Source organism: Oncorhynchus masou, chromosome 23, assembly GCF_036934945.1.
Source record: "Oncorhynchus masou masou isolate Uvic2021 chromosome 23, UVic_Omas_1.1, whole genome shotgun sequence".
Taxonomy (NCBI): Eukaryota; Metazoa; Chordata; class Actinopteri; order Salmoniformes; family Salmonidae; genus Oncorhynchus; species Oncorhynchus masou.
This window is the reverse complement of record NC_088234.1, coordinates 47458859-47603037: the sequence shown is the minus strand read 5'-3', so window position 1 is coordinate 47603037 and position 144179 is coordinate 47458859. Positions and strand designations below refer to the sequence as shown.

The 144179-nt window shown below is 43.9% G+C and overlaps 6 protein-coding genes and 1 long non-coding RNA gene across 12 annotated transcripts in view; 2 read left to right on the top strand and 5 right to left on the bottom strand.

Annotated features, from left to right (window-relative positions):
- nt5c2a (5'-nucleotidase, cytosolic IIa) overlaps positions 1-17837 on the top strand; it is a 27830-nt gene extending 9993 nt beyond the window's left edge. Inside the window, exons 3-19 of the mRNA XM_064932305.1 lie at positions 1221-1294; positions 2638-2755; positions 3078-3173; positions 3308-3399; positions 3874-3931; positions 4023-4116; positions 4751-4804; positions 4928-5011; positions 5096-5137; positions 5274-5381; positions 5512-5578; positions 7433-7603; positions 7723-7774; positions 13945-14005; positions 14137-14313; positions 14492-14724; positions 15013-17837. Coding sequence (XP_064788377.1) covers positions 1221-1294; positions 2638-2755; positions 3078-3173; positions 3308-3399; positions 3874-3931; positions 4023-4116; positions 4751-4804; positions 4928-5011; positions 5096-5137; positions 5274-5381; positions 5512-5578; positions 7433-7603; positions 7723-7774; positions 13945-14005; positions 14137-14313; positions 14492-14724; positions 15013-15064 — 1633 coding nt within the window. The 3' untranslated portion in view covers positions 15065-17837. The remainder of the gene's footprint in view (positions 1-1220; positions 1295-2637; positions 2756-3077; positions 3174-3307; positions 3400-3873; positions 3932-4022; positions 4117-4750; positions 4805-4927; positions 5012-5095; positions 5138-5273; positions 5382-5511; positions 5579-7432; positions 7604-7722; positions 7775-13944; positions 14006-14136; positions 14314-14491; positions 14725-15012) is intronic.
- A 1163-nt stretch (positions 17838-19000) lies between these two features.
- Positions 19001-21220, bottom strand: borcs7 (BLOC-1 related complex subunit 7). The gene is made up of 5 exons (XM_064932304.1): positions 21058-21220; positions 20568-20630; positions 20409-20452; positions 20218-20238; positions 19001-20105 (listed from the first exon to the last, which is right to left on the bottom strand). The coding sequence occupies exons 1-5, from the start codon at positions 21187-21189 to the stop codon at positions 20054-20056; spliced, it is 312 nt and encodes a 103-aa protein (XP_064788376.1). The 5' UTR covers positions 21190-21220; the 3' UTR covers positions 19001-20053.
- An 806-nt stretch (positions 21221-22026) lies between these two features.
- On the top strand, positions 22027-24414 carry LOC135510002 (steroid 17-alpha-hydroxylase/17,20 lyase). The gene is made up of 7 exons (XM_064930812.1): positions 22027-22341; positions 22602-22740; positions 22849-23078; positions 23182-23268; positions 23430-23818; positions 23911-24014; positions 24134-24414. The coding sequence occupies exons 1-7, from the start codon at positions 22027-22029 to the stop codon at positions 24412-24414; spliced, it is 1545 nt and encodes a 514-aa protein (XP_064786884.1).
- A 6585-nt stretch (positions 24415-30999) lies between these two features.
- LOC135510001 (uncharacterized) lies at positions 31000-34575 on the bottom strand. The gene is made up of 3 exons (XR_010451040.1): positions 34477-34575; positions 33827-33991; positions 31000-32916 (listed from the first exon to the last, which is right to left on the bottom strand). It is a non-coding gene; the product is annotated as an uncharacterized LOC135510001 (long non-coding RNA).
- Positions 34576-62653: 28078 nt separating this feature from the next.
- fbxw4 (F-box and WD repeat domain containing 4) lies at positions 62654-88251 on the bottom strand. Its single transcript, XM_064932303.1, has 9 exons — positions 87884-88251; positions 86782-86877; positions 84963-85148; positions 84582-84714; positions 84102-84187; positions 74577-74642; positions 65824-65964; positions 63035-63176; positions 62654-62846 (listed from the first exon to the last, which is right to left on the bottom strand). Exons 1-9 carry the CDS (start codon positions 88066-88068, stop codon positions 62715-62717), a joined length of 1167 nt encoding a protein of 388 aa, XP_064788375.1. The 5' UTR covers positions 88069-88251; the 3' UTR covers positions 62654-62714.
- A 14019-nt stretch (positions 88252-102270) lies between these two features.
- On the bottom strand, positions 102271-109096 carry fgf8a (fibroblast growth factor 8a). 2 transcript variants are annotated; one of them, XM_064932301.1, is made up of 5 exons: positions 108233-109096; positions 108115-108151; positions 106880-107060; positions 104798-104904; positions 102271-103491 (listed from the first exon to the last, which is right to left on the bottom strand). In XM_064932301.1, the coding sequence occupies exons 1-5, from the start codon at positions 108262-108264 to the stop codon at positions 103207-103209; spliced, it is 642 nt and encodes a 213-aa protein (XP_064788373.1). In that variant the 5' UTR covers positions 108265-109096; the 3' UTR covers positions 102271-103206. The 2 variants fall into 2 exon arrangements, with proteins under 2 accessions (XP_064788373.1, XP_064788374.1); XM_064932302.1 differs by lacking the exons at positions 108115-108151; positions 108233-109096 and adding an exon at positions 107471-107578.
- Positions 109097-130143: 21047 nt separating this feature from the next.
- slc2a15a (solute carrier family 2 member 15a) overlaps positions 130144-144179 on the bottom strand; it is a 119533-nt gene continuing 105497 nt past the window's right edge. For all 5 annotated transcript variants that reach the window (XM_064932295.1, XM_064932296.1, XM_064932294.1 and 2 more), the window contains 10 exons: positions 139709-139869; positions 138278-138402; positions 137858-138003; positions 137386-137518; positions 136966-137153; positions 135654-135764; positions 134521-134622; positions 134005-134080; positions 132497-132624; positions 130144-131997 (listed from right to left, as the gene is read on the bottom strand). In XM_064932295.1, the coding sequence (XP_064788367.1) occupies positions 131743-131997; positions 132497-132624; positions 134005-134080; positions 134521-134622; positions 135654-135764; positions 136966-137153; positions 137386-137518; positions 137858-138003; positions 138278-138402; positions 139709-139869 (1425 nt within the window). In that variant the 3' untranslated portion in view covers positions 130144-131742. The remainder of the gene's footprint in view (positions 131998-132496; positions 132625-134004; positions 134081-134520; positions 134623-135653; positions 135765-136965; positions 137154-137385; positions 137519-137857; positions 138004-138277; positions 138403-139708; positions 139870-144179) is intronic.

Sequence of the window (144179 nt, the reverse complement as noted above, 5' to 3'; positions counted from 1 at the left end):
ACAAGCATGATAGTGGTCGTGCGACGCTTTGCTGCCTCAGGACCTGGATGACTTGCCATCCTTGAAGGAACCATGAATTGTGCTCTGTATCAGAGAATTCTACAGGAGAATGTCAGGCCATCTGTCTGTGAGCTGAAGTTGAAGTGCAGCTGGGTCATTCAGTAAGACAATGATCCAAAATACACAAGCAAGTCTACATCAGAATGGCTGAAAAGCAACAAATTTGAAGTTTTGGAATGGCCTAGTTAAAGTCCAGATGTAAACCTGATTTGAGGTGTTGTGGCTGGACCTGAAACGAGCAGTTCATGTTCGAAAACCCAAGAATGTCTTCCGCCGCGATGTGAGAGACTGATCAACACCTACAGGAAGTGTTTGGCTGCAGTCATTGCAGCTAAAGGAGGCACAACCAGTTAATGAGTGTAGGGAGGCACAACCAGTTATTGGGTGTAGGGAGGCACAACCTGTTATTGGGTGTAGGGAGGCACAACCAGTTATTGAGTGTAGGGAGGCACAACCAGTTATTGAGTGTAGAGAGGCACAACCAGTTATTGGGTGTGTAGAGAGGCACAACCAGTTATTGGGTGTAGGGAGGCACAACCAGTTATTGAGTGTAGGGAGGCACAACCAGTTATTGAGTGTAGGGAGGCACAACCAGTTATTGAGTGTAGGGAGGCATAACCAGTTATTGAGTGTAGGGAGGCACAACCAGTTATTGAGTGTAGGGAGGCATAACCAGTTATTGAGTGTAGGGAGGCATAACCAGTTATTGAGTGTAGGGAGGCACAACCAGTTATTGAGTGTAGGGAGGCACAACCAGTTATTGAGTGTAGGGAGGCACAACCAGTTATTGAGTGTAAGGGGGCAATTAGTTTTTCACCAGGGGCATTGGGTGTTGCATAACATTGAGTGTAAAAAATATGCAACAATTGAGAAAATCAGAAAAGGGGCAAATACTTTTTCACGATACTGTATATGAAATATGGCCTTTGAGTTGGACTCCATTTTTTCCCCTCCAACTTTGTAAAAATCTGTGTAACCCTCACTGTGAATACATATTTTGTATGGACACATTTAGAGTTGCTACTGCACTGCCCCACTTCTGTACTGTTGAACTCAGGGCCCTGACCTTTACTATCATCTGTTTTCATGCAAAGTATCCTCTTTAGGATATGTTCATCATCAGAACCTCTGACTGACTAGATACTCTACTTCCTTTTCAGAGTTTTTGTGAACAGAAGCTTGGCAATGGAGAAGATTAAGTGCTTTGGTTTTGATATGGACTACACTCTGGCAGGTAGGTGTACACTGAGTGTACAAAACATTAGGAACATCTTCCTAATATTGAGTTGCACCCCCTTTTACCATCAAAACAGCCTCAATTCGTTGGGGCATGGACTCTACAAGGTGTTGAAAGCGTTCCACGGGGATGCTGGCCCATGTTGACTCAAATGCTTTCCACAGTTGTCAAGTTGGCTGGATGTTCTTTGGGTGGTGGACCATTCTCGATACACACGGGAAACTGTTGAGCGTGAAAAATCCAGCAGCGTTGCAGTTCTTGACACACTTTAAACGCATGCAACTGGGACCTACTACCACCTACTACCATACCCTGTTCAAAGGCAATTAAATATTTTGTCACCCTCTAAATGGTACACACACAATCCATGTCTCAAGGCTTAAAAACCCTTATCTAACCTTTCTCCTCCCCTTCATCTACACTGACTGATGTGGCATCAATAAGGGATCATAGCTTTCACCTGGTCAGTCATGGAAATTGCAGGTGTTCCTAATGTTTTGTGTACTCTGTGTGTGTGTGTGTGTGTGTGTGTGTGTTTTATGTGTGCGTGTTTAGAATGCCATGTGTACAGTCGCCTGCTCAAATCAAATCAAAGTTTATTGGTTGCATACACAGATTTGCAGGTGCGGTGAAATGCTTGTGTTTATACAGCAGCTTACTCCCTTGCATGTAGGAGGTCTCGATATAGCCTAGAACCTCAATTGGGCCAGCTCTGCTTTTTGTGACACGTGTAGCCTGGAGGACATTGTTTGTACCTTACGCATACGTCACCCTCTCAACCAGTAACCCACCCCACTCCACTGCCCTCCTTTGGGTCTCTGAAGGATAACTGTAACCCAAGCGGCTCACATCCGCCTGTTTATAGAGCCCAGTCACCGTCCCATAAACAAGTGCTGCTAAGGGGGTTGTGTTTCCACACAGTGAGTGGGGAGAAACAACCCCTGGGGGAGGGGGCTGTGGGAGTAGCGCCAGGAACTAAAGGGTTTTTGACATGCCAACCGCTACAGGTCATTTGCTTCTATAGCCACTATCTGCAGTGCAGTCGAAGCACTCTTAATGAGTTAGTGGGTCGTGTGTGTCGTGCATGTGCTTACATGTGTTCTGGATGTGCACGTTATTCACTTAACATACCCATACCAGAATCATTTCAACTGTCCACAGAGGCCACGTGTAAATCCCTCCCTATGTTCCAGTGTGTAGGCCCTATCTTGCTTTGTCAGTCTCGCCACATAAATCTGTCTCCCTCTCTATGAACACGGAGAGACCGCATTGTAGCTCTCTCCCAGTGAGTATATCACCATGTACTACAGTAGCTGTTTCCCTCTCCCTGCTTACTGCAGTGTATAAATCACCTGAGTACGAGTCGCTGGGATTTGACCTGACTGTGGAACGTCTCGTCCACATCGGTTACCCACAGGAGCTGCTCAACTTTGTCTACGACCCCGCTTTCCCCACCAGGTCCGTCTGACATCACACGTTCATATCGGTTATTTGTAAGGCCAGACGGAATTCTTATGAATACCATTATAGAGTTGTCTTTGATTTGGTCAATTATAATTATTTCTTTGTTTTCTAACAGTACTTGGTTTGAACTGATTTCATTTCACAAATATATGATTTTAAAAAATAACTTAGGGTCTTGAGGAAAATACTCCCTTTCAGTCTGGCCCCGGTTAAAAGTTACACATCTCAGTTAGTAAGCCTTTTTAGAGATGATGGCTCCCATCTCACACACATATAAACGGTTCTGACAAGTTGTCCTACCACCCTCTGGTTCCAGAGGCCTGTTGTTTGACACAATGCACGGGAATCTGCTCAAGGTCGACGCATACGGTAACATCCTGGTCTGTGCCCACGGCTTCAACTTCATGAGGGGGTGAGTTCTGCTGCTCGTAATGATATCACCCTCACACCAAACATTTACCATGTGCTCATGCCAGGTACCCTCATATTGCACATACACACACCGTATAGTCATATCATACTCATTTAATCACTCTGTTCCTTTAGGCCTGAGATCAGGGAGATGTACCCCAACAAGTTTATCCAGCGTGGAGACACTGACCGCTTCTACATTCTGAACACACTGTTCAACCTCCCCGGTGAGAGAGCAGTCTTCACCCCATTTTTTGGGGGCAAGGATCTCTCGTGACCCCACTCCAAATCTAATGACACAACCTTTAAAATCTGTCAAATTCAAATAATCTTAAATTCATAAAATTTTCTAAATGAAAAGAAACCAATAAATACAATTACTCAACGTCAAAAAATCAAATAATCTTTCTCAAAAATGTTTGTGCTCTTTTTTGTTCTTACGGTTAAAAAAAACAAAAATGTAAAAACTATTTGGGTGACCCCACTGACCCCAACTTTGAATACCCCTGCCTGAGTGACATTCACTGAACTGTGTTCACAGTCTTGCTGATACTGTCCACATTACTGCTCCAGAGTACTGCTCAAATACTCCCCTGGTTGTTGTTTCATAAGTTAGTGTTGTTTTTTTATTTTCTGAGGAATGTCCTTTTTGCTGATGTCACATTGTTGTTTCAAATGGCCTTACCTTGCTCCCTCTTCAGAAACCTACCTCTTTGCTTGTCTGGTTGATTTCTTCACCAACTGCCCCAAATACACAAGGTGAGTATGCTGCTCTCCCTCTGAAAACTGAATCATTTTGAATGATTATCAGATAGTTTGGGATTTCTAATTCAAGTTATTGTGGTCCCAGCTGCGAGACTGGCTTTAAGAATGGAGACCTCTTCATGTCCTACAAGAGCATGTTCCAGGATGTCCGTGATGCTGTGGACTGGGTCCACTTGAAGGTAAAACAACCTCCCTCCCTCACTTCCTCTTCTAAATCCATTAAAGTATTTTTCACTGAATATGGTTATATGCACACAGTAATACCATTATTGTGAATAGTCAGATTAATATAATAGTTTGATTAAAACGTTTACATGCTTTGCAAGAACGATTTCCCTAATAATCCTGTCTCCATGGACACTAATGGGGCTTTGAGAAATGCAGAAAATTGGCATTCAAACTAACAGCGACCATGTTATTTTTGGGAAGCTTATTTGATTCTGAGTTCGAACATATAAAGTTTATGTGAAAACTATTTCTAAGATGTATACTTCTCTCGCGCATAAGAGGGAGGCTTGCACGGCTGGTGCTGCCACATGCACAGATCAAATACAGTGCTGGACCTCCGATTTAAGGGGTTTACATGTGCTAATAATTGGAAAGATTGCTCAGAAAACCAGGTGTTTTAATGGGCGTATGCTTACTTCGATTAAGATAAGCAGAGTAAGGTGTGTACATGACTATTGCCATACTCGGGCCTACTGCCATAATCTGTTTTTATTATTGGGTTATTTGGGTGCATGTAAACATACTTATTGTATCTGTTATTCCTTCTATTACCTGTCTAAATGTTTTGTCGCCTGTTTTCATCAGGGATCTTTGAAAGAAAAAACGGTTGAAAACCTGGAAAAGTATGTGGTCAAGGATGTAAGTAAACTTCACATCCATTTAATTGCATCTGACACATTTTCAGTGACCTTGTCTTTTTTAACACCTGTAAACGTATCACTTAAAATGTAATTTGCTGAATACATTTTTTCTTCATTAAAGGGGAAGCTCCCTCTACTCCTGAGTCGGATGAATGAAGTGGCCAAGGTGTTCCTGGCCACCAACAGTGACTACAAATACACAGAGGTGAGGCCTACCGACTGCACTGTACATAACCCCATACACAATCAATGAACATCACGTATAACGTCTCTCTGTTTATCATTTCAGAAAATAATGACATACCTGTTTGACTTCCCCCATGGTCCAAAGGTAAGAGACTGAATTGTCTTGTTTAGATTCGTGTTGCTTCCTTTCAGACCTAAGAACTCTAAGAGAAGAGGGGTTTAGGGGAGGCGGCAAGCTGCTGAAATGGAACAGAGGTTCAGTGTGTATGTTTGTGCTGCAGGTGGGAATGCCCCATCGGCCCTGGCAGTCCTACTTTGACCTGATCTTAGTAGATGCCCGCAAACCCGTGTTCTTTGGAGAGGGGACAGTGCTACGGCAGGTCGACACAGTGAGTGTGTGTTTGGGCTGGAGTATGTGTTAAACTGTCTAGCAGTGTGGTGCCTGTGTGTGTGTGCACGTTTTTGTGTGTTCATGTTGGCATGGCCACAATGACCTTACCAGAGTGCTTGCTGTTGCAGACCACAGGCCGGCTGAAGATTGGCACATACACAGGACCGCTGCAGCACGGCATCGTGTACTCTGGAGGTAACGCACTCCTGACACATCATTTATACAGTGCATACTGAAAGTATTCAGACCCCTTGGCTTTTTCCACATTTTGTTACGTTACAGCCTTATTCTGAAATTGATTAAATTGTTTTTCCCCTCATCAATCTACACACAATACCCCATAATGGCAGACATATTTGCAAATTTGTTAGAAGTAAAAAAACGATCACATTTACATAAGTATTGAGATCGTTTACTCAGTACTTTTTTGAAGCACCTTTGGCAGCGATTACGAGCCTCGATTCGTCTTGGGTATGAGGCTACAAGCTTGGCGCACCTGTATTTGGGGAGTTTCTCCCATTCTTCTCTGCAGATCCTCTCAAGCTCTGTCGGGTTGGATGGGGAACGTCGCTGCACAGCTATTTTCAGGTCTCTCCAGAGATGTTCGATCGGTTTCAAGTCTGTGCTCTGGCTGGGCCACTCAAGGACTTTCAGAGACGTCCTGAAGCCACTTCTGCATTGTCTTGGCTGTGTGCTTAGGGTCGTTGTCCAGTAGGAAGGTGAACCGTCTCCCCAGGTCCTAAGCACTCTGGAGAAGGTTTTCATCAAGGATCTCTCTGTACTTTGCTTTGATCATCGTTCCCTCGATCCTGACTAGTCTCCCAGTCCCCGCCTCTGAAAAACATCACCACAGCATGATGCTGCCACCACCATGCTTCACCGTAAGGATGGTGGCATGTTTTTTCCAGACATGACGCTTGGCATTCAGGACAAAGAGTTCAATCTTGGTTTCATCAGACCAGAGAACCTTGTTTCTGATGGTCTGAGAGTCCTTTCGGTGCCTTTTGGCAAACTCCAAGCCGGCTGCATGTGCCTTTTCCTGAGGAGTAGCTTCCGTCTGGCCACTCTATCATAAAGGCCCTTTTGGTAAAGTGCTGCAGAGATGGTTGTCCTTCTGGAAGGTTCTCCCATCACCACAGAGGCACTCCTGAGTTCTGTCGGTGACCATTGGGTTCTTGGTCACCTCCCTGACCAAGGCCCTTCTCCCCCGATTGCTCAGTTTGGCCAGGCAGGCAGCTTTAGGAAGAGTCTTGGTGGTTCCAAACTTCTTCCATTTAAGAATGATGGAGGCCACTATGTTCTTGGGGAGATCCAATGCTGCAGACATTTTTTGGTACTCTTCCCCAGATCTCTTTCTCGACACAAACCTGTCTTGGAGCTCTAGGACAATTCCTTTGACCTCATGGCTTGGTTTTTGCTCTGACATGCACTGTCAACTGTGGGACCTTATATAGACAGGTGTGTGCCTTTCCAAATCATGTACAATTTAATTTACCACAGATGGACTCCAATCAAGTTGTAGTAACATCATAAAGATGATCAATGGAAACAGGATGCTCCTGAGCTCAATTTCGAGTCTAATAGCGAAGGGTCTGAATACTTATGTAAATAAGATATTTTTGTTTTTCAAAAACTGTTTTCACTTTGTGGGTTTGTGTGTAGTTTGATGAGGATCATTTTTTAAATTGTGTCAAAAGTCAAGGGGTCTGAATACTTTCCGAATGTATATACAAATATCGTTCATAAATTAGAAATGTATTGTTGACACAAACATGTAAGTAGAGCTTCCATACTGTCTCATTTCCCACAGTGTACATGTCTGTTTGTAGCCTGTAAGGATACACTCATTAGGGGCCGGAGAATTTACAAGGAGCCAAACATCAACAGCCCTGTTCGAATACTTTGGAAAAGCATTCTAATCACTGATATGACATGACTAACCCTTTTCACCGATCACTAACCTCTAGTGATGACTCACAGGAAGGAAACGGTCCAATGCAAAAAGTATTCCAACAAGGCCTTAGTTTTCAGTTCTCTCTCTCCTCACAGGTTCCTCTGACATAGTGTGTGACCTGCTGGGGGCCAAAGGGAAGGACATAGTATACATTGGGGACCACATCTTTGGGGACATCCTCAAGTCCAAAAAACGACAGGGATGGAGGACCTTCTTGGTGATCCCTGAACTCGCTCAGGAGCTGCACGTGTGGACTGACAAGAGCTGTGAGCTTAACACACCCATGTCATAGATACTGATGCTTGACAACAGTATTTGGGTATATTTGTGCGTCTTTGTGCACTGTTGTGCATCTCTTACAACCGTGTGTGTTTCTGTGTTCCAGCTCTGTTTGAGGAGCTCCAGTCTCTGGACATCTTCCTGGCAGAGCTCTATAAGTGAGTGTCTCTGCCTCGTCTACACAACAAACTGAACCACATCCGGCCAAAACTTAGGCTCACGGTTGACAAACTAAATTAGGCATGGTTTTATTGACCGAATGTGCTCTATCAAAATCAAATGACATTTATTTGTCACATGCTTCGTAAACAACAGGTATGGACTAACAGTGAAATGCTTACTTACGGGGGGGCCCTTCCCAACAATGCAGAGAGAAAGAAAATAGAGAAATAAAGGAAAGTAAAACACGTAATAATAGATACACAATGAGTAACGATAACTTGGCTATATACAAGGGCTACTGAGTCGATGTGCAGTGAGTGGTATGAGATAATTGAGGTAGATATGTACATATAACTGTGAATAACCGTGACGGATAGTAAACTGTAACAGCCGCGTATGAGATGATTCAAAAAAACGTATTGCAATTAGGGTCAATGCAGATAGTCTGGGTAGCTGTTTGGTTGGCTTGTAGGTATAAGCTGTTCAGGGTCCTGTTGGTTCCAGACTTGGTGCATTGGTACTATGACTTGGGTGGCTGGAGTCTGGTCATTTTTAGGGCCTCCCTCTGACATCGCCTGGTATAGACGTCCTGGACAGCAGGGAGCTCGGCTCCAGTGATGTACTGGGCCGTACACACAACCGTCTATAGTGCCTTGCGTTTGGATGGCCACAGTTGCCATACCAAGCGGTGATGCAGCCAGTCAAGATGCTCTCAGTAGTGCAGTTGTAGAACTTTCTGAGGATCTGAGGGCCCATGCCAAATCTTTTCAGCCAACTGAAGGTGAAGAGGCGTTGTCGTGCCCTCTTCACGACTGGGTTGGTGTGTTTGGACCATGATAGATCCTTATGGATGTAGACACTGAGAAACTTGAACCTCTCAACCACTCCACTACAGCCCCCTCAATTTGGGGCGGCAGGGTAGCCTAGTGGTTAGAGCGTTGGACTAGTAACCAGAAGGTTGCGAATTCAAACCCCCAAGCTGACAAGGTACAAATCTGTGGTTCTGCCCCTGAACAGGCAGTTAACCCACTGTTCCCAGGCCGTCATTGAAAATAAGAATTTGTTCTTAACTGACTTGCCTGGTTAAATAAAGGTTAAAAAAAAAAAAAATTGAATGGGGGTGTGCTCAGCTCTCCTTTTCCTGTAGTTCACGATCACCTCCTTTTGTCTTGCTGACGTTGAGGGGGTTGTCATGGCATCACACTGCCAGGTCTCTTACATCCTCCCTATAGGCCGTCTCATTGTTGTCGGTGATCAGGCCTACCACTGTTGTGTCATCTGCAAACTTAATGATGGTGTTGGAGTTGTACGCGGCCACACAGTCGTGGGAGAACAGGGAGTACAGGAGGGGATTAAGAACACACCCCTGAGGGGGCCCCGAGTTGAGGGTCAGTGTGGCTGATGTGTTGTTGTCTACCCTCCCCACTTGGTGATGAGCTTTGAGGGCACTATGGTGTTGAACGCTGAGCTGTAGTCAATTAACAGAATTCTCACGTAGGTGTACATTTTGTACAAGTTGGAAAGGGCATTGTGGAGTGCAATTGAGATTGTGCCATCTATGGATCAATTGGGGCGGTAGGCAAATTAGAGTAGGTCCAGGGTGTCTGCAATCATAGTGTTGATGTGAGCCATGACCAGCATTTCAAAGCATTTCATGGCTACAGATGTGAGTGCTACGGGAGCGATAGTCATTTAGACTGGTTACCTTGAGGTTCTTAGGCACAGAGGCTATGGTGGTCTTCTTGAAACAATCAGGTATTATAGACTAGAGGTCGACCGATTAATCTGAATGGCCGATTAATTAGGGTATTTTTGGACACCGATATGGCAGATTAAAAAAAATATATATATATATTTTTTAATATATTTTTTTTACACCTTTATTTAATCTTTATTTAACTAGGCAAGTCAGTTAAGAACACATTCTTATTTTCAATGACGGCCTAGGAACGGTGGGTTAACTGCCTCGTTCAGGGGCAGAACGACAGATTTTCACCTTGTCAGCTCAGGGGATCCAATCTTGCAACATTACAGTTAACTAGTCCAACGCTATAACCGCCTGCCTCTTTCTTATTGCTCTCCACAAGGAGACTGCCTGTTACACGAATGAAGTAAGCCAAGGTAAGTTGCTAGCTATCATTAAATTTATCTTAGAAAAAACAATCAATCAATCATAATCACTAGTTAACTACACATGGTTGATGATATTACTAGTTTATCTAGCGTGTCCTGTGTTGCATATAATCTGACTAAGCATACAAGTATCTGACTGAGCGGTGGTAGGCAGCCACAGGTTCGTAAGCATTCATTCAAACAGCACTTTCGTGCGTTTTGCCAGCAGCTCTTCGTTGTGCATCAAGCATTGCGCTGTTTATGACTTCAAGCCTATCAACTCCCAAGATGAGGCTGGTGTAACCAATGTGAAATGGCTAGCTAGTTAGCGTGGTGCGCGCTAATAGCGTTTCAAACGTCACTCTGAGACTTGGAGCAGTTGTTCCCCTCGTTCTGCATGGGTAACGCTGCTTTGAGGGTGGCTGTTGTCGTTGTGTTCCTGGTTCGAGACCAGGGAGGAGTGAGGAGAGGGACCGAAGCTATACTGTTACACTGGCAATACTAAAATGCCTATAAGAACATCCAATAGTCAATGTTAATGAAATACAAATGGTATAGAGGGAAATAGTCCTATAATTCCTATAATAACTACAACCTAAAACTTCTTACCTGGGAATATTGAAGACTCATTTTAAAAGGAACCGCCAGCTTTCATATGTTGTCATGTTCTGAGCAAGGAACTTTAAATGTTAGCTTTCTTACATGGCACATATTGCACTTTTACTTTCTTCTCCAACACTTTGTTTTTGCATTATTTAAACCAAATTGAACATGTTTCATTATTTATTTGAGGCTAAATTGATTTTATTGATGTATTATATTAAGTTAAAATAAGTGTTCATTCAGTATTGTTGTAATTGTCATTATTACAAATTTAAAAAAACAAAACAGCCGATTAATCGGTATCAGCTTTTTTTTGGGGGGGGGGGGTCCTCCAATAATCGGTATCAGTATCGGCGTTGAAAAATCATAATCGGTCGACCTCTATTACAGACTGCGTCAGGGAGAGGTCAGCGCATGCTCTGAGTACGCGTCCTGGTAATCTATCTGGCACTGCAGCCTTGTGAATGTTAACCTGTTTAACCCCTAAGGTCGATGTGCGCGCCTCCGCGAAAAACTACTTAGCATAATACAAAAATCCATATAAAAATATGTCAGTTTAAACTAGAGCTTTTTGTTTCACAGTCGTCCGGAACAGCTTGTGCTTTCATGATTGGTTCAGTGTTGCTTGCCTCGAAGTATAGAAGGAATTTTGCTTGCCTGGTAGGCTCGCTTCATTAGGCAGCTTGCGGCTGGGTTTCCCTTTGTAATCCGTGATAGTTTACAAGCCCTGCCACATCCGATGAGTGTCAGCGCCGGTGTAAGGGATTTGATCTTAGTCCTGTATTGATGCTTTGCATGTTTGATGGTTCGTCTGAGGGCGTAGCGAGATTTCTTATCAGCGTCCGGGGCCTTGAAAGAGGCAGCTCTAGTCTTTAGCTCCGTGCTGATGTTGCCTGTGACCTATGGCTTCTGGTTGGGATATGTACGTACGGTCACTGTGGGGGTGTCGTCATCGATGCACTTATTAATGAAGCCGGTGACTGATGTGCTAACTCCTTAATGCCATTGGATGAGTCCCAGAACATATTCCAGTTTGTGTTAGTGAATGTTCTGTAGCTTAGCATCCTCTTCATTTGACCACTTCTGTATTGATCGCTGGCACTGTATCTCCTGTTTTGAGTTTTTGCTTGTAAGCAAGTATCAAGAGGATAGAGTTATGGTCTGATTTGCCAAATGGAGGGCGAGGGAGAGCTTTGTATGTGTCTCTGTGTGTGGAGCAAAGTTCTTTCACCTCTAATTGCACAGATGACATGCTGGTAGAAATTAAGTATGACTGATTTCATTTTTCCTGCATAAAAATCACCGTCCACTAGGAGCGCTGCCTCTGGATAAGCATTTTCTTGTTTGCTTATGGCCCTATACAGCTCGTTGAGTGTGGTCTTAGTGCCAGCATCAGTTTGTGGTTGTAAATAGACAGCTACGAAAAATAAGATCAACTATTTTGGTAAGTAGTATGGTCTACAGCTTATCATGAAGTATTCTAACTCAGGCGAGCACAACCACAAACCTTCAATAATAGAGATTGCACACCAGCTGTTCATAACAAAGATAAACAGTTCTTCAAGTCCCGTTGATGGGATAGTTAACCTCTAGTGACACCCCATCCCGTGAACGGGACCGTTGTCATCATCTGACACTAATTAGCATAACGCAACGGACATAAATATTCCTAGAATATATTCCTATTCATGAAAATCACAAATGAAATATATTGAGACACAGCTTAGCCTTTTGTTAATCACCCTGTCATCTCAGAATTTCAAAATATGCTTTACAGCCAAAGCTAGACAAGCATTTGTGTAAGTTTATTGATAGCTTAGCATAGCATTTTGTCCAGCTAGCAGCAGGTAACTTGGTCACGGAAATCACTCACGAGACTCCCAGTTAGATAGCAAATGTTCCTTTTTTCCAAAAATATTATTTTTGTATGCGAAATAGCTCCGTTTGTTCTTCACGTTTGGCTGAGAAATCGCCCGGAAATTGCAGTCACGAAAACAGCTAAAAATATTCCAAATTAGCTCCATAATATCGACAGAAACATGGCAAACGTTGTTTATAATCAATCCTCAAGGTGTTTTTCAAATATCTATTCAATAATATATCCATCGGGACAATTAGTTTTTCAGTAGGACCGATTGGAGTAATGGCTACCTCTGTATTTTACGCGAGAGTCACCCTGGGAGCCATCAGGTGACCACTTGTGCAATGTAGCCGCCTACGGGTTTTCTTCAACATAAATGCGTAAAACTACATCACAATGCTGTAGACACTTTCGGGAATACGGAGAAAGAGTAATCTGGTTGATAGCCCATTCACTGCTCAATAAGGATGCATTGGAACGCAGCGCTTTCATAACATGAGGCACTTCCGGATTGGATTTTTCTCAGGCTTTCGCCTGAAACATCAGTTCTGTTATACTCACAGACAATATTACAGTTTTTGAAACTTTAGAGTGTTTTCTATCCCAAGCTGTCAATTATATGCATATTCTAGCATCTTGTCCTGGTAAAATATCCCATTTACTACGGGAATGTATTTTTTCCAAAAATGAAAATACTGCCCCCTAGTCACAAAAGGTTAAAAAAAAAAAAACATTTTTTTTTTTGCTTCTACCCCTTTTTTCTCCCCAATTTCGTGGTATCCAATCTTGTCTCAACTCCCTTACGAATTCGGGAGAGACGTAGGTCGAGAGCTATGCGTTCCCGAAACACAAACCAACCAAGCCGCACTGCTTCTTGACACAATGCCCACTTAACTCGGGAAAGCCAGCCCCACCAATATGTCGGAGGAAACACCGTACACCTGGCGACCGTGTTAGTGTGCATGCGCCCTGCCCGCCACAGGAGTCGCTAGAGCGTGATGGGATAAGAACATCACTGTCGGCCAAACCCTCCCCTAACCCGGACGACGCTGGGACAATTGTGCGTCGCCCAATGAGTCTCCCGGCTGCGACAGAGCCTGGACTCGAAACAGGATCTCTAGTGGCACAGCTTGCAACTGCGATGCAGTGGCTTAGACCTGCGCCACTCGGGAAGCCGATAGGATAGTTTTGAACGGAGCTCATCCAGGTTTTTCTCCAGTGATTTTATTTACTCGCCGCGGTAGCTTCATCAGGGTACCCACACGTCGGCCTCTATATCGTAGTCTCTTTCTTTTCCCGAGTGTCGGGGCCTGGTCTGGGGGTGAGCAGTATGCACTGTGCAGTTGAATCAAGGTTAGTGGTGGCCAGAAGCTTGTTTCCAATGACCTGAAAAATGGCGGAAACATTATGTACAAAAAAAGAATCGCAACAAAACACACAAAATAGCAGAATTGGTCAGGAACTCGTAAATCAGCCACTATACATTCCGGCGCCATTCCTATTCTACCATAGAATGGTGAGACAAGTACAAATGAATGTAGCTTGACTCCACCAAAGCCCAATCCAATAGAACTGTCTCTCTGTCCACAGAAATCTTGACAGCAGCAGCAACGAGAGACCTGATATCAGTTCCCTCCAGCGCAGGATCAAGGTACACACACACACATACTGTACACCCTGCAAACTGGCACCACGCACATACCCAAACGTACACATAGCATACAGTCCACACAACCTCTAAATCTTCTAACTTTCTTTTTTCCCTTACCCTGTCCGCCACAGAAAGTGACCCATGACATGGACATGTGCTATGGGATGATGGGCAGTCTGTTCCGCAGTGGCTCCAGACAGACTCTGTTTGCGTCACAGGTGATGCGCTATGCTGACCTGTACGCTGCCTCCTTCATCAACCTCCTCTACTACCCATTCAGCTACCTGTTCAGAGCAGCACACGTACTGGTGAGTTTAGCTAATGTTGTCTCATAGGACATCCGGATGTAAATTCCCTCGTTGGATACAAAAGTTAGGACAAAATGGAGGAACGCTGTTTGTCTGTATGAAGACAATACATTGAGAGCCGCCCTACAATGGGTTGCTTTTTGTATGACACTTCCGCCCTCATGCCCTTCTCTCCCAGATGCCCCATGAGTCGACGGTTGAGCACGCCCACGTGGACATCAACGATACCGAGTCTCCCCTGGCAACGCGTAACCGCCACTCCGTGGACCTGTTGGAGTTAGACTGTAAGAGGCATCAGCTGACCCGCTCCATAAGTGAGATCCAGCCCCCAAACCTGTTCCCACAGACACCCCAGGAGATCACCCACTGCCACGACGAGGATGATGACGAGGAAGAGGAAGAGGAGGAAGAGTAAGCAGGGAGAGGAGGCTCACCAAAGGGTAGACTTTTACTTTAGGGACAGATCTAGCATCAGTTTAGTGTCTAGTGGCAAATTCCTACTACTCCAGGAGGGTGTATAGCGCGTAGTGTTGTGTAGCTAGCTAGCTAACTGAATATCCCCAGCAAAGGGATTGGAAAGGCTCAGTAAGTGTCAGGATTAGGGTAAGGGTTACACAGATTTTAGCTGTACCGTTTGTATATATTTCTCAGCACAGGCTATGTAAATGTTGTTTGTTTTGTTCTTTTTGCTTGGTGAAGTTTCCAGAGAAGTTTCCAGATGGAGCTCTTCGGACCACACCTAAGAGACTGATGGTGACTTGGCCCCCCTAGCATGCCTGCACTGACCTGGCATCATTATGCAGTCAGTATCACATACTTGAGCTGTGCATGCAGTCTTGAAAACCCTACCCTCGGCAACACAGTGACCAGGGTCTGGTTTCAATGGTGGACTCATTTGGCATAGAGCAGGGATGGCCACATTGATTGGTGTGGGGGCCACTTTGATTGGTGTGGGGGCCACATGAGGCGCCGTTGCTAGCAGGTCTGCATACCCACATGTGCATAGCCCCTTTCCCACCACATTGCAAGCAAAATGTTTTTGCAGCTCCCCTCTTGACACCAAAGAGTTCATTTTGTGCATTTCTACACATTTTGTCATGGGACGTAGAGAAAATGTTGCAGTTTTAAAGCAAGTTTGCTGCAATTCTATAAATTTTGCCGGGGAGGTAAATTGATCCAAAGGACTTCAAAGGGGAGCGGCCCGCCAATTGCCAATCCCTGGTATAGAGGAGCTACATCGATAAGGGAGGGAAAAATCTGGGGCTTTCCCAACAAACAAAAAACTTTGCAGTGCTTTTAGTTAAGGATGCAAACGGGCCATGTGAAATTCACTCATTTAAAAAGAACCGCTATGATCTTCATCTTGCTAGCTACTATTTTGTATTTTATTCAAGTTGATAAAGCTGTGACGTAGGCAATGATGTTGTTCCTCTATGCCAAAAGAGTCCATAATTGAAACAAGGCCCAAGCCTAGGGTCGGGTTTTCCAGACTAATGCACTTACGCTGCCCTGCTACTGTCCCCTAGCTGTGAGTGGTGTGCCTTTTTAGTTTGTTTTACTGAATGAAACGGTTCCCTTGGTTAAAGATGCACTATGCAGAAATCGCTCTGCCATTTCCTGGTTGCGAAACTTCAGCACGGTAAGCATAGAAATAGGGCACATAGAACAGATCTACCGCTTCTTAGACTTGCTTTCAATAAGAATGACATATCTATAATTCACATTTCTATGTAATTTTGTTGGGGTCGCCCAAAAAGTTACATATTGCAGCTTTAATGTTTGAACCACCTAAGGAACAATAGTATAATTTATATGGAGTCCTATTTGCACCAGACTTGGTTATAGAAATGCTTTTCTCTGAACTGTTTTAGAATAGTATTTTTATGGAAACAGAGAGCATGTGATGGCTGCTGTGGAACAGTATAAAGGTTTGTGATCATATGCACATTCTTAAAAAACGTAGGTGCTGGGCTAATAAAGAATACTTGTGAAGAACAGGAAGGCCTGCTTACGCTCCCAAAAAAGCACTGAATTGGGTGCATAAACTGTGTGTGGGCCTTCCTGTTCTTTGCTGTGGTACAGTACACATCTGTCTGAGGAATGTGACAAATAAAAGTATCACGTTACGTGACGTTACACAGCAGCTGCAGATCCAGAGCAGCCGGCAGAAGCCGCAATTCCCCTTTTGGCATCTGGTTACCTGCTCTAGTTACCAGATTCCTCCTACTAATTTACCATCCCCCACTGACTAATAGACTACATTTCCCAGAATTCAGTTGTATTCCATAGCTCAGCCAATCAGAGTCCCTGTCTCTACTTAGTGCCCTACACATTATACAGATTATGGCAATAATATACCCTGTATTATCATTTTAATTCAGACCATTTCTGTATCAAAAAATACTGTGTACATCAGCCCTATGAAACTGTTATGGCCTTAGTCTGGTCTGGATTTGTGAGACAATGTATATACAAGATAAGTATATTTTTGTGTGTCTTTTGAATAATGTCTGAAAGGGAAGACAGTCCTGGTAAAAGCTGCTTGTGTTATTTACTGTAAAAGTGCTCTGAAGGGCTTTGATGTTGTAGGCCTCTTCTATGCGCATTTCAAAGGGCTGTAGTTCAATGACATTGCCTAAGTTCACAGCATGCTCCCGGAGTATCTACAACCAGAGACATGCTTAAAACTCATCAAATTGCAGGCATTTTGTTGAAAGCCTGAAAAACATGGTATTGAAATGCATCTGCGCTTCTGCAGAAAACAGGCTTAACAGCTGTAAGTATTCAGCTGCATGAATATTTTTTTATATAAGAGGTGAAATTCTGCACTGCAAGAATCATTTTCTTATTTCTGCAATAGTATAGGCTAACCGAGTGTCTCTGGGTGTACAGTTATGTATGAGTGTTTATGGTTTATTATGGTGCGTAGCATGACCCATAAACTGGTCCAAGTTGCCCTCACGTTTATTTCTAACCCCTCCCCCTAATGTGGGTCAAAGATCTTACTATGCCCGTAAGCTATGTGCTCATATGATTGGCTGTTTGTTTGTTTTAATAGCTGTTACTGTACAGTCTTGTCCTACTGTATGGAACTGGACTGACTCCCTCTACTGGAAGTTTGAAAACTACCATTAGCTCAAATGTTTCAATTCAGAAGTCCCTTTACCTTGTGGCGGATTTACCTACTGTATAAAAGCAACGCTAACTGTGCCAATGAATGTCATGCTGTTATTTTTTTTAAATATGTTTTCTAACTTTTTAAGATTTATAATTTTTGTGCATGATCTGAATCTGTTGAGTTTGGAGCTGCTTTTTGAATTCACTGTGGAATGTGAGACGATTTACAAAAGTAAACCGTGCCAAGGATTTAAAGCAATTTATGAAAATGTATTTTCTTGAAAACATTTTTGTGCATGTTCTGCAGTTGCTGTTTAAGTGTGGAATTTGTTTCTGAGAATTTTACTTGGAGGAATATCCATTTTGATGTTAAATAAAATGTAATGCGCCATCGCAATAGATTGGAATTACTGTGTAATGTCAAACCTTTTACTCCATTGAGTGGCTTACAATATCATACCAACAGGGGGAGACAAACATCTGAGAAAGAGGTGCTGAGGTGACAGCAATTTCTAGGGTTATTGATTGCAATTGAGGTATATGACATAGAAATAAGCAGGTCATTATACATTTATTTGTACTTTGCTTTACATTTCTTAAGTCTAGTTTAATCAAAAATAGTGTCTGCACATTTGCTTCAGCAAACCTTTATATAATAGAGGTAGGTGACAGGAGGTCGCTGTGCATATTAATCATTGCAGCCTGACAGGCCTTGGGGCTGATAAAGTGGCATTGTTCATCCCTCAACAAGAACATTCTCAAGGTTCCAGATCTTGGCTGGAGTAGTTGCATGGAGCTCAAATGGAGTGCTCGTCCCCAACACGCCAACCTCTCTAGAGCCCACCAGTCGCACCACTTCGTTCCTAGTATGCATGATATAGCACATGCACAATACACGAGACTTGCAACACTTGACTTGGCCCTTGTGAGAGTAGGTCATTGAGATGCAAACCTCCCCTTGACGACGCTCAGGGTCACGGTCTAGGACAGCCAGCTGCTTAGCCTTCGAAGGTTGCTGATACTGTTGCCATGGCAGCCTCTTTTATGCCAAGTTTGAGGAAGTTTAAAGACCACTCACATTTCAATGTACCTAATGTACCCTGACTGCTAGCTCTAATACCACTATTAGCAAGCTAATCAAGGTTAAATGCAATATGCTTCCTTATTGAAATTGAATGACTTCTCATCCCTTATCCAAACTATCTACTACCCGGTGTACTCTCTAAAGCCCTATTTATACCTGGTTCTAACATGCATCCTTTGTCCTGATCTTGTCCACATTGTGATTGTACCAACATTTTTACAGGTGTAGATTAGGAGATGGAGCTTGTCTGGATATCAAAGAGGCCTGAACAGTAAAACCATTTAAATCATCATTATCCAGCTCTTTAAAATCATCATCAGGTGATACAATTGATTTATGGCTTCAATGTGTCTTGAAAGAATGAAATAATTTGCATATGAGGGACTTGGATATCTGGTCACAATGCAGACACAGTGGACAGGTAAGACATTTTACTACCAGATGTCGATACAATGGCTTCAATGTGGACCAACAGATTTCAAAATGTATAGGTAAAATATCGACTTTAATATTTTCACAATAAATAGGCTAACGTCAATCAATATTAAGTATGTTCTAGATCCAGTGTAAAAAAAACAATTCATATTGAAATTACATTATTCCGGGGGAGGACACTATTCTGTTGTAGGATACAAGTATCCTCAATGAAAGGTAGGCGGGGGAGGACACTATTCTGTTTGCCTACTAATGAAATGACACACTCCTCAACCACTTATTGGTTTCCGGGTCACAGAGGGGAGGATAGTATTTTGCCCAAACAAGAATCTCCAATGGAGTAGGTCATTGGTCTGATGGTGCCTTCTGATGTCATTGGCCTCCCCCTTGCTTGCAAGAATAAAGAGCCAACAATTGAGATGTGCCTTTTGTTAAGTAAATCATGTGATAAATGAGCTAAAATGGAGACTGGAGTAGGGCTATAATAAATAAGAGTCACTAATATGCAGGACAAGAGCACCATATGCTGGTATGCATATTCATAAGAACAGCATGTACCTGGTGAGCCTCCAGTCCAAAAGGCCAGGGGCTACATCAGGAAGGTGCAATGTTAGAGAACATTCTGATAGAATTTACCCTTCGCCAAGCACCGCCCCAGAGTTTTGGCCAACCAATCGCAGTGCTCCAATGGAAAGCTGTGGAGTGGGACACTTTATTCAAGCTCTCGTTTCAAACACATGAAAGCAGTGGAAAAATTAGATTTTTCTTCAAAAACAGATTAAATGGCTAAATAAATGAACAGTGCACCAGGGGGTACTGCGATTCTTGTAATGTGGAGCCTGTTGGATTATTTTATACAAAACTATACATTTGTTACATTGTTAGCTCAGCTGTTTAGGTTCCTGTGACGCAATTGTAATGACAGCCCACCACAACATACCTGAGAGTTCTGATTAGCAAGGGGTAGTCTGTGTTTAATTTCATTGTGTATTAAAAACACAGTTTGAGATCATTGTCTGCACATATTTTCTCAGAAGAAGCAACATGGTAACACAGACAGGAGCAGCTCATAGTCTTTCATATAAGTGTCTCAGTGCAGACACTTCATTTCAGTAAATGCCTCAGTTGATCCTGAAGGTTCTTGGAGTGTTCCACACTGTGGAGAAAGCAAGGGGAGATATGGTCGATTGCATCATCAAGTAGTGTTATGACTGTATTTGGACAGTGATGCAGGTCGACTAACAAACAAAGTTCATATTTTGACTTACTTCTTCTGGATGGCCTCTTGTCTGGAAGATAAAACAAAGAGTCATGTAAAGTATGATAGTCATCTCCCTAGTCAATGTTTATTATCCAAGCATAGCAATACACAAATGGCACATGAGAATCAATTCTGACTATCATGATTACCAGATGCACATTGGTCTATCTTGTCCAAAATAAACTGGGGATAACTTACTGATATTGCAAATGGGTGGTGATGATGGACATTTTTCTCAAACTCTGTAAAACAAACAAATGTTTTTGAAGTCCGACAATATCAGTGCTAGATCAGGGTGAACACAGTTCCTGTTAGTTGAGCTACTGTAGTGTGGACCTGGATCCCAGTACTACTTACATCCTCTGAGTGCAGAATGGCGTCCTCCTGAATGACCATGTTTCTGGCAGCCTGTCCCAGAAGCTGAAAGAGACATTGAGTAAATAGTTTAAAGTGGCTTCCTTTCCTCACCTCCCTTCCCTTCATAAAGATATAGTAAGAAACTGGACCAGTGAGAATGGTAGCCATAGTTCAAGACATAAATGAAAGAGGCAAGTGAAGTAGTTAAGAAAATGACAAAAGGAATTTAGATAGTGGGTCGGGCATGTTGAGATGCACCCATCATGTGATGTAGCTGCTATACAAATGAGCTCGCTAGCTTTGTCCAGCCTAACTTACTAGTTAACGTTAGCTAGACACAATAACCTTAGCTAGTTAACATCAGTTGGTCAGCGATTCTATGGCTTTTCTTGCTAGCCAGTTAACGTTAGCTGTCGTTGTGGGGCAACCAGCTAGCTAACCAAATGCAGCAACGTCTCACAATAAGGTGCTAATCGATTTCCAGCTTTACCTCTTGACTCCGTGATCCCTTTAGCACCTGGCGAGTCAGGGCGATCACATCCCCGCTGCAGGAGCCCACTTTATCAGACAACAATCCTTTGACAGATTGACCAAACCGTGGTTGCGACTCCACAGAAGCCATTGCAGCAAAGATTTTTTATAAACAAACAAGATAGACCATACAGCGTCGTTTCCAATCGCAGCAAATTAATCATAGTGGGCAGGACAAGCTTGGGGTTGGGCAGAGCCAAGCACAAGCTGGCAAGATCCTATTGGCACATTCTATGGATGTGTTTGCATTTTTCAATAGGAAACGCCTACTTTGAAACTTTTGCAAAGGGTAAAGTCTTCAAAACTTAGTCCACTCTGTTCGTAACAAATTATAGTTTTGAGAAAGCCATCTTCTCCCACTGCTGGTCACTGGGCTTCCTCTTGGAAACGCAAACCGGATGCTTCAGATTTATACATCCGGTGAACATCTGACTTATTGTTCTATCGGTGATTGCAGTGTTATGACTACGGAATTGCAGCTTGTCATGAAAACGCCCACTCTTAAACAGCCAAAACATCTTTGAAACCCCAGAAAATAATTGTCAAAAGTCCATTGCCATTATAAGGTTAGGCTATTGGTGTCTCTTGCCTATAATAGGCATTCCTTTATGCATAAAACAGTTAAAAAACAGTTAAACAGTTAGTTAATTCATTTAATAATTGTTGTATTTCGTTAGCCTATTATAGTCTATTTGCAACAGTATATATTATTTTATCAAACATCTTTAGTGGGATTAATCCAAGTTAAACAAGCTTATCTTGTTTAAATTGGCATGAGCTGTTAAAGATATCTAAGCTTAAAATATGCAGGGTCAAGGTATGGCATTGAAGGAGCCGTATAAAACCCCTCTGCTCCTCAGTGCTGTTGCTATCGAAGTTCAGTGACGCTCTGATAACGACGCCAGCCCCTCTCGGCCCAACATACAGCATGGCGTGGTTTTTGTGCATGTGTGTATTCTCTGTGGTCGGGCTGGGTCTACTGCTCTTGCAGGTGAAACTTCGAAGGTCCCTGGAGACCAGAGGGGGCCCTCCGAGCCTGCCCGCGTTCCCACTCATCGGGAGCCTGTTGAGCCTGCGAAGCAATCAGGCACCGCATGTCCTCTTCCAGAAGCTGCAGCAGAAGTATGGACAGACCTATTCTCTAATGATGGGCCCACACACTGTCATCCTTGTCAACCACCACCAGCACGCCAAAGAGGTACTCCTTAAAAAGGGGAAAATCTTTGCAGGAAGACCCAGAACAGTGAGTGGTTATTTTTTCTTGAACATGTTTTATTCTATTCTATATGACAGAGACAATTTAAAGTCAGCCTCATCACTTATTTGCTTGTCTTTGATGCGTAATAACATTGATATAATTGTGCCTAAAATGTACATTAAAATAAATGTAATGTGTAAGGCAGTGAATTTTTACAGTTAACATTTGTTATATAATCATTGATTGGCATTTCTCACTCCTTATGCTCTCCTAGCCTACATAATAAAATATTTGTTCTTAACAAGGTAACCACAGACCTGTTGACGAGGGACGGTAAAGATATTGCCTTTGCAGACTACGGTGCCACTTGGAGATTTCATCGTAAAATAGTGCATGGAGCCTTGTGTATGTTTGGTGAGGGCTCTGCCTCCATCGAGAAGATTAGTGAGTACCAAACAAAGTTTATATCCATTATAACAATTTGCTGTTGAATCTGACCACTTTGATTCAGGTGTACTGAGAATCTCTCGCTCTCTCTCTCTCTCTCTCTAGTCTGTAGGGAAGCTCTCTCCCTGTGCGACACTCTGCGAGAGTCAGGAAGTGCATCGTTGGACTTGTCCCCAGAGCTGACAAGGGCTGTCACCAACGTGGTCTGCTCTCTCTGCTTCAGCTCCTCCTATTGCCGCGGTGACCCCGAGTTTGAGGCCATGCTGCAGTTCAGCCAGGGCATCGTGGATACGGTCGCTAAGGACAGTCTGGTGGACATCTTCCCATGGCTACAGGTACAGTGCAACTTGTTGTTTATAGCCCCCTGGATGGAATGGACCAGTACATCTCTCAGGTTTCCTCAGTGCCTCTATACACGTCTTCTTTTCTCCCTCTTAGGTCTTCCCAAACGCAGACCTGCGTCTCCTAAAGCAGTGTGTGTCAATCAGAGACAAGCTGCTTCAGAAAAAATACGAGGAACACAAGGTAGGCTACAGCAGGTAGGTACAGTAGGTACTTTCCTCTATATAAATAGAATATAGATGAAAGTATCTATTGTACCTCGTCATTTTTTATGAATATCAGGGAAATACCAGTTGCAGCAGGCCATGGTGTATGGCCGTGCTTTACGTTATCCTCCTCAACAGTCGGACTACAGCGATCATGAACAGAGAGACCTGCTGGACGCCCTGCTAAGGGCCAAACGCAGTGCTGAGAACAACAACACTGCCGAGATCACCATGGAGACCGTGGGCCTTAGTGAAGACCACCTGCTCATGACCGTGGGTGACATATTTGGAGCCGGAGTGGAAACCACGTCAACAGTCCTAAAATGGGCAATTGCCTACCTCATCCACAATCCACAGGTACAAAAGCGAATTCAGGAGGAACTGGACAGTGTGGTGGGGGGAGAGAGAACCCCCCAGCTCAGTGACAGGGGGAGCCTGCCCTACCTGGAGGCCACCATTAGAGAGGTGCTACGCATCCGGCCTGTTGCCCCTCTACTCATCCCCCATGTTGCCCAAACAGACACCAGGTACACACACATTACTGTTTTGATCTAAAGACGTTTCTTTGTACTGACAGCAAGTTCACTCTGTTCTGTTTCTGTATGTATTTAATTTGCAGTATTGGCAAGTTCACTGTTAGGAAAGGTGCTCGCATCATCATCAACTTGTGGTCCCTGCATCACGATGAGAAGGAGTGGAAGAACCCAGAGATGTTTGACCCTGGTGAGAATGTCTCAAGTTAATAGGCTATTTATACCTCATTCTCTGTGTATTAGTGTCCTCAGTCCTCCCTGTGTCCTCAGTTTTCTGTGTCTCAGTCTTTCTCTCTTGTGTCTCCACAGGTCGCTTCCTGAACGAGGAGGGGACAGGTCTGTGCATCCCCTCGCCCAGCTACTTGCCGTTTGGGGCAGGGGTGAGAGTGTGTCTGGGGGAGGCGCTGGCTAAGATGGAGATCTTCCTCTTCCTCTCCTGGATCCTTCAGCGTTTAACTATGACCGTGTCCCCGGGCCAGCCACTGCCCAGCCTGGAAGGAAAGTTTGGGGTAGTCCTCCAGCCGGTCAAATACAAGGTCAATGCCACACCAAGAGCAGGCTGGGAGAAAAGCCATCTCCAGACCTCTTAGACCCCCCCCCCACCATCCCCACCCTTACCGAATGACATGCATGGGTGTTAATGTTTAAACACTAATAGTGGTGCATTCGAATTGACCTTGGAATCTCATAGCTCCAGTTGGTCAAGTTGTGAAGATGATATAAATGCGTTCTAGTGCTTTTGAGGTTGGTACAACTCTACAATGAATTAGATTTTTAGCTAGAGAGCTAAGCAAGATTGTGTTGCTAATAATAAGTTGGTTAACTAGCTGACAATGTGTCAAACCATAGACTGTATTGGTCAAAGTAGCTTCTTTATCCACATAGCTAAAGGCATTGTTTTACCATCTTTTGGTCGCAAAGGTGACAGGTCATTGATGAAACGTCAGAACGCGATGATACTCAGGTATCATCATTCTGGCCTGAGTTTCTCACTTGGAACTTGGAGGGCATTGACTTGGAGGGCATTGTACTGGCTATTTTTGGAGTCAGGAACTCGTATTTCCACATTTCAGAGAGCTCTCGAATGCACCATAGAACATGGAAACAGGCGTGAACTAAGGTTGTGATATATTACGCAGAGACAGCCCTTGTAATGACTGCTATTTTTCACTGATGCATGTGTATTGATGTTGAACATTGCTGTATATTTTTTTGCCTTAATGAGCTGTACTGTATTCCCTGTTACTACTGTTTTACATAATACTGTCTTTTAGTGATGAATAAAAAATCATATAGCACTCTGTTGATGTTTGGTCAATAAAACTAACCACAGTATTTCCAGCTACAGAGAAAATCCAAGTGAGAGCGTATTCTTGCAGAGAAGTCCCCTTCGTGGCGCTGGCATCCTAACAATATACTGTCCTTCCAAGTAAGACACTCACAAAATGGCCTCTCTGACAAATAAATGTCAACAGCATAAAGCACATGTCATATTCAGCATTCTTTAATATCTATTCATTTGGCTTAGTTTTTGTACAAAAGATTATCAATGAAATATAAATTGCAATTTCCTTCAGCAGATGATAACAAAGAGGAAAAGATCAAAATGCAATTTAGCACCAATGGCTTCTTCAATTGGAAGAAATATATCGGTATTTTTCTAAAATAATTCCGTATTTCTTCTAAAATACATTGAAATTAAAATAAAAAAATAACTGTCTCCACACCTTGTAATTGGATTTTCAACATTGCAGAACCCACTTTTTTTAAGGGAACCTTAAATTTACCATTTTTATTTTGAAAATAAAAACAAATTGCATTAACATAATTATTGGCACCCTGGAGCAAGTACTTGGTTGTCCACAGCCTTTGGCCAAGATAACTACCGAATAATGCTTCTTGTAGCTGCAACTTTCTACTGCCAATTTGGCCCATTCTTCAGTTGCAAATTGTTCAATTCTTTAATGCTGGTGTCAGATTTTGCCATAGGTATAAGATGAGATTCAGATCTGGTACAAAATTATCTGTATCCACAGTCAAACGAGTCGTATATTGACATGAAAGGCCACTCAGCAAGGAAGAAACTGCTGCTCCAAAACCTCAATAAAAAAAGCAAGACTACGGTTTGCAACTGCACATGGAGACAAAGATCGTACATTTTGGAGAAATGTCCTCTGGTCTGATGAAACAAAAATAGAACTGCTTGGCCGTAATGACCATCGTTATGTTTGGAGGAAAAAGGGGACGCTTGTGTCATGTCTTTACTATCATTAAATTGAAGAATTAGTTTTATCAAAGATTCTCTGTAATAGGTATTATGCGACGAGACTGATTAATCATGTAACTGTAATTAACTAGAAAGTCAGGGCACCAAGGAAAATATTCAGATTACAAGGTTATAATTTCCCAATATAACCTTTCAGATATTTTCATATCTGATCCATAGTCTTCTGATTCATTAATTATTTACTTTACCTCACGTTAGTCTTATTCCAAACGTCGTTAATTGTTGGTTATCTGCACGAACCCAGTCTTCACTATGAGTCATCCATACATCAATTGCTTAAATCATTTATTTATTACTAAGTAATTCACAGAAATGCATAAACAAAACAACAAAGTAAATATGGTTACCAGAAATGATAGGAAATGTGCCCTAGTGGGCTAAACCGGCATCGCGGTTTGGTGGACAAAATGGGAGTGGGGGTCAGCTGAGAAGTCAATACAGAGTTGATAATTATAACAATTGAAATGCTAATCCTTTGCACATGAACGCTCACTCATTCGGGAACAATTACATCCGTCCCCTCACCCCGACCTGGGCGCGAACCAGGGACGCTCTGCACATGTCAACAGTTACCCTTGAAGCATCGTTACCCATCGCTCCACAAAAGCCACGGCCCTTGCAGAGCAAGGGGAACCACTACTTCAAGGTCTCAGAGCAAGTGACGTCACTGATTGAAACGCCACTAGCGCGCACCACCTCTAACTAGCTAGCCATTTCACATCGGCTGCACAATCAATACATATATTTACGCTCAGTGTGTCGTCTTGATCGCTGGTGAAAAGTTGTTTCTTTTGTAGAATTGTCCTTCTCTCTCCCTCTCTCTCTCTCTCTCTGTTGTGGTTAGAGTGGTTTGTTCAGAGTGACATTCCTTCATTCGTTATAGAATGGATGTTTTGGCGGTTGTCGTTCTTCGCGTTCAATGAAACCGAATTCCTAGCTGCAGACTAGTAATTAATATCAAATACTTGTTCTTATTCTGTCGGTATCGATAGTCTAAGAGTTTAACCACGTGGTATGGTTAAAAGATTTAGCAATGGTCTGCAACCTTTGTCCCCTACTAATGGAGAAAAACATGGTCTGGTGATAATTTCTCAAAGTTGGGTTTTATTCGGAATTGCAGAAAAGGGACTGTCCCAGGATGCCTGACCCTAACTGGGCTCAGGGGCAGTCCTCTGATTTAGCTCAAATCAAAAGGGAATTGGATTTTCCTTCATTAAACAGTCCAAAATCATATTACACAATTTTACAAACAGTATCATACTCACTCATTCATCTTATACAACAATTAGATGTAAACCTCATATCTGAGGCTATTATATAAACAGCGTTATGGTAATGTAGCCACACCGTCTCCCATGAGCTTCCCCAAGTTGTAACAAACGGACCAGTTCGTAGCTGGATTCTTCACCGATCTTTTATACTTTCCCCGGAACATGAAATTTGTTCGTACCTCAAGTTCTGTGAGGTGGAAGAAATTCCTTTGTTCTCTATGAAAATTCACTCTGCCTCTTATACTGTGTGGCCATGTGGTAGGGTCTTCTCAGGAATTTACGACCTCTCTCTGACCACAGCAGCCTAGTTGAAGGAGGCAGGGGGAGGCAGGGAGAGGGGGATGGGGCTTGCTGTACCCAAAGAGGGCAACGTCATGACACTTGCAAGCCGAAGAACACCATCCCAACTGTGAAGCACAGGGGTGGCAGCATCATGTTGTGAGGGTGCTTTGCTGTAGGAGGGACTGGTGCACTTCACAAAATAGATGGCATCATCAGGACGGAAAATTACGTGGATATATTGAAGCAACATCTCAAGACATCAGTCAGGAAGTTAAAGCTTGGTCACAAATGGGTCTTTCAAATGGACAATGACCCCAAACATACTTGCAAAGTTGTGGCAAAATGGCTTAAGGACAACAAAGTCAAGGTATTGGAGTGGTCATCACAAAGCCCTGACCTCAATCCTATCGAAAAGTTGTGGGCAGAACTGAAAAGTTGTGTGCGAGCAAGGAGGCCTACAAACCTGACTCAGTTGCACCAGCTCTGTCAGGAGGAATGGGCCAAAATTCACCCAACTTATTGTGGGAAGCTTGTGGACGGCTACCTGAAACGTTTGACCCAAGTTCAACAATTTAAAGGCAATGCTACCAATTACTAATTGAGTGTATGTAAACTTCTGACCCACTGGGAATGTGATGAAAGAAACAAAAGCTGAAATAAATAATTCTCTCTACTATTATTCTGACATTTCACATTCTTAAAATAAAGTGGTGATCCTAACTAACCTAATACAGGGAATTTATACTAGGATTAAATGTCAGGAATTGTGAAAAACTGAGTTTAAATGTATTTGGCTAAGGTGTATGTAAACTTCCGACTTCAACTGTAATTAACTTTACCCAGTAGTTTACCAGGACATTTTAGATAAAAACCTGTTTGCCTCTGCCAGGAGGCGGGCACTTGGCCACACGTGGATCTTTCAGCAAGACAATAACCCCAAGCACACATCAAAATCCACAAAGAAACCCTATATTTTAGCATACAATATAGCTCATTATTAGCATATTTATTTTATGGTCTTTATCAAGGGTGCCAATAATTATGGTCTATATAGAGCTCTGGCCATGCACACTTGAGACACCTCACTTTTGTTTTTCAGGGGCCACAGCAGTAAGGTTGAAAATACTGTATCCCTGAAAACCAGAAACATCCGCTTTCTGCCGACTCAGCGGAGAGTGGTCTGTCTATGGATGCCACATTCAGAGCTTTGCATTCAGAGCTTTGCATATGTAAAAGTGAGACTAGCCATTGCTCATTTGTCACATGGTATAGAGAACTACAAGGTAGCATCACTCCTGCAATACAACATTTGCAACAGAAAACAGTTTTTAAGTACACCAGTGGATACAGGTAGGTGCAACTTTCACTGGGGACATGTCCCCCACAGTTTTATCATTGGAATGTGATACAAAACGAGGAAACGGTGTGCTTTAGGACCATGCGGACGCCTCCGAGCGGTCGGTAGTCTGTAATGGAGTGTTTATCCAACTGGATAAAAATAATAATAGTAATAATAATATTAATAACAAAAATGTTCCCCCCACTTCTAAAACCAAACTGTCTCCCATGGATACAGATGTTGAAAGAGTTCCGCATGCTCCAGTTCGGCTAGCTTGCATTCTCCCTTAGAATATCTTCACTTAAAAAACTAGAAAAAGCGACAGTAGTACTGTTTGTCCATCTTGAGACGCCGTAGCCAGTATACACTTCCTCATAATAGTCATAATTAATCTAAGATAACTCGAAATCTGTCATTAATTTTTACATTTTTGCAGAGGAAAACTTAGTTGTGGCATTTTACATCTAACTAAGATGTTCGGTGCAGTATTTCTCAAGTGAGCTGATCGTGGAGACAGCAGAGGGCGCACACCCACATCCACATTGACAGGGCCGCAGTGGAGGTGAAAAGCTTCAAGTTCCTCAGTGTACACATCACTGACAATCTGAAATGGTCCACCCACACAGACAGTGTGGTGAAGAAGGTGCAACAGCGCCTCTTCAAACTCAGGTGGCTGAAGAAATCCCCTAAAACCCTCACAAACTTTCACAGATGCAACAATGAGAGCATCCTGTCGGGCTGTATCACCGCCTGGCACGGCAACTGCACCATCCACAACCACAGGGCTCTTCAGAGGGTGGTGCAGTCTGCCCAACGCATCACTGGGGGCACACTGCCTACCCTGCAGGACATCTACTGGACCGATGTCACAGGCAGGCCAAAAAGATAACCAAGGACACCAACCACCTAAGCCACGGCCTGTTCATTCCGCTATCATCCAGAAGGCGAGGTCAGTACAGGTGCATCAAAGCTGGGATGAGAGACTGAAAAACTGATTCTATCTCAGGGCCATCAGACTGTTAAATAGCCATCACTAGCCGGCCTCCACCCAGTACCCTGCCCTGAACTTAGTCACTGTCACTAGTTGACTACCACCTGGTTACTCAACCCTGCACCTTAGAGGCTGCTGCCCAATGTACATAGACATGGAACACTGTCACTTTAATAATGGAACACTGGTCACTTTAAACTGCTTTACTAATTTCATATGTATATACAGTATTCTAGTCAATACCATCCTATTCCAAGATTGCTGTATGTATACTGTTCTATCCTACGTATTCTACAGATACACTAAATATTCTATCCACAGTGTCCATAATGTCTATACATCCCATCACACATATACACACCCAAATACTGTATAATATATACACACACACACACACACACTGTATTTATACTCTGGACTTTGCTCGTCCTAATAGTTATATATTTCCTAATTCCATTCTTTTACTTTTAGATTTGTGTATTATTGTGAATTGTTAGATATGATTGCACTGTTGGATCTAGGAACACAAGCTTTTCGCTACACACTCAATAACATCTGTTAAATGTGAGTATGCGACCTATTCCTCTATTTGGATTGAGTTTGAGTTTGAGTTTACAATATAGACAATAGCAACATAGAACAAGCAAGACATAGCAACATAGGACAAGCAAGACATATCATACAGACAGAGCAACATAGGACAAGCAAGACGTAGCATACAGACAGAGCAACATAGAACAAAAAGCAGCAAGACAAAATTAGCAGCAAGATTGGTGGATACATCTCATTATTTTAATTTAGTTTTCAATATTGTTGTTGACGTCAACCGTCTGTTTTAAATGGAGAAAGAAGCTCATGTCATGAATATGCAAAGTAATCTTGAGACAACTTCGATATAGTGTTTTATCTCAAAGTTGCCGAGATGTCCTACCGACTTTTATCAGTACACTAGTAACAACCGAAGCATTTACGAAACTTTGATAAAATAAAACTCACATAGCCTCTCATTGACCTCCATACAAAAACTCATCGCTTTTGTGAAAGAAACAAAACATTGCAACCTGCTGGAGAAGACAGATTTTTGGCCAAGTTGGGATTCGCCTCTCATACAGATAAAGGTTGATTCGCTACCACACCCACATCGGAAACTCTGTGAAGTTATTTTGGAGCGAGTTAAGTAATTACATGCTTTATTTCATTAATAAGACCCATGAATCTACAATGAAAGATGTAATGTTGTTATTGTTATTACTCAAATGAAAACAAAACTGCTGAATTAGTCATTAATTTCTTCATTCTCTCTGGTAAATGTTGTATTCACAAAAACACATATTGGAAATCTGTTCCCAAAGGCAATATATTTTTACTTGAAATACAATATTTTATAAAATCTCTAGAATTAGTCAAAAACTTTTTTAAACATTGTATTCTTACAACACTACCATAGGTTTATACAACTGTAACCCCTGACCTTATTCTATTTATTTTAACTTTTGAAACTCAATTAATGTGTAGTGAATGTTTTTATATATATATTACTTCGATGTTCTTTTACTTTTCTTTAGAGAATTATTGTTATATATAAATATATAATAATAATAATAATAAATAAAACCACATCGGAAGTACAATCATGGCCTCTGGGAGCTGCTCTACTACTCTATAGAGAGAAACACAGTTCACAATAGGGCTACACAGTATTAATCAAAGCGTAGGCTATTCAATCATATAATATATTACAGAAATGCTACGTAACAAGACTTTGTGATTCCTTAGTAAAAAGGAGTTCTGAAGACACATTACAATAACCGAGACACATTAAACCGGTCATATTCACCGTTTCAAACATTAACCTCCACACTGCATGTGTGTGAGTTTTTGTGCAATAAACGTGGTCTCTCTTTAATATGAGGTCAGACGATGATGCTCCATGCTAATCTAAAAATGAAAAATAAGAATATACCTTGTAATCCTTCTTGGCGCATCTCTCTTGCTTTGTTCATTCCGGCTGTGTATATTCCTACACCATATGTTGATGTTAGACTGTGTATGTCTCATTTAGTCATTTATGTCATGTCTGAATAAATCAACGATTATATATATATATATATAAACACAAGAGGCCGCTGTTATGCCTGAATTCGACCCAAAACCAATGAGGAAGTCTGCAGTGTTGAAAGCGGTTCTATGAAACCAATTTGTACCTCCAGCAAAGCCCTCAACCGTGCCTGCCCGCTTTAAGTTTCTGTTCAGTTCGACATGGCATAAATTCATCATTTGAACTGTACAGGAACTCTATAATCTACTGGCCTTTGTGTGGCTCAGCAGTGAGACTCCAGGCTTTTAGGGTCAGTGCATCACCACCTTAAGATACGGCTACATATGGCACGGCTGCATTACAGAGGAATGCACATTGTGATGCAAGAATGGTGCTACTTTCTTCTAAGGAGGGACACATTCACAGGCACACACATACACCTCTCACTCACAGGTTTGGGGAATCAACTCTGAGTCTCTATGTCTGTGTGTATATTGGTGTCTGTGTGGATCTGAATCTGGGGTCTGCATCTATCACAGATCTTTTCTTCCTCCTCCCTTCCCAGCATGTCTTCCTTCTCCCTCCCAGAGTTCCTGGTTATCACACATCTTGATTGCCGAGTCGCCTGTAAAGCGCAGTTACCTGCCCAACGCCGAGTTATTGTTGTCAGGGAAACCATTGCCATGCTCCCCCTGTGTGAACACGGGGGGTCGCAGTGGGGGTTGTGTCTGGGTATGTGGTGGTGGTCTGGGGGAAGGATGAGGGCAGTCAGGGTGTTAGGTGGACAGAGAGGCTAACTGGAGGGGGACTGTAGGGAGGGGGAGGAGTGGCAGTGCTGTCAACTACCTCCTCATAGGTTGGCAGCATGTAGTCAGGCAGGAATCCTATACAACGAGAGAGGGAAGGAGCGGATATTAATTGAAGTGTCTTTTATATACAGTACCAGTCAATCCTTTGGACACACCTACTCATTCAATTCAATCCAATGTTTTTCTTTATTTGTACTATTTTCTACATAATAATAGTGAAGACATCAAAACTATGAAATAACACATATGGAATCATGTAGTAACCAAAAAAGTATTAAGGGAAAGGGGGATACCTAGTCAGTTGTACAACTGAATACCTTCAACTGAAATAAGTCTTCCGCATTTAAATTAAACAAATTAAAATATATTTTATATTTGAGATTCTTCAAAGTAGCCACCCTTTTCCTTAAAGAGAGCTTTGCACACTCTTGGCATTCTCTTAACCAGCTTCATGAGGTAGTCACCAGGAATGCATGTCAATTAACAGGAGTGCCTTATTAAAAGTTAATTTATGGTATTTATTTCCGTAATGCGTTTGAGCCAATAAGTTGTGTTGTGACAAGGTAGGATTGGTATGTGGAAGATAGCCCTATTTGGTAAAAGACTAAGTCCATATTATTGCAAGAGCAGCTCAAATAATAAGCAAAGAGAAACGACAGTCCATCATAACTTTAAGACATGAAGGTCAGTCAATAGGGAAAATGTACAGAACTGCAGTTGCAAAAACCTTCTCTCACGAGGACCGCCACAGGAAAGGAAGACCCAGAGTTACCTCTGCTGCAGAGGATAAGTTCATTACAGTTACCAGCTCCAGAAATCGGCAATTAACTGCACCTCAGATTGCGCCTCACAGAGTTCAAGTAACAGACACATCTCAACATCAACTGTTCAGAGACTACGTGAATCAAGCCTTCATGGTCGAATTGCTGCAAAGAAGCCACTACTAAAGGATATCAAAATGCTACTGTCAGACACAGGCACTCACTGAGATAGAGGGGGAGGTGCTGTGTGTTGTTGTGGGCCTCTCTGTATACAATGAGGTTGATCTCATTCTGTCTCCTCTGCTGCTGGAAGCTCTGCTTGTAGCGCCGGTGCTGAGACACACAGCAGCACATTAATATGATGATGAGAGTCCACACCAACCAGAACCCTGAAAACAGAGCTATGTGTTAATGCAATAGCATCCATTTCCAACAGATCTATAGGTCTCAAACCTCTGACACACACACACCTCAGTGCTCAGGATCATTTGTTGAGCGCAACATAGGCCTAAACAACAAATGAAAAACTGCTCCAGACTCAGTACCTTTAAAGCCCATGCAGTCAGTCTTGAGTTATTATAAAAAGGGACTGCACCAGTAACATGAGACTACAACCCTGCCTGTAAACAACTAGAGCTGCCCTCTTACAGTATTAATTTAAGAGTTACACAACCTATGGAGACAGAGGATAGACAGGGAATACGATACGAGGAGAGGATAGAGGGGGAGAGCAGAGCAGAGGAGATAGCAACAGGCTCACACAAATAACTCTGGTTCGGCATACACTGTATGGAGGAGAGGAGACATAGAATAGTACAGGGAGAGAAAAGACAAGGCGGAAAGGGGAGCAGAGAGAAGGAAGCTGGTAACTCACACCAGAGCTCATAGTAGTAGCTGCAGCACTGAGACTCTCCACAGCAGTGGTCTGATTCACACACATAACTCTGGTTGTTGTCTCCATGGCACACCAACCTGCTCTAAAAGAAAAGCACAGAAATATACATAATTGATTCATGATTTTCCATTCTAACATTGAGAACCAGGTTTACCGCACGGCAAGCGGTACCGGGGGATGCTAAGTCTGGGACCGAAAGGCTCCTGAACAGCTTCTACCCCAAAGCCATAAGACAGTTAATTAAATGGCTACCTGGACTTTCTGCTTTTCACCCCCTACATACATATACATATTACCTCAATCAATCAGTCCAACTACCTCGTTGCCCAGTACACTGACTTGGTACCGGTACTCCTTGTATATAGCCTGGTTATTGTTATTTTATTGTGTTACTATTTTCTTTGCATCTATTTGTTAATTTTCTCCCTTTTTAACTGCATTGCTGGGAAAGGGCTTGTAAGTATTTCACAGTAAAGTCACACTTGTATTCTGTGCGTATGACAAATAAAATTTGATTTCCCAACAGCATTTCAAGGCTAAGTTCAATGTTAGAACATTCGTAGGAGCATCTTTAAAACTCAGAGCATTTCCCCCTAAACCAGGGGTACTCAACTACTATTTGAGAAGGTCCAGCGACACAAATTTCCTAGGTGGCAAAGGCCCGGATGGATATCGCCCTTTATCAGCACTGTGGTAATAAACATAATCATCTACGACATTGGAAACATGTTGTTATATAAAATGTACACTAAATACATTAAATGAGACTAAGAATTTGAATGAACTACAACTTCTTTCAAATGTAAACATGTGCAACATTGCTGAAGAACAAAAGTGGTTGCATAATTGTCTGTGCAAGAAAGCGCACTGTGAAAACATTTAACATGGGCCTTGAATATGTTATATATTTTAAAATAAAATTAAGAGCATGTTTTATGGAGTACAAAGGAGAGTTGAACAAAAATAATAATCTGAGTGCACAGAACGTCACTGTGGGCCATGCAATATTTGTGTTTAAGTCACGCTGGGCCTTGCCCTGCATTAATGAGAGAGATTACACCTGGTCTGTTTCACCTCTTTGTGCTTATCTCCACCCCCATCCAGGTGTCACCCATCTCCCTCATTATCCCCAGTGTATTTATACCTGTATTCTCTGTTGCCAGTTTGTCTTGTCTTTTCTTACCAGCGTGTTTTCCCATCTCCCTGCTTTCTCGAGTTCTGTTTCCTAGTTTTCCCGGTTCTGACCATTCTGCCTGCCCTGATCCCGAGCCTGCCTGCCGTTCTACACCTGCCTGACTCTGACCCGGTTACAAACCTCTGCCTGTCCTGACTCTGAGCCTGCTGTTCTGTACCTTATTGACTGCCCGGGATTACGGACCTCTGTCTGCCTTTAACCTGTCTTTTGCCTGCCCCCTAAACATCTGTGACTCTAGCTGTCTGCAGCTGTCGTATGGAGGGACTCCATACCCTGGCGGAACGTCATGACCAAGAGTTCGATACATTGCTGGAGCAATTCTGCGGATTCCCTACTGGGCAGCGGGTCACATCCGTAATCTTCCAGCCTACCCCAGTGTCCCGAAAACCCCGCTTATCTCCTCCAGAGCGCTGGCTTTTCTCTCCCAGTGCTCCATCATTTTCACGCTTCTTTGTTCCCCTCGGACTGTTCGAGGATAGCGTATCTCAACGCTGATGTCCGGGGGGGCCCTCACCTGGGCTACGGTGGTGTGGGAGCAACAGTCCGCCGCCTGCCTCAGTCTGGAGGAGTTGGAAGTGCGGAAGGTGTTTGATTCTCCGTTGTCCGGGAGAGAGGCTGCTCGTAAGCTGCTCCGCCTACTAGGGATGCAACAGTACAGTGGCCCATGGTTCGGTATGTATCACGTTTTGTGGGCCACAGTAACGGTATGGTTTCGCTATCTTTATATTTAAGGAAAAAAATAAACACATCACCCTTTTTTCAACACGTAGCTCTTCATCTCCCAATCCAGTACATATAGAACCGTCACAGTGAGGTAGCTTTGAGTCCCTCTGGAGTTCCAACTATCAGTGGAGAGAGCTCGATAGGATGTCTGTGTCAATTCGTTTTCAATTTCTCTCTGTAATGTTTCATAGTGTTTGGGAATTACTTTTCTGCTGAAATGTGGGTGGGGGGGGGACATTGTAACTCGGTTAAATTATTGTTGGAAGGCAGCAGTGAGAGATTGTTGTGTTTTCGCTAACAAGTGGACTCTCCTTGCACTAGGTCCACCTGCAAGGGATACGGCTGGGTGATGGCGAGTAAATGACACAACATGTTAGAAGTGTTTCCACTCGAGTAGCCGACAGTAACAAAGCAATGCTTGCAGACTGTACTTTCTTTTGTTTACGGTCTTCTTAACCTCGTCATCGTATTGAACGTTGAATCCAAAATGTTCCCACACAGCAGATTTGAAAGGCGCAGGTGCCTCTTCAAATATGCTTCTCTCTGTCTCGCTAGTGCTCGCCATTGTCACATTGGAGGTGAGAGTTTCCCCTCTCTTCATGGGGCCCCCTTTAGGGAGGTTTCCTTCTGAGATGTCATTGCAAATCATCCATTGGTTGTTTAAGGTGGAGGGGGTTGCGGTCACTGCGGTTGCCACATTTTGAGACATTGCTGTGGAGTAAAGTTTGTCAGCCCTCTAGAGCCCACTAACGGCCTGGGGCCCCAAGCAGTTGTCTGCCTTGCCTGTTCACAAGGTGCGTGTCTAGTTCTGTGGATCTGAATATACAACGTGCGTGTCGTCTGCAGTGCAATAAGCAACTTTTGGAAATTATAGGAAAATGACAGGCATATCGTAATTCTGCGGTCACGTGTGAGTATTGAACCATAGGGTGCGCACCATTGCATCCCTACCAGCTACGTCAAGACTCCCGTAGTGTGGCAAACTACACGGTGGATTTTTCGCACATTGGCGGCTGAGAGTGCCTGGAGCACAGAAGCAATGTTTGGCATGTTCCTTCACGGATTATCGGAGGTGATCAAAGATTAGCTTGCAGCCCGGGAGCTGCCCATGGACCTTGACTCCATCATAGCCTTGACCATCCGGATTAATGGGCGGCATCGAGAACGTAGGAAGGAAAGGGAATCTGTGCCCTTTTGCCCTCGTTCGCCCTTGATTCCCACCTCGCCTCCGAGGAATCCCGGAGACCTCTGAAGTCTACATGTCCAAGTGAACCCAACGTCACCCAAGTTCTCTCGTGAATTACAGAGGGCTGCTGACTCGCCTCCTTCGGTGTCCATGCACCTGGGTAGTGCTAGATTGACTCCGGCTGAGCACTTAAGCTGACTCCATACCCAGAGCTGTCTATATTGTGGCGCTACAGGACATTTCTTAGCTATCTGCCAATTAAAAACCCAGGCTCATCAAGAAAGGGCGAGTACTCTGGTGGGCCATACAGAACTTTTCCTCTCCCCTTACTCACATCCCTTTCCATGCTATCCTGCTGTGGGGGAACCAGTCGAAATCTCTCTGGGTACTCATTGACTCTGGGGATGATTAGAGTTTTTTTGGACGCTACCCTGCCATCAGGGCTGGGCATCCCCACTCAGCCCCTCTCCATTCCCATGGACATTAGAGCGCTGGACAGGCGCTTTGTAGGCCGGGTCACTCACAATACCACTTCTATCAACCTACGAGTGTCAGGGAACCACAGCGAGGTTCCAATTTATGCTGATTAAGTCTCCTCAGCTTCCCGTGGTATTGAGATTCTCTTGGCTCCAGCGGCACAATCCCCTCAGACTGGACTGCTGGTGCCATTATGGGCTGGAGACCGTTCTGCCACGCCCATTGTCTGAAGTCAGCGCAGCCTGCCCCGGGATGTCTTCCTGTGGGATCAGAAGTTGCCCTGGATCTCTCCGCCATTCCTGCGGAGTGCCAGGACCTACGGGAGGTTTTCAGTAAGGCCCTAGCCACTTCACTTCCTCTTCACCAACCCTATGATGCTGGGATCGACCTTCTCCCAGGCACCACACTGCCCCGGGGACGACTGTACTCTCTGTCGCGTCCGGAGACCAAGGCAATTGAGACCTACATCGAGGACTCCCTAGCTGCAGGGTGTATCCGTCCTTCTGCCTCCCCTTCCGGCGAAGGACAAAACCCTGCGCCAGTGCATTGACTACCGGGGCTTCAATGACATCACGGTGAAGAACTTCTACCCGCTACCACTCATCGCCTTGGCCTTCGAGCCACCCTGGTCGCCACCGTTTTCTCCAAGTTGGACCTGCGGAACGCCTACCATCTGGAGCGGATACGGGCAGGGGACTAGTGGAAGACTGCCTTCAACGTGGCCTATGGCCACTACAAATACCTGGTCATGCCATTTGCACTTACCAACGCCCCTGCTGTGTTCCAGGCCCTGGTTAATGACGTTCTCCACGACATGTTGAACCGGTTCGTTTTCGTCTACCTCGATGACATCCTTGTTTTCTCCCACTCAGCCCAAGAACACTGTCTCCTGCCAATGCTGTGAACTTCGGAACAAATGGTGTGTGAGCAACTCTGAGACACTGGTGCAGGTGTTCATTGGTGAACCTGGTGGGGTATTTGTTTTTAATAAAGTTCATTGTGGAGTAGACGGATTCACCGCTGTATGTGGAGCCAAACATGGTCAGGATGTATAGTGCCCGTTTCTTGAGAACAGGGACATCAGCTGCAGGTACCATATTTCCCCAGAAAGTGACAGGGTCACAATCACCAGCCTGCTCCTTTAAAGACACCTTTTCTTGCAGCTCAATCAACTCCATTTGCTGTGATGCAACATCTATCCATCTGAAGATCTATTTTGCTTCTTCTGACAACTTTGTAACATTTGTGACCAAGATGGGGTTCTGGATGAGCAGAAGCACTTCTTTTCCAACACTGAAGTCATCAAAGCGAGCCGTGAAGTTATCCATCAGCTTCAGGATGAAATCAACATTGTTGGGAACATCTTTGTCTTCCTGTGTTTTCATCAGAAGATAGGGGAAGTGGACAAGTTCTCCCTGGAGATCATTTTTGAAAAACTCAAATTTCTTCTGGAAAGTCCGAACTGCTGTTATCAAATCACACACTGTGTTTTCCCATCCCCGCAGCTTAACATTCAGTTGATTAAGGTGTGATGTAATGTCTGTCAAAAATGTTTCCAAAACTCAGAAAACGGAGTTGCCAATGTCACTCTTTTGCTCTAATAAGCTTTGATTTCCTCCTGAATGCATTCCAAAACCGTGTCTTTGCTGAGCCATCTGACATTGTTTTGCAGTCGTAAGTCATCAAAACTGGCATTGGACTCGTAGAAGGTGGTGTTGTAGGGATGATGATGCTCTCAAAATGTGGATCAGTTTCATCATCGTTGTCATGACCTCAGAATACGGCTATGCGAATCTCATGTTTTATAGCTGGCTAGGCTAACAACCTTCCTGGATGTGGTTATGTAGGGAAGTGAACAGTTCGAGGTTTAAGTAGTTGAAGGACAACTAGTGCCCGGTGGCCTCTATAACGAGCGCAGCAGTGGGGGATATCTTGACAAGGTTAGCACCGGAGTACGGTGGCCAATACATACGCTAGCTGTTGGGCTAAGTCAGTACAAGACAAGGAAGCCCGACATCCTCCAGTAAAAGGGATAGGTAGGGGAGGGCTGTCACACAGCCTTGGAGGGCGAATCTTGCACTGTGACCCACAGGCTGTTGGTGACAGACTGACAGTACACACAACTCGCATAGAGTTAAGCTTACCCTAACGGGACTTGGGAAGATGCAGTACATTTTCGCAAAACGGCTAAGCCAATTTTCCGAGAAGAAATAAGAAACCATGCGTGGTCGTGCTCCCACTGTGACCTACGCAGAGTGAGAGGGATATAATCCGTACTTTCAACCGTACTGATGGTCTGAAAGGTATGACGTAGAACTGCAGAACAAAGTCGACTACGAATACAAAGTTGCCAATGTCTTTGCAATTGATACAAACAAGCGACGTATAAAAAAATATGCTTCAAATGAAAACCGAGATCACAGCATTAAAATCTAAACATCAATCATATTGAAATACATTTCATGTTCAATCAATTGAGTTCTATTTTGCTACTTGTTGAGTACTGTCTGTAATTTATCTCAACATATTTCATGATGTGTAGCCTAACGTGCTCAATGATGTGCTGGGATTTAGTGCATTTTTAATCGGGTAAGCATTAGAATAAGCCACCTCAATATTTGCAGCCATCAGTGGTCATATCACTTCAGGAGCTAATCCACCGTCTGTATTGTGAAATAATTCTAATGTTAAGGAATTGTTAGATCCTTTCTTCAGGTCCTATCAACACACGCTCCAACAACGCACTGGCGACCATTCTCTCTGTGTGGTGTTGAGGGAAATGCATGTTATCTTCAGGTTGTAGGAAAGATGCATCATCAAAAAATTGTAAGCCTAAATGCCATTGCTATCGGAAACCGGGTAGTTGGGCAGTTAGTCTACATCCTGGCTATTATTTTAAAGAGCTCCGCCTCCAAACAAGACCTAATCTGTTTGGTCCAGACCAGACCAAGTCTGAAACAATCATGGACATCTATGTCACAAGTTTGGACATCACAGTAGAGTACGGTACCTTATACTATACTCTACTGTGCTCTACTCTACTGTGCTGTACTGCACTTTACTGTTCTCTGCTTTTCTTTATTGTGACGTTACTGTACTTAGTTTTAGGATCTCCATTAGCTATTACCAAGGCAGCATCTACTCTTCCTGGCGTCCAACATTGAGCATTATACAAATTTACATTGCTCCATTAGAATATTACATTACAAAGAATAATGTGTGTGTTTTAGAGTATGTGTGTTAAAGTGTGTGTGTGTTTTTTCTCTACTGTACTCTACTGTGCTGACCAAACTTGTGAAACATAAACGTCTATGATTGGTTCAGATTTGATCCGGCCAGGGCGAATGACAAAATTTCAACTACTTTTCAACGTCTATGGACGTCTAGTGTTGGTCGGTGTTCAGTGGGTGAAAGTGCTTGTTACATTAAATGGAAAGAGGGCGACTGGTAGGTGTTGTGATAGGTGTCAGTAAGAGCCAGGAGAGGTGACATTAGCTGGAGAGAAAGAGATAATTGTGAAAAAGAGAGCAGCGGAGAGACAGAGAGGCAGGTAGGGGTTGTCCAGGCAGTTCAGTCTTACTTTGACCACCAGATGACAGAAAGAGAAAAAAACAGTTATGAGCTGTACATGCCATTGTAGCCAATTCAATTGCAGTAATTTCATTACTGATTTTTCAATTCCTTTTTTAATCACTTAAACATTTCTAAACACACTTGATATCAGCAAAAACACTAACTTATTGGTAGGTCTAACATTACTTGCTACTTCTGTGAACGTCCATTATCCTCCCTCCTCATGAAGGAGAGAAATTAGAAAATATATTTGGTTTTGGCACAAGGAAGCCAAGGTTTCTTAAACTTACAGAATACAAATAATTTCTTCAAAACTAAACATGTGTTGATTTTAGTTGGCAGGGGTCTTTACTTCAACATTATTGTGTTTTGATGGATTTCAAATACCTTGTAAGACTTTTTCTGGTAGTTTTCTAAAACCCCTTTTCCATCTATTTGACCAGAAATCAAAGCCTTTGTTTATTCCCAATTTTTAGGACAGAACATTTTTGAAAAATGTATATTTCCCTTAATTTCTCAAAAAGATTAACTCTTAGCTTTCATTTGACACCCAATTTGACATACTCCTATGAATTTCACACGTTGGTGCTCATGGGTCCTTTCAGATGGAAATGCCCTGTGCTAGCATACCTGTGTAATTTCCAGCAACAATGCCATGGTCTCATCAATGCCCTCGGCTGGGATAACAAACCCAACAAAATATGCAGGAGAGAGGAAGAGGAGGGAGGCGACCAAAGGAGGGCCAGTCAGGAAGAATTTTGTGTTGAGCTTTTCCTTTTTTTGCACTACATGGATCACTGGAGTGGTTGAATGCAGCATTGCTGTATGGTGCACTCAAAATGACTTGCAGTTGAGTAGCCAGCAGCACAGAGTGAGCAGCAACCCAAAACAGGTCTTGATTTAAATGCAACAGAACCCCTCTGGATATAGACCCCCAATATTGTGCCAGGGAATGCAAGTAAACAGGGCAACAGAGGCCAGTTTAAGACCCAAGCCCCTTCTTTCACAGTCTCACATAGACACACGTACACCCTAACCGACACTCCCATGTCTGACCTATGTAGTCTCAATTTTAATTGCAGCCTCGAAAATCGCAACTGCAGATTTGACAAGTAGATGTCACGCAATCACAACAACGACTGCCAAGCAGCCGTGAATTTAGATTACCCTCTCTCCTGTATAGGCTATTACTGAAACACGCTGGCCAGACCCGAGGGGTATACTACGAAGGAAGCTAGATCTGCTCAAGGTTTTCTAAAGCTAGCCAGCTGCAGTTAGCTTCACATTCCAGCTCCAGCTCTATCTGTACTTCGACTGTGGATATTGCTTGCTTATCAATGCACAAGCAGCTTTTTTGCCACTCCTATCGATAAAATAACTATATTAAGTGGGGTTGGGGAGTATCGGATTACAAAAGATGGTAACTGTAATCCCAGTAAAAAATATTGTAATCAGAATACAGATACTTTTGAAAGAAAATAGATGATTACTTCGAGGATACTTTTAAATTCAGAAAGGATGTTTGTGGAAAAAAATCTTTGACACCTCTATGTTTTATCAATGACATTCAAATCAGCATTGAAAAAGGTGCAAATTTAAGTTTGTTCCACCTGAGCGAGTCTGACCACAAGTCAGAGACCACTATGATGACACACCAAATATAAAAACAGATTCCCTACCAATAAAAGTAAGATATAAAAATAACAAATAATTAAAGAGCAGCAGTAAATAACAATAGCGGGACTATATTCCAGGGGGTACCGATACAGAGTCAATGTGAAGGGGCACCGGTGTCGAGGTAATTGAGGTAATATGTACATGTAGGTAGAGTTATTAAAGTGACTATGCATAGATAATAACAGAGTAGCGTAGAAGGGGGAGGGGGGCACTGCAAATAGTCTGGGTAGCCATTTGATTAGATGTTCAGGAGTCTTATGGCTTGCGGGTAGAAGTTGTTTAGAAGCCTGTTGGACCTAGACTTGGCACTCCGGTACTGCTTGCCATGCGATAGCAGAGAGAACAGTCTATGACTAGGGTGGCTTGAGTCTTTGACAATTGTTATGGCCTTCCTCTGACACCACCAGGTATGGAGGTCCTGGATGGCAGGAAGCTTGGCCCCAGTGATGTACTGGGCCGTACGCACTACCCTCTGCAGTGCCTTGCGGTCGGAGGCCGAGCAGTTGCAATACCAGGCAGTGATGCAACCAGTCAGGATGCTCTAAATTGTGCAGCTGTAAAACCTTTTGAGCATCTGAGGACCCATGCCAAATCTTTTCAGTCTCCTGGGGGGAATAGGATTTGTCGTGCCTTCTTCACGACTGCCTTGGTGTTCTTGGACCATGTTAGTTTGATGGTGATGTGGACGCCAAGGAACTTGAACCTCTCCACAACAGCCCCGTCGATGAGAATGGGGGCATGCTCTGTCCTCCTTTTCCTGTAGTCCACATGGAGTACAGGAGGGGACTGAGCACACACCCCTGATGGGCCCCCATGTTGAGGATCAGCGTTGCGGATGTGTTGTTACCTACCCTTACCACCTGGGGATGGCCTATCAGGAAGTCCAGGATCTAGTTGCAGAGGGAGGTGTTTAGTCCCAGGGTCCTTAGCTTAGTGACTACAGACCCATCGATGTGAATGGGGGCATGCTCGGCCCTCCATTTCCTGTAGTCCACGATCAGCTCCTTTGTCTTGCTCATGTTGAGGGAGAGATTGTTTTCCTCCTCCTAACATCATCATGTCGCCTGCAAATTTAATGATGGTGTTGGAGTCGTGCGCGGTGCAATTGTCATGGGTGAACAGGGAGTACAGGAAGGGACTAAGCACGCACCCCTGAGGGGCCCCTGAGTTGAGGGTCAGCGTGGCGGATGTGTTGTTGTCTACCCTCACCACCTATGGGTGGCCCATCCAGGATCCAGTTGCAGAGGGAGGTGTTCAGTCCCAAGGTCTTTAGACATTTTTAAAAACTTGTATTTATTCAGGGGAGCCCAGTTGTGAACTGGGTCTCATTTTCAATGGTCCCCTGAGGACATAAAATAAAAACTAAACTACTAGATACAAGGCAGAATAACAATATACAATAACAAGTACATTACATTAGAACATCACAAACATCACAGGCATCATAAACAAATGAAAATCAAAACAATTGCACACCTCGGTGAACTCATTAAGGGTTTTAAGCTGCCAAAATGGCACCAGGGAATCCAAATGAATGTATTTTATTCCATAAATGTGAGTGACTGGCGCAAAATTTGAAATTGTGTTTTTTACATTGGATAAAAGTAGAGACTCAGAGCTTAAATTATATATCATACACTACAGTTGAGGAACAATGGGAAAGTAGTTATGCTTCTAAACGTCTAACCCCACTTTTGAGAAAATGGACCTTGAATATTTTGGTACACCCAATAGAGAGCTCTTCTTTGTCTACACCCATTCAGCATCGTTCACACCCTCTTAAGCCTTCGCCCCACCCATCTCTTTAAGGATTCACATGTGAGGCCATGTGCTATACTGAGTGAATACAGTAGTGTACTAAACAACCAAAGATTTCAAGACTTAAGGCTGGTTGAAACTATGTCTATAGACAGTTGTCGCAGTGACATCATGAACGTTCTATTGTCATCCGACATCAAACTAATTGTCATTATGAAAAAGTATACCCACAAAACGACTGGCTACATGACATCAGCAGCCTTGTGGTCCAAAATAACATAACTGGTGTATTTTAACACCAATAAACCCATCCACTCAAAAGGATATTGAATATATGTCCATCTAGCAAACCAGGCAACTAAAATCAACTTTCTAAACAATGTTTTGGTTTGTTTCGAGCTTGTTAGCTAGCTAACTCTAAGTTAGCTGGCTAGCCAGTTCAAATAACGATCATATCATATAGCTGACAACGTCTTAACTTTAGCTAATTTGTATTTGTTATTACATAAAAATAAACTCACAACAATATCATTATTTACAAGTTCATGGCAAATATACCTAGTTTCCTGACAAGAGTCACAAATGTGGAGCGTTAAAACTAAAAATGGATTTACCTAGTTCGGTGAATACCCAAGGACTTTCAAGAGTTAACCAACCCTGGGAACGGTGTTGGGATCTCATGTTTTTATACTTTAACTGCAAAGTTAGGTAAGTCGGAAGCTTGTATAGTAGAGCGTTGTAAACAAAAAGGAGTCATGAAGTGATCTACGGAACTTTAATGAGGACCAGCCAACCTTTTGATACAGGATGCAGTGATGCGTATTAAAACGAACACCTGTGATAAGGCGAAGGGTGCTATGGTAGACGACATCCAAAGGATCAAGAGTAGTGGTTGTGCATTCCGATAAATAGTGTCACCATAGTCAAGAACTGGCAGGAATGTTGACTGTACAATCTGCATCCTGCTGTTCAGAGAGAGGCATTATTTATAGATGGGATATTTATAGGCGGGAACCTGCTCAATGAAAGAAACATCCCATGCATAAATGTGTAAGCCATCTGAAATATTTCTACGAGAATTAGAAAACAGCATACGTGTAGTTTTTTCCGCATTAAATACTAATTTTAAATCAACAAGTACTTTCTGCATGGCAACAAAATCAGATTGCAGCTTCAACATAGCCTGGTCAGCTGTAGAATAGGGTACATAACAGGGTCTTCTGCATACAGATGAATGTTACATGTTTTTGCATATAGTTCTTTGTGATATTATTTATATAAATAGTAAAGAAGACAGGTCCCAAAATCGACCCCTGCGGGACACCTTTAGTAATATCGAGACAACATCAGAAAGCACATATTGGCCTTACTGACAGATAGTTTCCTATTTTAGACAACCTTTGAATGAGTAGGGGATGGTATCAAAAGCCTTGGATGGGTCTATAAATATGTCAGCACTGTGATTCCTATGATCTAAGCCAGGGGTTCTTAAACTTTCAGCCTGGGACCCAAATGAGAAATTCTGTGTTTTCCTGGGACCCAAGCTTATGAAAAAATGCAACTATACATAAATATTGGTACATTTCATTACCCTTATGCCTAAAACAACTGCAATATAGACCAAAATAAAGAACTATGGAATTAAATTTTCATATAAACAAGTATTCATGTTAATTTTTCCCCATTAAAAGCACTTTTACATATCTGTATAGGTTGGAACTGTTGCTGTTAAAATACAATAAATAATTTCATTCTGACCTGGAATAAACTGATTGATCACATCACACAGATGAATGACAGAACACACACAGGCTTTTTGATAATGCAACCCTAAGTAATAGTACAGATTTAAAAAAAATAATCAGGCCTACTGCACATCTTACTGTTGGAAGTATTATTGAAAAAAAGTCAAATCTTGAACTGTTGCTGTTAAAATACAATAACTATTTGTTTATTCAGAACTGGAATCACGCAGGTTGAAGTATTCAACAACATGTCTATTCTGGACTCAGTGCAACACATAGGTCATGCTCAACATTGAGTCTATTTCTGTACTTGTTTTTAATAAGTATGTCAGAGTTGAGAACCATGACTCACATAGGTATGTGGTGCCAAACTGGATGAGAACATCTACTGCTTTCTCAGTCAGGCAGGAGACCGCTTCCTGCTTTAGATGAACAACCCAGAACTGTGTGAGTGCGTTTGCCTCAAAAAGCATCTTGCTTCAATCAGTATATTCCAGTTATTATTATTGTATTTTAACAGCAACAGTTCCAACCTAGATCATTTTTCATCTTCATCTGTACTGTTACTTAGGGTTGCACTATTAGTAGCTTGATAGCTTTCTTTGGCTAACATTAGCTGTTAACTGTGTACAAGGCCAGGTGATTGTTTGAAAGAGAAACTCACATATACTACTGTTGACTGACCTCATTCCGTACAAATTTCGCGCAACTGTGGCATTCAAACGAGGCTGCAATGAAAACTAATTGGGACTGTAGCGAATGTGTTGGCTTCAAAATCTGGGGTGTGAACTACGTTTCTATTCAAGCGTTGATTGACATGGTAATAGCCCTCTAGTATTAGAGAAAAGTTTCAAAAAATGGACCCCTCTGATGCTGTACGTTAAATTGTGACGTGTCATGACGTACAGCACGCATAATGCAACTCATTCTGTGCTGTACAGCCTCTCTCCACCAGGTGTAGTGCTCCTCTCGCACATTAAAAACAGGAAAGGGACAGGGACAGGGTAAGGGGGTATACCAAGTCAATTGTACAACATAATGCATTCATTTTTTGCATCATCACTGCAAGCCAACTTGACTCTCAAAAGCCGCTGTTTACTTCTGAAGATCACTTAAGCACCACCCTAAAAACCATATTCAAATTTGACACAAACCTTCAAATAGGTATGTAAAGACACATTATATAACTCTTTATAGTGTTTTATTTACATTTTAGAGGTCATTTGGACAGATCGTGTGAAAAAGCTGTTTCCCCACATGGCTTATCTCCCCCTTTCCTTATCACTCAGTAGGTTTCTCTTCCCCACCCCTCATTTTTAAAAAGATGCAACGGAGAAAAATAAACTCACAACAATATCATTATTTACAAGTTCATGGCAAATATACTTAGTTTCCTGACAAGAGTCACAAATGTGGAGCGTTAAAACTAAAAATGGATTTACCTAGTTCGGTGAAGAGCCAAGGACTTTCAAGAGTTAACCAATCCTGGGAACGGTGTTGGGATCTCATGTTTTTATACTTTAACTGCAAAGTTAGTCGGAAGCTTTTTCAATCATGCAAAGACGGGCAGCATCAAGGTCTCGTCATTGATTTTGCAGGAAAGGGGAGAAATTGTGCTTTACAAGGGTATTCATATTACAGTTGACCTGGAAGTATTACATTTTTTGGGGGCGCTAAAATAAGATAAATTGTATGTTACAGCATGATGTACAAAAGTGTGTTAGCTAACTATAGTATGAAAGATAGTACTCCGTTATTTCTGCTTACTTACTTTTCCACTGTCGAAGCACTGTTTCCTGAAGCATTCTTCAATTCTGAAAGAACTCCCTGGGTTTACCCTCATGCTGTGGATGTTTGGACAGGACGTGTCGTTTTATACATTTTTCCATATTGGAGAGACTCATTACTAAGCGCTTCCCAGCACAAAACACATTGTGGGTGCTCCTCATTATTTCTCAAAGTTTGTATGAAACCAAGAGAGAGAAACTCATCTCTGTATTTGCGTTTCATGACGACTGAGCTCAGGCAAAACTAGTGGCTAGCTTGAGTCCATCTGATGACAGTGGTGAGAGATGGCGAGTGGGAATGTCAGTGGCTGACAGTGCATCATCTGTTGCTGAACGACAGCGCTGCAGCGTGTGGATCAAGGAGTGATTTTCAATAAAACTGCAGAAAAAAAAGATCCTGTAAACCCCGAAGCACACGGGCTTCTCCCACTTGTGCTGCTGCCAAACGGAGCAGAGACCGCTGCTAAGCAGAGAGCGCACTGAACAGTGAGCACAGTTGCACTTGGCCAAATCAATTCCAGTAATCAATTATATAATTATACATTTACTCTGACACGTTGCGACCCACCATTAACAGGTCCACGACCCACTTTGGGTCTCGACCCATACTTTAAAAAAGGGTGATCTAAGCTATTTAATATAGAATTTAAGATAATTGTAGCCGCTGAAACGGTGCTATGTCCAGTTCTAAAACCAGACTGGTGTTTTTTTTATCTCCAAAGATTTGACCCTTTTCCAGAATTTTGCTGGATTTCTCCACTCAGATACACAATTCAAGAAGTATGTTGAGTTTTCTTTTCTAACCAGTGTAAGACAGCTATTTCTCAAACGTTTGAAGGACTGCACGTCAGAGGGAGAATCAGTCAATTAAGTTTCTTTCATGAAATCTTTCAGGGAATTCATGTGTGAACCATGGGTTAGATCTGTCTTTTACCCTTAATCTCTTGTATGGGGCATGCTTATCTGCAACAGAGTTAAACAGAGAGGTCAATTATTTAAGGGTCTGATAGAGGACACATACAACATTCCTACAACCACAGGTCAGACAGGAAATGTTGCTCATTGAAAATTTTGAAATTCCTCTTTGTAATAATGTTTGGATATGATTTTGGTAGCTTAGTATCTCCAATGCAGGCAACAGGACAATGGTCACTAAGCTCGTTTGCAAAGATTCCACTGGCTGTATACTTGTGAGGTGCGTTTGTTAGAATGATTTCCAAAATATTTTTCAGGGTGTATTAAGTTGAGTTATATATATGTAGCTCAGCACAAATATCTTTCAGTCTATCTGATACTGGCATCACCAATCCAGGTTAAGATCACCCAATATTAATCATTCAGATTTAGCATAGTTACAGTGCCTTGCGAAAGTATTCACCCCCTTGGCGTTTTCCCATTTTGTTGCATTACAACCTGGAATTTAGATATATTTTTATTTGGATTTCATGTAACGGACATACACAAAATAATAAAAATTGGTGAAGTGAAAAAAATAACTTGTTTAAAAATATTCTCAAAAATAAAAAACGGAAAATTGGTGCGCGCATATGTATTCACCCCCAATTACCTTCAGAAGTCACATAATTCGTTAAATAAAGTTCATCTCTGTGCAATCTAAGTGTCACATGATCTGTCACATGATCTCAGTATATATATATATATATATATACACACACCTGTTCTGAAAGGCCCAAGAGTCTGCAACACCACTAAGCAAGGGCATCACCAAGCAAGCGGCACTATGAAGAGCAAGGAGCTCGCCAAACAGGTCAGGGACAAAGTTGTGAAGTACAGATCAGGGTTGGATTATACAAAAATATCTTGAAACTTTGAACATCCCACGGAGCACCATTAAATCCATTATTTAAAAATATATAAACAATATGGCACCACAACAAACCTGCCAAGAGAGGGCCGCCCACCAAAACTCACAGACCAGGCAAGGAGGGCATTGATCAGAGAGGCAACAAAGAGACCAAAGACAACCCTGAAGGAGCTGCAAAGCTCCACAGTGGAGATTGGAGTATCTGTCCATAGGACCAATTTAATCCACTTCGCGGAAGAGTGGCAAGAAAAAATCCATTGCTTAAAGAAAAAAATAAGCAACACGTTTGGTGTTCGCCAAAAGGCGTGTGGGAGACTCCCCAAACATTTGTATTTTTATTACACCTTTATTTAACCAGGTAGGCTAGTTGAGAACAAGTTCTCATTTGCAACTGCGACCTGGCCAAGATAAAGCAAAGCAGTTCGACACATACAACAACACAGAGTTACACATGGAATAAACAAACATACAATGAATAATACAATAGAAAACTCTGTATACAGCATGTGCAAATGAGGTAGCATCAGAGAGGTAAAGCAATAAATAGGCTATGGTGGCAAATTAATTACAATATAGCAATTAAACACTGGAATGGTAGGATGTGCAGAAGATGAATGTCCAAGACGAGATACTGGGGTGCAAAGGAGCAAGATAAATAAATAAATAAATAAATACCGTATGGGGATGAGGTAGATTGGATGGGCTATTTACAGATGAGCTATGTACAGGTGCAGAGATCTGTGAGCTGCTCTTACAGCTGGTGCTTAAAGCTAGTGAGAGAGGTAAGAGTCTCCAGCTTCAGAGTTTTTGCAGTTCGTTCCAGTCATTGGCAGCAGAGAACTGGAAGGAGAGGCGACCAAAGGAATAATTGGCTTTGGGGGTGACCAGTGAGATATACCTGCTGGAGCGCTTGCTACGGGTGGGTGCTGCTATGGTGACCAGTGAGCTGAGATAAGGCCGGGCTTTACCTAGCAGAGACTTGTAGATGACCTGGAGCCAATGGGTTTGGCGACGAGTATGAAGAGAGGGCCAGCCAACGAGACCATACAGGTCGCAGTGGTGGGTAGTATATGGGGTTTTAGTGACAAAACGGATGGCACTGTGATAGACTGCATCCATTTTGTTGAGTAGAGCGTTGGAGGCTATTTTGTAAATGACATCGCCAAAGTCGAGGATCGGTAGGATGGTCAGTTTTACAGAGGTATGTTTGGCAGCATGAGTGAAGGATGCTTTGTTGCGAAATAGGAAACCGATTCTAGATTTCATTTTGGATTGGAGATGTTTAATGGAAGGAGAGTTTACAGTCTAACCAGACACCTAGGTATTTGTAGTTGTCCACATATTCTAAGTCAGAACCGTCCAGAGTAGTGATGCTGGACGGGCGGGCAGGTGCGGGCAGGGATCGGTTGAAGAGCATGCATTTCGTTATACTTGCATTTAAGAGCAGTTGGAGGTCATGGAAGGATAGTTGTTTGGCATTGAAGCTCATCTGGAGGTTAGTTAACAGTGTCCAACGAAGGGCCAGAGGTATACAGAATGGTGTCATCCGCGTGGAGGTGGATCAAAGAATCACCAGCAGCGAGAGCGACATCATTGATGTATACAGAGAATAGAGTCGGCCCGAGAATTCAACCCTGTGGCACTCCCATAGAATCTGCCAGAGGTCCTGACAACAGGCCCTCCGATTTGACACACTGAACTCTATCGGAGAAGTAGTTGGTGAACCAAGCGAGGCAATCATTTGAGAAACCAAGGCTGTTGAGTCTGCCAATAAGAATGTTGTGATTGACAGAGTCGAAAGCCTTAGCCAGGCCGATGAATATGGCTGCACAGTAATGTCTCTTATCGATGGTGGTTATGATATTGTTTAGGACCTTGAGCGTGGCTGAGGTGCACCCATGACCAGCTCTGAAACCAGATTGTGTAGCGGAGAAGGTACGGTGAGATTCGAAATGGTCGGTAATCTGTTTGTTAACTTGGCTTTCAAAGACATTAGAAAGGCAGGGTAGAATAGATATAGGTCTGTGGACGTTTGGGTCTAGAGTGTCTCCCACTTTGAAAAGGAGGATGACCGCGGCAGCTTTCCAATCTATGGGAATCTCAGATGATACGAAAGAGAGGTTGAACAGGCTAGTAATATGGGTTGCAATAATGTCGGCAGATCATTTTAGAAAGAGAGGGTCCAGATTGTCTAGGCCGGCTGATTTGTAGGGGTCCAGATTCTGCAGCTCTTTCAGAACATCAGCTATCTGGATTTGGGTGAAGGAGAAGTAGGGGAGGTTTGGGCGAGTTGCTGTGGGGAGCGCAGGTCTGTTGACTGGGGTAGGGGTAGCCAGGTGGAAAGCATGGCCAGCCGTAGAAAAATGCTTATTGAAATTCTCAATTATTGTAGATTTATCCGTAGTGACATTGTTTCCTAGCCTGAGTGCAGTGGGCAGCTGGGAGGAGGTGCTCTTATTCTCCATGGACTTTACAGTTTCCCAGAACTTTTTGGAGTTTGTACTACAGGATGCAAATTTCTGTTTGAAAAAGCTAGCCTGACCTTTCCTAACTGCCTGTGTATATTGGTCCTAACTTCCCTGAAAAGTTGCATATCATGCTTATTTAAGATGTTGAGGAAGGCACTTTTAAAGAATAACCAGGCATCCTCTACTGACAGGATGAGGTCAATGTCATTCCAGGATACCCCGGCCAGGTCGATTAGAAAGGCCTGTTCGCTTTCAGTGATGAGGGGTGGTCGTTTGACCGCAGACCCATTACGGATGCTGACAATGAGGCAGTGATCGCTGAGATCTTGGTTGAAAACAGCAGAGGTGTATTTGGAGGGCGAGTTAGTTAGGTTGATATCTATGAGGGTGCCCGTGTTTACGGATTTGGGGTTGTAACTGGTAGGTTCATTGATAATTGTGTGAGATTGAGGGCATCAAGCTTAGATTGTAGGATGACCGGGGTGTTAAGCATGTCCCAGCTTAGGTCACCTAGCAGCATGAGCTCAGACGATAGATGGGTGGCAATCAATTCACATATGTTGTCCAGGGCACAGCTGGGGGCAGAGGGTGGTCTATAGCAAGCGGCAACAGTGAGAGAATTGTTTCTGGAAAGGTGAGTTTTTAGAAGTAGAAGCTCAAATTGTTTTGGTACAGACCTGGATAGTAAGACAGAACTCTTCAGGCTATCGCTGCAGTAGATTGCAACACCGCCCCCTTTGGCAGTTCTATCTTGGCAGAAAATGTTATAGTTAGGGATGGAAATTTCAGGGTTTTTGGTGGTTTTCCTAAGCTAGGATTCAGATACGGCTAAGACATCCAGGTTGGAAGAATGTGCTAAAACAGTGAATAAAGCGAACTTAGGGAGTAGGCTTCTAATGTTAACATGCATGAAACCAATGCACATTGAGCAGGGCTAGAGGTTCTACAGTGAAATAAGACAGTAATCACTAACCAGGACAGTAATAGACAAGGCATATTGATATTAGGGAGAGGCATGCGTAGCCAAGTGATCGTATGGGTCCAGTGAGTGGTTGTGCTGGCTGGGGACATGGCGATTCAGACAGTTAGCAGGCCGGGACTAGCAAGCTAGCAGTTAGCAGGCCGGGGCTAGCAAGCTAGCATAAGGGCCTTAGAGGGACATCGCGATGGGGGAAAGTCTGTTTTTGTCTCCTCGTGTGGTGACGTCGATAGACCAGTCGTGGAATTAGTATGGTTCCAAGTAGCAGAGGGGTCCAAGTCCAATTTGCAAAATGGGTTTAGTTGTACAAGAAACTGGCCGATGGATCAGCCAACAGTCCAATATGCTATAGATAGCTAGCAGGCCGCGGTTAGCAGAATGGGCCTTCAGGGGAAATCGTGCCTGAGGGGCTTGTTGGGATCCTTGGGCAGATTATGTCGGTATTCCAGTCGTGAAGGATCGGGGAGGTTCCGTGCCCCGTACCGGTAGTAGAACACCTGTTTGATATGATAGCAAGCTAGCTTTATCCTTTAGCTCGATGCTTGGGGGCTTTTAATATAAGCTCCCTCTCTTGTCGGTCAGTAAAGCCACCAAGCATTAAAGGAAGGCAGCTAGCTGGTTAGCTAACTAACTAACATTACTTGTTGGTGGCCCTTACTATAACCAACCTGGCGAAAGCTAGCTAGCTGGAGCGATGGCCAGGTAATGTTAGATAGTCACATGGCAGCACAGGTATTCTGTTGCATCCCCTCCTCTCCACACCCACACTGCCTCTGTTCATTCATTCAATCTTGTGAACAACATTAGAAAAATGAATTAATGCAGTCGAAATTGTTGTCCGTCTTTGTTGTTTAAATTTGGATATTGATTGAAAGAACGGTACACGAATCACGATGCAGTGCCAGCCATGTTATTTGTGAGGATTGTGAGGTGCTATACAAATTAGACAGTCACAAGACAGGGAATTGACACATCAAGGGAACTATCTAGGCTACTGGGTTAAATAGAATAGTAGCCTGAAATCTGGACATTGACTGTAGGTCTATAACCATTCACATTGCCTAATATAATGTTAACTCCTGCAGAATGAAGCATTTCTTGCAGTAAAATGCTACACCAAATGTACATTTTAACACTGGAATAGGAGTGGAAGGACCGTCTGTAAAGGTGCTATCTTTATCACCATCATAAAAGTTGATACAGTGCCTTGCGAAAGTATTCGGCCCCCTTGAACTTTGCAACCTTTTGCCACATTTCAGGCTTTAAACATAAAGATATAAAACTGTATTTTTTGTGAAGAATCAACAACAAGTGGGACACAATCATGAAGTGGAACGACATTTATTGGATATTTTTAAAAAATTTAACAAATCAAAAACTGAAAAATTGGGCGTGCAAAATTATTCAGCCCCCTTAAGTTAATACTTTGTAGCGCCACCTTTTGCTGTGATTACAGCTGTAAGTCACTTGGAGTATGTCTCCATCAGTTTTGCACATCGAGAGACTGAGATTCTTTCCCATTCCTCCTTGCAAAACATCTCGAGCTCAGTGAGGTTGGATGGAGAGCATTTGTGAACAGCAGTTTTCAGTTCTTTCCACAGATTCTCGATTGGATTCAGGTCTGGACTTTGACTTGGCCATTCTAACACCTGGATATGTTTATTTTTGAACCATTCCATTGTAGATTTTGCTTTATGTTTTGGATCATTGTCTTGTTGGAAGACAAATCTCCGTCCCAGTCTCAGGTCTTTTGCAGACTCCATCAGGTTTTCTTCCAGAATGGTCCTGTATTTGGCTCCATCCATCTTCCCATCAATTTTAACCATCTTCCCTGTCCCTGCTGAAGAAAAGCAGGCCCAAACCATGATGCTGCCACCACCAAGTTTGACAGTGGGGATGGTGTGGTCAGGGTGATGAGCTGTGTTGCTTTTACGCCAAACATAACGTTTTGCATTGTTGCCAAAAAGTTCAATTTTGGTTTCATCTGACCAGAGCACCTTCTTCCACATGTTTGGTGTGTCTCCCAGGTGGCTTGTGGCAAACTTTAAATGACACTTTTTATGGATATCTTTAAGAAATGGCTTTCTTCTTGCCACTCTTCCATAAAGGCCAGATTTGTGCAATATACGACTGATTGTTGTCCTATGGACAGAGTCTCCCACCTCAGCTGTAGATCTCTGCAGTTCATCCAGAGTGATCAAGGGCCTCTTGGCTGCATCTCTGATCAGTCTTCTCCTTGTAAGAGCTGAAAGTTTAGAGGGACGGCCAGGTCTTGGTAGATTTGCAGTGGTCTGATACTCCTTCCATTTCAATATTATCGCTTGCAGTGCTCCTTGGGATGTTTAAAGCTTGGGAAATCTTTTTGTATCCAAATCCGGCTTTAAACTTCTTCACAACAGTATCTCGGACCTGCCTGGTGTGTTCCTTGTTCTTCATGATGCTCTCTGCGCTTTTATCGGACCTCTTAGACTATCACAGTACAGGTGCATTTATACGGAGACTTGATTACACACAGGTGGATTGTATTTATCATCATTAGTCATTTAGGTCAACATTGGATCATTCAGAGATCCTCACTGAACTTCTGGAGAGAGTTTGCTGCACTGAAAGTAAAGGGGCTGAATAATTTTGCATGCCCAATTTTTCAGTTTTTTATTTGTTAAAAAAGTTTGAAATATCCAATAAATGTCGTTCCACATCATGATTGTGTCCCACTTGTTGTTGATTCTTCACAAAAAAATACAGTTTTATATCTTTATGTTTGAAGCCTGAAATGTGGCAAAAGGTCGCAAAGTTCAAGGGGGCCGAATACTTTCGCAAGGCACTGTAGTAGCCTATTTCAACCACATAAAATATGTATCCAAGACAAACTGAAATCTTATTAGAAACGTTAGGTAGTTTTCACAGCTGTTAATTTACTTAATTAAAACCGGTTAAACTGAGTTAAATTATTTAATTTTTGTGCATTTTCACCCCGGTCCCCAAAGGTCTTTGCTATATTGTGTGCAGAGAAGCCGAGATGAAAGAGAAAACTTTACTGATACAAAAAAACAAGATAGGCCTACATGTTTGTTATAGAAATCTCCCCCTCCCTTCCTTCATCTCTCTTACACTCCCTTTTCCTTGGAACCCGCCTTGGTTCCCTCTGTCTCTCATTCCCTCCATCTTTCCTTTCCTCTCTCTCGCTCGCTCTCTCTCGCTATCCATCTCCTCAGGGGAAGCTCTTTGAACCTTTCAGCCCAGTTAAAGGGAACAAAAGGAAACAAATCACATTGTTCTTTCAAGAATTTTTCTTGTTCACTGCCTTTCATTGCCTCTTTTTTAGGCACTTCTCTCATTCAGATCCCAGAAGTCAATGGTTCTTTACATCCCGACTTGACAAGTAAGGAGGATACAAACTAATCCCCTTAATCTGGCCTTTCTCCCGCGCGCAGCCACAGGGAGAGATGGATCACAGAGAGTAATCCTGTAGAGGACACAATAGGATTAGGCTGCGACTCTCAGAGTGACAATCAGGTATCTACTGAGTGATCTGCAAAGTAGGGCCGACTTTCTTAAATTTGACTTATTTTGTTAGGGGAGGAGGGGGGGCTTTCTTTGAGGGCTAGTAGAAGTCCCTCTGACAGGACTGTGTTCCTCAGCCCAGGGACCAGTGGATGACTGACAGGTGAAGGCAGAGTGAGAGTTGACGGTGTTTGGGATGGCGAGGTTGGTGTCATTAACATTCTGGTACAAACAAAGGCACACACTCACAATTAGATTGAAACCATTTTCCTTCAGTAAATGTTAAAGTGGGTTCCCTCAGTCTTCCTTAAGAGCAAACACATGGGAATGGGTCGCTGAACAAAGGGAAGGGTTCGAGCAGCACAGATGTGCCTCTTCCCGATGGTGCAGCGAATTTCCCAAGGCAGAAGTTGAAGGCCCTCCTTTTTTTAAAGTTCACATTTCTGATGCATTGCGTTGACAGCCGGTCAAAACAGTTTCTTCAGCTCGACAGGAGCGTCAAGGAAACCTGCTTTCTCTCTGTCCGACAGGCTGGACAAGTTGAGCCACAGGGCTCTCTCCCCCACCAATGCAAGGCTCATGGCACGGCCACAGTCTTGAATGTCGCCTCTGGAGGTTGATGTCTGTGACACCACAGTCCTCAAAGGTCTTCTGGGTTACACTTGCCAATGGCTAGGAGACTATGCATCTCCAGCATCAAATCGGATTGGTAGGCCAACAGTATGGACATAACATTCACCGACCATAATTAACATGCGGTAGACATGTAGACTTTTTGGTAGATGGATGTGGAAATGTGGTCCGTCTTATCAGGGAGGGAAGTGCCTGTCAGTGACGAGGCACTGGGGTTGAGGTGGTTTGCCAGTGACGGCTCGATCAACGGTGGCTTGCCAAGGCCCAGATCCGCTATGTTCTTGACATTCATGTTGGCAAAAAGTCTGGTTTGGACATTGCCTGTCAAGGGTTTGTCCCAATTACGTTTGGCTTGCCTGGGACGGTGCGAGAGGGCAGTTTCCTCCATTCATACCAGTCTCTCTCTGCGCTGCCACCCCCAACTGGCCACTCAATGTTGAGTCAGGCCACTGCCCATTTTGAAGATGCCGATGGGCAAATATCTGTCATCTGCCATCAATGCCCTGCTAAGGGTGGAAGAGGGCCTAAATGTAAGGGTTTGCGCCTCCATGTCCTCTTCCTCTTCTGTGCCTTGAGGAGGTCAGTCATGCCCTCGCCATTGTACTCGTCGACGACAAGGTTCCCTTCAACCTCCTCCAGGGCCAAGCCCTGGAAGAGTGGGTGAAGGTCCTCGGGGTAGCCGTCCAAGACGTCGGCCCATGTGGGCTGGGTCTGTGAGGTAGTTTCCCTGCTTGAAGGCAGTGTAGGAGACTGATCAAGCTGGGATGCTCTGCACACTCTTCAACGGAGGGTGTTAGCAGGAAAGTCTTTCCTCCGAGTCATGGACACATGACTCGGAGTCGTAGAATGCCGCTTGTGGTGCTAGGGCAGGGGCCATCGCCTTGCTCGGTACGCCTTGGGCCAGGCTAGCAGGCTCCATGGCTCCAAAAAAACATCTCTCCGAGAACAAAGTGAAACTTAACTAGCGGCCTCCACGTGGTCTAATAGCCTAGCTAGTTAGCACGGTGCTAGCAGGAGTAAGATAATCCTTTAACAATATGAACATAGCTAGCATTCACCTCGTGGGCTAGTAGCCTAGCTAGCAGCACACTGTTAGCCAAAGGAAGATAGTTGGAAGACTAACAAAGCACTAACAAAAGCGTGTCTCTCGACAGATAAGCAGTATAGCTAGGACGGTATGTCTAGTCAATGCGGCACGGTATTGGGTTGAGCTAAACGAGATAGCAAACTAGTAGCTAGTCGGTAGGATAGCCAGCTTTGAGGCAAACAAGCCAGGTTAGCTAAGCCTTGAAGTCTCACTAGCTAGCCGTGTGACGCTAGTTACGACAGGAGACTAAGGGAAGAAAAAGCAGAAAAGCTCATTCTTACCCGAAGCAAAAACTTTACATTCAGTAAAGTCACCCGGCACCGAAGACGAGAGCTGAACAACCTGCACTCGGAGTTATGATCTAGCGGCACACATGTGAACAGTTTAGCAAGAAACCTGCGAACAATTAAGCAAGAAACATGGCTCAAGTCCTGCTGAGGAGAACTTAGAGAAGTGCTCTTCGTGAGGAAGAGAGGTGAGAATGACCAGAGGGTGGGCGTGTGGCTTCTTATAATGAGGGGAGGGGTCACCTCATTCGCCACTCGACCTGTCTGTCTCTGAAAGACGTGTGTGATTGGTTCTTCGGACTTCTGAGATTCAGGTGAATCTCACATGTGAAAACTCTAGTAGTGGTGTCATGCATGCATTTACTCTCATCGCCTGTAGATGGCAGCATTGGTATAAAAGTCATAGAATTCAAACAGGTTTTCTTTCTAAAATGTGATTCAACTGGATGCTAGAACTCCAGCACCTTTTGGTACATAAATGCACAATGGTAAGTCAGTGTAAAAACCTTTTAACAGACAGCCCATTTATAACAGCTCAACCACCTCCCCAAAACCAATCTCAACCCTGGTATGATGCTCCTATGCTCAGCCCAGAATTGCTCTGACATCTGATCCTCTCTGCGGTTGTACCCCCTGAGCCCAAGGAAACAGGGCTCACCTCCACTGAAAGGGAAGCCATTCCTTCCATTCAAGTCCAATGAACTTGGCCAAAGAAAACACTGTGTGATTCTTCACATGTTCTCATGTTACTCTGCTAGTCTTGCTAAGTGCTGAGGATAAATTACAGGTTATCCATTGTGAGAGAGAACAAAGTCAAAGGATGGTGGATTGCTCTGTGAGACAGGTGCCAGTGAGTTACTCTGTGTTTATCTAGTGGGAGAAGTAACAGTAGTGGTACGGAAATTACAATTCTAATTGGTCAAACCATATTGTGTTGAAAACAGTTAAACATTGTTCCTTCACACACACACAGCCTGGTTTGTTCCATCAGCTCTCATCTGCTAACACGTTTTGGCATTAAGCTAATGCAATTTAGTGCAAGTCATGCTCCACTGCGAGGTAGTTGCAGTACTAGACTATACTTTATTTCCACATCCGTCATCTGCTTGATCCAAGTGTGTGTGTGATTTACGTCTTAAAGCAGGTCGCCACTAACCCAGACGCACCCTGATGCTCTGCATATGGTTCCCTCAGCTAAATATACTGTGTGTCTCGGCTGGCTGTGTTTCAGTGAGGTCACGATGGCTTGCCCTCTTCATACTTGCTCGATGTCAGATTGAGCCTCAGACTCTTCATTTGGAGATCCTGCTAAACAAACAGCCACCAAGGCCAGAACATTTAGCTACATCTAATGGGTGTATCTAAATGTGGAATTCTGCTAGCCATACTTTTCTTATTTCACAAGCCATTCACTAACAATTTGTACTGGTACATTTAACTTGAATTAAAATCCTTATCTTTTGTGTTGTTGTTGTTAGATCTGACAACACAAGAACAAATAACCATTGATTTAATCATTTCTGTCAATGGACATGTTGTTATATCCATGTCTGAAACAGGAATCATATTGTTTAGATGGAAATTACAGTGGTACAACTTGCACAACAGTAGCTTTCTAAATCATGATGTAACTGAATATGATGTCACAGAAATTAAGGCAGTGTGGCAGAGTTGAGGTGAAATCCTTTGTCTCCCTGCTAAGCTCCCATCACCTGTGACTGAGAGAGGTTTGCACAGGTGCCCACTGCACCCCCTCCTCCTCATCCATTCCCACCAAACTGACACTACTGAGGAAGAGGGGCAGGTATAGGCAAGGCATACATCACTCACTCCTGAGTCTGTATGTGAGCCCATGGTTTGTGCAAGTGTAGCTAGGTGAGTGTGGTGTGCGTATTGGTGTGTGTGGGCTCTTTAGGTGTGATGAGGGATACCACAAACACCCTTCGTGTGACCCTCAGCCCAGCCCCCTCTCCACCACTTCTGTCCCACCAGGGGGTCTTCATTTCAGTCTCTTCCTGAGAGTGGGGTAGGTGGGTGGTGGGGTTGGGTGAGTCACTGTGTTGAGTTTGTGACGGAACCTCAGACAACAGCACTGGATCGTGGGTACCAAGTAGTGTGGCCTAAAGGCTCTTCAGTCTGGGGCATCCTCTGTGTGTGTGTGTATGTGTGTGCTTCCTCACACGGTCAGGCATTTCATACCAAGCCACACAATAGGGGAAGGACGACATTGTAAACTATCAAATCATCATCAGTGCAAAACTAGTGTATCTAGCCCTTTCACGCAGTGTTTCAGTCCACTGAGTTACAGATAACAAAACACTGGCCACACTATTGAACAACTTCTGTGGGGCCCCTTCCTTGGGTAGTTATGATTAATTCAACTCTGCCGTCTCTGGGGGCCACATCTCCTGCATGGTTGTGCAATGTCTGTCCGCAGCATGGCCATTCCTTTTTTCTGCTACTGTGGTATTAGCTAATGGACTGCCCCACCTTGCATATGATCTAATATATGCCATTAATGGCCAGCAGGGAGGGTCTCTGGGAATTCACTGTGGAACCCCGCCAAATGCACACACCCCAATCTCCAAATCACCCTCCCACCCAAGCACAACACAGAATAAACCCCCAAACTATCTCTCCCCACTGACCAAACGAATCCGAAGACAGAAATTAGTCTAATTTGAACTATCTACAATGACTGACACACCGCCAGGTGTACGTGGGGTTTGGATATGCTTCTAGAACTTTGATATGCCAGATGTGTGTATATTTGACATCTGTCCATCAAACGAATCCTTACATTATAAGATGTGGATTTTCTAAGCTCAAACACTTCAATCCATAAAACTGATTGATCACAGGTGTTGAGGTCAAATGAATGGAAGCCTAAACACGGTGTTTCTATGTTACTGTCAGTGGCTAATATGGTTTTATCCCCTCAAAGCAAATGACAGAACCCACAGCCACTCAAAGTGTAAGGTGGAAACACCTCCCTGTGTGTTCTTCAATGGAAGACTTATCGAGGTTAGGGCTTTAGCCTGTTTGTGTGTGTCTGTGGGCCTCCAGGCCACTGGATTAGTTCTGTAACAACAGGTTATTGCATGCCCTCTAGTCCAGGATCTGTGTTGCCCTGGCAGAGGTTAATATGTTGGTATCAGTGTGGCGTATCCCCATATTTGATATTTCATGCATGAACATTCCCAACGGTCTTTCTAGCTCAGTGTTCCAGTTATTACAGAGAATGAAGCCATTTACTGTCAAAAACATTGAATTTATTGTTTTAAATCCTAACAGCTGTCTGTGGGAGTGGGTGTTATCTGCGAGGCCGGGGGCCCTGTTTGAAGTCAAGAGAGTGCAGTGCTGTGGCGAGGGCAGCGTACAGGTGAGAGGTGTTGAAACGCAGGCAGTACACTGGGCTACTCACAGCAGAGGACAGCTGGAACATCTGTGGCAAGGACAACCACAGTCATAAATGGCACTCACCCACACACATTTGATTCCATACACACACACACACACACACACACACACACACACACACACACACACACACACACACACACACACACACACACACACACACACACACACACACACACACACACACACACACACACACACACACACACACACCTCTAAGCAGCGGGTTTGCCGCTTATCCCACGTCCGTATGACGCCATAGTAAGAGGAGCCACTGGCAATCATGTGATTCCCATCCGTCTGGATGCAGTAGAGGGCACTGTCGTGAGGCTCCTCCCACTCCATGACACACTTCCTGTTGGGATAGGAGGAAATGACATCAGAGAATGTTCAGAAAAAGTAGACATCCGTTTAATTTGAAATACAGCATGACAGCAATACGGCATTCATTTTGTTCAACTAACGTTGATGAGCTATGTTAAAAGGACCACTGCAACACAGTGCAGAGTGTGACTGGATTAAGGAGAGTGCACTCTGAAGAATTTTAAAGAAGGCAAATGTCTGTGTGCATGTTATGAGGAAGTTACATTTTGTATGTTGGCGTGCGTTTTGTGAAGATGCTGAAACTTCCTCTGTTGTTAACAGAAAGGCGCTGGGGTGTTGGAGCGCTGGCTGGGTTTGCAGTGGGGAAAGAGGTGGTGGTAGGGGAAGTATTTTGGGGGTTCTGCCAATAGAGATCGATCATCCATTAGAGCCTCATCAATAAGTGATGCACAGGGACCGAGAGCAGACAGAAGGGCAGGGGAGATGTCTGGAGTCCCTCTCACAAGTATGCACATACGCAAATACACAAGGGCGCACATACAGATAGGCTTACACACACACACACACACACACACACACACACACACACACACACACACACACACACACACACACACACACACAGTCTGTTCGTCCTCATTTTAGCAATCCAATGAGTGCGAGCTCAATTCCCTGTAATTAGCCAGGTTTCCATCCCACCAATTAGTTACCTGACACACAAAATAAAACTCACGACAGGCCTGATGGAAACAGCGAATTTGTTGGCAAAATCTCCAAATGCCAACTCGAAACAATACGCTAGGCAATAAATACATTCTGCGACAATTGCGGTGGAAACACTGTTCTGAGCAACTATTGATATAATAACCATGATGTCAAAGAAAACGTGATATATACATTGTCGCATAACCTACCCTGTTGACTTTATCGGCAAACCATTGTCTACACTAGAAAGCATACGCAAAAACCAGATTGGGAAAGTTTGCTATTTATCTCAACAGTTTTTGTGACAAAGCCATCGGTAAAATAAAAACGCGATGGAAACACAATGAACTTCAGATTTTTATTCGCTACTTAGGAACTAAGCACAAAAGTGCTTTTAATGTGCACTACAACACCACGCACAGCTTTTTATCCACAACAAGTCAATTTGATGGGAACACGTCTGGTGGGAATTGCACTTCTTTTATTATCGTATTTTAGAATATACACATGAAAAACTGATCGCAAATTGGATGGAAACCTAGCTAGTGGGTACTAAAGAGTTGAGAGACACCACCAGATATAGACAAACACCGATTCAACCAGACTCAAAGGAGGGTCGCCATCACAAGTCTACTTTGCCTGTCGTGGCATTTGAGGTAAAGACATAAAATAAAATTGTGTGTGTCTGAGAGTTTGAGCTGTGTCGGTTTCTCAGAGTGTGTTTTTCTGGGACAATTTGAGACAAGAGTGCATGAGGTAGACTAGGCCAATTGGGCTGACTCCTCTTTCTCTCTTTTTCCCCCTCTCTGCCAAACCTATAGCCGACGTGGTGTGTGGTTAGTCGGACGAGGTGAGAATGCAACATTTTGTGAACAAAATGCATACACACTGACCATTTCACCCAGAGAATGTCACAGCCACGACACAAAAACATAACTAAATAAGACAATACCACATTGCATGAGAAAACTATTTGCCATGACCCAATTACAAAAAGCCACACTATAAATACAAAGAAACAACCCCAAAAAGATGATGAAATGACCCAACACACAAAAACACAAAACTCACATATTCAACAAGACCATGAGATGATTGATCAACCTGATAAAATACACTACGTACATCCCAACAACACTACACGACATAAAGCCATAACAAGAGACAACACCAAGACAACACTGTATTTCAGACAGAGAACAAAGTGTGTGTGTGTGTTGGGCATGTGTTTTTGTCCGCTGGTCAGTTACACTCAAGGCGTCTGCGAGACTCAAAGTCCTGCTTTCAGCGGGAACCCAAGGTCCAGACACCCTGCACCACCTCACTGTCCCAGGGAGCCTCCTGGTGGTGCTGTGTGTGTGAATTATTGATGTCTAAAGAGGGACCCCCTCCCAGCCCAACCCCCCCGTTCAACTCCCCAGAGCTAACTGACAATCAGCTCTTATTTGTGTTACTTGACTGACCCACGCCACACACACACACACACACACACACACACACACACACACACACACACACACACACACACACACACACACACACACACACACACACACACACACACACACACACACACAAATAAAAAGGCACCCTCCCCTCTGATAGCAGGATCCTGCTTGGTTTGTAGTGGAAATGTGCAAGGGTCCGAATCATTCAGGTACCGCCCAGATTGGACTGGGTTGGAATATACTGTGCTCTTTCTTTTTGGAAGATGGAGTGGAGGGGAATGATTGGACTGTGTTGCTAGTGCTGTTATGTGTGCTGTGTTGACTCATAGCACGTGTGTGTAGATGTGTATGATGTAGCCGTGATGTTATTCTTGTTTTGGTATGGCTCAGAACGCCTCTCTGCCAATCATAATGCTTGACCGGAATCTACATTTGGACAATTTATACATAAATACGAACAAAATGATTGATTGACAGCTTAATATATGGACTAACTGACTGACGGCTGACTGATTGACGGTGTACCTGGGGCTGAGGCGAAGGTCCCAGGAGCGGATGTAGGTGTCATAGCCACAGGTGAGCAGCTGGACAGGCGACTCATAGACTATATCCAACACACCTGCACCCCGACGGAACTCTGAACCCAGACAACACAGCAGCTCACACCTGAGAGACAGGGAGAGGGAGGATGGAGAAATAGGGAGAAAGTAAGAAGAAAGATGAAGACCGAGACAGTTCAGGGGAAGTTCTGCACCTAATATCACAGGCATGTTACACTGTATCAATACTATAAATGCCTGCTGGCTACTGACTACTAATATGTCCAATACCGGTTGTCCTTAGTGCTTCAAATGAGGATGTGCAGTTTTCACTTACGCCCCTAAGCAACCATGAATAATAAATGGAGCCCCTACTCATTGATGTAAGGTATAACTCACCTTAACCCACAGTGAGATGGATAAAACACTATTTCCACCTGTCTCGGTCTTTATAGCGGTTGATCCTTGATACACCCCTAAGCTCTCTGTGTGTATCTTTATATTCCCATATACTACCATTCTCTCTCCATCTCTATATTCCCAATCCCACTGGCTCCAGACCACCCAGAGGAGATCAAAGTCAACACCTCTCTATCTGGGAGAGGGCTCTGAGACTGATTACAGGGATCCCCCCACGCTACAACACCAGGATGGTGAGGTGTGTGTGTGAGAGAGAGAATGAGCGAGAGAGAGAAAGAAAGAGAATGAGAGCGAGAAGACATCGTGGTGTATGAATGCACAAAGGATGTGTAAGGTGTGTGTATGGGCAGTACCATGCTCTTGTGATCACAGTCCTCAATTGGCTGCCCACTCGGCTGCTCTGATTCTTGGTGAATAACTTGCCCTCCGCAGGGCGGATTATTGCAGAATAACTGTCTCTTTGTTGCGGTTTAATTCCCTCCATGACCGTGACTGTGTGTTACTCGCAGACCTTTGATACCTGCTCCCTAGCAACCACTTAAAGGAGGCCACTGGCCCTGGTGACCGCACTCCCTTCCCCTTCTCGCTCGTGCCCCCACTGCTCCAAACACCAGGGGCAGACAAGTAATCCGCTAGCCTCACCCCAGGGGGCCATCTTATTGGACGAGGGCTTTCCCCACGTGGCGTCTTATTGGACGAGAGCTTTCTCAGAGCTGGGGTCTAAGCCTGGCCAATGGGGAGTCCGTGATGGGGCTCTCTCTCTGGGATATGTGTCTGTGTGGGGTACCGACCCCTCATTTTCTTTTTACTGCTAAAACCCAGAGCTTAAACGCATGTTGGACAAAGAACACCTATACCACTCAAGCCACATGTGAATAATTGACTCATAACTCAAATGTGTCTTATAGACAGCCCCTACACAACTCAACCAACAAGGCAATAGGCCAATCAAGTCGTTATCTAAATACAATGTCTCACAGACAAACCCAATTGTGCTGATCGCACTCAAGGTCTTCGTGGCCCTCTAAAAATGTCAAACACCAAGGTGAGACGCTAAAAATCCAGATCCCTGAAAGCGGTCTTCACATCTGCGTCGAGAACTTAAAGCCATAATAGCACTGTGCGGTGGATGGCGAGCAGCAGAACAGCCGGGATTGTCAAATTGTTAGGTCACCACTTTTATGAGCCTCAGGAAGATTACAGGACGGAGCATAACCATATAATCTGTCAGAAGGACTGTATCTGCTAGTGCGGCTGCCGCTTGCCTTTGAGCTGCGGCTTGATTGTGTGATCTGACAATCTCATGTCTGGGTCCACACCATCACATACTTGAGTCTGGTCCAAAGCATGCATGAGTGGGATGTTACATGGTTGAGTCTATGAAATAAACCTGACGAGTCGTTACCGTCACATACCTACCTAAGTCTGTCCGAATGTAGCCTGTCACATTCTTGAGTCTGTGAAGTCACAGGGATGAGTCAATACAGTCACATGTTAGAGTCACTGTAGAATAGCTAGGACTCCATCATACGCCAGAAAGTGGTGTGTGTATATATATATATATATATATATATATATATATATATACACACACACAGTTGAAGTCGGAAGTTCACATACACTTAGGTTGGAGTCATTAAAACTTTTTTTTCAACCACTTTCAACCACAACAAACTATAGTTTTGGCAAGTAGGTTAGGACATCTACTTTCTGCATGACACAAGTAATTTTCCAACAATTGTTTACAGACAGATTACAGATTATTTCACTTATAATTCCCTGTATCACAATTCCAGTGGGTCAGAAGTTTTACCTACACTAAATTGACTGTGCCTTTAAACAGCCTGGAAAATTCCAGAATATGATGTCATGGCTTTACAAGCTTCTTATAGGCAAATTGACATAATTTAAGTCAGTTGGAGGTGTAACCGTGGATGTATTTCAAGGCCTACCTTCAAACTCAGTGCCTTTTTGCTTGACATCATGGGAAAATTAAAAGAAATCAGCCAAGACCTCAGAAAATTGTAGACCTCCACAAGTCTGGCTCATCCTTGGGAGCAATTTCCAAATGCCTGAAGGTACCACGTTCATATGTACAAACAATAGTACGCAAGTATAAACACCATGGGGCCACGCAGTCGTCATACCGCTCAGGAAGGAGATGCGTTCTGTCTCCTAGAGATGAACGTACTTTGGTGCAAAAAGTGCAAATCAATCCCAGAACAACAGCAAAGGACCTTGTGAAGATGCTGGAGGAAACATGTACAAAAGTATCTACAGTGAGGGAAAAAAGTATTTGATCCCCTGCTGATTTTGTACGTTTACCCACTGACAAAGAAATGATCAGTCTATAATTTTAATGGTAGGTTTATGTGAACAGTGAGAGACAGAATAACAACAAAAAAATCCAGAAAAACACATGTCAAAAAAGTTATACATTTATTTGCATTTTAATGAGGGAAATAAGTATTTGACCCCTCTCAATCAGAAATATTTCTGGCTCCCAGGTGTCTTTTATACAGGTAACGAGCTGAGAGTAGGAGCACACTCTTTAAGGGAGTGCTCCTAATCTCAGTTTGTTACCTGTATAAAAGACACCTGTCCACAGAAGCAATCAATCAATCAGATTCCAAACTCTCCACCATGGCCAAGACCAAAGAGCTCTCCAAGGATGTCAGGGAAAGATTGTAGACCTACACAAGGCTGGAATGGGCTACAAGACCATCGCCAAGGAGCTTGGTGAGAAGGTGACAACAGTTGGTGCAATTATTTGCAAATGAACTGTCAATCTCCCTCGGCTTGGGGCTCCATGCTAGATCTCACCTCGTGGAGTTGCAATGATCATGAGAACGGTGAGGAATCAGCCCAGAACTACAAGGGAGGATCTTGTCAATGATCTCAAGGCAGCTGGGACCATAGTCACCAAGAAAACAATTGGTAACACACTATGCCGTGAAGGACTGAAATCCTGCAGTGCCCGCAAGGTCCCCCTGCTCAAGAAAGCACATAAAGTTTGCCAATGAACATCTGAACGATTCAGAGGATAACTGGGTGAAAGTGTTGTGGTCAGATGAGACCAAAATGGAGCTCTTTGGCATCAACTCAACTCGCCGTGTTTGGAGGAGGTGGAATGCTGCCTATGACCCCAAGAACACCATCCCCACCGTCAAACATGGAGGTGGGGCCTCCCGGGTGGCACAGTGGTTAAGGGCACTGTACTGCGTAGGGATGTCCTTGTCTCATCGCGCACCAGCGTCTCCTGTGGCGGGCCGGGCATAGTGCGCGCTAACCAAGGTTGCCAGGTGCACTGTGTTTCCTCCGACACATTGGTGCGGCTGGCTTCCGGGTTGGATGCGCGCTGTGTTAAGAAGTAGTGCGGCTTGGTTGGGTTGTGTGCCGGAGGACGCATGACTTTCAACCTTCGTCTCTCCAGAGCCCGTACGGGAGTTGTAGCGATGAGACAAGATAGTAGCTACTAAAAACAATTGGATACCACAAAATTGGGGAGAAAAAGGGGTAATAAAAAAATCAAAACATGGAGGTGGAAACATTATGCTTTGGTGTGTTTTTCTGCGGAGGGACAGGACAACTTCACCGCATCAAAGGGACGATGGACGGGGCCATGTGGCTTAGCCAGTCTCCAGACCTTAATCCCATAGAAAATCTGTGGAGGGACCGGAAGGTTCGAGTTGCCAAATGTCAGCCTCGAAACGTTAATGACTTGGAGAAGATCTGCAAAGAGCACTGGGACAAAATCCCTCCTGAGATGTGTGCAAACCTGGTGGCCAACTACAAGAAACGTCTGACCTCTGTGATTGCCAACAAGGGTTTTGCCACCAAGTACTAAGTCATGTTTTGCAGAGGGGTCAAATACTTATTTCCCTCATTAAAATGAAAATTAATTTATAACATTTTTGACATATGTTTTTCTGGATTTGTTTTGTTGTTATTCTGTCTCCCACTGTTCAAATAAACCTACCATTAAAATTATAGACGGATCATTCCTTTGTCAGTGGGCAAACGTACAAAATCAGCAGGGGATAAAATACTTTTTCCCCCTCACTGTATATCCACAGTAAAACGAGTCCTATACCAACATAACCTGAAAGGCCACTCAGCAAGGAACAAGTCACTGCTCAAAAACTGCCATAAAAAAGCCGGACTACGGTTTGCAACTGCACATGGGGACACATGGAGAAATGTCCTCTGATCTGATGAAACAAAAAGAGAACTGCTTGGCCATACTGGCCATCGTTATGTTTGGAGGAACAAGGGGGAGGCTTGCAAGCCGAAGAACACCATCCCAACCGTGAAGCACGGGGGTGGCAGCATCATGTTGTGGGGGTGCTTTGCTGCAGGAGGGACTGGTGCACTTCACAAAATAGATGGCATCATGAGGGTGGAAAATTATGTGGATATATTGAAGCAACATCTCAAGACATCAGTCAGGAAGTTAAAGCTTGGTTGCAAATGGGTCTTCCAAATGGACAATGACCCTGTCATACTTCCAAAGTTGGGGCAAAATGGCTGAAGGACAACAAAGTCAAGTATTGGAGTGGCCATCACAAAGCCCTCGCCTTAATCCTATAGAAAATTTGTGGGCAGAACTGAAAAATCATGTGCGAGCAAGGCCTACAAACCTGACTCAGTTACACCAGCTCTGTCAAGAGGAATGGGCCAAAATTTACCCAACTTATTGTGGGAAGCTTATGGAAGGCTACCCATAAAGTTTGACCCAAGTTAAACAATTTAAAGGCAATGCTACCAAATGCTAATTGAGTGCATGTAAACTTCTGACCAACTGGGAATGTGATGAAAGAAATAAAAGCTGAAATAAATAATTCTCTCTACTATTATTCTAACATTTCACATTCTTAAAATAAAGTGGTGATCCTAACTGACCTAAGATAGGGAATTTTTACTAGGATTAAATGTCAGGAATTGTGAAAAACTGAGTTTAAATGTATTTGGCTATGGTGTACGTAAACTTCCGACTTCAACTGTATACATATTTTTTAAGATGCTACTAGATCCATAAAAACAGGTAATATTTAGTACAAGTTAGTTAATACTATTCTGTAGCTGATTTGATTTCATGACGAAAGGCAATTTGAGGGTGTGCGCTCCGGCTAGGATGAATTGTGGCTGGTGCGTGAGAGAAAAAAATTCTGTAGCGAAAAGTTAGTCGTACTCAAACCATGAAAAGGAAAAACCCAAGGAGGCCGAGATGCAAAAATATACTTCATTTAATCCATGTTCGAGAAAATACAAAAGGTGAAAGTGCAAAGTGCTAAATAGAAAAAGGAGCAAATGATTGCATGTCACCAAGGATGATGTCTACAATATGGACATGTGGGAGTTCAGAGATCAATAAGGTGCACTTGGGAGATAGATCATATGGGCAGTATACTCCAGAGAGTGGAGAGAGGGAACTGCTGCTCTCACACCAATGTTCTGTGACCCCACTCAAACTACAGAGTAGCTAGTGCCACTGACCCTGGATGAGCCAGAATGTGGGACTTAACTAGCTGTGATATGGGGTTGACATGAGGCAAATCACATTCCCAGTAATTGAGGAAATGAACTGAAATAAAATATTGAATGCTCATGTTTGTCTAAGGGGAAAATCGGTTTCCGGTTAATAAATAGTGAGAATTTGAGATAAAATGAAGCCCAACACTGAATTGATTTTGGAAGGTTAGTTGACTGTCCGCCATAGGGGGGACTGACTGACTGACTGTTATGAGAAAAGTGGCTGTCTGTGATACACAGGGAGAATTAGTTAGTCCTGATTTAAGCCTATCTTGTCTCACTGCAGGAGTCAGGTTGGCTTTCGGGCCACACACACACTCGCACATATATACACAACCAGTCTGTGAAAGGAACCATTAATGAATTTACAGACTTTAAACAGGAGAAGCTAAGGGGATTCTCTCTTGGTGTTGAGGGGGGGGGGGCTATAGAAAAGCAGTATGGGTGGGAGAGCTCTTGTAAGGTTAAGTCTGGTGTCTAAACTGGGCCTGGGGACGTCCGCGCTGGGAAACAGCCACTCCTCTGAAAGGATGTCAGACAGGTAGAGAAAGAGTCCTGCTGGGGTTTTCAGACCCTAAAACAAACAGTGGGGACTCAGGGAGCTGGGAGAACCGCGGGACACAGAACCGGGCAGGAATGTACGGGCAGAACAATGGCCACCTTTAAATGTCACACGCGTTCTCTCCAAAAACAATGCCCGTGCAATTTGTATAACAGAGCGACCTCCCAATGCAGACATTTAACCCCCGCTTTTCAGAGAGGAATGCCAGGAATCTGCCAGGCGATTGTGGGGCTCCTTTGACGGGAATCTCGGAGCGATGGTTGGGGTTCTTTGATGCTTTTTCCCTGTTTATCCACGAGCGAAGGCACCATGAAAAGTTGGGGTGCGCTCAAAAACGCCACTTGTGTGGGATCCCTCTGTATGGGTGATCATAGGCTTTGTGCTATCGAGATGAAAAAGACACAGAATTAATTGCAATGGGAGAAAAAAGAAATGTGTTAAATTAAATTAAAATCAAAGCCACAATGGGTGAATGGTCAAGGTTCCTTTGCCCCACATAAGTGGGAAGGTTCTGGTTTTGCATGGCAACACTTAGAAGGGTCAACAAAGAGAAACTGATTTTTAATGAGCCTGTCATAAAACAAGGACATGCTTCATTCAGGTCACGATTTCTTGAAAAATAATTAAAAGAGTAAACTAGTTGTTTTGTGAAACTAGATTAATCACATAAAGAACACAGACAGAACACATATCCCTTTCTTCCTCCCCTAGTCTCCCTCTCTCCATCTATATTTCTCCACCTCTTTCGCTCTCTTAAAGAAAGTGGAAGTCCATGACCTGAGCATCAGCATCTTTGATCTCAGTCACATCCTGTGCCACTATTTTCCATCCTCGGATGACAAGTCATTTCTGGAATCAGCAACATGTTGTGGTTCCTGTCTTGTTCAGATCCTGATGCACTCAGCTGCTTTACTGGCTATGTTTGGTGCTGCAGGTGTAACGGTGTCTTGGTTGTGATCTTTTCTCTCTGATGTGTCTGCTGTCAAAGGGAGTGTGGCCGCACTAATGCACAGGGTTGGGTTGGGATGCTGCTGGTAGTCTTAGGTTGGGGTGGAGGGGGGTGGATCGTGATGGTGGTGTGTCTGGAGAGGTTGAATATGTGCTCTATGTGTGTGGTGGGGTTGCTGTGTGTGTGTGTGTGTGTGTGTGTGTGTGTGTGTGTGTGTGTGTGTGTGTGTGTGTGTGTGTGTGTGTGTGTGTGTGTGTGTGTGTGTGTGTGTGTGTGTGTGTGTGATGGTGTGTGTGTCTGTGTTTGTGTGTGTGTGCGCACGTGCATCTGAGATATGGGAAATAAGAGGCCGTTACAGACACACAGAGTACCCCCATAACCCTCATCCTGATGTCATCGGTGTACAGTATGTGCCCTGCCCTCTCCCAGACCGCTTTTTGTACCTCAGCTGATTACCAGACAGGAAGTTACAGTGGAGGACACAGATCAGCCAGGCCACTTGTCCCAATCATCATACTACAGCAAAGACATTTGATTTTTCAGGCTTGTGACTTAAAATATTTACTCCTAAACTGAGAAAAAAACACAAACCACAATACCTGAATACTATTCTGCATATACATACTACACAAGGACATGTTGTTCATGTTTTCTAGCAAGAACGAGCTCTGGTACACTGTGTCAATATATTTTCGGAACACCTGCAACACACAAATAACTTCCCCTCCCTTCTCCTCCCCTTCCTCCCTTCCCCCGTTTCCCCAGCTCAAATGTCCATGTCATTTGGAGCAGGAAGCGCCTTTCTCTGTCCGGCCCGGGACGTGTCAGAAGGTTTAATTCGGCAGGTAAAGCTGGGAATTACAGTGGCCTGTCAGGGCTGTATCAGGTTTAAGCTTGGGCTTTCAGTGCCAGGAATTCTCCCAGCCCTCCTTTGAACTTCTCAAAGCAAAGGCTTTTAGACGGGATGATGAAACAACAACTATCATTACAGCCAGGTTCCACTTTCACTGCCGTGATCAGTTATACTGACAGATGGGCTAGGATGGGAGGTCTTGGAATAGTTGGGTTGGTAAGAAGTGGATTGGTAGGAATACTACTGGTGGATGATGAAAGGCTCAACTCTAAATTTCTATACTGTATAGGAATGTACTTAAAATGCTTGGTCATGGTGCACTGTTGTTTGTGGGTTGTGTGTGTGTAGTAAGTGGTGTGTAAAGTCTGTGTGAATCAGTGGAGTATGTATCTGTGTGTGTGTGTGTGTTGTGTAGTTAGTTACCTTTCAACATCCCAGATCCGCAGAGGAGAGAAGTTCGCGCAGCAGGCTGTGCCAGTCACGAAGGAACTGTGGAGGAGACAACAGAGGAACGTTTAGGAAAACTGGGAACACTGAGACACCTCAAAGGGCAAAGTTAAAGCGTGACACCCTCAACAGTCTCCGGTCAGAGACACACGTTTATTGTTTCAGTGGTGAGAGAGAAAAGAGGAGAAACTAAAACACTCCTTTGATTGGACTGACAGGTCGGAAGTAGTGGCCTAGGTATGCATGGGCGGCACAGGGGTGAAAGGAGAGGAGGAGGGGGTGGAGGGGTGTAGTAGGGTCTGTGTGTAGAGGGTGGGGTGGGCCAAAGGGGAGAGGGGCAGTAGGGGGGCTTCTGTTAGCTCTGCCCAGGTCTGAGGCTTAGGGCCTCCTGCAGGTTTGACTGACAGGGGAAGGTCCAACACCCTGGGGCACAACCACCATTTGATTAGCTTTTTACCTTCTTTTGTACCACTTATTCATTTACTATTTTTCCGTTTTACTTCACAGTTTCAGCATCAACTGCTTTCGCATACAATCTCAAGAAAGCACAGCAGATCTCAAATGAAAAACAGCGGGATAGAATAGCCAGAGAGAAGGACAGAGAAGTAGACAGATAACTGTGCTGAAGCAGTGGTGGGTGGTTTGGTTGGCGTTTCTTCCTCTGACGGCTGGGTGGGTTGGCAATGGGGTAAGGGTGGCGTGGAGGCGCTTTGCGTTGAGACAGGGGTAACGAGGGGCGTGAGCGGGGCACGGGAGGGTGTACTGAGGCACAGGGGCAGCTGTCAGGCCCGTTAAGCGGAGAGGCCCGTTAGCAAAGCCCCCGTTAATTAGTGTTGGGTAAACTCATTTGGTCCAATCAGGGCGGCGGGCCCTCAGCGAGTATGACCTCTGAACCCTGGTGACACAAGATACAATAGGGTTAAGGTCACACTCGCTGCCTGGCCCTTATTACTCTCCATTACTCACATTACTCACCCCTCACTGGGCTCTGCTCTGCTGGGGGAGGAAGAGGGGTACACAGCACAGACATACAATGAACCGGTTCTGTCCTCCCGAGCACTGGCCTGATCCAGGGTCAGATCACTCACTGATATTATAGCTGCTAAGGTCAAAGCCTCTCTCGCCTGATGTGGGACAGGTGCCCCCTCCCTAAAACCCCTCACCCCCCAATCACCTCCCTGAGATCCTACTACCACCCCATCCTGAAATCACCCCCATCTCTGTAGCCTCCCAACCTTCTCCCTCTCCCTCTACTTCCCAGTCCACTCCTCATTATAAGGACATGCTGGGCCTCTGCTGCCGTTTGGGTAACCTCATCAGCTGGCTGCATTATCTAAGGGGCTGTGTGGCAGGGTCACACAAACTAACTCAGCCCCCATTGGGAACCCAGCCAAATGAACACACACACACAATCACAGACAAGCGCACACACATAATTACACACAGACAGAAACACGCACACTGAGCCCCTGCTGGGAGAAGAGCCCAACAGTACCAACATTGTTAGCTCCAAATCAACAAGCTGACCGCACAGGGTGCTCCACGCTTTCCCAAGACCACCGCAAACGCTCCACTTCTGTTAACCCATCCCCATTCTCAGCCCCAAAATCACTTCTAGTTTCCTAACAAAGAGGTGAACAACAGCCTGGTCTAGGAATCTAGTCTAACAAATGACATGTTATGAGAATTATTTCTCAGTTTTAATAGGGGATTCTCCAATTGCTTTCCTTAGAAATTAAAAAGGTTACCTATTTGAACCTGCTTGGGGTCAAACTGCAGTAAATCAAGTCCGAAAGTCAAACACATAGAAAGTACATTTGTGTCAAACACCAGAAAGTAAATGTATGGACTTAGGAAGCAGAATTTGACTCTAGTGTTCTAATGATATGTCCGTTCTACAGCCTGTGGGTTAGGGGTGTACTTTGGTGTCGGGCTGCACATTCTAAGCCACCAGTTTGGCTTAGCATTTGGCTTGCATCACTAGTCACTACAAAAGGATACAATTTCCATGTGTGGGACTTTCAGCTTACTACCTAAACAGCTGTACTACACCAAATGGAACAACTACACTCCAGTCTTGCAACGTTTATTCTTCTGAGAGACAAGGGTAACAGATACGCACTGTCACTTGAATTCCTCCTGGCACTATTGTAGCTTATGGCAAAATAGAAAAGTGAAGCGTATTGCAAAATACAAAAAAAGTGAAGCTTACTGTTTAAAATGGGATATGTGGCTATCTGACATCAAAATTAAATGTTACATTTGACCTGACTTCAATTCTTTCGCCATTGCCAAAGATTGGCACCACTTTTGTGAAATTCAAAGAATCCCACACAAACCTATCGCATGAACAACAATACTCCAAACAAAACAAGCAAGTCACCATTTATCTAAACTAAACCCAAGCCAATTACAGAAGAATAGGCTAAATAGCAGAGATGAACACAGACCATGCAGGCGCTGGGAATGTAGAGGCATGGCGATGGACTCCAGGGGCGATTTAGCTATGCCCCCTGCCCCCCTTCTCCTCCCTTCTCCCCCCTCTAGGCAAAAGAGGTTGTTAATTTGTTGCGCTTGACCCCCGGCTTTGTGCCCGCCGTGTATCTAGTTTGTAAAAAGTGCTTTTATCTGCTCTCTAAATATGTCTGAGCTCAAAGGGTTATGATGCTTTTATATCAGCCGGGAGGGGGACAATGGCAGGGGCTCGCCAAGACCCCCCCTCCCCTCCCCCCAATACCCCACCCCCTTGGCCCTTTTGGCTTCTGTTTGTGTCCCCTCTGTCTGAGGTCACCAGGACAGCACCAGGACATTCCACACACAGCCCCTCTGCGCTGCTCTGCTCAGCCGGCTGGAACGGAACAGAACGGCCCGCCACCATGTATTGAAAACATAAAACACCATCCGGTCTCACTATACTAACGGCTATCCTCCAACTAACAACAGCTAAACATTAAAGTTCAGATGATGTCGATTATGAGTCTCGTGGATTCCTATAATGGATTACAACAATAGACTCTATTTATCAGACTCTTTTGTCCAAAGCGACTTACAGTCATCGTGCATGCGTACATTTTACATACGGGTGGTCCCGGAAATCGAACCAACTATGCTATGCTCTACCAGCTGAGGACCAATAGACAGACACAAATGAGGATTCATTCATTGTGGTATGTGTCAGCTCAGCTCCGGTTCCCTTGAATGATCAGAGACCTTGTCACTCATCTTCTTCTCACTCAGAAACATGAAAGGAGCGACAGTCATTAGGATACTGGATTATAAGAACTAACATGCATTCAATTGACCATTGGACCATGTTGGCAAATTGAGGTCTGTGTGCAAAGAAACAAAACAAACATCAATGCTTTCAACAAACAATCAATTAAACCTAGACCATCCACGAGAAGAGGGATATTTCAATGTTGATAGAACACAATTAATTAATTCAATAACAGAATCTGATATACCAACCCATGTTGACTGGGCAGTTGTATCATTAACCCAATTTATGCCATGATGTCGATCACGAGTAGTGTTGTTTCCATTCTGTACATTGAACAGCAGGCCTAGTCTCTCAGGTAGAGCAAGTGAACCCGAGGAACACCTGTATGAGGTGGTGTGTAATGAGAGGCCTGTGTGAGTTGTGCATGTGTGTGTTTGTCAGGTATGTCTGAGGTGCTAGTATGTGTATGTCTGTAAAATGACTTTGAGCAGTGTGTGCACGCGTATGTGTGTATGAGGTGGGCACATGGGTATGTGTTTGAAGTAGCTTAGGAGTGCCTGTGTGTAAATTTGAGGTACCGTATGTCTGTGGAATGTGGGTGTCAGGTGTGTGTGTGTGTGTGTGTGTGTGTGTGTGTGTGTGTGTGTGTGTGTGTGTGTGTGTGTGTGTGTGTGTGTGTGTGTGTGTGTGTGTGTAATGAGTGGTTCAGAGGAGCTGTGATTATTCTTGCCTCCTGCAGTGTGGGTCCTCCGGCTCTGTGGGCCCCAGAGAAAGCGCCCTGTATTTAGCGTGTGGGAACGCACATTCTGCCCCTTATCGCTGCATTGTTGCAGCCTCTCTCTTTTCTTCTCTTTTTTTAACTAATTGAATTCTTGACTCCTGAGCCACAGGCCGAGCCTGTGAGAGACGAAAGAGAAAGACATGAATTTCAGGCTTTTTCTTGCGGTTGAGTGGGGCAGAGCAGTGGGGGTAGAATCAGGGCTGGAGGGGGCGTCTCCCTGTACTTTGATACTAGAGGTCAGAGGTCAGCCTCCCTCCGTGGTGAGAAAGTGGCGAATCGGGGCGGTTTATCCAACAATCATTTTCTTTGGAAACGTTCAAAGGCATTGCCCCTGCAACATCTTTGTAGTTGTGCTTGAGGAATTCGAAACAAAACAAACCCCGAAAAAGCGCCCCTTTCTCACCTCTCCTCGGGGTAGCTTCTCCCTCCAGTGGCTTCCAGCCCCCTCCCCTTTACGAGTGGTCAGTATAACCCCCCCCCAATCTTGCCGACATACATTGTGTAACTGCATTTTGGCACTGAGAAATGGATTGATCTTATAGGCTCTTTGACACTGAGCGTCAAACCCTAATTGGTTCTTTGGAGTGGTCTGTTATTGGCTATTCCGTTCTGCTAACCCTGTAACACATGCACACAGGTGATACTCTGGGTGTGTGAGTGACAGATTTTGTGGCGAATCTCTTATGGAATACAGTTGGGTCATTCTCACAAAACAAAAATTTGATCAAAAAATTCTCAGGTGTCATTTTAAAATATTTACAAAATGTATATATCTTGGATCACTGAGATTAAGATCTGTACTTATCAATTTCATAATTATTACTGTTTTTTTATCAGATATTATGCATTCTACCACCATTTCCACAAAATTCTCATTACGGCAACTGTCCAAAAAAGAAATAAAGAAATCAATTCATCTTTTTAACATTCCTCCTCTAATGAAAAGGCCTGAGTTAAACATAACACTGAAAATGCACATATCATAAAATGATTATAAAATGTAAGACTTTTTCCCAATTTGAGCTTTTTAGCCATTACAGTAATGAGAAGGCCAAGCGGGATAAAGGGGGGTGTTTGAGAATAAGAACCTCATTCTGGAGGCATATAAGCAAATGAATTAACTTAACTTCTACTACTCCTCTAGATGATGCATCACGGGTGGATAAAACTTTATATAAAAACTGATTGGAGTTTTTACAGGAACTTGAGAAAGTGTTACGTTAATGAGACATGTCCACAGACTCTGTGTTTGTACGTAATAAATATAATAGTTCAATGTAAACATTTTTAGGATTTATGGATAAACTATAGCAACACAGATTATTTTTCATGAGAATGGTTTCATGAGAATCACCCAGTTATCCGATTAACACCAGAGTTCCAGCCAATCCATTTATCAAATTGCATTTGTATGGCTGCAGTTTTTCAAAGAGACTATATTTGTAACAAAGAGTCGGACTTAAACCCTCAATAAAAACGCAGAGGTAACAATGGCAAGAATTCCCTAGGAGGGAGAAACCTTGCTTTCATTACATTGTTCCTAGACCATTTCCTTACTCTTCCTACAGAGCAGCAATACAACAGCAGTAAATAGTATCATCACACAATAAAACAACATATGGTACGAAATCCACTTAGTCGTGACTCTATGCTCTCTCCCATCGAACAGTGTGATCTGCCACGACAGCTCCAGCGCTCAACCTGTCCGGTCTTGTTGGCCCAAGCCTATTTGCAGGGAACACCTCAGTCAACTACTAACCACCTGCCCGCTTCTTTATAATTCAAAGAAACTGTACCAAGAGTTGAAAGAGAGGGTGAGAAAGGGAGAGAGGAAGAGAGAAAGACAGAGATAGAGACATGGTGGGAGAGTGGAAAAGCCAGCATTTAGACCCATGTCCGCCCTCATCCTCTCTTACTAATACTACAAGTCCTCATATCTAATGTGTAGTCTTGGTAAAGTGTCAGAGTCAAGTCTAAGACCGGATTCGACCCCTCTTACTCAATTGCCAGTCAATGACAGAAAACCTCTAGGACATGGATCCAACAGAGCCCAGTCCAATTCCAATAACCATGTGCCATATTTATAAAAAAAAATATATATATAGTGGGTTAACTGCCTTGTTCAGGGGCAGAATGACAGATTTTTCCTTGTCAGCTCGGGGATTCAATCCAGCAACCTTTCGGTTACTGGTCCAACGATCTAACCACTAGGCTACCTGCAACCCAAGGTAGCCTATATGAAGTGGGCCTCGGGACAGATACAGTATCACACAGAGTGGCGTGGAAAGACATTAAATTGAGAAAAGCATGAAAGAAAGGGCCAGATCTACTGCTGGGATCAATCTCTCCCAAAGAAGGCAGGGACCAACACGGAGTCGCATCAGCATTTCAATGCAGCCACAATACACCTCTTTGTAATCCTTTAATAGACTTTGAGATGATATTTACTGGAAAACCCAAGAGAGAGAGATGGAAAAAGAGGGACACCAAGAGAGGAAGATTACAGAGAAAGGGGGGAATGGGAAGGATAAAGAGAGGGGAACATTTCGCCGCCCACAGCTTGAACACGAGGGTGAATATGAGAAAAGCAGCGACAGCGGCAGTGTAGCAGAGATTCCATTTGCTGCTTCATTCTGTAGAATGACTGTGAGAAGGACATTTCTGGTAGGACATTCTACTCCAAAATGAATGACACAATCTGAAATATAAGTTTCCCTTTAAAAGCATTATAATTTGTAGCGAAACTGATGCAGCATAGCGGCTTTAAATAAATAGGCTGGAGCATGGTGTTGCCCATCCGCATTCGTCTCCGACTGAACATTTTAGAGGGTCTTATCTTGTCTGCAGTGACAACATTTTGCTGTTTTAAAGCTCATTTGCTGCAATTCTACACATTTTGCCTTGGGGCGGGAGAGAACATTTTAAAGTTCTAAAGAGCGACTGCCTTTAAAAGCAACTTCTCTTTTTGAAAACAGCCTATGTGGCATCGATGAGTCCGAATGTACTACAATGTGTAAATATGATCATTTTGATCATAAAGTCTATCTCGTCCAAAACGGCGATTTGCAAAACGCTAGGAAGAAATGGTGTGTCAAGGAATGAAGGGTACCGTAACCGTTTCCCTTGGTTTGGGTTTATTTCAATCCTGCCCAAAGCTTGCAGCACACAAGTAATCATCAATTCGGAATGCAGCTGCACACGACCTGATCGCAATGCCCATGGTCATACTGCCGCTGCTAAATTAATATAGGGCAAACACTGCCATTGGGTAATATCAGTATAGTTGTGGTAGTACCGACCACAAAAGTGGATATGGTTAGCAGGGATTCAATTGGGCAGGGTCCCGCCGAGCCTGAGACCCAGCACCTACAGTACAATCGAAATGAGAGCCAGACAAAGCTGAGACCCGGTACCTTTTGGTTATTTGAATTATCTGATGAAAAATTGTTGACCCCATTTAATATGCCACAGCTAACAACAAAAGAAAGCAACAGCAAAATCAGACAACCCCACAGTAAAATAGTTTACCTATTCAATTGTTCAGCCTGTCACATTCTATGCGAAAAAATTATATTCTTCTTGAGGCGCATTCAAATTGCAAGTGTCGCACTCAATATCATGACAGCATAACATATATTATGTGTGGCTTAGTTGGTACAGCATGGCGCGTGCGACACCAGCGTTGTGGGTTTGATTCCCATGTGAGACCAGTACAAAAATGTATGCACTCACGAGTGTAAGTAGTTCTGGATAAGAGCGTCTGCTACATGACTCAAATGTAACATTTAGAAAAGCAGCCCTAAAGTTGTAGCTACAGTATGGTACCAACACTACAGTTAGGCAGGCTGATCTCACACATCACACCAGCCCCGTCTCCTGCTGCACCCCCCCCCCCACTCTTTAGATTCCGTGAGCATAAAGCAGGGACAACTACATTTAAAACACAAGGAGCCCCTCCCACCAAATCAAAAAAACATGCTGCTCCCACCATTTTGCTCCCTGTCGCTTTCAACTGTCATTTAAAACAAGATAAAACTCAAACTTTCAATGCCCCTAACTGACCCTTAACGGGTAAGCGATAGCACCTGGGTCATGCGACACAGTTGGTAGAGTAGAAAGGTCTACCATAAAGAGCTAGGTTATTAGTTTGATTTTGAGTCATTTCCTTATTAACAAGACCTGTGTCATGCAATCATTTTAAATTAATTGGCGATTTTAAATTAATTGGCGGTGCCATCACATGTAATATTTGACAAAGCACTGACTAAGCGATGACATCTCTCTCCTTGTATCCTCTTAGCTCCAGGAGTGATGAGGTTGCAAGGGGATAGGTGGGCTTATAGGTTTGTCAGCGAGTTGACACCTCGGTTCCAGGGGTCTATTAATTAACCAGGTCATTGGTCAGTGTGTGGAAGGAGCTGGTTTATTATGAGGGGGCAGCAGGCTGAGGCACGGTTGCTATTTCAGCCAGCAAATTGGAGAATTAATGATGTGGATAATCGCCCCATACTCTCAGATCTAAAGTTCTGGCTGAGCAGACAGGGCCACCGGGGCTCAACGTGAATGTGTGTGTCTGTGTGAGAGTAATATATACTGAAGGAGTGTGTGTGTGACAGAGCGATCGAGTGAGTTCATACTGTCTGTGGCTGTGTGTGTTTCTACAATAAAAGTGTGCGTGTGAAGTTGAGTTTATACCGAATGAATGTATGGCGGGGGTCAACGAGCAGAAACAGCCAGTCTCACTACAGTTTCACTCTTCAAGGTCTACCTGAATAAATTCAAGTCAATTCATGGAAATGTAATGCATGAACAATCCACCCAGAAGATGATGGTGTCTCTGATTGCCTGAATTTAACAGAGTTGACCAGGGACCTGTCAGCCGAGGAGAGCTGCCCTTTGTTGCTGTGACTCATGGTGTTTCCACTCTGTGGCGGCGCTAAGGCCAGTTTGAAGGATCAGCTGCCTGCCGGTCTAGGGCAGGTGGTGAAGCAGGGATACTGTTACAGCCTTGTGCGTCTGTGTGTCATTAAGGATGTGTGTGTGTGTGGTGTGTGTTCGCTCGAGTGTGTGTATGTATGTGCTCGTGTGCTTGCTTTCGTGTGTGTGAGCATCATTAAGTGTGTGGGTGTGTAGCTACATGGCTGAGCAATCAAAGGGCCTATGAAGGCAACCCCGCTTTGCCTTGATATCCGGTTTTTTCACCTCTCTCGATCCCTCTTTCACCGTTCCCCAGACCACCTGAGGGAAATAAATATTGTCCTATTCAGTAACAGAGGACAATGAACCCACCGCTCAGGTTAATCTAGCCCCAAACTCAACAATCACCCAAACCGGTGGCTGACAACTGTTTTTATGCCAATGGCATAACTGAAGTCAGGGTGTCGTACTGACTGATGGGGGTTGTCCGGGGGGGTAGGACTCCACCTTTTGTGCACTCATGTATGATGTTAGTGTAGCTGTTTGACTGTTTTGGGACATTCTAGGCATGTACATTACATACCTCTGTGTGGGACTAATAGCCACAGACCACACCCTGTCGTTCATAGGGATCGTGTCTCTGGGGCAGTTGGAAGACAAAGTCCAAATCTGAAAGGAAACATTAAGAAAATACGAACATTAAAACCATAGTTGTCTGTGGTTGACAGTACACCCTAATGTGCCATAGAAGCTGCGTTCCCACAGGGAACCCAATTCTGATATTTTCCCACTAATTGGTCTTTTGACCAATCACATCAAATCTTGTTCAGAGCTGATTGGTCTAAAGACCAATTAGTCAAAAAAAATTATCAGAATTGGGCTGCCTGTGTAAATGCAGCCAGGGTGGAACACACAGAGTTAATGATATCAAGTTGTTCGCCAAGCTTGCATATGACACATACTTTGGTTGCCACCCAATGTGAAACTACAGTGGAGCCCTATTTCAGCCAGTATCATCTAAACAAACGGACACATTGGGTGCTAGAATATTAGTGTGTCTCACCCGGGCTGTTCTGTCTCTGGAGCCGCTGACGATCAGTCCTCCTCTGCAGTCCAGGCAATTCACTTCCTGGTTGTGACCTGAGTACTCCATTGAGAACCCATTCCTCCTGTGGTGCACCAGGATCTTACCATCACTGAAAGAGGCAGATAACAGTTCACTATAACAGACATGAGTACATTAAGTGGAATGTGATATCTTTGACTGAGAGTGTGCTTCTATGGCCGTGGGTGTGCAGTAGTGATGATGCTTCAATGACCTTTAGTTGAAGCATGTAAACAGTAATAATGGTAAGTGAGTATTGAAGCAACATGATAGACTGAACTTCAACCACTGATATTATTCCTTTCAGGAGTTTGAGTTAAGGTGATTACTGCTGATTACCTTCCTCCACTAACGAGGTGTGTGTCAGTCACAGCAAATCGACACACATCCTCCAGGTGTCCTGAGAACAGAGCCATGGGGCTGCGCTGGAGCTTCCCCGTGTCCGGCCTCAGATGGTACGCTCCGATGTTTGCAGCCTGAGACAGATACAGCACATCCCCGTCTAGCTGTATCCATGGCAACAAGCTGTAGGGGGAACACACAATCAAATAATGGAAAATACTCTGACATACAGTACTAGTCAAACGTTTGGACACACCTACTCATTCCAGGATGTTTTCTTTATTTTTTACTGTTTTCTACATTATAGAATAATAGTGAATAAATCAAAACGATGAAATAACACATATGAAATCATGTAGTAACCAAATAAGTGTTAAACAAATCAAAATACATTTTATATTTGAGATTCTTCAAAGTGGCCAGCCTTTGCCTCGATGACAGCTTTGCACACACTTGGTATTCTCTCAACCAGCTTCATGAGGTAGTCATCTGGAATGCATTTCAATTAAGAGGTGTGCCTTGTTAAAAGTTAATTTGTGGAATTTCTTCTTAATGCGTTTGAGCCAATCCGTTGTGTTGTGACAAGGTAGGGATAGTATACTGAAGATAGCCCTATTTGGTAAAAGACCAAGTCCATATGGCAAGAACAGCTCAAATAAGCAAAGAGAATCGACAGTCCATCATTATTTTAAGACATGAAGGTCAGTCAATGTGGAAAATTTCAAGAACTTTGAAAGTTTCTTCAAGTGCAGTTGCAAAAGCCATCAAGCGCTATGATGAAACTGGATTTCACGAGGACCACCACAGGAAAGAAAGAGTTACCTCTGCTGCAGAGGACAAGTTCATTAGAGTTAACTGCACCTCAGATTGCAGCCCAAATAAATGCGTCACAGAGTTCAAGTAACAGACACATCTCAACATCCTGTTCAGAGGAGACTGCGTGAATCAGGCCTTCATGGTTGAATTTGAAGAAACTACTTCTAAAGGACACCAATAAGAAGAAAAAAAGTTGCTTGGGTCAAGAAACACCAGCAATGGACGTTAGACTGGTGGAAATCTGTCCTTAGGTCTGATGAGTCCAAATTTGAGATGTTTGGTTTGAACCGCCGTGTCTTTGTAAGATGCAGTAGGTGAATGGATGATCTCTGCATTTGTGGTTCCCACCGTGAGGCATGGAGGAGGAGGTGTGATGGTGCTTTGCTGGTGACACTATCCGTGATATATTTAGAATTCAAGGCACACACAACCAGCATGGCTACCACAGCATTCTGCAGCGATACGTCATCCATTCGGTTTGCGCTTCTTGGAACTATAATTTATTTTTCAACAGGACAATGACCCAACACACCTCCAGGTTGTGTAAGGGCTATTTGACCAAGAAGGAGAGTGATGGAGTGCTGCATCAGACCTGGCCTCCACAATCACCCAGATTGAGGTGGCACAATGACTAAAAGGAGAGCAGGATTCTCTCTCTAGTTGAAACCTTGTGAATGGTAATCTAGGGATAGATTGTAAACCCACCATTGACTCTCTGGATAGTGCTTACTGGTACTCCTAATGAGCTTTTCAGCCCCAACATCTAGAACTATAAGCTATTCAGCAACCATTTTCCAATGTTTAATACCTTACTTACTTGTATACAGCTTCATTAAAAAACTAACAATAACTCTTCAGGACCTCTTTTGCAATTTTTTCTCCCTAAACGTTCACCAGCCAATGCCTGTCGTGTGTTCAGTGGCGCAAGAGATGAGATGGATTAGGGAAACTCCTGAAACTACAGTGGTGCCATGATGCCAAAACTCACAAACACACTCACTTAATCCTCCATTTGAGCATGACTTCCTTTCTGCAGATCCCATGGCACCAGTTCTGAGATACCTTCACTCTGTCCTTCAGAGGGATGTGGGGATACCTGTAACATGGATAGTGATGTGATAACACAATTATAACCCTTGAAGAACACCACAAAAATAAAACCTCAGAACGGACAATGCACACAAACAATGCCCAACAGGCGTAGAATTACAGCATGGTGTGCTGTATATTAGCAGATATGGTGTGAATATCACAAGGAATAGCAGGAGGCCTCAAATAGATCCATATTGCCATACTTGAACCCAACACTGTCGTCCAGAACACTAGCATATGTGTTCACATGTGTTCAGGAGGCCTGTGCCAGAGGGGGTGGATGTGGGCTGGAGGAAACAGCCTGCTTCTCTCACAGAGCTGTGGGATGTGGTGTCCTGTAGCGCTCAGCAGGATTACCAAGTTTATTTACACTGCTGTTAGACTGCATCTCAAAGGAGACCCATGGTTTGATAAGAGTGGCTGTCACTGTGGCATAAGTAGCTGTGCTGGGGGAGAAGGCAGTAATGCCAGAATGGCTCAGGTCCAATTCACAATGTTAGGTTCTCTAGAACAGTGTTTCTAGACCAGTCAGTCAGACTCAGGGCTTCCACAGCAGCAAGTGGGAAATAGGCTACATATATTTCATACAATGAAGGTATCCTGAAAAACAGTGTCGTCATGTCGACATAACTGCAGTCATTGGCCGAGGATGTTCTTGTCAGGATTATGTAGCACCATGACTGTGTGCAACAAGGAATGTGTTATTATGCAGCTACAACTTATTTGTAAACGCCGTTCAGATATCTACAGCAAGTAACCACGAGGCTATCTGTATGCGTTTTTACAACACATACACGTTTTCCATGGGCACCATGCTGAAACAGTATAGCCCATGTAGTGCATGCTACAGTGTTGCATAACTTTGCATCGAGAAGGATAGCGGTGTGAATGGCAACAACTGTGGCAAGCCGCGTGGAAGTAGGTGTAAACAACTCTTGGGAAGTCATGATGCTTATCATGAAACGACCACTGTACCCTACTTATTGTACGAATAAAACAATATTTCTTACACATCTGCTCCTTGTCGTGTAATTCCAGTGTTTATTAACTCTTTTGCTATCTTCCTCCATACGGCGTCACGATTTGCAAAATGGTAAATTGTTTTGCAAACTTGAGAAAGGCGACTCAAAGACTTATATTCCAAATATGACATAATGTGGTAGAGCACAACCTCTGGTAACTGGAATAAGAACATTTTAAGTTCGTATTGAAGGTTTCTCTTTTCCGTTTCTGTATTGCCCTGTATCTTTCTCTTGGTGTATTGCCTCTTCTATGGCAGTTCTTTAAAAAAGGGTTTAATAGCGATAAACAGTAATCCATGTTCTTAGAGCGCGTGAAAAGAGAAGATACAGGAAGCCATTCCAAAACAGTGACGAAAGATCACGTGGTGACGTTGTGCGACGTAATGACGTATTATTTAACTATATATAAAATAAAATACAGTTGTATTTGTCACATGCGCTGAATACAACAGGTGTAGTAGACCTTACAATGAAATGCTTACTTACAAGCCCATAAACAACAAAGCGGTTTAAAGAAAATTAAGTGTTAAGTAAAACATAAATAAAAAAACAAATAATTAAAGAACAGCAGTAAACAGTAGCGAGGCTAGATACATGGGGTACCGGCGCTCCAGTACTGCTTGCTGTAGAAAGAGGCTGACAAACAGCTTCTATCTCAAGGCCATCAGACTGCTAAACAGCAATCACTAACTCAGAGAGGCTGCTGCCTTCACTGAGACCCAATGACTGGCCACTTCAATAAATGGATCACTAGTCACTTTTACAATGTCACTCTAAATAATGCCACTTTAATAATGTTTACATATCTTACATTACTTATATATATATATATATATATATATATATATATATATATATATATATATATATATATATATATATATATACACACACACACACACAGTGGGGCAAAGAAGTATTTAGTCAGCCACCAATTGTGCAAGTTCTCCCACTTAAAAATATGAGAGAGGCCTGTAATTTTCACATTGTAGGATTTTTAATGAATTTATTTGCAAATTATGGTGGAAAATAAGTATTTGGTCAATAACAAAAGTTTATCTCAATACTTTGTTATATACACTTTGTTGGCAATGACAGAGGTCAAACGTTTTCTGTAAGTCTTCCACACACTGTTGCTGGTATTTTGGCCGATTCCTCCATGCAGATATCCTCTAGACCAGTGATGTTTTGGGGCTGTTGCTGGGCAACACAGACTTTCAACTCCCTCCAAAGATTTTCTATGGGGTTGAGATCTGGAGACTGGCTAGGCCACTGAAAGACCCAGCCACGTTTCATCTTCAATACCCTTGCTGATGGTACTTTGCTACTTTGGTCCCAGGTCTCTGCAGGTCATTCACTAGGTCCCCCCGTGTGGTTCAGGGATTTTTGCTCACCGTTCTTGTGATCATTTTGACCCCACGGGGTAAGATCTTGATTGGAGCCCCAGATTGAGGGAGATTATCAGTGGTCTTGTATGTCTTCGATTTCCATATAATGTTTTATTTATTTTTATTTTACCTTTATTTAACTAGGCAAGTCAGTTAAGAACAAATTCTTATTTTCAATGATGGCCTAGGAACAGTGGGTTAACTGCCTGTTCAGGGGCAGAACGACAGATTTGTACCTTGTCAGCTCGGGGGTTTGAACTTGCAACCTTTTAGTCCAATGCTCTAACCACTAGGCTACCCTGCTCCCACAGTTGATTTCTTTAAACCAAGCTGCTTACCTATTGCAGATTCAGTTTTCCCAGCCTGGTGCAGGTCTACAATTTTGTTTCTGGTGTCCTATGACAGCTCTTTGGTCTTGGCCATAGTGGAGTGTTTGAGGTTGTGGACAGGTGTATTTTATACTGATAACAAGTTCAAACAGGTGCCATTAATACAGGTAACGAGTGGAGGACAGAGTAGCCTCTTAAAGAAGAAGTTACAGGTCTGTGAGAGACAGAAATCTTGCTTGTTTGTAGGTGACCAAATACTTAATTTCCACCATAATTTGCAAATAAATTTATTAAAAATCCTACAATGTGATTTTCTGGATTTTTTTTCTCATTTTGTCTGTCATAGTTGAAGTGTAGCTATGATGAAAATTACAGGCCTCTCTCATATTTTTAAGTGGGAGAACTTGCACAATTGATGGCTGACTAAATACTATTTTGTAATTTATACTATATATTGCACTTTGCCTATGCCGCTCGGCCATCGCTCATCCATATACTTACACTCTACATATTTTCATTCACCCCTTTAGATTTATGTGTATTAGGTAGTTGTTGGGGAATTGTTAGATTGTTAGATTACTTGTTAGATTACTGCACTGTCGGAACTAGAAGCACAAGCATTTCACTACACTTGCATTAACATCTGCTAACCATGTGTATGTGACAAATAACATTTTATTTTATTTGATTTGAGAGAGCAGTCTATGACTAAGGTGGCTGGAGACTTTGACAATTTTTGGGGTCTTCCTCTGACACCGCCTGATATAGAGGTTCTGGATGGCAGGAAGCTAGGCACCAGTGATGTACTGGGCCGTACGCAACTACCCTCTGTAGTGCCTCGCTGTCGGAGGCTGGGCAGTTGCCATACCAGGCAGTGATGCAACCAGTCAACATGCTCTCTATGGTGCAGCTGTAGAACTTTTTTTAAGGATCTTAGGTCCCATGCCAAGTCTTTTCAGTCTCCTGAGGGGGAATAGGCTTTGTCATGCCCTCTTCACAACTGTCTTGGTGTGTTTGGACCATGATAGTTTGTCGGTGATGTGGACAACAAGGAACTTGAAGCTCTCAACCTGCTCCACTACAGCCCCTTTTCCTGTAGTCCACAATCATCTTCTTTGTCTTGATCACGTTGAGGGAGAGGTTGTTATCCTGGCACCACACAGCCAGGTCTCTGACCTTATCCCTATAGGCTGTCTCATTGTTGTCGGTGATCAGGCCTACTACTCTTGTGTTGTCGGGAAACTTAATGATGGTGTTGAAGTCGTGCCTGGCCATGCAGTCATGAGTGAACAGGGAGTACAGCAAGGGACTGAGCACACACCCCTGAGGGGCCCCTGTGTTGAGGCTCAGCGTGGCGTATGTGTTGTTACCTACCCTTAGCACCTGGGGGGGGCGGCCCGTCAGGAAGTCCAGGATCCAGTTGCAGAGCGAGGTGTTTAGTCCCAGGGTCCTTAGCTTAGTGATGAGCTTTGAGGGCACTATGGTGTTGAACGCTGAGCTGTAGTCAATTAATAGCATTCTCACATAGGTGTTCCTTTTTTCCAGGTGGGAAAGGGCAATGTGGAGTGCAATAGAGATTGCATCATCTGTGAATCTGTTGGGGCGGTATGCAAATTAGAGTGGGTCTTAGGTTTCTGGGATAATGGTGTTGATGTGAGCCATGACTAGCCTTTCAAAGCACTTCATGGCTACAGACGTGAGGGCTACGGGGCGGTAGTAATTTAGGCAGGTTAGCTAAGTGCTCTTGGGCACAGGGACTATGGTGGTCTGCTTGAAACATGTTGGTATTACAGACTCAGTAATGGTCAGCACATGCTCGGAGTACACGTCCTGGTTCCCCGTTTGGCCCGCGGGCTTGTGAATATCGACCTGTTTAAAGGTCTTACTCACATCAGCTACAGAGAGAGTGATCACACAGTCGTCCGGAACAGCTGATGCTCTCATGCATGCTTCAGTGTTGCTTGCCTCGAAGCGAGCATAGAAGTAATTTAGCTCATCTGGTAGGCTTGTGTTCCTGTGCAGCTCGCGGCTGTGCTTCCCTTTATAGTTTGTAATAGTTTGTAAGCCCTACCACATCCGAGGCGTGTCGGAGCCGGTGTAATACTATTCAATCTTAGTCCTGTATTGATGTTTTGCCTGTTTGATGGTTCGTCAGAGGGCATAGCAGGATTTCTTATAAGCTTCCGGGTTAGAGTCCAGGTCCTTGAAAGCGGCAGCTCTACACTCTACACTTAGCTCAGTGTGAATGTTGCTGTAATCCATGGCTTCTGGTTGGGGTATGTACTAGAGGTCGACCGATTAATTGGAATGGCCGATTAATTAGGGACGATTTCCTGTTTTCATAACAATCGGTAATCTGCATTTTTGGACACCGATCATGGCCGTTTACATTGCACTCCACGAGTAGCCTGCGTGGCTGACTACCTGTTATGTGAGTGCAGAAAGGAGCCAAGGTAAGGTGCTAGCTAGCATTAAACGTATCTTATAAAAAACAATCAATCTTAACATAATCACTAGTTAACTACACATGGTTGATGATATTACTAGTTTATCTAGCTTGTCCTGCGTTGCATATAATCGATGCAGTGCCTGTTCATTTATCATTGAATCATAGCCTACTTTGCTGAACGGGTGATTTAACAAGCGCATTCGCGAAAAAAGCAGTGTCGTTGCACCAATGTGTACCTAACCATAAACATCAATGCCTTTCTTAAAAACAATACACAGAAGTATATCTTTTTAAACCTGCATATTTAGTTAAAAGAAATTCATGTTAGCAGACAATATTAAACTAGGGAAATTGTGTCACTTCTCTTGCGTTCATTGCACGCAGTCAGTGTATATGCAACAGTTTGGGCCGCCTGGCTTGTTACAAACTAATTTGCCAGAATTGTACGTAATTATGACATAACATTGAAGGTTGTGCAAAGTAACAGGATGGCACCCATTAGATAAAATACGGAACGGTTCCGTATTTCACTGAAAGAATAAACGTTTTATTTTCGAAATGATAGTTTCCGCATTTGACCATATTAATGAACTAAGGGTCATATTTCTGTGTGTTATTATGTTATAATTAAGTCTATGATTTGATATTTGATAGATATTTGATAGAGCAGTCTGACTGAGCGGTGGTAGGCAGCAGCAGGCTCATAAGCATTCATTCAAACAGCACTTTGCCAGCAGCTCTTCGCAATGCTTCAAGCATTTATGTTTATGACTTCAAGCCTATCAGCTCCCGAGATTAGACTGGTGTAACCGATGTAGAATGGCTAGCTAGTTAGCGGGGTTTGCGCTAATAGCGTTTCAAATGTCACTCGCTCTGAGACTTGGAGTAGTTATTCCCCTTGCTCTGCAAGGGCCGCGGCTTTTGTGGAGCGATGGGTAACGATGCTTCGAGGGTGACTGTTGTCGATGTGTTCCTGGTTTTAGCCCAGGTAGGGGCGAGGAGATTTGCCAAATGGAGGGCAAGGGAGAGCTTTCTCTGTGTGTGGAGTAAAGTTGGTCTAGAGTTTTCTTCCTCTGGTTGCACATTTAACATGCTGGTAGAAATTAGGTACAACAGATTCAAGTTTCCCTGCATTAAAGTCCCCTGCCACTTGGAGCGCCGCCTCTGGATGAGCGTTTTCCTGTTTGCTTTTGGCCGTATACAGCTCATTGAGTGCGGTCTTAGTTCCAGCATCACTTTGTGGTGGTAAATAGACCGCTTTGAATAATTATATATTCCCGATATCTCCGTCTCTTTCTCATGCGAAACACTGGGATTTTGGCCTTGTCGGGTGTCTGATGTAAATCCTTTATGTCCGACTCTTTAAAGAAAAAAACCTTCCTTCAGTACGAGGTGAGTAATCGCTGTCCTGATATCTAGAAGCTCTTTTCAATCATAAGAGACAGTGGCAGAAACATTACGTACAAAATAAGTTACAATTAACGGAAAAAAAACACACAATAGCACAAGTGGTTAGGAAACCGTAAAATGGCAGCCATCTCCTGCGGCGTCATTGGTTGACCATATATACAGTATATATTTTTTTCCAGATCTCTCCAGAGATGTTCTATCGGGTTTAAGTCTGGGCTCTGGCTGGGCCACTCAAGGACATTCAGAGACTTGTCCCGAAGCCATTCCTGTGTTATCTTGACTGTGTGCTTAGGGTTGCTGTCCTGTTAGAAGGTAAACCTTCGTCCTAGTCTGAGGTCCTGAGCACTCTGGAGCAGGTTTTCATCAAGGATCTCTCTGTACTTTGCCCTTTTCATCTTTCCCTCGATCCTGACGAGTCACCCAGTCCCTGCCACTGAAAAACATCCCCACCATAGGGATGGTGCCAGGTTTTCTCCAGACGTGATGCTTGGCAATCAGGCCAAAGAGTTACCTCTTGGTTTCATCAGACCAGATAATCTTGTTTCTCATGGTCTGTGAGTCCTTTAGGTGCCTTTTGGCAAACTCCAAGTGGACTGTCAAGTGCATTTTGCTGAGGAGTGGCTTCCGTTTGGCCGCTTTACCATAAAGGCCTGATTGCTGCAGATATCCTTGTCTTTCTGGAAGGTTCTGCCATCTTCGCAGAGGAACTGTCAGAGTGACCATCCTGTCTCGGAGCTCTACGGGCAATTCCTTTCAATCACATGGCTTGGTTTTTACTCTGACATGCACTGTCAACTGTAAGACCTTATATAGACAGGCATGTGCCTTTTCAAATAATGTCCAATCAATTTAATTTACCACAGGTGGACTCCAATCAAGTAGAAACATCTCAAGGATGATCAATAGAAACAGGATGCACCTGAGCTCAATTTCGACTCTCATAGCAAAAGGTCTGAATACTTATGTAAATAAGGTATTTCTGTTTTTTGTTTTTAATATATTTTAATACAAAACCTGTTTTCGCTTTGTCACTATGGGGTATTGTGTGTAGATTGATGAGGATTTATTTATTTCAATCCATTTTAGAATAAGGCTGTTACGTAACAAAATGTGGAAAAAGTCAAGGGGTCTAAATACTTTCCGAATGCACTGTCGTTCCACTTTGACATTATGGGGTATTGTGTGTAGGCCTGAGACAAGGCATCCCTATTTAATCCATTTTACATTCAGGCTGTAACACATCAAAATGTGGAAAAGGCAAGGGGAGTAACTGCTTTCTGAAGGCACTGAATACTGTATATATATATTTTTGCTCAATCTGATTGGTTGGGCCTGGCTCCACACTCGTGCCTATGCGGCTTTTCCACAGTGCCCTATAGCATTTCAACAACTTCTTTTAAGTTCATTTTGGTTTTATTCTGCTTTTTTCTTGTGCGTGTGTGTGTGTGTGTGTGGTCGGCGAAGGTGGTCATGTCCCCAATTGTTCTCTGACAAGGGACTTTATGAGAAGTGTTTAATTGATTCAGCAGCTTTATCCACTAAATCAGAATTCAGGCTTCTCATTGCTCATTGCTCATTGGCCTCTTTGGCTTTCCTCGTCTATTGGCCATTCTGGCCGGGCATGAGTTCCCCGGCAGCAGACATGCTCCGTGGCTTGTGGAATGCCCCTCGGCCCCTCAGTCATTCTCATCTCTCCATGCCTCTTCTGTTCCGTGGCGTATTGACTGACCCAGTCTCTCTGATGTTTTGTTGTTATGTTTTTTTTTTTTTGTGGAGCTTCTTGTCATTATTGGCAGACCCCCATCTCATGTCAGTATTCAAAGCTGTCATTGTCTGACACGTTTTTCTATTAGAGCCACAATGGTCAGGGGTTATGGTATGTGATAGGTCATTTGATCAGAGGTCATGGTGTGTTGATGGGCTGAAATGCAGCTCCTAGGTGGTGGTTTCTATTTAGACCAATGTGACCTCATCTCATTCAGCGTCGTGACTGTGTTGCTCACAGAGAGGTGACCGAACTGCGACCAAGTTCCTCACAGTAACTGGACGGTGACCAGGTCAAACACAGGCGACCAGGCCACACTACACCGCTCACTGCGACCATAGGACCATGGGACCACATCCTACAACATTATGATTTATAAAACAACAATATCATTGACTCTCTGTGTGTATCTGACTAATACAGTTTCTAAGCAAAAGCACCTGCGGTTCTTCGGATGATGCTAACTGTGAAATACTAGAATAACATGAAAAAGAGTGCTGTGGGAAAGGCTTTATGATGCAAGGAGCAATGGTTTAAAAAATGTTCAAAGGGTTGTCTTATCTCTGAACAAGTTTATATGACACTGTAAATCATGTGAACATAAACCAAAGAGAACAACTTCTGTTAAATCTATCTGCATGCTAAATATTCCTCCTTTCCACCTGCAGTACCTTATTATCAGGTGTGCATATACTCTTGTAATGATTACATCTGTCTTCCTAAGCAATCTATGTCCAGAATTTAAGATGCTATTCACAAAAAGTCGTACAATGGTGAAATTACTACTAACATCGACCATTCAACTGTACGTAAAGCTTACCGTAACCGTTTAGTGTCAGTAGCTTCAATTTGTGCACATTCACATCACGAGGTTGCTCTAGCCTTTAGTTACAACTGGCAGGCCCAAAAGTCTTTGATCAGCTGTGCATAACAGCACATCATTGAAATATGCAGATCTTTTTAGAGACGTGTCCTCTGTTGAAAGCTGCACACTCTGAAAGGCCATGTCCCAAACACTGGGACGTCTAAAAAATCATTTATGGTTTCCAGCTGAACTGACATGGCTAAAAGGAGATGAAGAGGTCGGGAGGAGGGAGCTGGGGGGACGGAGGGGTGCGCCGGGGGGGCCAGGGGGGGCTTCCCTTTTCATCTTTTTAGGGCAGAGAGGGGGGACTCTCCCTGAGCTGGCAAACACATTTAGCTGGTAATTGTTCAGATCATTCTGACAATCAGTCTTGGACAAACAAAAGTTTACAGCTCCAATTGGAAAAGTTAACAGGTCTTCTGTACGGCCTGTATATAAACAATGAAACTGTCGAGTTGGCACTCCACTTTGATCAGTGTTTGCATTTCAATTATCCAGCTTGGTTTGGCTGCTGGTTCTTCCGTAACATTGCAGGAAGAATAAGGACATGGATTTAAGGGAATCTCTGTCACTTGGAATGAAAATCAATGCAACTCGTCCTCTAGGCTCTAAGAATGAAATGCAATGAGGAGAAGGGGAGTTAACTAACTGTACTCTGTTTCTGGACAGTGTCAAACACAGAAAACTCAGACTCACTGATTGATTGCTGCTTATTGTGGGTTTCCTGATTTGTGTTTTTGTTATATTTTCTATATTGAGAAAAATAGATGGTAAACATGCCATGGAAATAAAGCTATATGAACAACCCCCAAACTGCATCCTAATGTAAGGACACACCTGAGACCCAGGACACTTAAACCCCCCATAGGCCTCACAGTATGTATCTCCAGATCAAGGTAAGATAATGAAGGAAAGCTTGTGGTATCTGATCATTCATTAAAGTCTGTTTAACCAAGGCAGTGTGTGTCAGTCTGCAGCAGTGCTGGTTAAACCAGCAGGGTCGCGCTCCCTGCTCACCCCTGCTAGCCTACAAGGGGGGGGGGAGGTTCAGGACAGGGGCTAAATTGCTCCCGAAGCAAATTAAGAGTGTAGCTCTGTTTGTTTATCTGCTCAATAAAATGGATGAAAGCAATTTTCCCCCTTCTTCTGGAGCAGAATTGCTCTGCATTTGCATGGCATCGCAGGCTACACAGAAGGTGTGACTTTTCCCACAACCTACTCCTTCCCTGGGTCCATTGGAGCTTTACTGTCATAGAAGGTGTGGGCAGACTAGAGAGTCCGTGGGCAGACAAGAGAGTCACTGCAGAGAGCCCAGGGGGACAGAAACCCTGTTAATCCGTCATGGAAGGACTCAATCAGATTACTGTCAAGTATTGTGAATAGACATTTTAACTCAGTCCTCAAGGGTGGAAGAGCATTTCAACACCTTAGCACTGACTTAAAACAGTTAAGACGTGAGGTTAGATACAGTATTAGATACGATAATGTGTTTCAATTCATCTGTTTTGAGTCTACAATGAAGTATGAGCTGGGAAGCCTGATTATAGCGCCAACAGATATGGCAGTTCTGCTTCTAGCGCCCAAGTAACTTTATAGTATTTCATTTTTTGTGTGTGTTATTTCTTACATTATTAGCCCAGAATGTTTTTTGTGTTATTACGTACAGCCCGGAAATAACTTTTGGTTATCAGAGCGGTGGTAACTCACCAGCATTACGACCAGGAATACGACTTTCCTGAATTGGATCCTTTGTTTGTTATTCCAGAGGCTGCTCCACCGCCGGTGGAGAAGAGGAATTCGGAGTGGACTTCTAGTCTGACTCAGGAGGCGTGCACACCATCCACTGCTTCGAGTATATTACTCACTAATGTTCAGTCTCTGGATAATAAAGTAGACGAGCTCAGGGCGAGGATCTCCTTCCAGAGAAACATCAGGGATCGTAACATACTTTGTTTCACGGTAACATGGCTCTCTCGGGATATACCGTTCCCCGTCCATACAGTCATCTGGGTTCTCAGTACATCGCGCAGACATGAATAAAGAACTCTCCAGGAAGAAAAAAGGCGGGGGTGTACCTGACACCCTAGACCCACTTCAATTTCCTTACCACCCCAAAGATCCACAGATGATACAATCGCCATCTCACATCACACTTCCCTATCCCATCTGGACAAGAGGAATACCTCATTAAGAATGCTGTTCATTGACTATAGCTCAGCATTCAACACCACAGTGCACTCATCATTAAGCTCGGGGCCCTGGGTCTGAACCCCGCCCTGTGCAACTGGGTTCTGGACTTCCTGACAGGTCGCCCCCAGGTGGTGAAGGTAGGAAACAACACCTTCTCAACGCAGGGGCCCCACAAGGGTGCGTGCTCTGCCCCCTCCTGTACTCCCTGTTCACCCATGACTGCGTGGCCACGCACGCCTCCAACTCAATCGTCCAGTACTAGACCTGATTACCAACAATAACGAGACAGCCTACAGGGAGGAGTTGAGGGCCCTGGCAGAGTGGTGCCAGGAAAATAACATCTCACTCAACATCAACAAAACAACAGCAGAGGGAGCACACCCCTATCCACATTGACGAGACCGCAGTGGAGAAGGTGGAAAGCTTCAAGTTCATCGGCATACATCACTGACGATGTGAAATAGTCCACCCACAAAGGCAGTATGGTGAAGAAGGCGCAACAGTGCATCTTCCACCTCAGGAGGTGGCCCCTAAAACCTTCACAAACTTTTACAGATGCACAGGGCTCTCCAGAGGGTGGTGTGGTCTTCCCAACGCATCACCGGGGGCAAACTACCTGCCTTCCAGGGAACCTACAGCAACCGATGTCACAGGACGTCCAAAAAGATAATTAAGGACGTCAACCACTTGAGCCACGGCCTGTTCACTCCACTATCGTCCAGAATTCGAGGTCAGTACAGGTGCAACAAAGCAAGGACCAAGAGACTGAAACAGCATCTATCTCAAGGCCATCAGACTGTTAAATAGCCATCACTAGCCAGCTTTCACCCGGTTACGCAACCCTGCACCTTAGAGGCTGCTGCCCTACATACATAGACTTGGAATCACTGGCCAATTTAATAATTGAGCACTTGTCACTATAATAATGTTAAAATAATGTTTACATACTGCTTTACTCATCTCATATGTATATACTCTATTCTATTCGACTGTATTTTAGCCAATGCTCAATCTAATATTTATATATTTCTTAATTCCGTTCTTTTACTTTTAGATTTGTGTGTATTGTTGTGAATTGTTAGATACTACTGCACTGTTGGAGCTAGGAACACAAGCATTTCGCTACACCTGCAATAACTTCTGCTAAATATGTGTATGTGATTTGAATTTGATTTGAAGCTTTCCATGCTAACCTGTGCCTTGCTCTATACAGCATTCCAACATTAGACCAGGCCTCGCTCTGCCATACAGAGCTCAACCAGAAGGCCTTACTCTGAACACACACCAGAACGATGGGTGGCCAAGTGCAAGCGAGTGCCTCTGACCAAAATATCGGACGTGGTCTTGTGTTCATTTCCCTCCGATTCTACACCGCTCGGCAGATGGAACAGCTGCCTACTGCGCTTGGCCGTCCTTCGTTCTGTTTTTATCTTTTCCAGAGATGCATCGCCAAGTCTTGCTCTGCCATGCCATCAAGAGAGCCTTCTGTAGCAAGAGACTTCAGCTTAGTCTGATAAGCGGGAGCAAGGGCAGCAGAGGGGTCTGAAGACAACTTGTTGGAAGGAACTGAATCCCTGTGGCGAAGTGGTTGTCAGAACCCAACCTCCCTCACTCAGCACAGCACTCCACCCATGAGGACACTGTCAGCAAACAAACAAACACACATTGGAGCTGTCCAATCAGATTATAAACACACACACACACACACACCAGGGCTGTCCAATCAGATTAAGACCTAGGGTGTTAAAGGAGTGAGATGAAAGAAAAACAGTCGTCTGCATACGAGGAGACACTGAGACAGTTACTGAACCCGGAGAAACCAAAAGCCTTAATTAAACAAACACACTGCTATCGTCTCTGGAGGACCAACCAGTAGAAGACCAACACACTGCTATCTGCTAAAGGGCTCCAACATCAATGACCTGCTGTAGTCTCACACTGCTTGCTATAGACTGCTGCTTGGCCTTCTAGGGGGCTAAGAGTTGCATTCCAAACAGGGCAGAGCAGGAGGAAATCTATACCTAACTCTCTATCAAACTTTACAGATATATTTTTTTGGAGTGCAAGGTTAGAGGACGAAAACATTTCCCACTTTACAGTTCACATTTCTAAGATCAACTCATGAAAACAACATGATGTATTCATAAAGGATTTGAAGGCTGGGAAGGGATGACCTTCTGTGTTATATATCATTAGAATGCTGATGTGATCCAAGTGCCCTGTGTGTGTGTGTGTGTGCCTGTGCGCTTGCGTGCATGCTTGAAGCGACTTAAGCCATCTCCAGTGTGTGCCTGAACGATACTCCCACTTCCCAAGCAGAGGCGTGTATTCATGATGCCAAGGGAAACTGTCACGTTCTGACCTTTATTTCCTTTGTTTTGTCATTATTTAGTATGGTCAGGGCGTGAGTTGGGGTGGGCAGTCTATGTTTCTTTTTCTATGATTTGGGTATTTCTATGTTTCGGCCTAGTATGGTTCTCAATCAGAGGCAGGTGTCATTAGTTGTCTGTGATTGAGAATCATACTTAGGTAGCCTGGGTTTCACTGTGTGTTTGTGGGTGATTGTTCCTGTCTCTGTGTTTGCACCAGATAGGGCTGGTTTGGGTTTTCACGTTTCTTGTTTTGTTGTGTTTATCTTTGAATTAAACATGAATCAGAATAACCACGCTGTGCTTTGGTCCGCCTCTCCGTCAATGGAAGAAATCCCTTACAGAAACCCCCAAAAAACATATCAAATGATTTATCTTTCGTCTCTCTGTTTCATCATTTTCCTTCAGCTGAATGTATCTGAGCGAGCGAAACAGTGCCCCTCTGTCTCTGTATGTGTAGGCCATCTATCTGATGCTGTCTGGTCAAAAAGAGTATGACATTGTTGCCGCCCGTAGCATTGAATGCAAGGGAAGCCAGCAAGCATTTGGCCTCCCTTGATAAAAAAGTATAAAATAATAGCCAATCAGCGTTGTGCTAAACTGAGATCTCATCTGTGAATGGTCTTTAAAAAAGTGTCAAGGGAAGCCAGTTTGGATTTGGCTTCACAACTATCACATTGCATTGACAGAAATACGTAACTGACAGAAACTACTTGAATTGTTGCATCTCAATGTGTTGTTGTCCTCCGGTGGCTAGCTAGCTAGTTAAAATTGACCCTTTCCTAAATTAGCCATGGATAGAGATAGGGATTTGGACTTAATTCTCTGTACTGGCTAATGATTATAATGGCGATTCTGATCCAACCATAAATTCATACATTGTGCCCCTGGACTGAGAGGATGGAAGTTCAATATGTAGCTAGATGTAGAAGACTAATGTTAACTAGCTAACGTTGCCCATGAAAGGAGGTAAGCATTTTAGACAGGTAGCCTAGGACGACAAAAAAATAAAAGTGTGCACTGTATGACAGAGTGACTTGCGTGAACGCACACACATTCCACAAAAAAATATCTAAATCATGGACAGCCACATCATATTTAGCTTATGTCGATTGGACTAAATTGTTTTTGGTATCTTTTAGTTGTCACTGTAGTAGACTAAGCGTAGGTGATTTGATGATGTTGAAATGTAAATGGTGCTGGAATATGGAGGCAGCTCCTGTTTTCTTTGCGACTTGCAGTTGCTCTCAGTGGTTCTGAAGCAATAGTTGTTTAGTAGTTCAAAAAACATTAACTTACGTCACCATGCTGTAGGTCATGTAACTGTTTGTTACATGCAATATGCTTTGAGGACTTCACCAGACAGAGGTTGCTCTAGTTTTGTGATTAATCAAATGTATGGTTGAATAAATCCTGCCACTGTGTCTACTTATTGTCTCGGCCTTAGTCATACATTATTCAATCACGGTGGCAAGACATATGAACTAACAGGTTATAGAGCGAACAACACAATTATCACAAGACATAGGTTGCAATATGGCTTTTTTTCTGGCTTTTCCAGTGATTTTACCCACACAACCCTACTGTTCAAAGTGTGTAAAACAACCACATCACAAACAAGAGTTTAATATCAGTATTCTAATGTACATTTATTACACATTTTAAATAAATAATCCATCATTAAAATTATTTGTACACATCCTTAAAATAAAAATAGATTTATATATGTATAAAAACAGACAGGGTAACAAAAACAAAGGGGGTTTCCGACATATCAATGCATTTTTACACCTCTAATTTACAGTTATAACCATTGCAGGAAACCTGTGATTATCAATATAGCTGCCACATTTTCCATTGTGTGTACCTAAAGCACTGTTTGCTTTAACAGCGTTTGTCTCTATAGAATTCCCAAAGTAGCAAGGTCACACCACAGCGTTCAACAGAGGTGTTGTGGCTGTGTGTGATACTGAACACAACGTTACTCAACGTGGTGCTCCTGAATGCAGCATCGATGCTGTGTGTGTGTGTGTGTGTGTGTGTGTGTGTGTGTGTGTGTGTGTGTGTGTGTGTGTGTGTGTGTGTGTGTGTGTGTGTGTGTGTGTGTGTGTGTGTATGTACTGTATGTGTCTCTGAACGCAGCATTTTCTGTCAGTGCGGTCGATCAGGGCCCTTCAAGTCTCTTGGAGCAGCAGGTGTGAGTCCAAACGACTCTGAACAGTCAAACAAAAGCAAAAACACAACCCAAAATACAGAGAGACAATACAAAGTCCACGCTTTACTAAAATGTCAGCACCCCAAATGTTCGATGATGAGTTATGTGCATCTAAAAACAACACATCAGTACTAAAAGTATCAGGTACAAAAATATATTTGTTATGGGGTTTTTCTTTTAAAAAAATGTACTTTTTGAAAAAAATAGAAAAACTACATGTTAGGTATAGTAACGCTCAGTACAAACAAAATGTCTCTAGAGGTTTTGGAAAGGAGTTAATTCTTGCTTCAGTCATTGTTTTCTATCCTCTGTCTCACCCTCTCTGCCCCCCTCAGCCTTCGGCTGAGTAGCGTATGCGTTTAGTCCTGGGGCTAAAGGGGTAGTGGACGAAGTCAAAGGCCTTGTGCTGGGCCGGGTGAGTGGGATTGGATCCCCGAGGCAGTCGTTTCATAAAATGGACCTCGCGTTGATGCTGCCGTGTTTGCGAGCCTTTCCGGGGGCGTCCACGTCTGGTGAAAGCCATGTACCAACCCTCGAAGCGTGCGTTCCTCAGCGCTGTGTAGTTATTCTCCAGGACAATCTCTGAGAAGATGCAGTCGCGGCCTTGCCCATTTTTCTTTGAAAGACAAACACACACACACACACCAGGTCAGTCGGAGCGTCTGAAGGAGCTTTCTATGAAGATTTACAGATAGGAAATATCAGATGTAAGAAGGCTACCCCGAACAGTATGTCCCTGCGCACACACACACAAACACGTGTGCACGCAGCGCTCTCCACACGCATGAAGCATATGCTACAGCCATTACAGGCTCAGATCAGAGAGAGGGGATGACAGTAAGCAAGGAGTCTCCCTCCTCAGTAAACATAGAGATGCATTCATGAGGACCACTCAAGAGTTAGCAGCCTAAGACAAGCCATCATAGCAGAAATACCTGAGGAGTTCAAGTTCTTTATCAGCTTCATGTGTGGATTTCCTTCTATTTAGCGCTGCACTGTCTCGATTGTGGCTGAATCGAACTACAAAGGGCTCATCGACTTGAATATCAATCAATAGATCCTGAAATAAACGACTCTAGTCTCCCTTTGGTACAATCAAATACGTGGTTGTCTTGCATTTATTCTATCTCTACATTTTGAGAAATGGTACGACGGGGTAGATGTTGTTTCTGTTGATCTAGTATTCTACATTGAGGGTGAAGGGGGGGGGTTTGTCCTCTTGTACTATGAGCAGTAGCTAGGCCCTGCGTCCTCCCACAACCGCTCCAGTCCAACCTCCACTGGTCTGTGACACATCACACACCGGCAACACTAATGTAGCTAAACCTGCTCAACAACCTAGCTGGACAAAATGGGCTGTTAAAAATACATCTAGCATCCCATGCAGCCAGAAAGCATGTGCAACATACACAAATATACACATACAGTCGTTCAAACACACACACAGGCTGTTGCTGGGCCGGTATGGCAGAGAGAGGCAGCTCAGGGCAGATGGTGCACCTGGCAGGGTTCTGTAGGGGGGCGGAGATGGCAGCCCTGTTTATTAGCCAGCACAGCAAGAGAGGAGCAGAGACACCCTCGAACCCACAACACGCTACACAGAGGAGGTGACTTCCAACAGCATACAATGACTCTAACCTTCTCCCATGCAGAACATACCAGAGGTGGACAGTCCTGGAGCTACAGCTGTAGGGAACCACCAAACAGAACCACAGCCACACAGAACTATGGTGAGAACTGCTGCCGAGTCGCCATACAAAACCACAAGTCTTAGAAAACCCAAACAGAACGACAATATAATCAAACCTTGGAACCACAGCTTAAGAAGCTTGAAAACAGAGCCAATGGAAAAGGGCAGCATTCTGGCATTACCATAGATCATTACCCACAGTGCAGTGCTCAAAGGATTTTTTTCTCTTTACCTTCCCGATCAGCTTTCCCTTCTTGTTCATGCAGATGTAGAATCCTGTCTCTGCTCCTTTAATCCGCACGCGACTTCCAAACGTGTCCGTCTCTACGACGAGTTTGGCTGAGGAAACAAAGGGTTTTGTATTATCAACCAGGGCTAATGCACTGTTAGTAATAGGATGTTGCTTAAAGACACGGTTAAGCTGATTCAGTTTATATTTTTACAAGAGAAATTTCTATATATCACACACACACACACACACACAAAACCTGTGGGGACCATTCCTGAGGATTTATGCAAGCTTAAAATCTTGCACAATCATAAAAACATGTGTACCTCAATTCTTTGAAAACTAAAGAGGCCATCCTGGAAGGACTATCAACTTTTTTCTCTCTAAATCTGTACTCACGTCACACATAAGCACCACATTCATCTCTATCATAGATCATAGATCACGCTTGGAGACAGATGGACATAAATAGAAGCGTGTTAAATGGCTTATCTTAATGTGTGTTCATAGATACTGTAAGTCTCACAACTGCTTCTATGATTGAAAACACCGATATCCTTATTTTCCAAACTAAAATATGTTTATCTAATTTGTTGTTGCCTTCCACGGAGGCACACAATGTCTACCTAGCCATTATGAATAAACTTTTCAAAGGCTTACTAAGAGTTATGATTGAGTATTTTATCAGGGTCCCCATTAGCTTCGGCCAAGGCAGCCCCTACTGGTCCGGGTTTCCCATCCCCCGACATACATGATGATGGCACACATTCCTGGACCAACATTTGGAGAAGTGAATAACCCTTGTTGCATCTGATCATTTTACTGCTCAACCTCTGTTCTTGTTAAACACGGCAAAATTCAACAGATAGGCACAATGTTGTTTCAAAATGTTAGCCACGTGTATGTCCCTTACTAGAGATTCTAACCATTCCCTGATCCATGCACACCCACGTGGTCATTGAGTTATGGTTATGGTTGAGGTTGTGGTTAGATGGTTGGTGTGGGGCTAAGTAATAAATGCCTCATGCAAGCCACAGCTTTAGACCCACAAGTACAACCTGCTACCATGGTACAGGTGGCACTGGCATAGGTAACCCGAGCACCTCCACACCCTCTGGTGCAAACCACAAACACAAGTGTGAATACACACCACATTAGACAGGACCTACAGCAGCATACACACAGAGAATCAAAGATCCAGCAAAATTATGTTTAAATCTAACACTATTTAATTGTACCTTTATTTAACTAGGCAAGTCAGTTAAGAACAAATTCTTATTTTCAATGACAGCCTAGGAACAGTGGGTTAACTGCCTTGTTCAGGGGCAGAACGACAGATTTGTACCTTGTCAGCTTAGGGGGTTTGAACTTGCAACCTTCTGGTTACTAGTTCAACGCTCTAACTACTAGGCTACCCTGGCAATGGGAATATCCCAATGAAAAATCACAAAAAAAATGGACATAATTTTAAAATCCACGTTTGAAAAAAATAGTTAATTTGTGAATATGCAAAGATAATAGATAAGGCTAAATGTTGACTGGCTGGCAAGGGGAAACTGCGTAAAATGCAGGCGGCTGGTTGAAAATTCGGCGGGCCCTATTTTGGTTCTGAAGCTGGTCCGAGGAAAGAGAGAGCAGGAGAGCTATGCAGGAAATGTTCAGGAGGTTGAAGGATGATTATTTCTAATGGCTCTTCCAGACATGAGTATCTCTGGAGAATCACCTACAGCACAATCTTCAATCCATTTGAGATATTTTTGACGGTCCGCGGCCTCTTCTTAGCAATACCAGCTGATACAGTAGCCGTGTTATTTACTGTCAAAAACGACGAGAGAAAAACAATTTCTGTAGAATTCACAGTAGGCATTTGCCTACTAACCTCTTGCACATGATAGTTTGTTATGCCAAAATGGGCCTTGAGGCCCTGTGACTATATAGGCATAGCCTAAGTCTGTTGTAGACATACGTTTATTTTATTAGGTTAGTTTAGAGATTCAGAAATATTAGCAATGGATTTCGGCAAGTTAAAACCGACAAAAATTAGGAACTTGAAACAAATCCATGAAGTTTGGATATTGGGTTTACCGTGTATGTCTCCATCTTCTGCCATGGCGTTGATCTTCTGGTTGGGCAGAACCTGCACATGCTTCCCGCTGGTTCGGCTGTAAAGTTGATAGGTCCGAATTAACCTGCGGCTCACACGGTCTGTCACCTTGCTCTGCTCGCTTACATGCTGCGTGAAATTAGGCGAGGACTGATTGGTTACCTGTCAGAAATTAAATTTCATCACAATCAGTATTTGCAAAAATTGCTTCAATGTAATTACAGTAGCGTATGTATTAAGCAATAATAGCATCATTATTTAGCTCTAAACCCAACAGAAGCAAATTTGGAGGGATGTTTCCCATTTTCTTTAGACCTACTTGGCATGATTGGCTATAATAACACATAACTTTATAACATGCAATAGACCACGTGAATATACCGCCGATACAAAGGCCTACATTCCTTAAAGTATGCATGCATAATTAAAAGCATGAAAACCTAGAAATTAAAAAGGGCGCGCAATCTGCACCAGCTTGTGCGTAAAAGTGAGTGGAGGTAGACGTTAAAAAACATGTCCAAAATATCAAACAGGCTATAGCCTACATAATAAATGCTCATTACTTCCCTCACATTAAACGGAGCAAATGGACATATTAATGCCTATGTTAAAAGCTTCCCTATTTGACACTTAGCCATACGCACTCATTCTGTTCCAAGGAGGACAACGAAGGAATTAACTTTGGCCTTTATATTTGAACCCCACGACATTTTTCACAGACTCGCCTTTCCCCGCGCGATGCCCATTCTGTGCCCACGCATCCTGCGCGAGGGCAGTATGTTCGCAACATACATCGTGCCAAAATGTGACGCGGGCGGCATGCAGCGCGCCCGCTGCCCTTTGCGCGGTGGGACCCATCTGATGTGTCGTTATATCACAAATTATGTGAGCTCTCGTCTCTCTCTCCCTCACTGCTCGCCATTATTACACCGTGCTTTCACCCCCAGAAACCTAACCATATGTTTTAACAGTGACATTTGATGTAGGTTAGTTATACGAATTTTCAAGATGCGTAAAATAATTACTTGTTGTTCAAGGAGATTTACAGTTGTATCCAATAACCCACTGATAGACTGAACAGTTTGTAAATTATTTGCAAATTTACCGAAAACGCGTGAGATATTTAAAATCCTAATCAAGAATGCTATATTATTTTCACAAAGCCTGCTGATATACAAAATATTTGGGCTATTTCAAAGCATGCATATGAACATACCTGAGCATAGTAACAGAATGCGAAGAAGTGTAGGAACCTGAAAAAGAGCTTAATTAATGAGTTATAATACATCAGGGCACATTAATCAACATAATTGAGACTCGCAGGAAATACTCACAGATAACTCAATCGGGAAGGGAGGCGTCGCATGTTGATTGTGTTGATTGTTCCTTCGATAAATACAGACCACAGGGCTTGCAGTGTTCCAAAATCGAGGTTATTTGGTAAAGGTAAGCTGTGTGAAACACTGGTGTCGGTTGCAATTGATTAAGTAGTCGCTCTTCAAAAACTTCATTGAAATCCAAAACGACCAAAGATGGTGAAAGAAGTGATTAAGCCTATTATTTTTTTGTACAAATGTGGGTACATTTCATGTCAAATAAATGTCCATAGCCTGTTTTGGCAAGGTTGGCGCTTACAACTGATCGGCAACCTTGCCAGTAAAATGTGAAACTGTGACAATGATAATTGATAATAATGATTAATGATAATTGATTATTGATAATAACTGTCTATCTGTCAGGCGGCCCTCTCGATTAGCAACGTTTAAGTGCACTTACTTAGACGAGAGGTGCATTCAAGTTTTGGCAAAGAAAACGCTGGATGAGTGTCCTAATAATAAGGATACAAATGCAAGGTCATCCGAAGCCAATGAAGATGACAGTTAATTTGCTGCAGATTGCTATCTCTTTGTAATTCCTTCAGAGAATCCTCAATCGCTATCATCCAGTGTATCCTGTTGTAGAGAGTTTATATCTGGCTTTTGCGTGGTGGATAACGTGCGCGTCCCGTGCGTTCAGAGCGGGTGATGTTGCTTCAGTGTTCGGTAGTGCAGGACTGGCGACTCCCGTCTCCCCTCCTCTACTCCCATCGCAGGCTCCAATGTCAACCCCTTGTTCGCACTCACACCCCTGGTTAAAATGGAAGGGCGATCTGCAAGGAACAAGCCCCCTTTTTCTGCAGAACAAAAGCGTCCCTCCTCCCCCTGCGTTTAAAACATATCTTCACCTGAGGAAAATCAACACTTGCGGTGAAGCAGGAGTCTTGCGTATCCAGTGCGCAATGACGCTTCTTCACCGAAACGACCCTCTGAATTAATTAAATAAAAACGAGTTAAAGGAACGTTCCTAGATTATCCTAAAAAGTATATTCCAAATTGAAAGAGAAAAATCCAAACATAAAATTGCAGTCCATTTCAGGACAATAGCCTCTTTCCATCAATGCGAAGATTATTTCCATTATGCCTAGATTGAATATTTTTTGTTTTTTGGATGAAACTGGGATATGTCACTGGGATTAGCTATGGATACTTTTAGCTGTGTCTTGTGTATTGCCGAAGAAAAGTGAGAGACTGGTATATTAACAGGATTACAGGCGATTAACGTTTTTTAAACACCCCCTCCCTTCATTTGATAAAGGGAGACCATTCATCTCCACTTGCCTAAACAGCCGCTTCTCACCCGATGCTCCTCATGGGCTCTTAGACATTGGGGATTTTAACGAAGAAAACTAGGGTAGATTAACAAACATTAGGCAACATGAATATCTTTGCAAAATGTAAACTTACAGCATAGCTGAAACGATAGCCTATTGAATAGCCTATCCAATTGATCATTCAGTCACACTGTCCCGAATGCAACAGACTTCTTCAACGAAAACTCACTTAATTATGAGAGAAATCAGACAGAACAATTTTCATCGTTGTGGACATTTTGTGCAAGAGGACGTTCTCACCTAGGATGGGTGAATGGGCCATTAGAGGCCAAGTGTTCAAATTAATCACTCAATTAATTTATTTGGGTTAAGTGAAGCGTGAAGACCCCTTAAAGGGATAGTTCAGGATTTGGCAATGAAACCCTTTATCCAGCCTACTTCTCAAGTCAGATAAAAAAAAATATATATATAACCTTCATTTAACTAGGCAAGTCAGTTAAGAACAAATTCTTATTTACAATGATGGCCAACCCTGGCCAAACCCCGGACGACACTGGGCCAACTGTTCCACCAATCACAGCAGGATGTGATGCAGCCTGGGTTTGAACAAGGTACTGCAGTGACACCTCTTGCACTGAGATGCAGTGTCTTAGACCACTGCACCCCTCATGAGCCCAAGTAAACTTGTTGATACCATTTTTATGTCTTTGCATCCAATATGAAGGAATTTAGGGGCAGTTTCCTGAGCCAATGCTAACTACGGTTAGTCCTAGTTTAGCACAAAGACTGAAAGCATTGGAGTAACTATCCCCTTAAATGCAGACCCCACCCCACCCTTTATTACATGTGACCCTTAGAATATATCCATAACCAGGAAGAACCTCTGGTTTATTGACTGCCTGCCATTAATTAGGTTGTGGTCCAGCAAGCACAGGCGTTTCAGGTGGTCAGATTGAGAGTTTTGTTTCAGCCACATGGTGGTCAGACAGATGCCCAGAGCCCCGCCACTCTTTTAACGTTTGATTGACATCATTTGAAGTTTGTTAGCTCTTAAATTCATGTGTAGGGCCAACCAGTAGCCTCACGTTCCCCCTGGCTACAGTCATGTCTTGGTAATTGTTATTATGAAAATAATATATGCGTTCGATATTGAATTGCACAGGTGTCTAATATTGATACGTTATGTGTTGTCTGACAGAGACTACAAATGTTTTCAATCCCTCTTTCAATCAGGTGCCGCATATCATGCATGTGAGTGCGTACTAAAATATTATAGATTTTAATGAAGGACTATTGAAGAACGTAATAATGGATGGACTTAACACTGTCATTGACAAATCACACTATCATTTGTCCTTGTCACCCTGCCAGCAGTTACTCATCTGAACCACCAGGGGGCACCATGTCTGTCTACTCTACTACATGGTACAAGAAAGACATATTATAGTAGGTCTAGCAAACAACAACAGATATTTATTGAACTGATGCAGTATTTAGTCTCTAAAATCACCCTAGATAATGGTCAGCAATATTATACAGAGGTTTAATGACTGTTAAAATGAAAGGGTTTATGTATTTGATGAGCTCTCATTGACGGCAATTTCGTTATGCTGAACTTTATTCATCTGTGAGTATTAGGCCTAGCCTGTCTTGAACTGTCAGACCTCTCATTGCTAATTGCTTTGTATTTATGTTCCCTTCCCATCCTCCCATTAGCATTGTCTTCTTGTTCTCTCTATCTCTGTGTTTGTGTGTGTTTGTGCGCGTACAAGTGTGTGAGATGAGCGGCAGGTAGCTGCCACTCTGGAGCCCGGCACAAGGTCTGCCTGCCCTCCCCTGAACCCCAGGAGTCCCACATCCATCAGCAGCCCTGTGGGGGTCCCCACCACCATCCCTCCCCCACCACCTCTCTCGCTCCCTCTTCACTCTCCCTCACAACATCTCTCTCGCTCTCTCCCCCCCTTCAATCTTTCTCCCACTACCTATTAATTCCTCCTTTGCTATCCCTCTTCACCCCCCACTACCTCTCTCCCCCACCTTCACCCTTATCCTTCACTCACCCCATAACCTATTTTTTCCTCCTTTGCGCCCTCCTCCTTCTCTCTCCCGCTATCTCTACTTTCCTTTCCATCTATGCCATCATTTAAAGTGGACGTGATACGGGGACCCATAAGAACTGAAATATTTAATTGCTAAACACACACCTTCTCTCAGTTTTTATTACAAAGACAAACACCATGTTCACCCAGGAGGAACTAGAAACTTGCTAATCATCATGTCAGCTCTCTTCTCGTGAGAAATTGAAACAAAACAGAAACTCCATGGGAACTTAAACATTCATTAGACTATTTATGATATGACAGAGGATATAGATATTCAAGGCTGGTAGACTGAAGTAACAGATCATTAATCCTTGTTTTATCATCATGGCCAATCAGAAGTGCTAAATGTTCCTCATCCACAGAAGTCATCAGAAGTCATAATATACAGCTCAGCGTTCAACACCATAGTGTCCACAAAGCTCATCACTAAGCTAAGGACCCTGGGACTAAACACCTCCCTCTGCAACTGGATCCTGGACTTCCTGACGGGCCACCCCCCCAGGTGGTAAGGGTAGGTAACAACACATACGCAACGCTGAGCCTCAACACGGGGGCCCCTCAGGGGTGTGTTCTCAGTCCCCTGCTGTACTCCCTGTCCACTCATGACTGCATGGCCAGGCACGACTCCAACGCCATCAATAAGTTTGCTGACAACACAACAGTGGTAGGCCTGATCACCGACAACGATGAGACAGCCTATAAGGATGAGGTCAGAAACCTGGCAATGTGGTGCCAGGACAACAACCTCTCCCTCAATGTAAGCAAGACATAGGAGCTGATCGTGGACTACAGGAAAAGGAGGGCCGAACAGGTCACCATTAACATCAATTGGGCTGTAGTGGAGCGTGTTGAGAGTTTCAAGTTCCTTGGTGTTCACATCACCAACAAACTTTTATGGACCGAAGACACCAAGACAGTCGTGAAGAGGGCATGACAACACCTGTTCCCCCTCAGGAGACTGAAAAGATTTGGCATGGGTCCCCAGATCCTCAAAACATTATACAGCTGCAACATCAAGAGCATCCTGACCGGTGTTATCACCGCCTAGTATGGCAACCGCTCAGCATCTGACTATAAGGTGCTACAGAGGGTAGTGCGTACTGCCCAGTACATCACTGGGGCCAAGCATCCTGCCATCCAGGACCTATATACTAGGCGGTGTCAGAGGAAGGCCCTAAAAATTGCCAAAGACTCCAGTCACCCAAGTCATAGACTGATCTCTCTGCTACCGCACGACTAGCGGTGCCAGAGTGCCAAGTCTAGGACCAAAAGACTCCTTAACAGCTTCTACCCCAAAGCCATAAGATTGCTGAACAATTATTCAAATGTCCACCCAGACTATTTACATTGACCCCCCCCCCCCCTTGTTTTACACTGTTGCTCCTCGCTGTTTATTATCTATGTACAGTCACTTTAACCCTACCTACATGTACAAATGACCTCGACTAACCTGTACCCCCACACATTGACTCGGTACCGGTATCTCCTGTATATAGCCTCGTTATTGTTATTTTATTGTGTTACTTTTTATTAAATTCAAGTTTATTTAGTAAATATATTGAACTGCATTGTTGGTTAAGTGCTTGTAAGTAAGCATTTCACGGTAAGGTTGTTTCGGCGTACGTGACAAATAAAATTAGATTTGAATATGCATGGCAGCCTCTTGTCAGTCATAGCTGCCATCATGCTGTTCTCAAACCTTAGGTATGCAATACCATAGTTAAAACCTAATACAATACCTTATAAGCTATAGTAATAAAGCTAAGTTCACTCTGGAATCGCCTATAGACCTGCAGTCACCCAACCCCAGTGACTTTCTCAGCCATCCTGCTCATTAGGTGTGCTTTTCAACTGTTTATCCATCTGGAGAGAGAGAAGGAGAGAGAGAGAGGTCTCTCCCTGGCATCTACTTATTGAGAGCCCCAGACAGCAGCTCCATTCCCAGTCTCAAAGCCAGGGGTGCTTTCATAGCCCCGTTGGGTTCACCCAGATATATGTGTTTTCACTGAACACATGCTAGTAATACCTATTCCATATGAGCAACCAGCAACACCATTGTTTTAGCATCTATAGCATGGGAGTGGGTCCTGCCCTTTGTTTTAGCAGTCTCCCTCCTCATGCCAATAGAAATGTGGTATGAACCAGTTAAACAGGCTATAATAATACTAGAGGTGCTCAGTCCCAGCTCACTAAACTGTGCCCTAGACTAGTCTATTCCTAGTCTATTTTTATGTTGTATGCTCTATTCCACAACATTTCTATGCTGTTTCATTGTTTACTCAGTCTTTGTGGGATCTGTGGTCTCGTGAGAGAATAAAGTATTATAGTGTTAAAGGGATACTTCAGGATTTTGACAATGAGGCCCTTTACCTACTCCCCCAGAGTCAGATGAACTCATGGATACCATATTTATGTCTCTGTGTGCAATTTGAAGGAAGTTGTTGACTTGCGCCATCGCAATTGCTAACTAGCGTTAGCGCAAGGACTGGAAGTCTATGGGCATCTGCTAGCATGCTTGTTAGCATTGGCTCACAAAACTACCTCTAACTCCCTTTGTACTGAACACAGAGACATAAAAATGGTATCCACAAGTTCACTTGACTATGGGGAAGTAGATAATGGATGCCATTGCCAAAATCCCTAAGTATCGCTTCAAGGTGTGCTACAACTGTACACTAGGAGAGACAGAAGGTGACCTCTGACTCCTGATTACACACCACTCTCTCACACACACTTCTAATTACACACACAGACCCACACACACTCTCAATTACACACTGCCCTCTGACACACACTCTCCAGGCATCCCTGCCTATTGGCTCCAACCCTCACCCTAACCCCACTTCTACTGACCCAGACATGCTAGGTCACACACAGAGGCAACAGTTCTGCCCCTCTGTCATAGATGTAGTATTCAGTTCATGAATGTATCACACCTATCACACGGGTGGTCTTGAGTTCTAGCATGTTTCATACTATAAATATTCAGTCCACCATGTGCTTCCCCACACGCTTAGCATTGGAGTCTAGCATATTGTACACACCTTCAGTTCAGTTTTCACATGTGTGGCTATGAAGCCTAATATGTTTCCCAACATGAGCATTTAGGTCCACTCCGTGTCTCGGACACACGAGCTTAGCGTTGGGGTTCTAGCATGTTTCACACGGTCAGGTCTGCATTTGGTGGTGGGAGTGATGGGTTTGGATGCCCTCCAAGCATTGCCATGTTCTCAGCGCCATGTTCTTAGTGCGTCCACACAGGTCTCTATGTGTCTCTGGGCTGCTTTTCACATCTCTCGTCTGCTAACACCATCCACGCTGCTACGAGCGCGAGACAGACACATGGCTGGGAGGTAGTAAAATACCTGGCAATCTGCCGCTGCTGAGAATTAGAGGGGCTGAGTGAGTGAATGTCTGAGACCCGCTGCAAGACCAGACTCGGCTTATGCACAGACACAGACACAGACACAGGCACAGACACGGGCACAGGCACAGACACGGGCACAGACACGGGCACAGACACGGGCACAGACACCGGCACGGGCACAGGCACGGGCACAGACACGGGCACTGACACAGACACGGGCACAGACACCGGCACGGGCACAGACACCGGGCACAGGCACGGGCACAGACACGGGCACAGACACGGGCACAGACACCGGCACGGGCACAGGCACAGACACCGGCACGGGCACAGACACGGGCACTGACACAGACACGGGCACAGACACCGGCACGGGCACAGACACCGGGCACAGGCACGGGCACAGACACGGGCACAGACACGGGCACAGACACCGGCACGGGCACAGACACCGGCACGGGCACAGACACGAGCACAGACACGGGCACAGACACAGGCACAGACACAGACACACACAGTCCTTATCCCCTGGGCCGAGACGGGACATAAAAACACATCTAATGCCACAGGAAGGAGAGAATTGGAAGGAGTGAGGTAGCCGGGGCAAGGATGGAGAGTCCGGCCTTTATGTGGAATGGAAAAAAGCGTGGGAAAATGTTCCCACCAGTTGGCAAATTGCATTGCGCAGACTTGCGTGGGTTTAAGGCCAGGAGCGGCGGAAGCCTGATGGTCTCAAGTGGTGCTCATAGTGTGAGGTGGGGGGAGAAGTATTCCTGTGATTAAAATCCCAACTGTGCCTGAAGTTCCTCATTCAGACTGACCCTCCATGCTAGTGGCCTGGATGTGCATTTGAGAGACTGACCCTCCATGCTAGTGGCCTCGATGTGTATGTGAGAGAGTGACCCTCCATGCTAGTGGCCTGGATGTGTATGTGAGAGACTGACCCTCCATGCTAGTGGCCTGGATGTGTATGTGAGAGAGTGACCCTCCATGCTAGTGGCCTGGATGTGTATGTGAGAGACTGACCCTCCATGCTAGTGGCCTGGATGTGTATGTGAGAGAGTGGGAATAATTCTCTATGGATAGGTCTCTATGGATGCCTGACCAGAGGTTTCTCTGTGAGGTGTGTGTGTGTGTGCGAGAGGGGGGGTTAACATAGAGTTTATATAGTCTCTCTATGCCCTGCTAGTCTGTGTGTGTTTCAATCATGCACAAGCAAATACACACACACACACAACGTATAGTGTGTCAAAGTGATGATGCTTCAGAAGTCCGCAATCTGCATGCGAGAATCTGACACAATGCTACCAACTCAAACCACCGTGAATCGAATCAATTCATCAAGCTACAAAGAATGTAGTAGGCCGGTATGCTCTGATATTAATTCAATTAAAAATTAATATTTTCTAATGTAACATAAGACTTGATGGTAACCCTGTCTGTCCTAATGGTGGACGATGTGTGTCAAATTTAATTAAGCCAGATGAACAAAACGTCCAGTAGAGAGAGCACACCAATTCAGCTCACTTGTCCTTATTCAATCCTTTTATACTGGAGCCATTGTCTGTGTGTGTGTGTGTTTGTGTGTGTGTGCGTGAGGGAGGGAGAAAAAGAGATGTGATGTCCTGTGTTAATGGGTATCGTCAGTTATCCTCTGATAGAGATTATTTGGATAAAGAGAATCATTAATTACTTAATGTGTTATCTCCCAGAAAACCTCTCAGCTACCGAGCTGAAAGTGTCAGATGAGGTCATCAGATGAGGTCATTTCATTTGTGTTATGTAGTTCTCTCTCTCTCTCTCTACGTATGTACCTGTCTCCTGAAATGGGTGGGATATCCTGCTGTCTCATAAAAATCCCCAAAGTAACATTGTTAACTGCTTAACAAAGCCAATAAAGGTGAACAAAACTCGCTCCCGCTCCTTTCTCTCTCTCTCTCTCTCTCTCTCTCTCTCTCTCTCTCTCTCTCTCCATGGTGCAATGTGGTTTACACAGAGCGATGCCAAACCAACGGTGGAGGAAAGGGAGAAGCCTGAAAGTTAGAGGGGATGAAAGAGAGGAGGAAGGGAGGAGAGGGGATGCCACGTCCTTTAGGGACTCTGACGCTTGTCTGTTGCCTCAGCCAACTCCTAGTCAATCCCCCTACTCCACCCATTATCATATCCTCTCCTCCACATCCCTCTTCATCCTCTCATTGCTTCTTTTGTCCTCTTTTATCTGTTGTTTGGTAACGCCGGATTCAGTGGCAGTTCAACGTTGTTGAAGATGCCACTTTCCCGCTCACTGTTTGATTTGAAAAGCAAAATGTGTGGAAGACCGAGCAGTTCCTGAGCAATTCAGGAACTGAACAGAAATTTAAATTCAAGAAAATCAGCTTTGAAAAGAAATGGCATTTCTCAAATGTGTCTCCTGAATTGTGTGGGTGTGCTGTATATGTGACGGTTAAACACTGAATCTGAATCTCTGAATCTGAATTGACCCCAATCCCCAACTCTGGAACAGCGCCACAGTCAACACCCTACATTTTTTCCCTCCAGAAAATGAGAGACAATACGTCACAGATGAATTAACAGTGCGGAGGGAAAGTCCCACCATGACAATGACATTAGAGTGCTTCCCTAACTGGTCGGAGGTCAGTGCAGTGACAGTGTTCACATTCCTGGGAGGCCAGGGCGGCACCATATGGGCAGAAGAGAGCTGAGTGGAGGAGCATGTGTGATGTCTCTAACAGACACTGGACACGTTGCATTCCTCTATGGCAGGGGACACGGTCCCCAAATGTCACAGAGCTACCCCAAATGTCACCTACTAAAGACCATGTGGACAGTCATGGATGTACAACTAATAGAATGTAAATCTTGTCATTTTAGCTCCCTCTGCAACAGAGAGAGACCCCTATTTATGTCACCCAGGGACAGAACGCAATATCACAATGCAAAAGTTAATGTGGGCGGCAATCACGGAAGCAAAGACTGTAATTGCTTGTGTCGAGTCACGAATTAGGCTTTAATTGGTCAACGACTAATGCTTCCTTTGCTTTACCAATGTTCTCTCCCTATGTTTAACAGTAACACTATCTTCAGACTAGCGCAGGACACATATCCCTACAAAGGGATTGGGATTTTCAATGGCCACAACATAGCACCATATCAATTTGCTCGGAGAACTCAAGAGAAGACTGTATCTTATGACCTCACTCACAGAAACATTCAGAGAAGGAGTGAAAGAAGGAGTGTGAGGGAGGGGTGGGGGAGGGAGAGCAATAAGTAAAGTGAGAAAGGGAGGGGGGTTAAGTAGAGTGAGTGAGTGACTGACAGCAGGGAAGGAGGGAGAAAGGGAGCGAAAGAGGGATCTGCGAGTGAGGGAGTAAATTGAAAAAGCAGAGGGGAGCAGGGTCTTGCAGGAATTTAGAGGGAGAGGGGAGTTGAAAAGAGAGACGCAGCATGTTGAGAGCTGCTGTGTTTCAGTGGTCCCCTTCAAAGGGAAAGGCCTGATGTCTTTACCATGCGCTTCAGGACTGCAGGGTAGGACCAGTGGGGCTGGGGCTCAGGCAGTCTGAAACACCACACAGTCTGCAGCCTACACACTCTACATGAACCTGCACAGAGCAGGCATAAGGCATACATGCATTGGGGCTCAATAAGGATGACATAATGGCTGTGTGAGGGTTTTTTTGTGTTGATTGCTGCGGAGCTATGCTGAACTGAGCTGTGCTAGGCTAGGCCTTTGTGAGGTCCAGAGGAGGCAGGTGGGAGTAAATAGGATGAGCTCATTGTAATGGCTGGCATGGAATCAATGGACCGGTATCAAACGCATCAAGCATATGGAAACCACATGTTTGACTCCGTTCCATTCATTCCATTCCAGCCATTACAATGAGCCCATGCTCCTATAGGTCCACCCCTTCCAACTATCCCCTCCAGTGTCCCTCCAACTGTAAAACACAGTTGTTTAGTGTGTCGTCATGGCAACTTAATGTTACCTCCACAGACAACCTGGGGAACTAATCACGGCTGCCACCCGGCAGGCCGCACGCCTGTACACCCCAGGGTCTAACCTTTGACTTATGAGGGCTGGTGTGACCCTGTGGGCAGTGAGCGAGGGGTGGGGTTCAGGGTCCTAAAAGTGGTTGGGTTGTGGTTCGGGTATAGAACTGTAACCCCTGCATTAGCCAGTAGGCTACTAGAGAAAATACACACGCCAATGTAATATTCTATTGGATCTGGGGTTGAATTGAAAGTAAACATTCGGAAACTGAAAAACTCTCATAGGATTACCTTTCTCATTTGTATATCATGAATAGAATTTCAGGTCAGTTGAAATCCAGAACTGAGCCCAACCCTGCGAACATCCTTGCTGTTGCTAACACACAAAGCTACGGCACGCTTGCCAGATCATTTATTTATGGGCTAACTGTCATGTCATCAGTGTCATCCTTAACCATGCTATTTTTACCTTTCAAATGACTCCGATTCTGTCATAGCTGTGGGAAGTAGGGGTGCCTGAAAGATCAACAAATAAATAAATAAATAGTTATTTTAAAAAAAGATATATTGATATTTCTGTATATTGTTTTCACACAAGAAGCGCACAGGGCCTTTAATAGTCCTCTATTAACGGACCAATATAGCTGTCTGTAGCGTGACAAAGAATTCTCACCCCCCCAAAACTTATTCCTGCAGCTTTTACAGTGTGTAATATTCATGAGCTATTGTGAATGATTTGTATTGAATTTCCTCCCATCACTGTTGTTTATACCTAATTAGGTAAACAGTCTGTATTTAGAGCTGTGGTGGAACCTTGAGGAATGTTCTACGGCTGGGGTGGGGGTAAAGGGTGGAAGACAGCCGACAGAGCGCACATTCCACCAGCAACGTTCTCTGTTTTCTCCCCTCAGGCATCAATCAGGTGTGTTATCTTTGTGTTCCCCGCGGCCCTGTCGGTGTGGCCGTCACCCCTCTGCGCTGACAAGAGGGACCCTCATATCTGAGGCCCTGATAACACCCGGACCCACAGAGAAATATCCTCAATGTCCAGTGAGACGCACTGACCGATCTCCCCTCATCTCCACCAACACACAAGCCATCAGGGCCCTGCCTACACACCCCCCCTCCCACACACACACACACACACACACACACACACACACACACACACACACACACACACACACACACACACACACACACACACACTTCAATACAGCCTCTAACTAAGTACACACTGTCCTAATTCATCCACATATTCCAACCCCCCCCCCCCAAAAAAAAAAAATATCTATAGTAACCCAACAGTATCAGTCAGTGTTTCCTGAACAGTTAGTTCCCTATAGGTTGTGGAGTAAAACAGGCTTTCGGTGGGTCAAATCAAAAAGGTTTGGAAACCAATGGCCCACTCTACTCACTCTGCCACCAGTCCCCCTCCCTCTCCCACCGACCTCATTCCCCCCAAAAACCTGTACGTCCTTCCTGTTATCAGAGAACTGAAATAGCCACCAGAGTCAATGAGAAGCTTTGTCTGACACCTGCCCTGCTGCAACCTCACACGAAGTCCACCACTTCATGTCATTAAGGCCATAATGGACAATAAGACATATTCTAAACTGTTACACTGATGTCTTTTTATGGACATTTTGTGTACTGTCACAAATTTGACTCTCACCAGGGGCTAGAAATGTTCCTATGAATCCATGAAGTACAATGACTTACTTTCTATGTGAATCCGTTAGTATAATTTGTACAAAAGTTACTTAAATATCTACTCGAAAACAGTCAATGTAATCAGGAAAGTAAACAATTCTTTATCATTCTCTAAGTCATGTCTGTGAGTTGTGACTCTAGGAAACCTCTGTCATGAAGTAGGTTTAGTGGTTTGGGAGTAGGTTGGGGGGTTGAGGGGACCAGTTGATACATTTGATGTAAGACGTGCTGGCTCTCTGACAGGAGCTGTCGCTGGAATAGCAGGGGGGTCCTTATCAATCAACCCCCCCATCTGCCAATCAAACAGCTTCACCGTGACAACCACAGCCCTGCTATCTGCCCAGCTGTCTTTCCCTCTCTCTGCCAGCCTGAGATGGGCTTGTAGGAGGGGAACGAGTCATAGAGCCACAACTAGAATGGTTTGCCCGAGACAGACATTTTTAGAAGGGACAAGATGGGAGTTATGGGAAGAATAGATGAGCAATACATGAGCTACGTGTTATGGTTAGGTTTAGGGCATCCACATACACCCCAGTACACTCTCTGTGGCTCTTTGAGTGCTTCAGAGGGAGAAGGCGACCTGTTGCCTTTGTTTAACAGTAGCAGAATGAATATGTAAAGCAGAGCTCATAAATAGAGGGCTGAAAAGCCCCCCTGTCGAGAGCAAAGCCCTGCTCTGAGGCTGCATCTAACCAGGCCACGGCAGGGACCACACTCACACACTGTCCTGTCCGCACACACAAAGACAGCCTGTGACTCTGTCACTATCCTCTCACACAAACACAGGCATCACTCAATCAGGGAGAGATTGAGGGGCCCTAAGGGAAATCATATGAAAGAAACAGAGCACAGTGTGAGAGAGTGTCATGATTTCCACAATATAACTGAGTGATTGAGCTCTTTTTATAGTAGGGTGCTAGGGGCTGGTGGTAGGCCTATTGGTTGGCATATGGTCATCAGGTGTTGGGTATTGCATATGTGTGTGTGTGTGTGTTTGTGTAGAATAATGACTGTGATGTTTGTGTGTGTTGCTTTCATGCGCGTATGTGCGTGTGTGTGTGTGTGTGTGTGTTGAGGTAAAACTCTGTTTGTCTCAGGGTCGAGAAGCAATGCCAGCCCATATGGGTGTCTTTATCCTGGGGTTAGCTCTGCTCTCTCTCTCCTTCCCTCCGTCCAGCCCTCTTTCCCTTCTGGTAAGGCTCAGTAACCATTATGGCTATGTGATAGCCACTGTCACTGCTGTAATCATCATAGTTTTGGTTGTTTTCAACAGACAGAAAACAACAGGTTGTCCTACAGGGTGATTTGGACAAATTGTGATGAGACGTCTTCGCCTCTCCGGGAGTGAAAAAACGTTGGTTAGGACACAAGAGCGTTGGATGACAATAGTAATTGAGGTGGAGGGAAGAGAAACTCAGATTTATTTCCTCTGTGGTGTGTCTCGCTGCTCTTCTATCTCATAGAGCTTCTGTCGCACAATTCAAGAAACTGGAAGTGGTGAGCAACGGACGGATATCTAACATCGTCCGAATACAACAAGTCTGTTTATTGACAGAAAATAACCCATTCTTCTGAAAGCTACAGACAGACAGTAAAAGAAGAAAAACTCATTTGAAAACATTTCAAACAAGGCTGTACTAACCATTTTCACCAGTGTGAAGTTTGAACCTGCCTACAGTGTATTCTGTATGGTATTCCATGATGGGGAAAGAAAGGTGATTTATTCGGGCCTATCAGCCACAGAAACAGAGAACACCATGCAGACTTGCAAGTGCATGCTGACTCATGCGCTGAGCTGTGGCTCATGACTTGACTACACAAGCAAAAGCGTTGAACACACCTCCTCAACCACAAGGTCTAAACTCTGACCCCCACATCATACGCCCACACCTCAACCTACCACTGTCAAAACCCCTAATAACACAGGATACCCTCATAGGTTGACCAGGTTAACCACACTTAACGCTCACTACCTTACACTGGTTAACCATGAACGGTCAAAACTCTGACCATGTTTTAGCATGATAGGTAAACCCTACCGCACATGGTTAACCCTGCACAGTCAAACATCGGGGCGGCAGGGTAGCCTAGTGGTTAGAGCGTTGGACTAGTAACCGGAAAGTTGCGAGTTCAAACCCCCGAGCTGACAAGGTACAAATCTGTCGTTCTGCCCCTGAACAGGCAGTTAACCCACTGCTCCCAGGCCGTCATTGAAAATAAGAATTTGTTCTTAACTGACTTGCCTGGTTAAATAAAGGTAAAATAAAATAAAAAATCGGACCACATTTGTATCCTGATAGGTTCTAGGTTCGCCCTACACTGTTAACCCAGGAATGGTCTGACCCCTGACCCTGTTTAACGCTCCAGTCACAGGTTAACTCAGCTCGACTACAGACTCTCTCTTTAGGGCTGTAAAATAGCCTTCCAGAGGACAGCGCTCACTGCGGAATCACACAGTCACAATGCAAACTGGGAAACGGTGTGTATTGTTATTCGTAGGGGGAGACACTCCGGCCCCTTTGACTGGGGGACTCCGTCATTACAGGTAGTTGTGAACTGTCACCACTCGTTGAGATTAGGCCCAGTACACAACAAGAAATAGAGACACAATGACTTCAAATAGGTTTCAAGGTAAACTCCCTTTAGAGTGGAAGAAAAGGCAAGACAAGTCACAGACATGGGCACCTCGTGTATTGCTGTATATTGGTGCATTGTTTTTTTACCCTGATAAATGAAGAAAGAAAGATGGCCGATACCACGATAACAGAATGATGCTGAGACTCCGATTTCTCACTTTGAAATGTCTGGCAAACAAAAGTCAATGATTGCAAAGTTAAACAAACCATACCACTTTGGTAACAGATTGATGGCACGAGCAGCACACACCGTCATTCAGTTCCCAAACTTCGCATCTGCACTGGTCTTCAACATGTGTTTTAGTCAAATTTTCTATGGAAAATTATCAGAAGTTGTCCTTGTGCATAAAGTTGTTTAACTTTGCAATCAATGTTTTTCGTTTGGCGTATATTTTAAAGTGAAAAATGTGAGTCTCAGCATCATTCTGTCACCATGGGATTGCCCAGGCGTCTCCCTGAATTTGTGAGTGAATGGCAGAGAGCTGGGCTGGTTTTGTCATGACCCCACAGAGTAATAATGACGTGAAGTAGGAACACAGGGCCAGTGTAATGGTAGGCCTACATTCTGTGCATACTGAAAACAAGTGTTGTATACTGTACATCAAGGGTGTACTTTCAAAGGCAAGAAACTGTAGTAATTGGTTCATTCAAGGGGCATGAGTGATAGGGAGTGTGGCCTGACCGAAGTATGAAGTTTGATCTTGGTTGTTTCTCTGTAAATGGTGCATTAGCTGTCATACTTGTCGCCCTGTCACTCCGAGGTTCCTCCACTAAACCGGCATGAGAGTGTATGTGGCGCCCTCTAGTGCTCGGCTGTGCTTGGTGCCTCTGTGGCAGGGAGGCAGACTTGACTTACTATAGGAGCAAAGGTCCATTTGAATGACAGCTGACAGCACTGAATTTGAACAATGAGGTCAATATACCATCAAACAAACCCACACAGGCATTGGTTGATGAATCGAAATGGAACAAAATGAAGCAGGTATTAAGATCGTTACATTTACCCACTAATCTTGTAAGGACTTGAAAGCTACAGATTAACTCCCAGAAAATAAACGCAACTGATGTAACAACAAAACGAGAGGCAGAGGCAGCAACAAACACCTCTCTTTCAACCCTCTTGTAGCTTAGAAATATGTTTACGTTATGTAAAGTCCAAGCTCATAGCATAAGCGATATTTACTAGTAAGTACTAATATTTCATTCACGACATTAACCCATATAATAGCATTATTTCCGGCTGTAGGCTACTGTATGACATAAAGCATGACCTCTAACCTACACTGAACAGACTCACTTTACAACCAGCAGGCATGAGATGAGACAGACACCACATAAACTAAACAACACAGCTAGTTCTCTGACATCAAAGCCAACAGGTAGAAACGCCCTGACAAACACACATCAGACAATGAAAGGGGCCAATCAACATCTTAGGGCTTTAATCATCTCTAGGAATAAACATGTGAACATGCCAGAACACCAGAGAATCCAGCTCTGCCCCCTAAAAGCCTGAAACCTTCCCAGGATGCTTATTGGTTTCCACATTGGCATCAGCAATGCTGTTTGTGGCCCTCGGACAGGGCTGGATAGTTAGCACTTAAAACAACCTCACTGTGGCCCCGGGGAATACACCTCTGGACCCTGCCCTAGTGTGTGTGTGTGTGTGTGTGTGAGGTATGAGAGTGTATGCATGTATGTGTGGGTCACAAGGCCGTGGTAAACGGGAGAGAATAGACCCAGGCAGTAACACACTTGGAGACCCAGTAGCACAGAAGTGCCACATTTAGCGGCTACCCGCTACCATGTTGACAAATGGAACAGTCTAATAAAAAGCATGAGCTGGCGCACAACCAGAGCAAATGATTTAGTGTAGAGGTGTGGGGAATAAACTGTAAGCTATAAACAAAGAGAGTCACACACTCCATATGTTTAACCTGTGATGCCGAGACGCTGGTGAATTTGACCCAATAAATGACTGGGGGGTTATACATCTGGAGTGTAAAGTATGACCTCTCTTTGCTTTATAGACGACAAATAGAACCGTAACAGCTCTGACACAATGAGAAGAGAGAAAGAGGGACAGACATAGAGCAAGAGAGTGAGAGAGGAAGAGAGAGAAAGGGGAGAGGGAGAGAGGGGGAGAGAGACAAAGAGAGAGAGAGAGAAAGGGGAGAGGGAGCAAGAGAGAGAGAGAGAGATAGAGAAAGGGGAGAGAGAGAGCAAGAAAGAGGGGGAGAGAGAGAAAGGAGAGAAAGAGCGAGAGGGAGGGAGAGAGAGAGAAAGGGGAGAGGGAGCATGAGAGAGAAAGGGGAGAGAGAGATAGAGAAAGGGGAGAGAGAGATAGAGAAAGGGGAGAGAGAGAGAGCGAGAAAGAGGGGGAGAGAGAGAGCGAGAAAGAGGGAGAGAGAGAAAGAAGAGAAAGAGCGAGAGAGAGAAAGAAAGAGGGGGAGAGAGAGAGAGAAAGAGGGGGAGAGAGAGATATATAAATGTAAAGTAAATATTTTATGGATCCCTGGGTTCTTATGTCTTCCCTGCAAAGAATGAGGCTGTACAAAGTGGGTATTGTGGACAGATAACATTAGGGGTAAGATGTTGGAGTTAAGGAATAGTTCACTATTTTACAACATGCTGTTAGATGGTTGCTCATCCTGAAAGTAGGCTATGGGCCAGGAGAAATTGTAATCTACAGTTCAGTTATCTTTTAACAGTGACTACAATCTTCAGCTGACTTTAGCCACCACCAGCTAAAAATCAATGGAAATGATGGGGGCATGTGATCCCGTTACCAAAATCACCTGAAATCAACTCCATATTTGGTTTAGTGTTACTTAAAGGTGATTTGGACATAAACAACAAAAACATGTTGACATGCTCCTATCATCACCATTGGGATTAAGCTGTGGCTAATGTTAGCTGAAGTTTATAGTGGCTGTTTAAAGAAAACCGAATCATGAATTGCAATTTCTCATGGCCCATAGACTACTTTCAGGTTGAGGAACCATCTGACATGATGTTGTAAAATAGTGAACTACTCCTTTAATGGGACATACTGTTACATTGGAGATGGGGTGTAAATTGGCTAGCTAGATAATGATGAGAGAGTTTGAATAGTATTACTTATAATTACAGTATGTTGTCGCTAGGCCTACGGGTAAAGCATGAAGCTTGTTTAGCAAAGTTTGATGAAAATTGTCCAAAATGACCTGAGATGGTAAAACTATGTCATGAGAAGGCCTTGCGTCCCTGCTCTATCTCCACCTCTCCTCCTTCCACCTCTCTCTCTCTCGCTCGCTACCTCTCATCCTTCCACCTATCTCTCCCTCTACCTAGTTACCTCTCTTCCTTCCACCTCGCTCTCTCTCCCCCTCCACCTAGCTAACACTCCTCTTCCACCCATATCTCTCGCTCTCCCTCCACCTAGCTTCCTTCCCTTCTCTCCGTCCTACTTCCTCTCTCCTATAGTCTTAATTGGAGCCAGCGAGAGCTGCCTAAATTGCATTAACAGAGCTGTGTGGGGGGCTCATCCATCTTTTTTTATTACGGCATGACAGGGCTGGCCGTGGAGCGCCCCTTCCATTTGTCACCAGCCTCGTTCGCTGATAACGGGCATTTGTCACGGCATCGCCTGCACGTTAATGCCATCAGCATTGGTGACAGCGGCGCAGCAAGGGAGTCACGGCGACACCCTCATCCGTCAGCGGCAGGCTTCCACAGCCACAGGGACACACCGCAATAAGGCTCCTCACAGAGCTTATGAAGTCAGGGTTGCTGCCATTAATTACACTGCTGCAGAGAGAGAGAGGGAGAGAGAGAGAGAGAGAGAGAGTTGGAGAGAGAGCGAGAGAGAGAGACAGAGAGAGAGAGAGAGAGGTCGAAGGAAGAGAGGTGGAGTGAGAGAGAGAGAGACAGAGACAGAGAGAGAGCTGTGTAATGTAGTGTGTTTGTATGCAATGCAATACATGCTTGTGTTTGAGTGAGCTACTGCAGCGAGAGTGAGAAAGTACATATGAACATGTAGTGATGTCTGTAAGAATATAGTACTGTTTTGTATTCGTTTCTAAAGTAGATTACAGACCTACCACAGCCATATTATACTGTAGACCACCCTACATAATTCTAACAGCAATTATCTTTCTGGCCACTGGGCGTCATAGTTGAGTCTGCCCTGTCAGTTGAGAGTCAGTAGGTTCCTCTACTAATTGGACAGAGGTTGTTGCCTCTGAACATCCTGTTGGGAGAAAGGAACTCTATCATGAGTGTGGTGTCACAGTGAAATATCTCCCCCTGTCTGGGCACAAGTCCACATGTTACAGAGCCAAGCATGAGTCAGTCAGTTGGGGATACCCTCTGTCACTTTTTGCCTGGCTAGGGAGCTGCTTGAGAGGCAGAGATCCCAGCTAACAATTCTAGGGGAGAGAACGTTTTTGTAATGTTACCCTAATGTTTGAGTGTTTTCTGTAGTTAGGGGAACATTCTATCTATGTTAGCAAAAATCTTCTGAGAACATTTTTAGCATGTTTTAGTATTGAAGTTAGGAGAACGTTACAATGTTCTCAGAATACTCAACATTAATGTTATAGACACGTTTTATGGGACGTTGCAAGAACATTAATGTGTCCAGTTTTCTGAGGGTTAGGAGAATATTCCATCAACATTCCACCAAACATACATAGAAAATGGTTGCCATGCTCTCAGAATATACGATTTTAATGTTCTAGAAATTATGGGGTGGCAGTTAGCCTAGCGGTTAGACCGTTGGGCCAGTAACCGAAAGTTTGCTAGATTGAATCCCGAGCTGACAAGGTAAAATTCTGTCGTTCTGCCCCTGAACAAGGCAGTTAACCCACTGTTCCTAGGCTGTCATTGTAAATAATAGTTAGTTCTTAACTGACTTGCCTAGTTAAATAAAGGTAAAATCAAAATGTTTCATGGAACAGTGCAAGAACATTAACGTGTCCAGTTTTCTGAGGGTAAGGTGAATATTCCATCAACAGAAAATTGTTGCCACGTTCTCAGAACATACAGTATTAATGTTCTTGACACGTTTCATGGGAACATCGCCTGATGCTTCCAACGAAATATTCCCCCAACAAATTGTATGTTTCATTACACCTTGTTAATGATCTAATCAATACGCCAATTGATGAATCACTGATCCTTTCATAGGTAAGGGATACTCACACTTACCCACAGTGCTTCTAGCATTTACAACTTTTTTACATTTTGTAATACATTATGCATGTTAATACAGTAATTATTATTCACATGTCCTCCCATGGGATTTGAACTCACAACCTCTTGATTTACACTAGCTTGAGTTTCCTGCTACGCTACCATGCCATCTACTGGTTAATCTGACTGTGCTCATGCATTGATTTGATTTAGGCCCACTAATTTCAGCAATTTAAACACTTTCAGTATAGTTTAATGTTGGTGGTGCATGTTAACCTTTTTCAATGATACTCCCAAATCACATGTTGGCAATAGTTTTTCTTGAGTTTGTTTTTAACAGAGCTGATATTTACTTTAAAGTGCATTCATCCTATTACCTTACACCGACCAAGTTGTTTCAGATCTTGCCAATAAGCACATGTCCTAGAGACATTTCTTATTGGCAAAGCGATTAAGGGCCTTCGTCATTGGTGCTGATGGCCTGGGTTTGTGACCTGCTAGGGGAGTCATCCTACTCTCGCAGTCTTAGCTAAATGTGTTAATGTCATTATTTGGCAACAGTTCCAACACACCTATCTGATCTATTTAAAGTTAGTTTCTTAGTAGGCAGATTTATTCGACAAAAGCAATGCGACATGTGTAATGAAAACGGCAGCTAAACAACATTTTTACTTGTTCGACAGTTGTGTAATTGTCTTTCGTCAAACTTTCGTTATTGTGATAAATTATGATGGAAATTACGATGGTGTTTTCGAATAAATGTTGATTGCCGAATCTTGGGGCAGGTGATGTCAACTCTTAACTATTAAGCTCCACTCCACATTTAATTATAAATGCCTATTGTTTAAACTATGAAAATAATGTTTATTTGCAGGATAAGGTTTGTCCTGACTTTCAAGAATGGCCGAATTGCTTCGCCTTGCTTTTATAGTTGGCTGGATGCAAGTTTTACCATCCAATTATTTCAGATTTACAGGAGTGCAAGTTTCACTGTAGTAGACTACGGACCGTGGAGAAACGTTGGCACGTGATAATTATAAGATTATGGCAAAAATGTGTCAATTCTTGCATTCCGTCCATGCTGAATTTTTGCGGGCGAGCTGAGACGTGAACCCGATAGGTAGAAGGACATACAACCTGTCGCCAATTTATTAATGCACAATTTGCCTAAATGTATAATGGCAACACTTCAATCACTTTTTCATAACGTCATAACGTCCAGCTGTTTTTATCGACACAAGACAGTTTTAATAAAAGGCAATTGTCGCATCTATTTTCTATACAAACTATACATCTGTAGTATTTCCCCTTGAGCACGAATCATGACCACATTTCCACGACCTCATAAATGATCAGCATTTATTAATTCTATATATCTGAGCATCTCAATGAGAACTCTGTCGTCTTTTTGAAATCCACAACAAATATACCATGTAGAACACACATGTCATTGATAACTCATTTGAATTAAATCAGATAGGTGTGTAGCAACTGTTGCCAAATAATGACAAACACCCTAACCACTGTCCCAATAAAAGATATCTCTAGGGCATGTGCTTACTGGGCCAGTATAGTTAGTCCCTGCCCATAAGAAACCCTAACCCCTCCTCCCTAGGAACTTATGTAGATGAAACAACTTGATAGGTAAGCAAGAGGCTGAATGTACTTTGAAGCAAATCTCAGCTCTTTTCAAAGTCCACGAAACAAAGTATTTTATTGATCATAGTGATTCAGGAGTATCATTAAAACAGGTTAACATGCCCCACCAAGATTAGACAATTATACAGAAAACCCTTAAATTGCTGAAATAAACCAATCAAATCAATGATGAGAATAATCAGATTAACCAATACCTGACACAGACATGGTGGCTAGCAGGAAGATCTGAATGTGGTGAATTAAGAGTTTGTCAGTTTAACTCCCAGGTGAAAAGCACCGTGTGAGAGTATTCCTGACCTTGTCAACAGACGACGAGCTATAATTGGATCACTGGTACAACAATGAAGGCGTAACAAGGCGTGATGTGAAATGAAACATGTTTTTTTTAGGGGGAGAACGTTTCTTTGGGACCATCAGGCGACGTCCTGACAACTGATATGCAGAAATGTTCCTGCAGCGTTCAAATGAAACGTGTCTAGAACATTCATATCTTCTGTTCTGAGAACATGGCAACCATATTCTGTCTTTGTTTGGTGGGACGTTGATGGAATATTCTCCGAACCCTCAGAAATGGTCGACACATGAATGTTCTTTCAACGTTATCATGAAACATGTCGAAAACATTAATATTGTAAATTCTGAGAACATGGTAACCACTTCCTGGGTAAGTTCAATTTTACATGAAGGGGATGGTCTCTTGGAAACATTCCTTGCACATCATGGGCACATTCCTATGAAAACATTAGTTAGTGACCGAATGAGACTCTTAATGGAACGTTCTCTGAAGTTGTGGGAACGTTTGTTGTTAGCTGGTATGTGCAATACATCTGCAGAGCTTGCCAGAGAAGTTATATATGCTGCACAAGAACACTTGAAACAATACTGGTTGTAACATATCCCAAACAACCCCAAACCCCAAAAGTGAATTTTCAAAACCCATACATCATGTTTTGTGTTAGATTCTAATGACTAAAACAAAGTGAATGTCTCTCCTGAGAGGTATTAGACAACAACAAGGATTTGCTCTGAAAACAAGTATATAATTGATCATAAACATCATAAAGCTTTGCATGTTATTACTTTGATAAAATATTTGAATGTACACAGTTCAAATACAGTTATATATTAGAAAATAAACTCTGGCTTTTGATAAAACCATACAGTATGTATAAAACACATCAAGCTACACCCTTCTGAAAAATGTACAGATCTGTCAGTCTTGACATAACCCACACACCCTTTAAATGACTGCAAAATAACAAAGGCCTGATCTGGAATCGGAAGGTGAAAGGCAAAAAGAAAGCATATGTGCAGTATATTTACGTGTGCCTACAGTATGTGTACATGTCTCTGTTACTGCATGATCTCAAAATCACAGCTTCATCTGAAAGTGAATCAGTACGACATGATATTGTATCCTGCTCCTCCCATGATTTTTTTTTTTTTTTTTTGTGGCAGCCAATCCAGCTTTTTACCTATCAATGGTCATACTGAAGGGAAAAAAAAGCTACTTCTGAGTTTTGGAATGCAGCCAGCCTCTCTCTCAGAGCCACTATCAGGGGACGGAGGAGGAGCTGTCAAACTCCAGCGATCCATTCTCCAGGGTTCCGTATCCGTTCATCTTCCTCAGTTTGAGCTGGTCGGGATGGCCCAGGCCCTGGGTCTCTGGCACCGCCTCCTTGGAGGCGAACATCTGGCTGATCTCCACGAACGTCTTGTTCTTGGTCTCCGGGATGACGAAGAACACAAAGGCCGCCACCGCCAGACACACGCAGCAGAACACCAGGTAGCAGTAGGACCCAGCGGACATCTGACACCAGGGAGGGAGGGATGGATGGACAGACAGACAGACACAGGGTTTCGATTCTAATATCCATAGTGCTTGGCCCTGATTTCTGTTTTTTTTTGCACAGGCATTGGTCCTGAGGAGCAAAGACGTTGGCCATGCTGAGTGAGGGTGGACACCATGTCAAGTAAAGTCATGTCAGGAAGAAGCAGAGCCATGCTGAGGCCAGGCAAAGTAGAATACCACCCCCGGGCAACACACATATACACGAAAGGCTGGAAGCAACACAGTGTCAGCTGCACTGCAGAGCCCCTGGAGCAGGCTAGGGGTTAAGTGCCATGCTCAAGGGCACAACGGCAGTAGGTGGCACCTGAAGTTCTGATGCCAGCAACCCTGATGCTGCCATGTTAAGTAGGGCCACAGCCAGGTCACGTTAATTGAGGGCAGAGGGCATATTATTAAGTGAGGACAGAGGCCATGTGAAGTGAGGACAGATTAAGTGAGAGCAGAGGCAGTTGGTTACCTGTAGGAAGGGGAAGACGAAGCCGACTGTGAAGTTGGAAATCCAGTTGAGGGATCCTCCCACAGTGTAGGCTGCTGGGCGGTGAGACTGTTTAAACAGCTCTGCCGTTATCAGGAAAGGAACACCCGCTACAATATATACACTGACCGTTAGTACACTGCACACACACACACACACACACACACACACACACACACACACACACACACACACACACACACACACACACACACACACACACACACACACACACACACACACACACACACACACACACACAATAAACCAATAATTTCAGCCCATATACAAACACAGACTATGTAAACACACTGAAAGGTAGAGTGATAAAGGGGCTTTAAGAAAAGTTCTTTATCTACTGTAGCTACATATCCAGGAAGTAAGGAAGGGGGTATACATAACAACTTCATGAAATCAGTCATAACACCTTCATTCCCAACAACCTTCAACAGCATTCATACAGAGTTTTCAAAATAAAAGTCCCCTTGAATAAAATGTTAATCTTCCAATTTATATTTTTACTGTCACAGTACCCAAACCCCTGACACACTATTCACACACCAGGCTAAAGGCAACAATCACAGAGGGGATGGCACCAGCCGTAGGTACGGTATCTTTCAAATACATGAGCTAGCTGCGTTTGATTGAGCTTGCCTGGCACAATGGAATCAATGGAACAGTCCCAAAAGTGTAAACTCGACCTGCCAATCTGGTACTCCAGGCAGGCTCAAGAAAACGTTCAGGCAAACTATTTAAACCCAGCTCTGGACGGCACCTGAGCAAGTTTACCATTGTAATGTGGTAGTAAGCGAGCTAATCCCGTTTGGTCACAAGTGATGAATATGCAACGCCTTGTGTTACTACACTGCTAATGACCCTTTGAATGAACATGAGCCCAGGCTGCCTTATTTGTGCATAATTATTCGTGCCTCATCATTGTGGGTGGCGGAGGAATAACACTTTTCGACTGATGAGGAGTTAGGCCCCGGATTCATTATTCATCTTGATTTGCTGTTGAGCGGCAGCATTCATCACCTTTCTGACCAATGAGGCGTGATGAGGCCTAATTAAAGACAGGATCCTCGACAGAATGAGCCAATCCACTAAGGACCAGAGGGGGATGTAGTCGGGTATGTACATACATACGTCCCTCTACAGAACACACTCTCATTTGTCTATCTTAGAGGGGATATAGACTTTATCATCATCACACACAGGCAGATAATCAGGAGGTGAGATCAAGGCCATTAGCTGCATTAACAAGCGCTCAACTTTGACCTCCAGAGGGCGCCCTTTCGATACACACCAGGAGGTCGGAAACCAGCAAATCTGGCAACACACCCCGGTGTATCCCTGTATGAAGCCTGGATGTGTGTGTGTGTGTGTTTGTGTGCGCGTATCTGCATGTGTGCTCTCTGCTCAAATGAATGGAAAGTAAATTCATAACTCAGAGAAGAGTAAGATAGAGTAAGTAGAAGAATGCAGCTCACCTGGCCCAATGCAGAAACCAGCGATGATACCGACCACGCATCCAACACTGACATAACGCATGAATGGTAAGTGAACCTGTAAGCATAGTGTAGTGGAAGACACAAGACGCCATGACCTAACTGAGTCAGTATATTCCATAAGGAGATTTCTATTATAGTTGGCCGCATGCACTCTTAAATCTCCACCCGGCACAGCCAGAAGAGGACTGACCACCCCTCGGAGCCTGGTTCCTCTCTAGGTTTCTCCCTACATGTTCCTGCCTTCTCGGGAGTTTTTCCTGGCCACTGTGATCCCGCCTCTGCATTGCTTGCTCTTTGGGGTTTCAGGCTGGGGATCTGTAAAGCTCTTTCTGACAACTGCTGGAAATGGCTTTATAAAATGCATTTGATTGATTGATAAACTATACTAAAGTACTCTCTGTCGTATCAGAAGGATATAATTAATATAGTAAAAACACAAATGCAGTGCACCCTACCTCCCACCCACCCGCACACACACACACCACAAATACAGACCTGTAGAACGAGGGAAAGAGTGATCCCAGCGCAGCAGAATCCCATGACTAGAAACCCCCCAATGATGAGAGGCCTCCTGCCCAGTTTCTCTATGGTAAAACACTACAGAGAGAGAGAGAGGGGGGGGGCAGAGAGAGAGACAGAGAGAGAGAGAGAGAGAGAGAGTGAGGGGGCAGAGAGAGAGAGAAAGAGGGCAGAGAGAGAGAGAGAGAGAAGGGGCAGAGAGAGAGAGAGAGAGGCCAGAGAGAGAGAGAGGGAGAGAGGCCAGAGAGAGAGAGAGGGAGAGAGGCCAGAGAGAGAGAGAGAGAAGGGGCAGAGAGAGAGAGAGAAGGAGCAGAGAGAGAGAGAGATGGGGCAGAGAGAGAGAGAGAGAGAGAGAGAGAAGGGGCCGAGAGAGAGAGAGAGAGAAAGAGAGAGAGAGAAGGGGCAGAGAGAGAGACAGAGAGAGAGAAGGGGCAGAGAGAGAGAGAGACAGAGAGAGAGAGAGAGGGGGGGGCAGAGAGAGAGAGAGGCCAGAGAGAGAGAGAGAGAGAGAAGGGGCAGAGAGAGAGAGAGAGAGAGAAGGAGCAGAGAGAGAGAGATGGGGCAGAGAGAGAGAGAGAGAGAAGGGGCCGAGAGAGAGAGAGAGAGAGAAGGGGCAGAGAGAGAGAGAGAGAGAGAATTGTCAGAGAGAGAGAAGGGACACAGAGAGAGAGAAGGGGCAGAGAGAGAGAGAAGGGGCAGAGAGAGAGAGAGAGAGAGAGGGGGCAGAGAGAGAGAGAGAGGCCAGAGAGAGAGAGAGAAGGGGCAGAGAGAGAGAGAGAGATGGGGCAGAGAGAGAGAGAAGGGGCCGAGAGAGAGAGAGAGAGAAGGGGCCGAGAGAGAGAGAGAGAGAGAGAGAAGGGGCCGAGAGAGAGAGAGAGAGAGAAGGGGCAGAGAGAGAGAGAGAGAGAGAGAGAGAGAGAGAGAATTGGCAGAGAGAGAGAAGGGACAGAGAGAGAGAGAGATGGGGCAGAGAGAGAGAGAAGGGGCCGAGAGAAACACAAGATACAAAGAGACAGAAAGCAACAAAACATGAATAACACAACCATTAAAAGAGAAAAATATGACAGGGCAAACTTACAACCAATCCCATGTCTCCTCCATAGACTCACCCCAATGAGGCCGGCAATGATCTCGATGGCTCCTGTACCCACCGTAGTGTACTGGATCTCTGGGTCTGGGATGCCCGCGTTCCTAAAGATGTCATTGGTATAGAACCAGAGCTACAATAGAGAAAGAACACGCACCATTGTAAATACAACCCATATCTATGCTTATTTATTTTATCTTGTGTCCTTTACCATTTGTACATTGTAAAAACACTGAATATATATATATATAATATGACATTTGTAATGTCTTTATTGTTTTGAAACTTCTGTATGTGTGATGTCTACTGTTAATTTTTATTGTTTATTTCACTTTATATATTATCTACCTTACTTGCTTTGGCAATGTTAACACATGTTACCCATGCCAATAAAGCACCTTGAATTGAATTGAATTGAAAGACACTTTTGAGCTTGTGGGGCATGGGCACAAGTGGGACAGCCTGGAACAGGTGGCACAGCATGGGCACAGAGTAACAGTGGACAACCACTCACATTCAATTGATTTCAATTTGGGGCTTTGGGGAGGTTAACTTTAGACAGGGGGGTAAATCAGGAGTTGGAGGTAGTAAGAAACCAACACACACACAAGTCTACACACCCATTAAACACACTCCTCTCTCCTGCAGCAGTCACAGAATAGTGTCAAGGCTTGCCACCGGTCACCTCCACTTAGCCTACAGCTCTCCTCTGGTATCTGCCTGATACCATCATCCTCATCACCATCACCACCGTCTTCACCCTCACTACCTGTGTTTCAAAGCTGCCTCAAATAGATTGCCAAAGCTAATTAGCTGCTAAAAATACATTGCAGAGATGAGGCTGCTAATGAGTTCAGCTCTGATGGGTAAAATGTGCACTTGTTGGCCCCAGTGTCCTGGTAATCATTTGAATAATTAATGCATCTCAGTAGCATAATTCAGGAAGGGATTTAGCTAATCGTATTGCTGTTAAATGATGACTCGTAGTTTTGGGTTCTTCACCACATGATCACATGAGGCTTGTAAAAGATGAGGAATCATTCATTCTGCCTTTCAACTGAGCCTCTCGGTGTAGTGGGCCCGACTGTAATGGATGAGAGGGGGAAGAAGGTGAGAGAGCGATAAGAGGTGTAGTGTAGGAGAGAGAGAGAGGGTGAGAGAGTAAGGAAAGGACATGTGAATGGCAGAGAATGAGCAGGGTGTGATGGGGGGAGAAAACGGGTGAAAAGAGAGAGGTGGAGGCGAGGGCGAGGAGTGCTAAAAAAGGAGTAACAGAGGGATAGAGAGATATGAGAAGGAGAGGAGCACCATAGAGAACAGATGAGTAATCTTACAGCGTCTATACCGGAGAGCTGCATGCCGATATTGATGACCACCACACTGAGCAGCTGCCAGCGCACCAAAGGGTCCAGTATCAGTCGCCATACCGACACCGTCTCCACCGACGACAGAGAGCGCTGCTCCTCCTGCATCTCCTCGATCTCTGACTGGATGTTACACTTGGCCCGGTACCACTTCAACGCTGAGGTAGGAAATAAAACAGGAAGTTACACTTTAAACAGGCAATGACAATGCGTTTGTATCAAATGAAAATGAAATATGACTTGAACTTTGTCATTGATGGTTAACTAAACAGTTTGTCACATGACTCGAATTGACAACGTTGCCACAGGAAATAAGCATAGCCCTGAGGTTACATTATTCACACACTAAGTATGTGTCCCAGTCTCAATGGTGTCGTCTAGCATGCTGACCTATAATGGTGGCGTGGACATTGTGCTTCTCAATCAGCAGGTATCGTGGGCTCTCCGGAAACCATGGCAACAGCATCAGCTGAATGAAGGTGGGTATCACCACCAGAGAGAGAAACAGGGGCCAGTGATCCTCCTGTAAACATGAGAAAACGACTCACAATCATCACCTACATGATGTACAGCTGTACACCAGTGGAGGCTGCTGAGAGGAGGACGGCTCATAATGATGTCCGGGACGGAGCAAATGGAAAGGCATCAAACACGTGGAAACCATGTGTTTGTATTTGATACCATTCCGCTCCGCTCCATACATTACCACGAGCCCGTCCTCCCCAATTAAGGTGCCACCAACCTCCTGTGCAGTACACACATAACCCCAAAAATGCAACACGCAAACCATTGAAAATGAATCAATCTCTAAACTTATGAACGGCAAGTGTAAAGCTTTTCCTGGAAATGGTATTTGGCGTACCTTCCCCAGAATTTCGTGTAGACCCAGAATCTGGGCCGAGAAGACCCCAGCACAAATGAAGAGGCTGGGCACGAGCCCCAGGAAACCACGCAGGTTTTTAGGAGCTATCTCCCCCAGGTACATGGGCACCACGCTCAGAGAGATACCTACACAACACAACGATGACGACGTGGACATTTTTTTTCACCGACCAAAAATCAAGATAAGACACAACAGTGAGCAAACATTCACTTTCTTGTTATTGCTACATTCACAACTTTGCCCAGCTACCGTGCCACGTTTATACCATATGTATACATTCCTGGCTGATTAAACAGTGACCCATTCCTGAACCTTGACCCTTATCCTATAACCTTAACTCTAACTCTCAACCCTGAACCTTACCCTTCTCACTGAGTGGGCACGCTGATGTGTTTGTACCTGAGTGGATCCCTGTGACGAAGCGGCCAAAGATGACCATCTCTGGAGAGCCACAGATCCTGCTGAAGCCCATGAGAGATCCAGCGATGAACACCAATACCGTCGAGTTCACCACCGTGCCTTTCCTACACGCACACGCACAACACACACACACACACACATTATGGTTGGCTCTGTCCACCATTAAAATGTGTGGATTATCAGAACTAGCTAATTAATGTACCAATGTATGAAGCTGTGCATAAAAGCATGTGGACCATAGGCAATAGCAAGTACACCTTCATTACTTCTATGACATAGAATAGTAAAGTCTCCCCCTGATATACAGTCAGGGAGGGCGTTTTGAGTTCTGATCGGCCATAAAACACCGTTGGGTGATGAAGATGATCAGCTCATAACTGGGCTCGTAAATTGTTCTCTTTCATTTGCATGTAAATGTCCAGTCAGATCATGTGAGTCCTTTAGATAAATGAGATCTAAGCCTGCACTGAATACAAAACACTCTTTAGAGGGCTGGCAAGAGGGGACAGAGATCGCACTGACTACACTCCAAAGGGTATAGGGGACAGAGAGTGTGCACTTTAAAGGGCAGAGGGAACAGAACAAGTGTAGCACATTGGGTAGCTTGTACAAAGAGTTTAAACTCTAAATGGCAGTGTAACTAAACACTATGCACTCTGAAAGGCAGACAGGACGAACAGTGTGCACTCTGAAGGGCAGACAGGACAAACAGTGTGCACTCTGAAGGGCAGACAGGACAAACAGTGTGCACTCTGAAGGGCAGACAGGACAAACAGTGTGCACTCTGAAGGGCAGACAGGACAAACAGTGTGCACTCTGAAGGGCAGACAGGACAAACAGTGTGCACTCTGAAGGGCAGACAGGACAAACAGTGTGCACTCTGAAGGGCAGACAGGACGAACAGTGTGCACTCTGAAGGGCAGAGGAGAGCAAAGGAGGGAGGGCATGGTTATCCTTGGGATCAGAGGGCAGAAGGTCACCCAGGGGTGATAGATGAGGGCGCTGCTCTAATGCCCTCAGTGTGTGTGTGTGTGTGTGTGTGTGTGTGTGTGTGTGTGTGTGTGTGTGTGTGTGTGTGTGTGTGTGTGTGTGTGTGTGTGTGTGTGTGTGTGTGTGTGTGACTAGCTCAGAAAGCCAGGCAGGGTGGCAGTGCCCAGAGCTCCAGTCCAGATGCTGCACTGTGTCTCTGAGGCTGTTCATGTCAACTGGCCAACAGCCACCCTGCAGCCACAGTGTCTGGAGGTCTCAGGCATTGGCCTAAACCAAAACAAAGGTCTTCAAAGGACAGAACTTTCCTAATATTTACAGATGAACACTGACTCGAATGGGGAGCAGAGAATATTGTGAAAAACCTGTATAGGAGTGTGTGTCACTGGGAGTGTGCGTATGGGGAGCGTGTAAGGGTCTCACCTGCCGAACCTGGTGACGAGCATGCCCACCATGAGGGATCCCAGTAGACCCCCAATGGCAAAGACAGACACGGTGAGAGAGTACATGAGGGTCAGAGCCTCGCCATCCAGCCCCGTACCATTACGGCTCACTGACGTCCTGTTGTAGAAGTCCTTAATGTACTGTGGGGGAGAGTGAAACAAGGAGAGAGAGAGCGAGAGAAACAAAGCGGGGAGAAAACAGTATTACTACTGTTTATCACTATGATTTATTTAATGTGTTCCTGTGCTCTTGCTTTGCCAGTGTAAGATACCTATCATGCCAATAGAGCTCATTGAGTAGAATTAAATTGAGAGGGGCAAAGAGGAGTTATCAAATAAACTTGGTGCGACACAATTCAAATGACTGTATGACACACAGTATGCCATACAGCACACAATGTGTTACATAATGTCACTAAGACCTCAATTTGTTACCAGCATCAAACTGTACAAAACACTATATAACTATCATTCTTACATTCCCAAAATGCCAATGTCAATGAGACCGCCCCACTTACATTTAATCCATCGCTATCTGGCCAAAAGGGGCCTAAAGAGGGGAACGCAAAATCATAACCAAACTGGGAGTCCTCGTCATGTGGCCCATGCTTCTCCTCTTTCCGTGGCATTTTCAGGTCACAGACCAGAACTAATTCAATTCCACTGCTATGTCCTTTAAAAAAAAACTTAATTAACCTCTTAATCTACAGTGTGGCCAATTCAGGATCAATTCAACTACTCACAGACTCAGGCGAGGAACGGTGAGAAATGAAGAGACCTTGCACTGTGTGTGTGTGTGTGTGTGTGTGTGTGTGCATACGTGTGTGCGTGCGTATGTGTATTCTGATGATAGTAATCAGACCTTAGTGTATTTCAAACATACAAACAGAAACATTCTGGTCATGCTCTATTTCACAGTTCACTTGAGCAGATATTAAAGCAGTGTTCCAACCATATCTCTACAGTTCCAACTATAGAATTGGAATGGACAACTGTTGGCCAAGCTTCCCTTTACAGTCCAGCTGTTAACCTAAAATGTTACTGCAATGGTCTAAATCAGGGTCACACAGAGTCTTTCTTGGTAGTCGTCACGCTCTGACCTTAGATATCTCTGTTTTCTTTATATTTTGGTTAGGTCAGGGTGTGACGAGGGTGGGTATGCTAGTTTTTGTATTGTCTAGGGTTTTTGTATGTCTATGGTGGCCTTATATGGTTCCCAATCAGAGGCAGCTGTTTATCATTGTCTCTGATTGGTGATCATACTCAGGTATCCATTTTCCCTTTTGTGTTCGTGGGTTCTTGTCTATGTGTAGTTGCCTCTCAGCACTCGTTTGAATAGCTTCATGGTTTGTTATTTTGGTTAGTTTGTTCAGTGCTCATTCGCTAAATAAAATAAGAATGTACGCATACAACGCTGCGCCTTGGTCCAATTCATACAACGAACATGACAGTAGTCTTAAACAAATTTACTTTGGGAAGAAAAGTTTACACCTCACACACATGGTAATAGTCTTAAAATAAGAAGATGCCTGTACCATGTCAGATATAGAGTTGAAATGTATTCAATTTTGAGTTTGCATCCCAATAATACACATTATATACACGGAGTGTACAAAACATACATAAAGAACACCTTCCTAATATTGGGTTGCAACCCCCCCACCCCCCAAAATGGTGTGCTTCAATCATTTGTCTTGCCCATTCACCCTCTGAATGGCACACATACACAATACATGTCTCAATTGTCTCAAGGCTTAAAAATCATTCTTTAACAAGTGACATCAATAAGGGATCATAGCTTTCACCTGGATTCACCTGGTCAGTCTATGTCATGGAAAGAGCAGGTGTCTTAAATTTTTTATACACTCAATGTGCATCACAGAAGTCTGAAATATAACAACAGCGGTTGACATAGAAACCTGATTATTATTTAGGGAATTATGAAACAATTGAATAACATTCCACCCATGAGCCCACTAGAGGGTGATTTGGTAATTGAACTGCAATTTAAAAAAACACATGGTAAAATTTGAATTACACTGCCTACTTCCTTAAAAGTGTAACAGAGTGTTCTGATGGGTGTTAAAACATAGGAACCTGATGTAGAACAGCATGCAATTTCAACATAAGATTGACTTACAGTACCAGTCAAAAGTTTGGACACACCTACTCATTCAAGGGTTTTCTTAAATTTGTACTATTTTCTAAATTGTAGAATAACAGTGAAGACATCAAAACTATGAAATAACACATGGAATCATGTAGTAACCAAAAAAGTGTTAAACAAAATCAAAATATATTTTATAATTGAGATTCTTCAAAGTAGCCACCGTTTGCCTTGATGAAAGCTTTTCACACTCTTGGCATTCCCTCAACCAGCTTCATGAGGTAGTCACCTGGAATGAATTTCAATTAAGAGGTGTGCCTTGTTAAAAGTACATGTGTGTCATTTCTTTCCTTCTTAATGCATTTGAGCCAATCAGTTGTGTTGTGATAAGGTAGGGGTGGTATACAGAAGATAGCCATATTTGGTAAAAGACCAAGTCCATGTTATGGCAAGAACAGCTAAAATAAGCAAAGAGAAATGACAGTCCATCCTTACTTAAAGACATGAAGGTCAGTTAATCCAGAAAAACCATCAAGCGCTATGATGAAACTGGCTCTCATGAGGACCGCCACAGGAAAAGCAGTCTGCTGCAGAGGATAAGTTCATTAGAGTTACCAGCCTCAGAAATTGCAGCCCAAATAAATGCTTCACAGAGTTCAAGTAACAGACACATCTCAACATCAACTGCTCAGAGGAGACTGCGTGAATCAGGCCTTCATGGTTGAATTGCTGCAAAGAAACAACTACTAAAGAACACCAATAAGAAGAAGAGACTTGCTTGGGCCAAGAAACACAAGCAATGGACATTAGACCAGTGGAAATCTTTCTTTTGAGATATTTGGTTCCAACCTCTGTGTCTTTGTAAGACACAGAGTAGGTGAACGGATGATCTACGCATGTGTGTGTCACTCCCTGACCTTAGAGCCTTTTTATTTCTCTATTTGTTTAGGTCGAGGTGTGATTTGGGTGGGCATTCTAGTTTTTCTATTTCTTTGTTGGCCGGGTATGGTTCCCAATCAGAGGCAGCTGTCTATCGTTGTCTCTGATTGGGGATCATACCTAGGCAGCCTTTAGTTTGTGGGACCTTGACTATGTTTTTGCATAGTAGCTGTCTAGCCCTGTAGAACTTTACGGTCGATTTTGTATTTTGTTGTTTTATCAGAGTTCAGTATTAAAAATCATGAACACTTTCCACGCTGCGCTTTGGTCTCATTCATCTAACGGATGTAACGGTGTGGTTCCCACCATGAAGCATGGAGAAGGTGTGATGGTGTGGGGGTGCTTTGCTGGTGACACTATCTGTGATTTATTTAGAATTCAAGGCACACTTAACCAGCATGGCCACCACAGCATTCTGCAGCGATACGCCATCCCATCTGGTTTGCGCTTAGTGGGACTATCATTTGTTTTTCAACAGGACAATGACCCCAAACACACCTCCAGGCTATGTAAGGGCTATTTGACCAAGAAGGAGAGTGATGAAGTGCTGCATCAGATGACCTTGCCTCCACAATCACCTGACCTCAACCCAATTGAGATGGTTTGGGATGAGTTGGACCTCAGAGTGAAGGAAAAGTAGCCAACAAGTACTCAGCATATGTCGGAACTCCTTCAAGACTGTTGGAAAAGCATTCCAGGTGAAGCTAGTTGAGAGAATGCCAAGAAGAGTGTACAAAGCTGTCATCAAGGCAAAGGGTGGTTACTTTGAAGAATCTCAAATGTAAATTATATTTTGATTTGTGTAACACTAATTTGGTTACTACATGATTCCATATGTGTTATTTCATCGTTTTGATGTCTTCAATGACAGCACAAAAAACATACTAGTGCCACAAACACAGTCTATAACAAAAGTGCAGCGCCTGACAAAATAATCAGGTAACAATAAACACTTACACACAAAGACATGATGGGGAACAGAGGACTAAATACATGTAGATTGATTGGGGAATGAAAAGCAGGTGTGTATGGAACAAGACAAAACAAATGGACATATGAAAAATGGAGCGGCGATGGCTAGAAGGCCGGTGACGTCGATCGCCGAACGCCGCCCGAACAAGGAGAGGAGCCGACTTCGGCGGAAGTCGTGACAGGTGTGTCCAAACTTTTGACTGGTACTGTACATGGGAATTGATCCACAAATTATATAATCTCGCTAAATGTTTCTAGCGGCTAGTTTAAAAAAGAACAGTATGGGTTGCAGTCACTCCTTGTCCATAGACTACTTTCAAAGTAAAATAACAAATATTTGTACATTTAAATTAATGTAAATCATATTTGACAGTCCTGCTATTTACCTAGTATTATGTCTTAGCAAATACTGCATCAGCCACCACCAATTGAA

Excerpts from the sequence above, each read along its gene's own strand:
- borcs7 (XM_064932304.1), bottom strand. The coding sequence starts at position 21,189 with ATGGCTTCTGTGGAGTCGCAACCACGGTTTGGTCAATCTGTCAAAGGA. Across the intron at positions 20,631-21,057 it reads AGGGATCACGGAGTCAAGAG|CTTCTGGGACAGGCTGCCAG; the intron begins GTAAAGCTGGAA and ends TGTCTCTTTCAG. Across the intron at positions 20,453-20,567 it reads CCATTCTGCACTCAGAGGAT|AGTTTGAGAAAAATGTCCAT; the intron begins GTAAGTAGTACT and ends TTTGTTTTACAG.
- LOC135510002 (XM_064930812.1), top strand. The coding sequence starts at position 22,027 with ATGGCGTGGTTTTTGTGCATGTGTGTATTCTCTGTGGTCGGGCTGGGT. Across the intron at positions 22,741-22,848 it reads TGCCTCCATCGAGAAGATTA|TCTGTAGGGAAGCTCTCTCC; the intron begins GTGAGTACCAAA and ends CTCTCTCTCTAG. Across the intron at positions 23,079-23,181 it reads ACATCTTCCCATGGCTACAG|GTCTTCCCAAACGCAGACCT; the intron begins GTACAGTGCAAC and ends TCTCCCTCTTAG.
- fbxw4 (XM_064932303.1), bottom strand. The coding sequence starts at position 88,068 with ATGTTCTTATTCCAGTTACCAGAGGTTGTGCTCTACCACATTATGTCA. Across the intron at positions 86,878-87,883 it reads ACACGACAAGGAGCAGATGT|GTATCCCCACATCCCTCTGA; the intron begins GTAAGAAATATT and ends TCCATGTTACAG. Across the intron at positions 84,188-84,581 it reads CCAGAGACAGAACAGCCCGG|ATTTGGACTTTGTCTTCCAA; the intron begins GTGAGACACACT and ends GTTTCCTTTCAG.
- fgf8a (XM_064932301.1), bottom strand. The coding sequence starts at position 108,264 with ATGCGACGCCTCCCTTCCCGATTGAGTTATCT. Across the intron at positions 108,152-108,232 it reads CCTTCCCGATTGAGTTATCT|GTTCCTACACTTCTTCGCAT; the intron begins GTGAGTATTTCC and ends GCTCTTTTTCAG. Across the intron at positions 103,492-104,797 it reads AGGGAAAGCTGATCGGGAAG|AAAAATGGGCAAGGCCGCGA; the intron begins GTAAAGAGAAAA and ends TGTCTTTCAAAG.